This window comes from Lepisma saccharinum, chromosome 2, assembly GCF_977018435.1.
Source record: "Lepisma saccharinum chromosome 2, izLepSacc3.1, whole genome shotgun sequence".
NCBI classification, from domain to species: Eukaryota; Metazoa; Arthropoda; class Insecta; order Zygentoma; family Lepismatidae; genus Lepisma; species Lepisma saccharinum.
Window position 1 is genome coordinate 39160489 of NC_139230.1, and position 144179 is coordinate 39304667.

The 144179-nt window shown below is 37.9% G+C and overlaps 1 protein-coding gene across 1 annotated transcript; it reads left to right on the forward strand.

The window, feature by feature from the left end:
- The first annotated feature begins 11918 nt into the window (after positions 1-11918).
- LOC145984003 (uncharacterized) lies at positions 11919-92025 on the forward strand. Its single transcript, XM_083117295.1, has 4 exons — positions 11919-12266; positions 45512-45716; positions 83133-83739; positions 86924-92025. Exons 1-4 carry the CDS (start codon positions 12002-12004, stop codon positions 87788-87790), a joined length of 1944 nt encoding a protein of 647 aa, XP_082973421.1. The 5' UTR covers positions 11919-12001; the 3' UTR covers positions 87791-92025.
- The last annotated feature ends 52154 nt before the right edge of the window (positions 92026-144179 follow it).

A 144179-nucleotide genomic window follows, 5' to 3' on the forward strand; every position in this document is an offset into this window, starting at 1 on the left:
TTTGGGGGGGAAGATTTTTTCCAGAGAGGGAGGGAGTGAGAAAGTGCTTTCATATATACCTAGGTACATGTATATCTCTCTCGGTCAATGGAGAGCGAGATAGAAAAAAATATATTCATCATTCTCTCAGAGATGGAGGACTAACCTTCTTTCTCGATTATTTATGTTTCTATTTTTTCTACCGTTTCTCTCTCTCTTGGAGAAAAGAAAAAGTAAATGGGATAGAGAGAGAAATTCCCCTTCCCTATATATGGAGGTCTCACTTTTGCCCCTTCTCTACAAGGGAAGGGGAATGCAAGGAAAAAATATAATGAAGAGGAAGGAGTGAGAAGGAAGGTGTGATAGAAAGAAAGAGTTGTAATTGGAAAGAAGGAAAGAAAGGAGCGATCGTTCTTAGTTTCTCTCAATTTCTCTTTGTTCCTAGTTCAACACTGGAAGAGAGGGCAGAGGAGAAAAAGAGAACAGTCTTTCTCTCCTGTCCCTCCCCCTCCATATCCTGTTCTATCTTCTCTCTTTTTGTGCTTTTGGGAAAGAAAAGTGTAAGTCTTTCACCCCCTCTTTTCCATTTCTCCTTCTCCATGTCTCTTTACTCCCATTTCCCTTTCATTGTCTCACTTCTTCCCCCACTCGCTTTCTCCCCTTCTATTTCGTTACTCTCTCTCGTTCTTATCCACCAATATCACTTTCTCTCTTCCTTTGACTTGAGAGAGAGAATGGAAGAGTTGCTCCTTCCATTCGCTTTTCTTTTCTTCTCTTCCTTGTGTTGGAGGATGGTCTCGCCCCTCCCAAAAGGGCCGGGAAAAGGAGGGAACCCCTGAAGGTACTCATTTACGAGGTGTACACCAAAAGTACGTGCCGTTTCGTTCTAATTTTCAAGAAAAATGAAATACAATGAAATAACCTATGTTTATTTTTCAACAAACTCTCCCTCTTTATTGATACATAGTTGCCATCGCTCAGTCCATTTTGTGTAGCATGTGGCATAGTCATATTTGGAGGTATGTTTTAGATACTGGAAAACCACTTCCCAGGGATGATCTATTGGCAAAATGGCGTCCACGAAGAGAATTCTTGAGGTTTGGGAACAACCAGAAGTCACTCGGGGCTAAATCTGGTGAGTATGGTGGATGTGTCAGAAGTTCAATACCGTGGTCAGCCAAGAATGAGGTCACAACATTAGCACGATGTGGCGGTGCATTGTCCATGTGGAGAATGAAATTGCTATTAGCCATTTGTGGTCGTTTCATAGTCAATTTCGGCAAAAATTCTGTAGCCCCAGGGCATCACAAATCTCCTGCATGGTGACACGCCTATCTTCCATGATAAAATGTTCAACACGGTCGTCCAGACCTCTGCTCGTCTTTCACACTCGTTCGTCCATCTTTGAACTCACGCACCCACTTCCTAACAGTGTTTTCTGCAAGAGCACTATCACCACACACGGCCTCCAGTTGGCGATGAATATCGGCTGCACAACGTCCAGCTGCGGTGAGGAATTTCACAATTACCCGTTGCTCTTCACGTGGAAATTCCATTTCCCCAGGCAGTATCAAAAACACGTCTTACTCCTTCAGGCACTGGCACTCAACTACTGCCACCTAGCACACAAAACTGACACTGCTTGAAGACGAAGGATGGAAGTCTCCGATGCCATAGTTATTTCCCTGAAAAGAGAAGAAATGTTGACTTCAGAACAAAACGGCACGTACTTTTGGTGTGTACCACGTAGGTGGGGGAACTCTTCGTGACCTGACTTATTTGAGAATGAAAGGTCAAGAGAGAGAGAATCATCCCTCTTCTGTACCCCCCTTTTAATCGGATGGTTGGGGTCAAGTAAGGCTAATTCTTCCTTCTTTTCTTACCCCATCCCCCACCAACCTTCTCCACCCTCCCTCTCTCTCTCTCTCTCTCTCTCTCTCTCTCTCTCTCTCTCTGTTGGGAGAGAAGAAGGGGAGTGTGTGTGTGTGTGTGAGAGAGAGAGAGAGAAATCGAAGGAAGAAAGAGATAAAATACAACTTCCTTCTACCCTTTCCCCTGGGTTCCTCTTCTCTTTTTCCTCTGGTAAGGGGTAACCCTTTCTGAAGGGAGAGAGGAAAGAGAAAGAACGGGAGGAAATCTATCTCCCTCTCTCTTTCTTTGCCACCTTTACCCGCTACCACCCGGTTTACCCCGATATCGTCCCTCCTTACATCTTCTCTTCCAGATTTTACCTTTTTCTTTTTCTCCCCCTCTTCTGAGAAGAGAGTGTGGGGATTCCCCAACCGTAGCCTCTCAGGAGAAAGAGAGAGAAGAAAATACAATGACAAGGAAGGAGAACAAGGAACCTTTCTTCTATCTTATTTCTCATGCTTCTCTTCCTCTCTCTTGCTTTCTTTTCCACCCCTCTCTCTCTCTCTCTCTCTCTCTCTCTCTCTCGAACTCCCCAATGGCGTATTGGTAGAGGCACATATTTTTGGTAAATAAAATAGCAAAATTTCGGTACAAAAACAGAGTCGATTTCGGGTTCAAAAGCGGTAAATAAAATAAAATGTCGATGTTATAGCGGTGAATAATCACATCAAAAGTCCTATATAAAATGACATTTTGGTTTTAAAATTGTGAATATAATCCTAAATTAGATTTAAAAACTGCACTTATTACACAAAATAAACTTATCCCTTCTAATAGCACATTTATATAGTTACCAGAGTATTAAGTTTATTCCTGTGTAAAGGGGTCCATTTTTGCTTCTCAAATATTTTCAGCGGAATTAATCAATTTTCCGTGAATTGCATAACTCACAGGATAGTTTAGACTTCAGAAAGTGTCGCGTTGGTATATAAACGGTAAATTTCGTGTTTAAGAGTCAATTTCGCATTTTGCAGTTCATTTCGCATTATTTCGTGACAAAACAGGGTAGAAAAATGCACCTCAGACCTTTCAGAAACATGAAAAATGAACATTAGAGCATGTTATTTCATATTTCGTGTTTTCGTCAAAAACGAAATTTGCATGCCTCTACGTATTGGTAACATCATCGCCTTGTAATCAAAGGGTCCCAGGTTCGATATCCGGAGGAGGCACATGGTGGTTGGGGGATCCCACTTTAAAATGTAAGTCCACTCCCAATTAGCCTTACTGTGCATGAAGGACAGAAACTAAAACGATCAATCCTCTCTCTCTCTTTCTCTCTATCTATCTATCTCTCTCTTACGTTACGGTGTGTGTGAGAGAGTGAGTGTAATTAGTAGAGCTCGGAAGTTGAGGAAAAATCCTTTTCTTTCCTAGTGTCCGTAGACGAGGGCCAACATAATATATGTTCATTTTGGGTCATTGTAAGCGAGAAAAAGGTGGGTTTTATTTGTCCTTTTTTGCCTTTTTCGGTTTTTTTTTTGGCTTATTGGTCCTTTTTTACCCTTTTTTAGGTCTTAACGGCTTTTTTTGCAACTTCACCTTCTTTCGACTACGTTTTTACTGCCCATTCTCAATTCGAATCATCATCAGTTCATCACCTCTTAAACGTCCTTTCTGTAGTAAAGAAATAAAAAAAAAAGAAAGAAATATTTTAACCATCCCTGAAACGAGAGAAAAACATTTTTGGACGAATGAAATGGGATTCGAAGTCCTATTTCTGTAACCCTAGTGTGGTTAGGCCAAATATGATTTTTCAAATTATGTTAATCTAAAAAATCTGTAATGTCTGGAAGAAGATGCATTTCTTCATATAGTTTTTTCGCACTGTGTGTTCCATACCACCAGAATTTTGTATTTTTTTATTCATTAAATATGTAATTAAAACAAGTAATTAATTAATGTGGATCACATTTATACGTCCTTTTTTCCGTTTTTAGGTTCTTTTTTGATATTTTTAGGTCCTTTTTTGGCAATTTATAAGTCTTCAACTTCCGAGCCCTAGTAATTAGACAGGCAGCACTGGCACCTTTCTCTTCCTCTTTTCCTCTTTTTTTTCCTCAGAGAACAGAAAGAAAAAGATGGAGACAAAGAAGAAGGGAGACATACTCCGCCAGGTCTGTACACCTTTACCCCCCCCCATTCTGATAGAGAGAGGAGGAAAGAAAAAAATATGAAAGAAAAGGAGAAGAAAGGAGGTGTCCTTTTCCTCTTCTAATGCTTCTTTATTCTTTCTATACACACACTCACTCTCTCTCTCCCTCTTTCTGTGACAGAGAGAGAGAGAGAGAGAAGAAGGGGGAGGGAGACAGAGCGAGCGAGATATGCAAGAGATGGCCAGGTTCGCAACTCCTCTCTACTTCTCTTGACCACTTCACTACCCAAGTGGTTTAGTTTAGGTTAGGTTAGGTTAGGTTAGGTTCGGTTCGCTTTTCTGCCATTTTTAGGTAATCGTGAAGATATGAGTGATGATATGATAAAACTGATGAAGGGACAATCACAAAGAACACACGTGTCTAGACTAGGGATGGCCAAACGGATCCGGATCCGAGAGTTTCGTATCTCAATCCCATTATAATATTACCACACCTTAAAACGTATTATGATCTTCGATTACAAAGAAATTTTTCATTAGTTAGTCCTACAAGAATTTTTTTCAAGTGTTGTTCCAAAAATACTCTGCTACGCATCGGCTAACACACACGTGCACAAAAATAATCTTACTTGTTTAACATAAAATGTCAGAGGTGATTTTGTAAATGCCATTGAAACGAATATGTATTCATTCGAATGTATTGGAAATGGAAACACATAAATGTGAGACATTCCATTCCAGGATGAAACCTTTAACACATATAACAGTATAGAAATATTATACAAAAATTATACAATTTTTCTACAGTTACAGTTTTACAAATTAAAATAAAACATTATAATATATGCAGTTATATAATTACAAAGTATAAGACTAACAAGGGAGGTGTTCTAAGTGTCCCCCTCCGATTTCCATGATACTTGGCAGGTGTGTGTATAAACGGGCCCAAAGGAAGAAATACGTGTTTTTTTTTGTTTCGGCAAAAAAATTGTTTTAGGGGCAAACCCCCTCAAATGTCAAAATGAGGACAAATTTAAGTGGGCATTTGACCCCTGTGTCCCCCTCCGATTTCCATGAAACTTGGGAGATGTATAGAGGGGCCCAAAGGAAGAAATACGTGTTTTTTTTGTTTCGGCTAAAAATCTGTTCTAGGGGGAAACCTCCCCTCAAATGTCAAGATGAGGACAAATTGAAGTGGGGATCTGGCCCCTGTGTCCCCCTCCGATATCCATGAAACTCGGCAGGTGTATAAAGGGCCCAAAAGGAAGAAATACGTGTTTTTTTTTTGTTTCAGCTAAAAAACGGTTTTACGGGGCAAAACCCACTCAAATGTCAAGATGAGGACAAATTGAAGTGGGGATCTGAAACCTGTGTCCCCCTCCGATTTCCATGATACTTGGCAGGTGTGTGTATAAACGGGCCCAAAGGAAGAAATACGTGTTTTTTTCGGCTAAAAAACTGTTTTAGGGGGCAACCCCCCTCAAATGTCAAGATGAGGACAAATTTAAGTAGGCATTTGACCCCTGTGTCCCCCTCCGATTTCCATGAAACTTGGCAGGTGTATAAAGGGACCCAAAGGAAGAAATACGTGTTTTTTTTTTGTTTCGGCAAAAAAATTGTTTTAGGGGCAAACCCCCTCAAATGTCAAAATGAGGACAAATTTAAGTGGGCATTTGACCCCTGTGTCCCCCTCCGATTTCCATGAAACTTGGGAGATGTATAGAGGGGCCCAAAGGAAGAAATACGTGTTTTTTTTGTTTCGGCTAAAAATCTGTTCTAGGGGGCAACCTCCCCTCAAATGTCAAGATGAGGACAAATTGAAGTGGGGATCTGACCCCTGTGTCCCCCTCCGATATCCATGAAACTCGGCAGGTGTATAAAGGGCCCAAAAGGAAGAAATACGTGTTGTTTTTTTGTTTCAGCTAAAAAACGGTTTTACGGGGCAAAACCCACTCAAATGTCAAGATGAGGACAAATTGAAGTGGGGATCTGAAACCTGTGTCCCCCTCCGATTTCCATGATACTTGGCAGGTGTGTGTATAAACGGGCCCAAAGGAAGAAATACGTGTTTTTTTCGGCTAAAAAACTGTTTTAGGGGGCAACCCCCCTCAAATGTCAAGATGAGGACAAATTTAAGTAGGCATTTGACCTCCGTGTCCCCCTCCGATTTCCATGAAACTTGGCAGGTAGTGTGGCCCAAAGGAAGAAATACGTGTTTTTTTGTTTCAGCTTAAAAACGGTTTTAGGGGGCAAAACCCACTCAAATGTCAAGATGAGGACAAATTTAAGTGGGCATTTGACCCCTGTGTACCCCTCCGATTTCCATGAAACTTGGCAGGTGTGTGTATAAACGGACCCAAATGAAGAAATACGTGTTTTTTTTTTTGTTTCGGCTAAAAAACTGTTTTAGGGGGCAACCCCCCTCAAATGTCAAGATGAGGACAAATTTAAGTGGGCGTTTGACCCCTGTGTCCCCCTCCGATTTCCATGAAACTTGGCAGGTGTATAAAGGGACCCAAAGGAAGAAATACGTGGTTTTTTTTTGTTTCGGCAAAAAAATTGTTTTAGGGGCAAACCCCCTCAAATGTCAAAATGAGGACAAATTTAAGTGGGCATTTGACTCCTGTGTCCCCCTCCGATTTCCATGAAACTTGGGAGATGTATAGAGGGGCCCAAAGGAAGAAATACGTGTTTTTTTTGTTTCGGCTAAAAATCTGTTCTAGGGGGCAACCTCCCCTCAAATGTCAAGATGAGGACAAATTGAAGTGGGGATCTGACCCCTGTGTCCCCCTCCGATATCCATGAAACTCGGCAGGTGTATAAAGGGCCCAAAAGGAAGAAATACGTGTTTTTTTTTTGTTTCAGCTAAAAAACTGTTTTAGGGGCAAACCCCCTCAAATTGGTTTGAGTTGCTGTTTTAAGTCCACTTTATGCACAGTAAGGCTAATCGGGACTGGACCTACAGTTTAAAGTGGGATCCGAACCACTTGTGCCTCCACCGGGTATCGAACCCGGGACTCCTTGATTACAAGACAAAGACGCTACCACTGCGCCATGGGGGAGGCCCAAACCCCCTCAAATGTCAAAATGGGGACAAATTTAAGTGGGCATTTGACCCCTGTGTCCCCCTCCGATTTCCATGAAATTTGGCAGGTGTATAGAGAGGCCCTATGCCCCCTGTTTCTTCCTATGCCATATTTACGTAGTTTCGCGGTCAGATCCCCACTTCAATTTCTCCTCATCTTGACATTTGACCCATAAAATCGTTTTTAAGCTGAAACACAAAAAACACGTATTTCTTCCTTTGGGCCTCTCTATACACCTGCCAAGTTTCATGGAAATCGGAGGGGGAGACTTAGACTTCCCTTGTATGTGTATTAATTAATTACAAATCGCGCACGCGCGCACACACACTATATGAGTATATATATATGTGTGTGTATATTAGCAGGTAACAATATGTTATAAACACATTCTTACTTTCGAAAAAAGCGCATGTGGGATGGCAAAACGGATCCGGATCCGAAAATTCCGGATCCGGATCCAGAAGTACCGGATCCGGATCCGAAAGTTTTGGTTCCGGATCCGAAAGTTCTGGATCCGGATCCGAAAAATTTTAGGATCCGGAACCAACCGGATCCGGAATTCGGATCCGCCAGGATCCGGATCTGGCCATCCCTAGTCTAGACCAGGATTCGAATTCGGGGACAGGGCCTCCCCTGTCGTAGCGTCGTCACTTCGTAATCAAGGGGTCCAGGGTGGAGGCACATAGTGGTTCGGATCCCACTTTAAACTGTAGGCCCAGTCCCAATTAACATAAAGTGGACTTAAAACATCAAATCAATCAATAGAATCCGGGACACTTGACGTAGTAGCGCTCTATGAAAACCACTCCGCCTAAAAAGGGAAGGGACCTCCCCAAAACACGAGAGACGAGAGAAAGGGAGAAGGAAAAACAGAGGGAGCCTGAAGATAGAGACAGAGAGAGAAACTTTCTGCCTTCCAACCCTCCTCAACCACCGCCACGGGAATAAGAGCGAGGGAAAAATTAGTAGGAGTGTTAGCTAATTTTGGTATCTGGAATTTCTTCGGTAAAACGGGTGGCTGTTGGTCTCAGGAAGGTCCGTTCGTTGGAGTACAAATTCTCGCACAGCCTGAATTTTCAAGTCTTTCGCCTTCTTTTTAAATATGGGAAGTGTGTTTGTTTTTAAGTACACTTAATATTAATACACAGATAGGCGAATAGGGACTTGAGTTTAATCTTGGATCCCTAGATTACAAGGCGACGACGTTACCAGAACGTCGTCGGCGATGCCCTCGTTTAGCAAGAATTTTTACTAATTAATTCCTGCGACTGGGGTGCCCACGGGGGGGGGGGGGGGGTATGGCGCAGACTGCGCCATCGAGATTTGGGGGTGGGGATATTTTCCCCTTCGAATAATACAAAATTCAACACATATATTTCTCTTAAATATATGTACAAAAATTTACACTTTAAATGCACCATCTTTAATCCATTAGATGAAGAAAATAAATTATTTAGGGGCAGGGGTGCCCACAGGTGGGTTTGTGGACGCACGTTGCGTCCACCAAGTTTTGGAAGGATGTTTATGATGGAAATTTGATGAGAACAATATAGCATTGGACACAAGTTGAATTACGTTATCAATTAACCATTTCTGCTGTATAAATAGCAATTTGGAGACACTCAAGGAAATTGTAACGGATAATATGTATTATCGGGGGGAGGGGGCAATATCCAACGCTTACATATCAGGCCTTAAATTGACACATGAATTCTGGGGGGGGGGGTTGAGAATTAAACGTTTGGAGGGAGACAATATCCAACTCTTGAATATCGGTGTTATGTCTCAGATTATTTTAGTTATGGGAAATTGAACATTAAATTGAGGGTAGTATCCAACTTTTGTGTATTACTATTATCTTAGACTGCTGCGGAAATTCTGGTGTGGGGACTAAAAAATAATTCTTTTGGAGGAGGCAATATCCACTCTTCAATATGAGCAGTAAGTCTAAAATTGGCAAGGAAATTTTGGTGGGAGGATTGAGTATTAAATTTAAGGGGGGAGATATGAAGCTCTAGATAAAGTGTTAAATCTTAGCTTGTCAAGGGTTTCTGTAGTAGGGAAAGAGTTCGAACGTGCGAAAAGAGAAGATAGAAAATAATAAATATCGCGGGATCCTAAGAAAATATTGAGACGCCATTAAATTAATATTCTTGAAAGCCTGCAAAGAAATGGACGTAAAAATTTTCTTCCTCGCTTCGCTCGCATTACTGTGTTACGAAAATGCGTGTTTGGCGTTTTATTTAGGTGAATGTGAAATTTTATAGTATAGCTGCATTACAAGACATGGACGATATTCTCGATATTGATTAATAACATCAATTCTTAAAATATAATGTTTAGTGTTGGTGTACTGCTTAATTTAAAGCAGGTGAATCATTTGGACGATGTACTTCTATTACTAATTTTATTATTGCCTCCCTGTATGCTATAATAGTTGTTCTAAGTGTACTTCACATAGTAACACCTTGCACGTTACCCAATAAAACAGAAAAAAAAGAAGCAAGATCAAATTCGCATTTCTAACTTCTTGTCACATGGCAATTTTACTTTAACAAGTGAAATTTGCACTGAAGATAAAATCCACGTAATTATTGCTATTGATTACTAAAATAATTATATTTACCCCAAGCAGAGGGGACGAGTTCTTTGAAGGAGGAACCGTATTATATTTTCGCCCTGAGCTTAGGAATTTCTAGATATGTTTCTGTAATGTCTCGTGAAACAATAATTGAATCGGTCACACTGCTGCAGCATGTTATTTGCTTTGCCTAGGTTGAATTCTCTATCTTAAGTTGTGTAACAATTTGTGTTAAATACTCAAATTGTGGGTTTTATAAATCTTATTCTCCACTCACAAACACTATTTAAGTGCATATTTATGTAATTTAATTTATTACTAGGGCTCGGATAGTTATGCACTAAAAAACGCAAAATATGCACTAAAAAGTGTAAAATATGCACTTTAAAGACCCTTTTAATTTATAAATGCTGTATATTACAAACTATGAAAGATTACATGCCAGGCAATGAATATGCATTATTCTGATCACATCATGTCTTAAATTTTCGAATTTGAAACTCCTTCTGTTTTCATCTAGAATAGTATTATATTCAGAAAACACACGTTCCACTACGCAAGATACAAGTGGACTGTATTTTAGGGCAACAAAGTCAGACACATCAAGTTTCAGATCATCCACATGTTGTCTATTTGTATGCAGAATTTTGCAAACTTTCACCATTGCTGCATACCCACTGTTATTTTTCAATACTGCATCCAATTTCTGTACATACACAGGATCTTCAACCTGGGCGAGGGCCTCTTTAACGTCTTCTATAATTTTGTTGCTTGCTTGAAGTTGTAACCCTTTGTTTTCTAATCGACGAATGGAATCTTTCAGGCAAGACGTACTTGCCACATTTCATACAATCCAGGAAAAAGGAAAGAAAAGATAACGAAAAGAGAAGAGATGCGAGGAGAAGAAAAATAAATACAGTATATGCTCGGTGTTGGTTGTGGGTACAAAAATATGCACATCAACTTATTTTCATACAAATATGCATTTTTAGTTAAAAATCCTTAAATATGCATTCGCATAAGCACTATTTGCAAAATGCATAATTATCCGAGCCCTATTTATTACATTTAGCCAATCAATGTGATAGCTTTCCGTTATTTCGAAAATTGAACAATTTGAAAAAGATGGACAGTTTAACATGGTACTGTACTTAAATAAAAATCAATTGTTACGTATTCATCCAAACTATTGGGGAGGGAGTAATTGTAATGCATTCACAGTCTTGAGAGGAGGGGCAGATCAAGTAGCTATAGTGTTCAGTAAAGCTAAGAAAACAACAGTTACCTTCAGTAGACACGCTATCGTAATTAAATACTTTATGGGGATTATGACATGGTTTGAGGGGACGAATGACATGATTTGGGGGGACGCATCATGTGATTTGTGGGGAACATGACATGATTTGGGGGGGACGCGCCATTGGCCTTGGGGGAGGGGATGGGCACCCCCTGCCTGTGCACTCCCAGTTCTTGTGGAGATATAAGATAAACACACACAGGGAGAGAGATAACGAGACACAATGCTAGCTCATTAAAATATAATTAAACAATATTGTACACTTTGAGAGATTATCACATTGTGGAAGAAAACTACGGAACTGTGAATCGAAACGGATGCAGCGGTGCAATCTGTTCAGTAATAAGTCTTGAGCTAGGTGCTTCTTTCCTTAAAGAAGAAAGAAGAAAAAGTCTTTCCGTTGTTCCGCTTCTTAGGCCATCTATTGTTTCAAGGTACAATGCTACGGTCAGGCTGCAGCACTTCCTGCCACACCCGACTGTTCCCCATTTTCGCTCTACCCAAGGTTGCTGACCCTCACGTCAAAATAAGCCGTTATTTTCAAACTGACGGGATGCTTTTAATTGGGTGACTCCTCGCAAGTGCTCCGATAAGGAAAACACCAAACGCCATTGAGACTTTCGTTGAATGTCCCCATCGAGAAATTACTCCGCGTCCCCAGGCAGTACGTGTGTGTGCTGGAGACGTAAACCAGAAAATTAGGCGTAGAAACGACGTCGTTTAAAAAGCTGAGCTTATTTCAACACGTAACGCAGCGCATACAAAGAAACGAGCATGGCACTCAACGAAGCCTTCCGTTATGGTACCGAGAGTTACCGGTTTCAAATGCGGGTGGATCATGACGTCACAGGTCAAGGTGGACTGGCTACAATAGGATTGGCTGCAGCTGACTCTTGCAGTTAAAAAAAATGTTGGGCCTCCGGAAGCCGGGATTAGAGCGAGCTAATCCGTAATAGTTTGTGACATTTGGTCGCATTGTTCTCCAGGGAGGCCGAAAGCGCAGAGGATGAAGGGATACGATTGAGGATCAAATGTGATACCACGGCTACAACATGTTTACGTTAAGGCTGTTGCTCCTCGGTGTGAATTTCATTGTGGGTGCGAGGACAGTTCGCCAATGTGCTGAAGACAATTTGACTTTCGAACTAGTGACGGGCTATGTTTATAGTGCTCCTGGGGATTTAATGGACACGATACCTTCGACGCTCCTATTAGAACGATGTATTGAATACTGCAGGTTCAATACATCTTGTCGTTCCATCAATTTCGAGACTGGTTTGTGTGTTATGTTTTCATCCAGCAGTGAAGATTTTCCAGGTAAGAAAACTAATTTTGTAAATCTTGTTCTTTTCTTTTATTTATAAACTATTGTTTCCAGTAGCTTACTAGTTGCCCTTCGTTGACAGAAATCGCGTGGTTCGATATTTTATGAGGTTATGTAACGTAATAAATGCATGGGGTGTAAGGGTAAATTTTGTACCAAAATGTCCATAAATTGGGCCTTTGTGAAAAAAAATTGGGAGATGTTGGGAAACACTTGGTGGGACAGTTTGCTAAATCACTGGTTCTTTGTAATGTGTTTTCGATTTTGAACAGAAAAGTGAGAACAGTGTTTACACTGGTATTATCTGTATGCCTACTTTGTATTTTTCTATCCTTTTAATCGTTAAATCTACAGATACATTTAATAAGTTGATGAAATCAAACTTGAGTCAACGAGAATAAAGCAATTGTGCGCGATGGTTGTCAGTGAAATAAAACATCCTTATTTTTGGTCTATTTGGTGTTTTAAGTCCACTTTATGCACAGTAAGGCTAATTGGGACTGGACCTACAGTTTAAAGTGGGATCCGAACCACTTGTACCTCCACCGGGTATCGAACCCGGGACACCTTGATGACAAGGCAATGACGCTACCACTGCGCCATGGGAGAGGCCTTTATTTTTGGTCTATATATTTGTTTGAGTTCGTTGTTAAGTCCATTGTAAGCACAGATAGGCTAATCGGGATTAGACCTGCACTTTAAAGTGTATGTTACCTCTGCGCCCTCCCCACACACAGACTTCTGACAGCCCAAGCACCAGTGATTTTTCCACCCACCCCCAAGATCCCCCAAATTTCAATATCTCCTTAAACATTTTTCACAAAGGCCCAATTTAAGGTCAATTTCACTCTAAATTTACCTTTACACCCCTCAAACATTAACTCATCCCCCTCCATGTGGAAAATTCTAGATAAACCCCTTCCATGCACGCACGACGAGTTTTGTTTCTCTTGCAGTTATCGGGCCTCCCCGATGGCGTAGTGATAGCGTAGCCGCCTTGTAATCAAAGGGGTACCGGGTTCATTACCAGGTGGAGGCACATGGTGGTTCGGGTCCCACTTTAAGCTGTAGGTCCAGTCCCGATTAGTATTTCTGTACATGAAGTGGACTTAAATCAAACTCAAACCAAGCCTTACAATTATAGACTCTCGGATAATCTAATCTGTCCTAACGTTTCTACCCATCCTTCGTGGGCATTGAGTGCTAAATCTACGAATGATGTGTTCAGCAGAATCGGAGTAAAACAGATTTCATGTATTAATCAACTGATAATCCTTACAAGTGGCGGATGGTTTTGAGTGATCGACTCAACATCTCGTTACTGAAGGTTCTGGCTTCGAGTCCTATACTGGGCAGAGGTGTTTCTTTGTGATTGTTCCTTCACCAATTTCATCTAATCATTTATATTAGCTTAAAAGAGGCATAAAGCGTAAAATAAGAAAAATATAAAAAATTTAATTCCTTCTCTATACCCGCCACTATCTTAATCGATCAAAGCATAGAAATTAATTAATCAGTTAGTCGAGTTCGTTGTCGCGAATGGGTACCTCCAAGTTAACATGTTGGCAAAGATAAAAGGGCGAAATATATTAACGTGAAAGTGTTTACCGTCTCAGCATTCGTATGGAATGGCTAAGAAAAACCAGTGCCGTTGTCGCCTTGTAATCAAGGGATCCCTGGTTCGATACAAGGTGGTTCGGATCCCACTTTAAACTGTAGGTCCAGTCCCGATTAGCCTTACTGTGCAAAAAGTGGACTTTAAAACACCAACTCAATCAATCAATAAAGAATAGATAGCAGCAGAATATGATTTGTTTGGTTATGTGAAGTTAACACCATCATGAGAGCTTGGAACTAAATGATCCAAGAATTCTACAAAAATGACCTGTAAAATAATTTTGCAATTATGAAAAAATAACCTAAAATTTAGCAATAAAAACTAAAAATACTATAAAATGACCAATAGCCATAAAAGACCAAAAGAAATGCAAACTAAAGATGGTGTTTCCTAGTCCAAACTGAAGAAAAGTTAACTACAGAGTAGCCGGCCACCGTGACGGAGTGGTTAGCACATCGCGCTACGACGCCAGGGGTCCCGGGTTCAATCCTGGCTTGGGCATGGATGTTTGTGAGTGTCCATTCATCAATTTCATCATATCACCACTCAGTGGCGGCGATTGGGTTCCTAAACTAGGGGCGCAAGGTGCCAAAACTAGGGGGGCAAGAACAGTTAACTTTCCCTTGGTAGATGAGGTTTAGTGTAGTGTGCGAGCAAAAGTTGCAAAAGGGGGGGGGGGGCAACGGCCCCCCTAATCGCCTCCACTGTGACATCATTCATCTCCATCTTCGCAAATTAGCAAAAGGTGGCACAAAAGGCGAAGTAAAATAAAGCAAATCAATCGATCAATCAAATCAATTAACTATGGTGTAATTTTAACATCGTTTTAACGTCTTGAAAAAATTACTTTTCTTCAACTTTGAACCCCGATCATCGTGTGGCACTTACCTCGTAACACATGTATGTATCAACTTGGCGTATTTCGAAGCCAGTATATATGCTATCGCTTTTTTCGAGCATTGAAGAATGCACGAGTTCCCTTTTGTTCGGCAGCTCATCATAATCAGTTTCTTTGGCCTCCCGATGGCGCAGTGGTAGCGTCGTCGCCTTGTAATCAAGGGGTCCCGGGTTTGATTCCCGGTGGAGGCACATAGTGGTTCGGATCCCACTTTAAACTGTAGGTCCAGTCCCGATTAGCCTTACTGTGCATAAAGTGGACTTAAAACAAGAAATCAATCCAATCCAATCAGTTTCTTGCCTGCGAAATTCTTGTCCAACGTTCTGGTATAGTGTCCGAGCCAATGGGATAATATAACATATCCAACCTTTCCTAGGTACAGTCATCGTCAATAAAATTGGGGCATCTAGATCTCGAACTACTCGCTTTCCTGAAGGCGTTATATATGTTGCCTAACTCTTCGGCAGTGGTAGAAATTGCCTTTGGAAATTTGCTATTAAAATGCACTTATCGCCGTAGTGTTAGGCAACACACATAACGCCATGCAGGGAAGCGAGTATTTCAGGATCTAGGTGTGCCATTTTTATTGCCCGTTACTGTACTCTCACTGTAAATAATCGCATGGGATATAAAATGAAGACAAGTATGAAATCATGTTTGTTACTTTTCTAGATTACTTGATGTACAACAATGCCTGTACTCAATATCCGGGTATTGTGGCATCACGTTTAATAAGAGATAGTAAATTTCAAGGCATCTAATCCTACATTAAACGTGAGGTCCACTCCCAATTAGCCTCTGCGCATAAATAGAGTTGATTTTTTTTAAAAAAAACAAAAAAAAAAAACATTTTCTCCTAGGGAATATTTCGACAAAAGGTTAAGTGGCTCCACACCTTGTTTAAATTGGTAACTATGAAGAATAGTGTTGCCCACGAGACGAGATTTTGGCCTGTCTCGTCTCGTGGAGTCTCGTGGAAATGCTGTCTCGTCTCGAAAATATTCGTTTGTCTTATGGCACATGGTCAATCTCGTCTCGTCTCGAATTTTTAAAAGCCTGTCCCGTCTCGTCCCATGGGCAACACTAATGAAGAAAAACGTAATGCATTGCAGAAATCGGACTCGTGTTTCCTAAATGAAAGCAAGACACTTTACCATCAAGTCCTTAGTTGTTCGATTCATGCCCAATTCACAGACTGCCTGAATTCCTTCCCGATTCACCGATCATGAACCCCGGCGGAGTGTGACACGTGCAGTCTTATCGAAACTCTTCCATATTCACAGATTTCTCCCCTCCCCAAAGACTACGGGCACATGTTTTCACTGATGAAGTCAGAGATTCCCACATGGAAACCTAACCTAACCTAATCTAACCTAACCAAAATGTATTAGGATCGATTTCGAGATGGCGATGGTTAAAGCTGCCCGAGAGGTCTTCCCGTCATGAAAGTTACAAGGCTGTAATTTTCACTTTAACCAGTGCCTTTGGCGGAAAGTGCATGGTCTTGGTATGACCAGAAGACTGCACTTGTCACACTTCGCAGGGGGGGGGGGGTCACGATCGGCGAATCGGGAAGGAATTCAGGCAGTCTGTGAACTGGGAAGACTAGTTGTTCATAATATTGTGGTCCTAAGTTACAATAAGAAGAAACACGCGTGTAGCGGCGCTAGAAAAATGCGAATACTGATGGAAGGGAAAATTCAAATCAAATTTGTTGCGTTACCTAAAGCTACAAAGTCTTATAAGACTCTACAGTCTTTTCTTCCAGAAATCAATCAACGTTATCTCTTCTATTTTTATTGTTATTCTTATGTTGTCTTCTTTCAATTGTTACTGCCTAACATTTCGCCCAGTGAAGGCGCCAGATGGGTCTAAGGGTGCCTACAGCAAACAAGATAAGTAAATGCTCTTTTAGCACAAATAACGCACTTGCAGATGGTATTTACTGGTATAATATATGGGACTGCCTCCCCCCAGAAACTATTCACGCCCACTCTGCCTTCCCACTCATTTTTGTTTCTGGAGCTGTCACTAATTTCACCCTGTGCCTGCTCGATCGACTTTCGATGTCTCCACCGAAATTCCAGGGTTTGATTCCCGGCCTGGACATGGGTGTTCTTTGCGACTGTCCGCAATGAACACCCATCTTCAAGACGCTAAATAACAAAAAGGCAAATACTAATTTCACCCTTAAATATCATTTTTCAATGATTCTTACTCAATGAGAATCCAGCCATTTATGTGTGTGTGTTTGTGTACACGGGACTTCATGCTTTAAATGAATTTGAAAGTTATATTTGAATAGGGTGCTAGGGAAATATTCCTTTTTGTTACATTATCCTACCGTACCGCTGTAACACGCATTCAATCCATATATAAAAGGATTCATATTGTTATTTTATAGAATAATAGCGGCTGGAGCATTGTGTCAATGCACTGTATCACTTTAACACCAGGCTTGACAATCTTCGTACTCACGCCCTTAACATACAGGAATATTAGCACAGGGAACACCTTCACCTTTTAAATATATATTGTTCCGTGGGAACATTCTCTTCTTCACCTCAAGACGAATTTTCCCGTTTTCTTTTCCGTTTGTTATTGTGTCACCTGTACCACTAGTTAATTGCTGGCCTGACTGGTGGGAAATAAGATAAACACCGCCAGAGAAGCACTTGAGTGCGGTCTCTCAAGGACATAGTTCTTGCGGCAATTCATTACTTCACAGCCAGGTCCAGGTGGCGCTGTTATCTTCCAGAGTCAATATTTCTCATCACGTTAATTGCGTTTCGATCAACGTCAAGTACTGTTAATGACTTAAGCTGTATTATCATGGTCGATTAGTAGTTTCTGGACGTTTCATGGGCCTTTATTTGCAGATACGAATGCTCTTGCGTTGTTGACTGTACATCTTGACGTTGGTCATCTCTTTAGAAAGTAAACACACAGAAGATCGAGAACACCGGTGCCTTATTCTATTCTTAGTTTTGCATTATCTTCCTTCTTCAGTTTATTGCTTCAAGTTTTAATTTCTTCATTATCGTTTGTAGTGAACGAGAATAAGTTATCTTTAACTAAACGCACGGCCATGAAAATAGGTGGCTTAGCAGAATTGCGCTAGTGCCACATGTGGGAAAAGCAAAGCGAGAGCGGGACAAAAGTCGCTGGTTCCCGCGCACTGTGTGGCAACGTCAACCGGGCTGCGTTGCCTAGTTCGAGCGTCAGACCGATCTCTCTCCAGGGCACTTTTGAGTCCCATTCGATACAGAGCTGGTGATCGTGTGAATTGAAAGTTCAATACAGACCTCAGAAATGGAGTCCCATATCTACACGTCGGACTGCTCTTAAACCTCCGAACACACGGCGTTGTGCTTCGACGCGGCAACAGCGCGAACTTCTGCCATCCGCCTAATTCCCTGGCCGTATGTTTAGTTGAGTTCTTTCAATAATGTGGGCCTCCCCGATGGAGTAGTGGTAACGTTATTGCATTGTAATCAAGGGTTCCGGTTCGATACCCGATGGAGGCACAGAGTGGTTCGGATTCCACTTTAACTGTAGGTCCAGGCCCCATTAGCCTATCTGTGTATAAAGTGAACTGAAAAGGGAAAATGGGTAAACCCTGACAGTGAAATGTGGTTACTATAGGATGGAAGGAAGAGTCCTGGCCCTCGTTGAAGGTTCCGTAGTAACATTTGCTGGAATCTGATGGCAATACGGAAAACCTCAGCCAGGACGTATTGATAGATTAGTAAGGAAAAGTCATCGTTGGACAGAACTTTTATGCAACACAGATTTTTCACATTGTTTGAAACGAGCGACAGAGTTTTCTCAGCAGCTGAACCCCTTCCAAAACTAACTTCTAGCGTATTCAAAATACAAACAAGGGGAAGAAAACACACAACCTTGATTCTGACAGCACATTGTGTAGCTTAATTTTTTACCCACGAACTAAAATCGAAAAAGGGTTTCGAGAAGAGGAACCGGAAACTAGATTTATGAAATGTAACTGTCTTTAAAAATTGTTACTCTCTTTTTAAAAAAAGACGAAGAAATCGGTAAACATACTTCACAATAATAAATTTTTCAAAGGTCCAAGCCATGTTGCACTGGTATTGTTGTCATTAACCATAATTACCATTTCTACACGAAATAGCAGAATTCCTTACTACTACAACTAATTACGAAAATAACTTGAAGGGAAAATAAAATAAGTGAGAAAATGCACGAACCTTAATGCCGAGAAAATGCCACCTTAAAATATGGCAATTTTTCCTCCACAAATCCCTGAAGGTAAAGACAGGAATCCTTCCAGCACAAGATCAGTACATGTAGGAGCATAGGTTGTAAGATGTAGATGAATATAATGACGGGCAATTAATGTCCACGTAATCTTTGAACTTGACTGTATCAACTATGCGGTTAAAATGCAAATCAATATTTATTTCACACACACTACTTAGGAAATAACTAACGTACAAATCACAAATAAAGGCAAACAATGGACATCTGAAAATAACACTTTCGTACGTTAAAAAACAAAAATAATGAACTTTAAATCGGACTTCCACATCGATCGTTTTGACTTCACAGCTATTATACAACAAGAAACAGGCCATGAAAATGTTATTTCAATTAAGTAAATTAATAAAAAAACAGTCATGGTAACTTGTTGGGACTTGTCAGACTTGAAGTGAAACAAGCAAAAAGTAGGCTTATACGTCCTACTCAGAGAAATCAATAAAACCTGTCTCATTGTGTTTCTTGTAGATCCGGAAGCACCCGTCGAGAATAAAGTTTGACAAAAGGGATAAATATCAAGGCATTATTTCATTAATAATTAATTAGTAGTTTGGAATCGTAAATGACACAAAAAGTAACTCCTTACTTAAAGTCTCGTTACTTAGTCTGCAAGAACAACCGGGTGACCTACAATGGAATCGAGTTAAGAAACAACACACAGAGCAACAAATTCTAAACGTATACAAGCGTTAAAGAGGAATGAAACCATAAAAATCAGCAATCTTGCAAGTTCTCAGGTGACTTTAACATGGTCTTTCGGCTTGTCTTTTGGCCAGTGGCGTGACTAGAATTTTCTAAGGGGTTACGTCGCTCGTTTAGTAGTCTGCCTGATATTTTGCAATATTTTCCAGTATTTATTTATTTTAGAGATGCTGACCCAAATGGGGGTATAACACCCACCAACCCCCACCGCTAAGCACACCACTGCAAATGTTGATGTAATCTTGGTTTGGATCCGCGGTGGAGGCACGCACTTTGACTCGGATTCCGCTTTAACTGTAGGTCCATAGCCGATTAGCCTATCCCATCATAATGTGGAGTTAAAACTAACTTTTGCACCTGAATTTTAAGAAGATTATTGCAGTAAAATTGGGGAAAGGATATCGTTTCCGGACAACAGACGAATTGACATTTATTTTTGTATCAATATCAAAACATTTAATTAAATTGCAACAATGAATTCGTGTCCCAAGTTTTCTTACAGTGCTTAGTTATTTGGTGAAGAACATATATATTTTACAACAGCGTGCGAATTTTTTCATGCCAATGTTCTTGCATATTAAAATAATGTAGACAAGTAGACAATGTGTATTTATTTTTCAAACAGCATATTGTCAGTAACAAAAATAACTTTTCAGACAAAATAAAACAAAATGTGTTTCCCCGTCCTCCTTCTTTTCAGCTCCACTAACCTTTATAAACTAACAAACTAGTTATCTTACGAAAAATTAATCTGTCTAGATGTCTGTTATTAACAATTTGAACCTCTTTAGAATTTTCGTAGTTACATAAAGGAGAAGGTAATAAAATATTTTCATAACGTTTTCAAGTGCTTGGTCAGTTAGATTGAAGTCTGTTTCAATTCATGACTTTGTATTTTTCTTATTTTATTTGGAAAAGTTCTCTCCTGTGTTGAACACAGGAGGCAAGTGGGTAGGGACCCACACGTTCGTAGATTGAAATAGTACCCCACTGGCGTCATCAGTGTGTGGGGTGGGGGAGACGGGGGCAGAGGAGCAGACTACCTCCAGGCCTAATGTATTTTTGCGTTTTCGTTAATGGTTCAGTCACGGACACTTCTGTGTTGTAGCAATTCCACTTCCACTGAACGTTACTGGTATTGTTACAACCCAAAAGTGTCCGCGACTTGTACATTAAATGTGACTCCCTTCCAGAAAATCACCCCCTGCTTTCCCACTCCTTTTCTTCTGGGGCTGTTACTGTGCCCAGTAGCACAGGCGGATTAAGGGGGCGGGGTGGAGGACTGCCGATCCCCTAGATGTCTAAAATAGGGGAGGGGCGGCACCTTCACATGAACCATCAATTTGCCACTGATCATCGTCATTGGATGTACAATCAACAGCAAATGAATTAGGAGAAAAAATATTTTCTCGACGAAAAATGAGTTGGCAATGCTGCGAACACCGAGGCATTTGCGATAAGACGCTTGAGGAGCTTCAAGCAAAGTTTTCTCAACGCACAACTTCAGTACCGAAGGTCATGTCGATTGGCAACTTTCGGGAGTATGCTGTGCGTATTATTGGTTTACGAATTCATTTTCGTTCTGAAGAAAGTTGCCATTCCGATACAGACAGAATATTTCGAAAAGTCTTTAATCATTCTGAGTCTGAGTTTTATGCACAAATAGGCAAACCGGGACGAGATCTACAGTTTAAACTAGAATCCGAATCACTATGTGCCTCCACCGGGCATTGAACCGAGAACTCCTTGATTACAATGCGGCGACGATTTCCTTGCGCCATCGTGGAGGCTCTCTTAATCAGTTGCATATGAATAAATTAGTATAAATTAAAGTATATTTCTCATTCTACATAGAATTCATTATAACCACAGTCGGGGAAAATAGTTTTAGAGAAAATTGAAAATAGAGGAATATCTATCGCTCTTCCCGTTTTACTATTTCTTATAAAATCAGAAGTATTTCACATCACTGTCACAATCTAGAGCCGCTATTGAATGCAAAAACAGCAATACTTCAAACTTTGAAATCGACACCGACGGTGATATTTTTGTTATTTCACGTCACTGTTCTACCAGTCTCGGATAATCGCAATGATTAAGGTTGAAGATGTGATAGATGGAAGTGGGATGCAGACAATGACACATCTTCACCTTACTTCGAAGCGCGTGCGCTAACCAATTAGCCACGGGGTTGGCTTTTTTGTGTTTATCAGTTCACCAAATTAATTTATTCGTCATTCAAGATCCAGAGGTAGAAAAGCAACGTAAAATAACGAAAACAGAAAAAATACCATTCACTTATCATCACCCAACAATTTCATGCTGACCAAATCCACACACGAACCTCTTTTGGCATTCGTTTTGCAGAATGGCCTTGGGGATTAAACATCGCCCATTTACTGGTTCAGCTCGAGACAATCCAGGTGACCATCTTATCGAAGCTTATCTTCAATCCTTCACACAACTTCGCTATTTGCTTCTTACAGGTTTGACATCTTAACAGAACTTCTATCGAACATCGCTCATAGAGTATATTTTACCTATCAGCTCTTAATTAACCTTCTAATTTTCACATATTTTTTATTTTTATTTAGCGTCGCTTTTCTTCCACTTTCGGGCAATCGCGACGATGAAGATGAGTGAAGATAAAATAAATAGAACATTCAGAAACAACACCAATGCCCAGACCGGTATTCGAACCTAGGATCCTTGACGTAAAACCGTCTAGTGCTACCACTCAGTCAATTTTCACATAGAAACTTACACTTACACACCTCTTCCTTACATATGTGTTTTGTTTTACCTGCTGCAGTTCTCTTATGGTGAATTCTAACCCCTCATTTCAGGTTTATCTCATGTTTATAGCTATTGCTTTGTAGTAGTGAATGATAATCCTATTACGCCATGTGAATCTTACTCCAACAAAAATCCTGTTAGAGGATGGAAACGTTACGTGTGTAATGTTGTTAAAATTCTGCTTTGGTTAGCTTTTTTAGTGTATTGAATGAATATTGCATTTTCATTTCGTGTTGAGGCATATTTTCGTCAACTAGATTTTGCATTTAAAATATGTAGGTCCAGTATATATTAGTCACTATGAATTCGAGTCAATTAAAACAGTTTGCGTTGTTGCGAGATTATCTATGAGGCATAATGAATAAGTAGAGAAAATGCAACTTGTATATCAAAATTGCTATGTCCAACTGATCTCCGAAAGTATTGTTTAGCACGTCACATTTCAAGTATAGTCCATGATTGTATCTAGTATATGAACGAGATGTGTCCCTCCTCTCAAACAATACGTGGCTTGTCCCCACCGAACGAAGTGTGTCACTTATAAATTAAGTGTCCGAAAGCAGGTATTACGAGGGTCACTATTTATATTTTGAGCCTTGGCAACACTGATTGAAGTTAGGCGCGATTTGACGTTTACACGGAATCGTCTGGCATTATTGACCATAACGTACTTCAAATGTTTTGTCAATAGCTTCATTTGTGTTGTTTATGTTACCTTGGAGATTGCACGACAACAAAAAAATGGAATTAACTCGTGAACATTTTCGTGCGATGATTTTTTACGATTTTCGACGTGGATTAACAAGACAAGAGTGCATCGATCAACTTACTTCCACATTTGGCGATGAAGCCCCATCCTTTGCCACTGTGAAACGCTGGTATAACGAATTTAATCGTGGCCGCCATTCGCTCACCGACGAGATTCGCGAAGGTCGTCCAAAATCAGTTGTTGTTCAAGAAAACATTGATGCTGTGCAAAACCTAATACTGCAAGATCGTCATGTAACATACTGTGAGATTGAGGCAACCATAGGCATTAGTTCCACCAGCATATATAAAATATTACATGATCATTTAGCTGTGAGAAAGGTATGTTCTCGTTGGATCCCACACAATTTGACAAAAACTCAAAAAGACGCTCGCATCAATTGGTGCAAACAAATGCTCAATAAATACAATCGTGGTGCTTCAAAACACGTATATAAGATTGTAACAGGTCACTAATCATAGAATATGAGCCGGAACGTAAACAGCAGTCGACTGTATGGGTGTTTCAAGATGAACCCAATCCAACAAAAGTTGTTCGCGCTCGAAGCACATCGAAACAAATCGTCGCCTGTTTTTTCGGGAAAACTGGTCATGTGGCAACTGTGCCTTTAGAGGAACGTAGAACGGTCAACTCTGAATGGTACACAACAATTTGTTTGCCAGAGGTCTTCGGTCAAACACGGAAAACAAACAAACGCCGTCGGATCATTCTTCATCAAGACAATGCCAGCTGTCACACATCTCGTCTAAAAACCGACTTTATGAACAGTCAAAAAATCGAATTGATGGGTCATCCGCCATACAGTCCTGATTTGGCACCCAATGACTTCTTCTTGTTCCCGAATGTCAAGAATAAAATGCGTGGACAACGATTTTCGTCGGCGGAAGACGCCGTTGATGCGTTCAAAAACCATATTATGGAGGTGTCTCAAGAAGATTGGAAAAACTGCTTTGACAAATGGTTCGAACGAATGCAAAAGTGCATTGACCATAAAGGAGAATACTTCGAAAAACAATAAAGCAGTTTTCAATGCCAAATTCCTGTTTTTTCATTGTTAGGCTCAAAATATAAATAGTGACCCTCGTAGTCATGAACAGAACAAAAAATACTCCTGAGAAATTACAAATTTTACACTCCAGTTCATGGTCGAGAGTTATTGACGGCACCCCACCTTATCCGCTTTAGGTTCCGGGTTCGAGTCCTGGTCTGGCAATCTCTTTTTTAAGTGTCTCTTCATCAATTTAATCTCATTATCATCCATCTTCATAGTTTCGATTAATTGTAAAGGTGACATAAAAGCAAAGCAAAATAAGAACAAATACAAATAATTGTAAAATGACTACAACGTCAGAACTACATTTGAAAAATATAATGCGAGCAGAAGGTTCATCTTCAAACAGGCATTTGGGGAGAATTGTGTAGACAGACAGCATGCTCCCGAAAGTTGCCAATCCACGTGTAGCATGACCTTCGATACTGGAGTTGAGTTATGCTTTTCAGGAAAGTTAGCTGGACGCTCCTCAAGCCTCTTATCAAGATTGCCTCGGTGTTCGCAGCATTGCCAACTCATTTTTCGTCGAGAAAATATTTTTTCTCCTAATTCATTTGCTGTTGATTGTACAGTCACCGGCAATAAAAGTGGGACACCCTAGATCCTGAAATGCTCGCTTCCCTGCAAGGCGTTATGTGTGTTGCCTAACTCCACGACGATAAGTGGGTTTTAAGGGCATGCGGTACACTCTCCGCCCGACTTTTCCCTCCGAGTCAGTGTTGCCAACTTAGCTCTCTTGGAGCCAGATCTGGCTCTTTCGTGCACTCTTTAGCCTGTGAACTGGGGCGCCCGCCCCCGTGTCTCACTATGATACCATCACTGGTTCCGGCCCACATAGACCAACTTTTGCCATGATTATACATTTTGCACGTGTCGTGATATTGTTATATTGGCTGCGTCGCCCCACTCCCTCTTATATCCCCAGCTACTTTTTTTATAGCGCCGTGTTGACGTGAAATGGGCATAATATTGTTATCAGGGAATCCTTTATTTTCGATTTCATACGACCATGAGATGGGTGATGCCGCAGGATCTAAATGGTGAAAACTAAGAATAAATTGTCATCAATTTAGAGTTAACGGTAATAGCAGCGCCCCACCACTTTGACAATTAACATTACTCTAGGAAGCACTTCGTAAATCTAGCTTCTTGAAAGTCAGTTTTAACTCAATTTAAGGTGAAATTTAGCTCTTTTATGCGCACCAGGTTTGGCAACACGGCAGAGAGAAATGCATTGCGCATATGGGAGTATTTTTTGATTTGTTATCTTGGGAATATCAGACTTCCGATGGAATAGAAAATGATATCAACGGGAAGAGGGTAGTGATTGCCCAGCAGAAAAGTCGACACTCCCATTTGATTAGCCGTAACTTGATGTTGAAGTGGATTCCCCATAAGGAATACATGAGATTCCGAAAAGTCCTATTTGTCATATTTTTTACAGGTCGTATCTAGCTTAATAATCAACTCTGAAAAACGCTTCGACCTGCCACATGCGGAGAAATTCATCCTCTCTTGTACCCCAACGTTTTTCTTCAGTAGCATTGCCCATTCCGACGATATTGAAATAAATGCACACATCTGTATCTCCTCGCCTTAATAGCAAATTTTCAATGGCAACTTCTACCACCGCCGTAGATTTAGGTAACACACATAACGCCTTGCAGGGAAGCCAGTGTTTCAGGATCTATGGTGTCCCAATATTATTGCCGATGACTGTACACACCTCTCAGTAGATACCCTTTGATAAAGTCCTTTGTGGAGCCTCCCATGTCGCCTGGACTACACAACTCCAGGGGAAAAACCCCTACACGCAGAAAGAAATTGTTTGTAATGGCCAAAAAAATAAGTGCTACTAAACTAAACTAAACACCATATCGCAACATCTCTGTGAGGGCAAGGGAGGGTCTGCCAAGCAGCCTTTCATTGGGTGACACGAGGTCTGCGGATCGAGTCCCATAGCCGCTGTTTTCTGGCTTTCGAGACCGGAGCCCGCTACTTCTTTTTAAGTAGCTTCACAATTGTCCACAATGCTGGGTCAACACCATGAATCGAACCCGGGACGGTTCGCACAAAAGACTAAAGAGCCAATGTTACGCGGGAGTCCTAAAAACGTAATAAATGCTGGTGACCATTAATTTAAGTTATTCTGATCAAATCTATAGCTCATGTCTAAAATTACCAAATAATTTAGTCAGATTACCGACTTCAATAATGGCCCAAGCATCTTTTCGTATGGACCGATATGAAAATTTAAGCGATATCGATGAAGGACTGATATTAAGTTTAGCTGTACTTTTAAATTCATTGATATAATAATAAAAATAGAGAGATTATGCGCTAAATTACACGCTATTTATGGACATATCGGACTGGTTAAGCTATCAATAATATAGCTAATATAACTACCTAACTAGCTAATATTATAAGATAATATAACTAGCCGATACTCTGTTGAAGTACCAATCAAACTGTCCCATCCTTTGTTTATGGTTTCATACAACCTTTTGGCTAAAAGTCGCACGCACACACACACACACACACACACACACACGCACACCCCCCCCCCACACACACACACACATATATATATATATATATATATATATATATATATATATATATATATATATATATATATTACATCTGTATTTACTAAATCAAACCGACCATTTTTACGAGGAGAATATTTTATGATTGGCATTCCTTTTACACGTAGGCCTCCCCGATGCCGCAGAGTTAATTCGTCGCCTTGTAATCAAGGGGTCCCGGGTTCGATACCCGGTGGAGGCACATAATGGTTCGGATCCCACTTTAAACTGTAGGTCCAGTTCCGATTAGCCTTACTGTGCATAAAGTGGACTTAAAACACCAACTCAATCAATCAATCCTTATACACGCATTCCATCTTAACCGACTGAAACAAATAATTTCAAAGCAAAGCTCACTAAAGTACTTGGTTAAAGAGGAATTAAATAATGATCCAATAGTTCTGCATTCATGTTCAAATTTTGTCAACTTATAACACAATACATCAAGAGAGTGTCTATCCTACCATAGATCAAACTTGAACATCGTTCAAGCTTTCAGAGGAAGCTGAACTTCCAACTCTTCTTATCAGGTTATTTCCTGAAGCAACGACCCCTATTATAAGCTATGTATCGTCAGTGCCCACATGCACAAAACTGTTGAAAATAAATGCGATGGATTCTGGTCTCCAGGGGTTACGAAGCAAACACAAGTGCAAGTATTTAGATCATTCAACAGTAAAACTGATAACGTGTTGAAACGTTTGGTGTAAATGTCACAGCCTGTACTGTTATTGGCACGGGATCAACAGCAGCGAGGGGTGCGCCAAAGGAGTCTCTACGGAGGAGTGCCAGTAACTGTTTCTGTTCGCTATTTCCTGGTTTGCACCGCATGTTTCATTGCGATTGGTTCCATAAAACTTATGCTGGCAGTATAGCACCGGCTTAGCAGTGAAGTGTGATGATGCAAATATGATAATCGTACGTTACTGCCTTCCTCCAACAAGCTTGATGCAAAAACGTTAGAGCCTGCCTTGTATCTGCAACTGCTTGCTACATTTGCAAACAAGTAGTACGGCCAAGGGAACAAGATTTAAAGGACCTACAATAGGCAAATCCTGTCGTCGCCTTGTAATAAAGGGGTCCCGTGTTCGATACCCGTTGAGGCACATGGCGCAGTGGTTCGGATCCCACTTTAAGCTGTAGGCCCAGTCCCGATTAGCCTTTTTGTGTATAAATTTGACTTAAAACAACAATACAATCAATAGGCAAATCCAGTATGTTACAATAGTTTCTTAACACATTTTTTTTCTATGGCTTTAAAATTTGACCCGTCCTGATGACAACGGGTGAAGAGAGAGTGATTTCAAGATCGTTATTCTGTAGCATATTCAGAGAGGGAGAATAGGCCTACGTTTTAATTTTACCATAATACAAAAATTGGAAGTTGAGCTTTAAGGTAAATTAAAGCTTAATTTTATTTTGAACTCATCAAGACAGGGAAGAACTAGGTGAAGTACAGCGTCAGATGAACATCACAAATTCATGTTTACCGAAAAAAACACTACCATTATTATTATTATTATTATTATTATTATTATTTATATCATTAGTAATAGTAGGAAAAGCAACAGCAGCATCAACATGCAAGTCTAAAGAAATTATTCGTATACTGAATATTTCTGAAAATGTTATTGAGAGTAAATAAAAATTTTCGCATAATATTTCAACTTCTTCCTTATTTTTCTGATTTGTAGGTGGCAACATTCGTGCCGTTGTTGGTGTTGGTTTTTGGTTTTGATTGGTTGATTGGTTGATTTGGTGTTTTAAGTCTACTTTATGCACAGTAAGGCTAATCCGGACTGGACCTACAGTTTAAAGTGGGATCCGAACCACTATGTGCTTCCACCAGGTATCGAACCCGGGACACCTTGATTACAAGGCGACGACGTTACCACTGCGCCTTTTTGGTTTGGATCTAGCGTAGACACTTACCAGTTGGAAAATAATAATAAATTTGGGTAACCGGAGATATCTCTTCAGATTTTCAGAACTATCAGTGTAGCAGAAGCTAAAGAAGGTTTTATTGGGTGTTTTTTTATAACCCAATAGAACATCTGTACAAGCTAGCATTATTGATCCGTTCGAATCAACTAGAGATTAAGCCGAACCCTGTGGCTTAGAGGTTAGCACATCGCGCTGCGACGCCAGGGGTCCCGGGTTCTAATCCCGCTCGGGCATGGTTATTTGTGAATGTCCATCTTCGCAAATTAGCCAAGAGGCACAAAACGCGAAGTAAAATAAAATCAATCAATTAATCAATCAACTAGAGATTAACTACCGATGTCTGCAATAAGAGCGGAATAGTTAGCACAACGCGCTACGACGCCAGAGATCCTGGGTTCGAATCCCTGCCTAGCCATCGGTGTTGTGAGTGTCCTTTCCATCATATCATCCTCATCTTCGCGACTAGCAAAAAGGGTTAGAAAAGCGAAGTAAAATAATCCAAATCAATCAATCAATCAACCCTGTAATTACAATAGCAGAGATATATATTTTGTAGAAATGTTTCTTCAATATCATCTATGATATGCTTATTACTGCATCGACTAGCGCAACGTAGGATTATAAAAGTACAGTCGCCGGCAATAAAAATGACACACCTAGATCCTGAAATATTCGCTTCCCTGGAATGCGTTATGCGCATTGCCTAACTCTACGGAGATGATCGAAATTAAATAGCTACTTTTCTAAAGTAAGTTTAGCCACCTCCGTAGAGTTATGCAACACACACAACGCATTGCAGGGAAGCGAGTTATTCAGAATCTAGGTGTCCGATTTTTATTGCCGGTGACTGTACATCATGTACTACATTCTTCTTTCTACTAATATCCGGAGCGTATTGTTCCAGTTTTTTTTTTTAAATTAAGGAAATGGAATTTGAGTTTTAAATTTTGTCTATATAATTTTTGTCTTCCTCTTTAAGCTAATCGCGACGATGAGGATGGATGATGATTAGAAGGAATTGATGAAGGAACAGTCGCAAAACAACACCCATGCACATGACGACACTCGAACCCGCAACCTTCGGTGGGGAGTTCCTGAATCGGCCACCTAGTCGGCAACTCTTTGTTTGTGTTCGGCCGCTTTATGCGTAAAGCGATAAGAGTTCTCCTATCCGTCTACCGCAAATCGTTAATTCAAAGAAGCACATGTTGGAGCGTTTATCGGATCCTGCTTTTGATCTCGCGCTCTGGAACCAAAAGCATTGCCGCGACTTAGCGGAAGAGATTTCCGTTCAGGTAGAAGACCTTGCCTTCCGGAAGTTCAAACCCTGAGCACGATACCAACGCTCCATTGTATTTAGCGGTTCGTACCCTCGAAACGCCGACTGCATGCTTCGTTTGCCTGCCTGATTCGACACAGAACCATGGATGCTACAGTAACAGCCTCTTAGGTAGCTCCATGTGTAACGCAAGATAAGGCAATTTGCTTTAGTACGTTCGGCCGTTACGCACTGGAGATGCTACTCTTATGATGGGCAATGGAGAATGAACGAAAGTGAAACAGATTGGCATGATGGAACGGCATGCTTGCGTGAAATACTGGGAAAACTCTCCAGAATATAATGTCTGTATATGAAGCTTATTGTGGGGTCTGTGAGAAATTAAAATTCATCTGATGGATCTTACAGGTTTAAATTTCTTCAGTTAACCTTCAAAAGCTTGTCTCTTTCGTACGTTTCATATACTTAGAAGAGCCGTAGCTAGATCTCCCTCTTCTTGATTAAGGCAAAAGTTATTCTCCTAATTTAGAGACCTTCTTGATGTTTGCGATAAGTCAACTACCCTGCATCAAAATATAATTAATATATACAAAATATAACTTTTGTCTCGAGTAATTCTCTGCAATAAAACTCTTTTGTCTCTTAAGTCGAGCAAAGCTCACTTATTGAGCATGACTGTACTGCGACAAAATGTTCAAAATGTAAATTTTTTATTGTTTATTTTATCTTTCATGAGGTAAATTGCACGCACGCACGGAAACAGCGAGTAGTTATTAAGTATACCCAATATTTTTTTCTGCATACAGAGAATCCTCTGAATGTTAGTGATAATTTGTTATTGTTATTAATAACATTCAGTGCCGATTGGACATTATCCATTTGAACAAATATAAATTTGTTCACCTGTAGAGGAGAGAAGAGGAGCTCTCTCGTAACGTTAGAATAAGTATTGGTAAACGCATTATACATTGTATAATGTCTAATTTTGCATGCTAATACAAAGATTGCTAATATAATATTATTTCTAATAGAGAAAAGTTATGAATGATGCGTGCACTTGAAATATATAAAAACTCCAACAACGTCAAAGTACGAGCTAATATTTTATAATTAACATTATTAACCAATATTGAGAATATTTGTTTACATTTGAAAATTCCATTATAATCAGTTCATCAAAACGCCAAACCAATATTTATCTATTTTTATGGATTCCTATTTCCACAACTCCCTTGTGCATAACACATGAAATAACTCTTTTTTTTAAGCACTAAATTATAACTTGCAGAAACGGTCGTGTTCCGGACGAAGTGATCAATATTTTTAGATCTATTTATTTTCGAACTATCAATAATACTAATACTTTCACAGGGCACCGTGACGTTTACTCTTTTTCATTTTTCTCTTTTTTCTCGTTCAGCGCCCATGCCCCCCCCCCCCTTCCCCCATTGCACACGACTATGTTGATGAGAACACAATTTCTCACGAAATCGTAATTTAGATTCAAGTTAACTAACAACGATTTCTTTCAGTGCAGATCTGAGATTTATAAACAAGCGCTCCTACGGTTGTAATTTTCATAACGGAAGATTCGAGCCATTTATTCCGTTCAGTGAAATTCAAGGGCAAATTTTATCGTCTACGTACACCTAGTGAACGTTCAGCATAACAAACTAAATGAAATGCGAGTTTTGGTGTCTGCTGCTTCAATAAAAGTTTCTGCGTGTCAATAGGTATCTGCTGTCAATATTTTCTATGTATTAAAGACGTAGTAAAGTTTAGAATAGAGAAATAAACAAGGTGGCTGAGAGCGTTAAATTGTCGTCTTTCAATCTCACCACCGAAGCTACCAGGTTCGAGTCCCGGCCTGAACATGGGGCTCTTTGCGAGTGTGAGCGTGTCCCTTCATCGATGTCATCTACATCATTCATTGTCGCGATTAGACAAAGGTGGAAGAAGAGCGACGTAAAACTACAAAAATACAAATTTTACTATTATATTAGGCTATTGTATCAGAAAAAAACACTTTATTATTCATTTGTAGGCCTATTTGTCAAATAGTTTGCAGTACTGAACATACTCTGAGCAATGTCTGACTAGTTAAAACAATTGCCTAGTCCTCGAAGTGTCATTTTAAATTCAGACTTTCAAAATCGAAATTTCTCGTTCTCTCCCTTATTGCCTTTATGTGAAAGAGAATGCATACAGTGAATATTACTGCGGCGAATTAACTACTACAAGACACTAACTAGAGGCGAAAGTAAATTTCCTAAATAGCTCCTGCCAAGTCTCCCTATGTATCTTCCAGTTCGGAGTTCCTGTAATATGGTGAGTGAGAGGGAGCCCAGTTTCGACTCTTCAGTAACCTATATAGAAGATATTATTTTTAGTAGCATGCCCAGAGGCGATTTACCACTAGGCTATCGTATGTTATAGCCTAGGAGCCGAAAGTTCAAGGAAGCCGTACAAAAATAAGACGCTGAAGAATCTAAGTGTTTTGTTTTATCAAAGTTCAATGAATAATTTTTAATCTGATGTGTCTACATTTTCAAGTTTACAAACGTTATTAATAAAGAACGTGCAATTAGTGAAAGTGAAGTGCCATGATAACAAAACTGTTAATAATAATAATAATAATAATAATAATAATAATAACAATGATGATGATGGTGTCGGCAGGTTCCAAAACAAAGGATAGCCTAGGAGCGCGAATTTTATAAATCCCCCCTGGAGCATACACAAAGGCTGGCTGATGAGGATTATAAGAAAAACTGTTAAGAGAATCTGATGGATACATAAAACATGTTAAAATATAGAGTCCACAAGCTACAAACGGAGAAATGCCCAGCCCTTTTCTCCAGGCCGCTAATGGGGTAAAGAAACAAATACGCGGAGGTGAAATATCACTTCTGTAAGTAAATGCACGAAAAGAAGGGAAATTATAATATAGCTATACGAAACTGTACGGTTGTAGGCCATGTAATGTTAAACTAATAGTCTTCCAAACTTTCACGTGCTTGGAAAATCAAGCTGCAAGGATTGTTGCAGTGGCCTTGCTATGTCTGTTGTAAATGTTTCGTGCTGGGTGGTTTATGTTAATGTCAAAAACGGAATACATTTGTTGACATCCGAGTTAAAACTGGGTAGTCTTCACATCGCATGCGTTACGCTTCATGGAACCGACAATTTACATGCATTAAATGTCTTGCGTTTGGGTACCAGCAAAAGAAGTCTGTTGCTGTCTGACCGAGAAAATAACCTAGAATAATAACATTTTGGTCACGTATAACTTGCAACTGTTTTTGTCTCCGTTAACAAAGGTGCGGTAGAAGCAGCAGAAGAAAAAGAGCAGCATAGGGCCAAAATCGTGCACTTCGTATGTGTGCTGCGGTGTATTGAATGCGTACCATAATGATACGTATCAAAATTATTAACTTCTTAAGCTTTGAATGTAGGCACGTGCCCATATTTCTTTCAAATTTTTATTTTACATTGTTTTCTGCTCCTTTAGGCTGATCGTGAGTGTTCATATTTGCATCAGGCAAATAATGAATATTTGCTCATAATGAAGACCCTGTGCTCGCCCTTTCATTTATTCTTCATTCACTCAATAATGTGCATTGTACGTAAACTGATGGGACCAGGTAGCTATTTTTTTTTTACTAGAATTGAGTTACAGTGCCATATTGTGTGTGTATGTGCGTGTGTGTTTAGCAGGGGTTAAATCACATGTGACAAAAACCTGATAGCTCTGATAGCTCAAAGTAATGATTGTACAACCTCATCAATTGATAAACAATTTCAAGCATCCAAGGAACACTTGCTTTTCTATTAGTTTTTGTGTTAATTTTCTTTAACAAATATTAATTTTCATATTACAAATTAATTTTATGTTTGACAACCAGGAAATGCACAAGGTGGTCCAGATAAAGATGCCAATTTTTCCTCAAAATAGTTGAATTTCCTTAATTTTTATTCAGGAAGCAGGTACCTCCAATTTATTTACAATCCTAAACGGCAACAAATATAAACATTAAAAAAACTCTGTGTAGGATGCAGTAATATGAACGTAATTAATTTGTGTAAGTTTTGAATATGTATTTCTAAAACTTTTCTTTTCAGTTCCTATAAACTTTGTCAAAGTGGAGTCACAGATTCTTGCATCTAAACCTTCAACTGACCTTTTACGATTTAAGTTCTCGTGTTATTGTGAGTTTTATGCAATAGCGTGTCCAGTGAGGGTTGATACATAAGTGTTATATCACCGATTGTGTCAGATATTGTCAATAGAATTATGTTGGATACTTGACAGGAAAATGCAAGAAATTGCACCTGGCAAGGGAAAAAAGGAAATAATATACTCATTGTGATATTCTGGATGTTCATTTCCTGGAACGAGTATTTTGGTGAAGTAGGAAAATTCTTAATATTGCCTGGCAATGAAAACCTCTTGCTCACATTGATAGCGCATGGAACAACAAAGTTGCAAGTTAACAAACTCCACCTGATTTCATCAAATAGCCCTAATTAACGTAATATCCGACTCTGTGACAAATTAGCACAAGTTGATTCGGTTTCTTTCAATCTCGTAACTAGCAGAAGTGAATTTGGTTGCCCATACATGAAGGCGAATGAGTACGTGAGTATGTGAGGAAAAGTAATCCCATACGGAACAATCTCCATGTTTCCCCATATCTCTAAATATAGAAACCGAAAATGTCAGTACGTTATACGTATATATTGTTTGTAACTCTCTCATATATTTACAGAAAATTACGCATGCGTGTATCTCGAAATCTTATGGCACACGCTATTGCTTTCAAGCCCTTATTACATTTACCATGGCAAGGGCATGAATGTACATAACACAAAATATCGATTCACACAAGCATTCTTACCAAATAGCAGGTCACTAAACTGAAATATTTATGCACTTTTATGTATAGTATTAATATTGTTGCATTAATCTATGATGCATTGTTATTTAAGTCATCTGTTGAAATGGTGTTGTAAATAATTTACGAGGAAGTGTCGCATGCACTTAAAAATAACCAATTTCATGTATGTGTGTAGGTGTTTGTGTTAAATATATAGTAGTTATACTGGAAGTCTCACTGTTCACTTTTGTCAGAATACTAAAGATTCCGTGGAATCAAACAATATATAACGCATTGGAAACATAGTTGTGATTTGAAATTTCTGGTAGTTACAAAACACGCACATGCATATTTCTTGTCACATAAATTTTACATGTTTTAAGCAGTGAATGTAAGTTGAGTGATAATAACCACGTTTCTCCTTTAACCTTAAAGTTGTTATCTGATCGGAAACTGGTTGAACTCTTGAGTTGCTAGATCAAGGTTACTTCGAGAATTGAACACCTTCTTGATACATTACATATTATATCCGTATTTGTGTTGTTATCAGTCTTTTTGCTGCCACTTGTGGCTATCGCAACGATGAGATACATACAAAGCACACCCATGCCCAGGTCGGAACTTGAACCCGGGAACTTGGATGGCGAGATCGAAATTCGACCTCTTAATGCGCTCGGCTACCGAGAGAGAGAGGAATTTCTACAGATCCATTGCTAATAACATGTGAAATAACCTTGTGAATCGACTTAATGTAAACTTTTTAATACAGCCTATATATCTTGGTAGAATGTTTGTATTTGTTATTCGCAAATCTTTTGGCAGTTTATTGTTTTTGGTATTTTAACTGAGCCCTATTTAACGTAGATTCTTCTTGAGTGACGAATCAAGGAAGGAGCAAGCAAAACAAGTTTATTCATGCTTAACCCAGGGTTGGAACTTAGTAGCTCAGCTCGTTGCTTAGTAATAAGTTATTACAGGTACCATACACGTATTATATTATTTCATACAAACGTCGGAAAGTTTTGTTAGATTTGTGTGTTACATAACAATACAAAGAAGTATCGAATGGCTACACCTTAACGATGAATTATGTCAACTCCATAATAACATCATTCTTTAATATAAAAACAAACTTAATATTTCATTTTACTCCATTTCTGAACTTTAATGGGCATATCGTTTGCAGATTGTTTAATTTTCGTATCTGACACAGTTTTCTAGTGACATTTCTTCATCTTGACGATATGTAGGTTATTTAGCGATAAGGTTTCGCTCATTCTTGATGCTCGTTCACTTCGCATTCGATGATGGTATGATGAAATGGATGGGCCCCGGACTATCTTCAACTAGACAGCCACGAAGCATAATGAAAAGCTGATACACGTCCGGTAAACCTATCATCTTACAAACAAGGGAGACTTCCTTCGTCTCCTGAGCAGTATCCCGTATTATAACTTTTGAATGATTGATTTGGTTTATTTTACTTCGCATTTCTTCCACTTTTGGCTAATCGCGAAGATGAGAATGGGTGATGATATGATGAAATTGATGAAGGAACACACACAAAGAACACCCATGCTCACTCCGCCACCGAGGCCGGCATATCATAACTTTTAAGTTCAGTTGGTGCACGAAGTGGAATCTAAAACTACTTTAGAGATTTTCGAAACATCGAACCTGAATCACTCGCGCGAACGATAGAACCGTTACGCTACAACGCCAGGGGTCCCGGGTTCGAATCTTGGCCTGGGCATGGATATTTATGATTGTCCATTCATCAATTTCATCATATCATCACTCATCCCCATCTTCGCAAATTAGCCAAAAGTCGCACAAAAAGCGAAGTAAAATAAAGCAAATCAAATCACAAATCAGATAGAACCCTTACAGACTGTTCCTCGTGATATAGGAATTGTTTCACAGCAACGTGGAATATTAACATCAGTGTAAATCCTGGGATCATCTCTTACGGAAATATTACTGGGAACAGATACAGGAAACAGACATGCACTGAACTTAAATAATACCTTCCGCGACATTTTGAATTCTAATCTCCCAGTACGTAACGTAAAATCAGGCATGTACAGCCACATATTATTCGGCCAGGTGATGGTCTTTCTCAGACAACCTTTCCTTTCTTGCCTATTTTGCGTGCCAGTGAGACAATCGGGTTCGGAGACGAATCGTGATTCTGTAAGAAACCTGACACATATTTTACTTTAGAAATCTACAACAATGGCAAAGGGTGTTCGAAAGGTCGCATCCCGGGAAGATTAGATTGGAATTTCTCAGGAGTTCCAGGTGCAGAGGTTACTTTGTGTTCTTGCCTACTGTTTTGCTGGAGATGTGCACAACTTGAAAGTAGTGATTTTTTTGTCTGCACTGTAACTTTCGAGAGAAATTATAGGTTTAGAATCAGCCGTACCTCGTAAATCCCGTATAATGGTAGTTTAAGGTCTCTGAATGCAATCCAGCAGTTGGAAAACTTGGTGCCTCTCAGGTCACGGCATTTCGGAATCAATAAGAACGATTTGTTGTATCCTTGGAAGGAATGTAACTGCTATGTTATGAACAGGTGAATGGCCGTATTATGAGTTAGTAGGACTGTGAAAAGCATTAGATTACATGGCGCGATTAATACCTAACAAAGTAATATTTAAGTAACAACGAGTTTTGTCTCTTGCCTTGTAGGTTGGCTGATTAAATTAATGTCACTTATGTGTACGGATAGGTCAACAGTGACGGGGCGTTGAGAAGAAGTATGGGGTGGAAGGAAAGAGGAAGGAAGTGAAAGACCTTCTTTGGCATTCGCGAGGAGGGATTAGACGAAATCACGGGAAAAGAATCAAATTGGCATCGAACCTACGACTTCCTGAATACGCGTCCGTTATCGTTGTTGTTTTAAGTCCATTTTATGCACAGATAGGCTAATCGGGACTGGACCTACAGTTTAAAGAGGGATCCGAACCACTATGGACCTCCACCGGATATCGAACCCGGGACCCCTTGATTACAAGGCGACGACGTTACCTCTACGCCACCTGAAGCCTAAGGTCCGTTATCGTAATCACTCATATAAATCTTTACTCTTTGGTTATAACTATTTGAAATATTTTTTTTAAATGGTGGTTCTTTTTGTAAACCACGGAATCAATACTTGTAAAAAAAAGGCAAAGCTATCTATCCCGTGTGCGTTGCGCTGTGCCGTGGTAGGTACGCATGGTTGTGAATGTGGGGCTTCACACATTCTCGATGTCGGCCACAGTGGAGGTGATGTAATCACCACCACGTTTGAGCTACCTGTACCTTCAGGAACCTATTGATTAGAAGCTTGTTGAGTTCCAGTTCCACTTTATGCAGGGACATTGTTGGAAAATTTGCCGACCTGAGATCACCCACACTGGGAAGCGAACCTGTGCCTCCTCGTGTCAGATACCTTACCGACTGGACCTGAACGGCTCCAATCAATACTACAAAATAATTTATTTACTTTATAACTCTTTATTACGTAGGTTGTAAATCAAGTAGTGGCAACACTGTCCAGAAAAGGTAATGACAACGTGCGTGTGTTATCAGGCAGTGAGCAATGTCAGTTTGGGCCCATGTCGATGTGTGGAGTGCCAAAAGTGGTCGGTACAGCGAGTGAATAGAATAGAATAGAATTTATTTTCAAGTATGAGCCTTTACAGCTGTGCATACCATACAAGGATGCAAAATGTTAGTGCAATTTTCCTACACCCTTCCTCCTCTCAGTCTACTTTCACATTCACACTCTTGGGAGTTCACAAACACTTATTTCATTTCAACTCTTTCACTACACTTGCACTGTTACCTGAGTGATTCCTAAATTTTCTCACATTTATTTATTTATTTATTTATTTAGAAGCCCCCTTTCACACATGTTCGCTATCCCCACTGAGCTTCTTTGCTCTCTTTGCCCAGGCATAGTGTAGGAAAGTTCCCAGATTCCTTATTTGCGCCTCCCCCCTCCTCTTGGTCTCTCCCTCCTAATAACGGTTGTCATTATATTCTGAATGTTATCTTCATTTACTTCCCTAATATATTTTTGTCTTGCCTCCCCTGTTTCTTTGCACTGGAAGAGAATGTAAAATTTCGTCTCGTCTTCACCGCACAGGAGACATTCTACTCTCCCGTCCTCCCGATTTAGTTTAACTTTTGTCCAACCCCCAGCCTGAACCAGGCCAATCTTGACCTTTCTTTAGCCCCACAGAAATCCACGTAGTTCCTCCTCCCCCATTCTTGATCCGTATCCACTATTTTCGCTGATGTTAACGATATTTTTGCGCCGCATTCTGCCAACATTTTCTGTTTGTTTATGTCTTCCAGTCTGGCACGTATGGCCCCTAGCATCTGCACATCAATTCTCCCCTCTACTCCCTCTTCCCATACTCATCCCAGCCCTATACCGTATAATTCCGTCTTTATCATTGCTACCCATTGCCTCCTATTACTCCCACTTATCTGTGATTGTACACAGAGTTTCTTCAAATTTCCCCCCTACATGGTGATCAGTTTTTCCAAGTATTTAATGCTACTCATTTTGGCGTCCACTTCCTCTCTTAATTTTCCCATTTCCCTAAGTGTTCCACATGTTGCCATACCCCTCCCTACACCTAGCTCTTGTTTTATGAATGTAGACTGTACCACGTTTACGGTTTCTCCTCCCTCCCAGACCCATAGTTCGATGCCATAAAACAGTGTTGCCTTAACTGTGGCCTCGTAGACGCCCTCCAGAGTTTTGATTGGTATATTTGGTACTTTGTATTTTATTTTCCTTGTTTTTGTATGTACGACGTTGAAATTAACACAATTTTCTGTACTGCTCTAAAACATGATTACAGGGGTAGAACAGTGATTGTGGATCAAGATCCAGATTGCCTGTGGAAAAAATGCACGACAATGTCAGCTAGACTTGCATGAAGCCTGTAGCAACAATACATAACCGTATCTGATGGTTGCATAATGCGTAAGTGCATTTCTTTAGGAGGTTGCGATGCGTCCGTGAGAACAACCTCAACATGAGGAAAATTGTATCATGCTGGATTCCCGATATTGTCACCATTGTGCAACCATCAGGTAAGGCAAGTTATTGTTGCTTCAGGCTTCGTGCAAGTTTTGATCACATTCTTGTGCATTTTTTGCCATGATCAAACCTGGATTTTATTCCACAATCACTGTTCTACCTTTGTAAACATGTTTTAGAGCAGTACAGAAAATGGTGTTCATTTCATCGCCGTACACACACCACAGCACTCGCTGCACCGACCACTTTTGGAACTCCACACATCGACATGGGCCCAAACTGACATTGCTCACTGCCTGATAGCACAAGCACCTTGTCATTACCTTTTTCTGACAGTGTTGCCACTACTTTATTTACAACCCACGTATATCTTATGGAACGCTTTGAAAGTAAATATAAATTTTCTGAACGTGCATAATGAGTTTATGAATTTAATGATATATTTTTACAAACCACCAGATTAAGATAATTTATATTACTGGATGAGACAACTTCCACCCAAGTATTTTGTTATTTCATTATATGTTACTCTTGTGTCACTTTTGGCTGATCGTGACGATAAGGATTAATGATGTATTTTTGTATTTGTCAATCTTTTGATATCTGATTCGTTTGTTCATTATCCATCCTCATTGTCGCGAATAATCTAAATATGCAGAAAAGCGACGTAAAATCATCAACAAGAAATGGAATGCTTTTACGCAGGGAAATTTGCACAATAGTGATAACGCTGTTGCCTCGTTATTAATGGATCGGGTTCGATTCCCAGTTAAGACACTGCCCCTATTAACCCACTGTGCTTAAAAAATGGATTTAAGAGACAAACTTTGACACACAAACGTTTGTAATCAGGTCCGGATTATGGGGGAGACTGAGAGCCTCAATATGCAAAAGGACTTCCATGGGAGAAAAATTGCAATGAAAAGGGGCCCAAAAAGGGTTCAAATTATATATTTGAAATGCAGTAAAAATATAACTAACAATCTGACATAACCTGGCCTAAAAAGTTAACTGGAATTGTATATGGGGGGAGAGCTCGTGAAGTTATTAGCTCCAGGTCTCCACAGTCCACATATATAGCCGACCTCCGTACCTGAGTGGTTATTATAGCGCGGTACGACGCCAAGGGTCCAGAGTTCGAATCCCGGGTAAGACCTGGATGCTTGTTTGCCCAAAATGAGAAAACAGTGAACTAAGTAAAAACTGATTGTGAAAACAGAGAAATAGAATGACGAGGGAAACTACCGGTTAGGCATTTAAATAATAATAATAATAATAAGAGTGGTTAGCACAGCGCGCTACGACGACGCCAGGGGTCCCGGGTTCGAAGCCTGGGCATGGGTGTTCTGTGAGTGTCTCTTCATCAATTTCATCATATCACCACTCATGTTTGTTGTCACGATTAGACAAAAGTGGCAGAAAATTGACGTTAAATAACAACAAAAAAAAAAGAACTCAACATATTTATAAATCCAAGCCTGGCTGTAAAAACAGTAATAATAATTCTAGTTGTAACAACATTTCACTCTATTGAATTTTTGCTCCAATCGGACCATCCCCCGTTCCCAAAGATATTTAAGACTACAGTTCTATTTCCTGGATGAACTCAACAATGTAGTTCACGATGGCCTATGGAAACAAGAGCCATTGTCCTGAGGAACGCAGCAAGCAGATGGCAAATGTTTGAGCAGCATAGCGTTACGAAACCAGTTCTCAAGAATGAGTTAAAAACGTTCCGGTTATGTACTGGGTCGGCTGGCAGTCAACAGGTGCTCGTGGTCCTGTCTCACCTGAATTGGTGGGCAAAATAACTTGGAAACACGAGACCATCCATTCGTAGAAGTCCAGTCGTTCACTTCTCCTTTGTGAAGAAGATTCTTGCGTGCCAAGACACGGTCGGGCAACTGTCTGTTGCCTCATTGCATAACCGTATGAATTAAAAGATTACAATGCGTGAAATAAAAGGGAAACAGTTACGGGATTATCGCTAACGGGAGGCTTCAGACTTGAGAGGAAGAAGATCCTTACCTCCAGTCGGTGCTCGAAATGGAAATTCGTAGGTGGGCGGGGATGCTTGGTCGAGTTTTGTGTGGGGGGATACTTGTGTGATTCAACATGGAGGCAATGAACCAGGTGGGGGGATGCTTACCCAAATTTTCCTAGAAGGGGATAATGTTTCTTAAGTGTGGCATAGCAACCTTCGCGTTCAAAGTTGCCACCCTTTTTTGTTAGGGACGATAAGTGTGGACTTCCCTCACCTTCCTAAATGTGATGCTAGCTTCTACTTACTGGGTGGGGCGAGGGGAGGATCATAGGTGTTGTGGTTTCTGCTGACTTCTCGGGCGGGTGGGGGAGGGGACCAAATACTAGTTTAAGCAATGTGGACATTCTCGCGTAAACCTAAATGTTTATTGTCAGTATCCGTTCAGTATAATTTTCTTCATTTTTATTAAAATAATAATAATAAACCTATAAGTTTTTCTTACATAAGGTCGCTTTTATTTTAGATTAATCGCAACCAAGAGGATAAAATATGATCGTTTGAGTGTGTGTGTGTGTGTGTGTAAAGTAAAGAAGAAATGCACTGTAAACACACTGGTGACGTTCAAAGTGTAAAATAGTTCATAAGAACGTGTAGGATACATATTCATCAATACTGTCAGCTGACCTCCGTGGCGGAGTGGTTAGCACAGAATGCTACGACACCAGGGGTCCGTGCTTAATCCCGGCTTGGACATGGGTGTTCTTTGTGAGTGTCCCTCCAACAATTTCATCATATCCTCACTCATCTTCGTCGTCACGATTAGCTAAAAGTGGCAGAAAAGCGACGCTAAATAATAAATATCAACAACAAATCCTTGATACTATGAAACTCGAATCTCTAAAATTAGCAGGTAGACTACATATATCTTGTTTGTATTATATCATGTGAGCATAATTAATTTGAACTTAATAAGAAAATACTTGTAAAAATTATGAGATTGAAAACAGAAAGAACAAACAAATTCAATATGTTTGCCCCTTCAAGCTGAGCATGATACGGTATAAAGCTTCCATGAAGTTTTAGTCAGTATTTAAATTTCATCAGAAAGCTAGACCTTCATTATCAAACAATCTAAAGTTATCCTCTGATGAGTGGCTTCGACTGTTGAAAATTTTGCTTCTACTGGCGACTTCATCTGAGCGAGGATGAGCTGGTAGATGAGCAGCAGATTCTTCATGAGCATTAAATTAATATCGCCAGAGTTCATCCCAGTTTCGTTACCATCTAATACATCCGATTGAGAAGAATCTGAATGATCACTTTTTGAACCTACAGTTTCGGTGAACTTCGATACCTTACTAGGCTTATTTGAAAGATTGGGAATCTATAAAAGGGTCGTTTTCATTAGGAGATTTTTTGTCATGAGAGCAGACATCCCAATTTAGTAATTTCTTTTTAATCCAAACTATTTTTCTACTGCAGTCAGGATGTGAAAATATCCCGATTTTTATGTTACTCATATTTTCTATTTTGCTATAATATCACTGTTGATATGGATTATTAATTTAGTAAATATTTATGATAACCGTGAACAACTAGTTCTAATATTTATTAGTTTAATCGTGTGAGAGATAATATATATACAGTCAAAAAATCTAGGCCAAATATAAAGAATACTATTTAAATGTGTTAGGTTTATTATTTTAATTGGTTGAATTTTGTGTCCTTTTATGGAGAGAAGGTTTATTTTAAGGAAAACCACTTCAACACGCCATTCACCATCTTCTTTCTGTATGTCTATATTGGAACATTCAAACGTTTGGGAATTAAGCCCATAAGCTTTTTCAAATTAAAGCAATTCTTTTGTAACCAATTCAACAAAAAATGAACAACTTGAAACAGGATATGATAACGTATCTAATTTCGATAACCAAGGCAAATATTTGCAGATTCGCGTGAACCACCAAGTGGGACAAAAGCAGGAAATATTTACACGTACCACACAATCATTGCTCCATTACTACTTGCTTTGATATTTTATTGCTATGTAACATTCATGATAAGAGGCATTGCGTCAATTATCCTCTACTTCTTGGGATTAACTAAATGTGATCAGTATCAAAACAATAATTGAACGATATAAAAAAATCCGTTCTTATCGTACTCGAAAGTAAATAAAAATTCCTCTAAATTTTTCTTTGTTGATCACTTAAAAAAAATCTAATAAATTATATTTAGCGGAGGCAGAAAGCAATGAGATACTCCAATATTGTTTTTTAAAAAGAAAACAATCGACAGTGTATTGGACAATTTTTTATCATAGATATAGGGTCAAGTCTTGTAATACGGCCAGTCTTGTAAAATGGCCAGAAATTATATTCCGTACTGATGTGCCTCGACGACTAAAGAGACATCTGTTCGGGTACTAACGAACTGTTAGTGAGAGTTATGGCAGTGAATTTTGAATTCCGTGCTTTGTTCAGCCGTACGCGTGTTTTAATGAAACAACTGTGTCTGAAGATTACTAAAGAACAGCCATACTGTTTTTTTTTGGTGATTTATATTCTTACGTAGCATAAGTGTTAGATGTGTGTTGCAAACGAGCAGGGGCGGCGCCAGAATTTTTCGACCGGGTGGGCAGAAGCTGCATATTGATAAATTAGGGTGGGCAATACAAACGTAAGGCATTAGGTGAGTTTGACTAACACGTGTCCCCCCCTCTTTCACTCGAGATTTCCTTTTACCTTGTGTAGAAAGCGATTTTGACACAAGGAATTCATCAAACCTAATCATCGTATCTTTTTACAGATCAACCTCCCTCCTCACCAGGGGTGCCCACAGGGGGGTATTGTGGTGCAGACTGCTCCATCGAGATTTTTGGGGTGGATTTTTTTTTACCTTCAAATAATATAAAATTCAACATTTATATATTTTTCTAAAATATATGTAAAACGTTTATACCTCATATGTGTCAGAGTGTGTGTGCGCATTGATAGAAGGTAAAGTAAAGCATTGAGAAGCTTAAAATAACTGTCATCTACGTGATGTGCTGTTCCGGGTCCACTAGCTATGCCGAAACATTTTAATTAGCATTCTTGTTGGTTCTCAGGAATGAAAATTAATCAAAATATCAAGATATTCATAAATTATATGCAAAATGACTTTCAGGTTATTTAGAATAGAAAACTGAATAACAAAGTAAATTAAGCATCCCTTTCGATGTTTGACCGGTGAAGCTTAAACCAAACTGCACAAAATTCAAAGTTGATGAGTGGGAAGGAAGATGACAGTAGAAAAGTTTTAAATATATTTTCAACCAGTTTGTTGCTTAAGTAGTTTATTTTTACATGTAAATAGCCTGACAAGTATTGTGGTTCTTTCTGCAGGAGCGCTGACGAAGTCACAGTTTCCAGTATTTACCTTGTATGCACAGAAGACATGTCTACGAATGCCAACGCACTGTGGTAGATCGTGGAGCTTCGAAATCGTACAGGGCCACGAACTAATAACAGAGATTAAGAGACATCATAGAGTGGTCTCTAGACAAGAATGCATGGAGCTGTGCTTTCAGGAAAGGGAGTTTTCGTGCAGGTACGTTCTTTGTGTGTGTGTTATTTATTGCATAGTTGTATGAAAGGAGGTTACACAAGTGAATGATTAAGATTACCAACTAGTAGTATTCAGTAAAGATCTATACTCCGGGCGAAATATCTCCGTAATTTTCCTGGAATTTGCTGGAATTGCTTCTTTAGCGAAGGTCGTGAAGTTTGTTTTGCTCTTTATTTACTTTAGGCTTCATCCTTCCGTACTCATCTCTGCTACTGAAATATGTGACATTAAACACTATGATACAATATTCCCCTTGGCACCATGGTTAGCATATCACGCAACGAATTCCGGGTAAGGCCTGGAACTTTCATTATGTTTATTGTATTTGTTCCTCTATCAGTGGAAAAAAGACGTAAGAATAACAGAAGCGCGAATGCAAATCTGAAATTCTTTGAAGCTCATCTCAATTATATCAAACATTTATAATTTTTACAGAAAAAGTGCTTCTGTATTTTCTCTACGTTTCTTTGACGCTGTTTCTTGGTATTGTTTATGTGTGAATCGAGAGCACAGTGTGATTGTATTTTATATCTAGTATGATTTAAACTAAATCCGCCTGTCAATTTGGAAATACGGAAACTTTATACCCCTTCTTTCCTTTTTATACACTGAGTCTATAAGTAAAGCTACTAATATTCAATAGAATACTATTAGGTATATAAACATGTCGTTATATCTTAATACCACCTTTGTTCATTACATTATATGTAACGCTAAATAAACGCAAATTGCCGCATTAGTGGCTAATGGCGTTGAGTCCCCCGACTTACCATCTCGCTATCGAAAGTTCGATTCCTGACGTGGACATGTGTGTTTCCCTTCATCAGATTAATCTATCACCCTTCATTGCGATTAGCCAAAATACAAAAATCACAAATAACGGAGAACACTATCTCTCCACGAGTGTGGAGAGCCTTTGGAGAACTGCTCACTGAATATTACAATAGAAATGGGATTACGTTATTTCTGTAATGATATATATGTAAGAAGAGGAACGGACTATTCATGTAAAACAGTTCATTGAATACAACATGGAAATTAATTTTAAAAACTTGAAAAAACAAATTTAATTTCTATACAAAATAAACTTTTTTTTTTTATTCTACCATATTTTAAATCTTCGTGTAATGATGATATTGGTTAGAATTGATGAACAATGATACATCAAATCATCATTTTTAAAATCTCTCTTCTAAGTTCGACATAGTGTACGTTCTCGATTTCAATTATCACCACCATGATGAGTCGATAATTCATCTTATTTAATTTCTGGGCGTGAATTCCGTCGCAAGAGAAGGGCCTTGTTCCTAGTGAGCAACACGTGTTTGACATGAAAAAGAACAAAGGCGCGTTACGTGCGCTGCATAAGAAACACGCAACTTCCAGGAAGAGATTGACTCAAGCAGATCGAAACGTTTAAATTAATCCCGTTCGAGATGCAGTCCCAGTCCTATCGTCTCCAGAGTATATCATGCTCAATCGATACTCCCCAGGTATTAGTAATTGGATTTCTTTAATTAGCTGTCTTCAAATTCTGAGATCCGATTACTGTAAGGATGTCTCCAATCTCTGTAAACGAGACCGAATATTTAACTTTGTGAAAAATCCCATGTACGATTCATTTCCTTGAGCCTTTATAAATGTATTCCTTTATTTAATTTCTTTCTTCATAGTTAAATAGCAATAACTTCGTAGTCAAATAACACCTACATTGTACAGTTAGCGTAAAAACATTTTTGACTTTCATAAACAAAACCAGTTCATATTTCCCAGCAGTATTCATTCTGCAGTTAATCTCACCGCTAGAAGACATGCATTTCGGTATATGTTAGTGATATTTGGGTTATGTATTTATAAATATTGGGGGTTCTCTTTTCTTGCAAAACTGAATGAGATACAAATCTTTTAACAGACAGTACGACCCTATATCAAATACAAGTTCGTTTAAAGGAAGAAATACAGTACAGGTAGCATACGATAAATTCAAACTGCTCCAAGGAGCAATTAAATAATTTATCCTAAACTAAAGAAAATAAGAAAGTGAAATATCGATCAACACACAAATGGCATATGGAGCACAACTAAAACATGTTGCACAAAACTATCCTATCTAAAACATCATTGCAAATATACTCAGCGTTTGGTAAGGAGTCAGAGAGGTAATTTATTTAATTGAAATTGTTTCATGAAATGAATAAAAATGGTAGAAGCTATGAGGTGTTGTACTTGAAAGAGCCGAGTAAAAGCAGTAAAAAAACATGATTATTTACAATGAATTGAAAAGAGTTACTTCAATTCCGAATCAAAATTAAATGAAAACAATGCTTTTAAGACTCTCTAAATTATGACTTGCGATTTCGGTAGCCAAAATGACAAAAAAGGGCGGGATGTGGGATAAATGATAATGATTATCTGATGTCTTTACTGTCAAGTCTATTTAATACCATGTTTGTGGAATACACCACGCTCAAAGTACTTTGAAGAGTCCTTCTAACTGCTTTTCTGCATGGGAGCTCATGCTTAGTCTTTGAAGTGCCTTTTCCACCTTTCTGTATCAGAACTAAAGGCAAGAAAGACAATAAAAAATAGCTGAGTGTTCTGCAGAGTTGAATATCATTACTTGCTTCCTTTAGTCTTCTGTAATTCTTCCTTCTCAAGTGAGCAGGCATTTTGCACCGACTGCACTGAATTAGGACCAAATTTTGCTCACAATAAGTAGTAAGAACTTGAGCGCTGTGCTTTGATACCAGAACATCACCACTGGCATTAAAGTACAGTCGTTATGTTTCAACAGTACCACATAGGGTGCCTAACTGATGTGTAAGGGGTGACCTTCTGGGTAGTCACTCAAAAGGTTAATTCTATTATTGCAGGCCAAGGAGGCTGTGGCACCTGGAAAGGGGTCCCGGATTCGATACCCGGTGGTGGCACATAGTGGTTCGGATCCCACTTTAAACTGTAGGTCCAGTCCCGATTAGCCTTTCTGTGCATAAAATGGACTTGAAACAAAACCTGAAACCTCTGGCACCTGAACCCAGAACCAGTATAATTAGGAATTTTCCCTTACAACTTCAGATTGAATCAAAGGAATGGATATTTTAATTCAGATACATTTATAGGTTTCAATTGTTAAATTACGGGTCCAAATAGACCTAGTGGTTTATTTTTAGATCATGCTTGTAATTTGAATAATTTAATCATGGATGACCAACTTTTTCTGACGTCAACCCGGTTGTTCAGACTAAAATACTTTAAAGCAATAAGTCGATAGCTAAGGATTATTTTATTTAAACAATGATACGTATTAAAATAAATATAAACGTAAACAATGTAAGAGAAACACATTTTGTTACATATATATGTGTAAATATTGTAGTGATTATTTTTCTTTCCGTTATGCAAATGTTCCAATTATAATATATACTTATAATAAAATTGATTGATCACAATATCTTAAAGAGCAGACATTAACTTTAATATTTATTTCGCATAAATGTAGATTTAGTCATCATTCACTTAACTATAATTTTAATTTCAGCCACATTAAGCACACTTTATAAGAATGATTCTTTATTCTAATTATTTTATATTTAAAAATTGAATTCTAACTTTATTTTACTTAATTCAATTCGATGGAAATCGAGACCTGAATATCCTGGTATGGGGACAGTCAAGCAAACCGGGACTGTGTGTATCTAATACCAGGGGTTCGTTCACAAATTTCAATCTCGGGGTGTAAGTATGTTTTTGAGGGCGGGAGGGTTAAGGGTATATTTAGCATAAAATGACCGTAAGTTATGCCTTCGTGAACATCGTTTCAAATACTTTCGAAGTTGTGTTGGAGATTGTTGGAGGAGTGTGAATGTGTCACTCTCCAAATACCAAAACAAAACTGCTACATTGGAATTCATAGTTCCATTTATTCCAGAAAACTCTTGGACAGTTTTAGGACGTGATGAGAAGCAGTTAAAGAAGCCCTGCAAGTTCTTACAAGTATGACCATCTCTGACGCGCCAGGCAAGAAGGCATAAGTAAGCTATTTGTGCGAAGATGAGCTTCAGGTCACGTTCAGAAAAGAGGTCGCCCGAAAAGAGTGATTTTCTTCAGTTGTAACCAAGAATAACGAAGCCTGCTGCTCATTTTTCCCCCTTGAGTGTTGTTACGCCATTCCGTTCTGCATCGTTCACGTCAAGCTCAAAAGGGGGTAAGGTCAGGGACAGCGTCACATCCTGGACTAAGTTGAGTGGCACGTTTACAAGTAAACATGCCGACTCTGTGGCCATGCGCGTTAAGTGGTCGAGTTTTGATCTCACCACTGAAGTTTCCGATTGTGAGTGTCCACCCATCAATTGCATCTAATCACCACACATCCTCATCGTCGCGATTAGCCAAAAGCGACTAAAAGCGACGTTAAATAAAGATACATGATGGGAATTTATCTCGGTCAGGATGGATTCACTACCCATCCGTTTTCAATATAATATTCCAGTAGTATCGGAACGCGCTAGTGGATGTTTTCTTCGTGGGTGGTCCTTTATTTGCACGTACTTATAACTAATTTGCACGGGTTTTAATTAATTTGCGCGTACATAGAATTTATTTGCAAGTACTTAGAATACTTTACATTTATGTATTTGCATGTTTATAACTTTTTATGAATATATAATTATTTATTTTATAAAAAAATATGTATATAGAAGGTAATTAGAGGTACTAAACGCTATGCATATATTTTTATATTCATTACTGCAAAGTATGTAATGTATCAATCGATAATAATTAATGTTTATAATATTGAAAATAAGTTTTCTATGGTTTATGAACCGCTATGAACGGTGGTAATGGTACGAAAGAAGACGGTCCCGGTACTCGAACCCGCGATATGTAATATTATTAATTAGTACTATGTAATAATGTATGTTATTATGGTATGAAACACGGTGGTCTCAGACGTTAGACAGAATACTGTCTCCGAATCTCGACTCCGCTCTGATGCCAGACAGAGAGAATGAATTAATATTCAGCGCAGGTAGACGTGAAAGGAATTTGGGAGATGTGCGGTCAAGGTCAAATGACGTCACAACGTCAGAACAAACAAAGAACCCGATTGACCAATCAGAACCGGTTTTTTCAAGGTTAACCAGTACGCAAGAACAGGGGAAAGCTATGCAATACTGTAGGGCAGGGGAGGGATTCAACCAGACAACAAAGGATGTCTGAGAATGCGCAGCAAGGGTCAAATCTCTGAAGCTATGCGTCGCTTGTAGAACCGGTTTCCGCCGCCAATTAATATTCCGCTCAGGTTTGCCTTCAAGGCACAGGACGCTTTAGCGCAGGGTTTTTTTTATCTGTACTATGAAGAAGGGAGAGCTATTAGGGACGGGGCCTACAGTTTTCACCATTTGCTTTTATCACGGGGTAACGAACCTAGGACCTTTTGATTATTGATTTAGGTAGTAAATGTATGTTACTGTGTGCTATTTAACTTAATTTTGAGTTTATTTTTTACCAAACTTTGACTTTATGTCAAACATTTTCACAGCTTATCCTTATTTTTACAAAAATAACACTATTTGTACTATTCAGGCAACATTTTTTATTAAATTTTGGACTCGCAAAGATATTTTTACAACTTTTTAACTTATTATTTTACAATTTTATGTTAATTTTTTACCAAAATAACACTATTTGTACTATTCAGGCAACACTTTTATTAAATTTTGGATTCACAAAGACATTTTTTTCAACGTTTAACTTATTATTTTACAACTTTATGTTAATTTTTTACCAAAATAACAACACTATTTATACTATTCAGGCAACATTTTTTATTATATTTTCAACACACAAACTGCATTCTTCAATTTTTAACTTATTATTTTACAACTTTATGTTAATTTTTTACCAAAATAACACTATTTATACTATTCAGGCAACATTTTTTATTAAATTTTGGACTCACAAAGACATTTTTTCAACTTTTAACTTATTATTTTACAACTTTATGTTAATTTTTACCAAAATAACACTATTTATACTATTCAGGCAACTTTTTTTATTAAATTTTGGACTCACAAAGATATTTTTCAACTTCTATCTGTTTATTTCACAAGTTTAGGCTTATTATTACCAAAATAATACAATTCAATCTGTTCAGGAAAGACTTTTAGTTACATTTTCGACACACAAAGTGTGTGTTTTCAACTTTTATCTGTTTATTTCACAAGTTTAGGCTAATTATTACCAAAATAATACAATTCAATCTGTTCAGGAAAGATTTTTAGTTACATTTTCGACACACAAAGTGTGTGATCTCAATTTCTATCTGTTTATTTCACAAGTTTAGGCTTATTATTACCAAAATAATACAATTCAATCTGTTCAGGAAAGACTTTGAGTCGCATTTTCGACACACAGAGTGTGTGATCTCAACTTCTATCTGTTTATTTCACAAGTTTAGGCTTATTATTACCAAAATAATACAATTCAATCTGTTCAGGAAAGACTTTTAGTCGCATTTTCGACACACAAAGTGTGTGTTCTCAACTTCTATCTGTTTATTTCACAAGTTTAGCCTAATATTTACTCAAATAACACTATTTGTACTATTCAGGAAAGATTTTTAGTTACATTTTCGACACACAAAGACATTTTTTACAACTTTTATCTGTTTATTTCACAAATTTATACCTATTTTTACCAAAATAACACTATTTATACTGTTAAGGAAAGACTTTTAGTTATATTTTCGACACACAAAGTGTGTGTTCTCAATTTTTATTTGTTTATTTCACAAGTTTAGCCTAATATTTACTCAAATAACACAATTCAATCTGTTCAGGAAAGACTTTTAGTTACATTTTCGGCACAGAAAGTTTGTGTTCTCAACTTTTATTTGTTTATTTCTCAAGTTTAGCCTAATATTTACTCAAATAGCACGATTTGATCGTGTCTTTTATTACATTTTGGACATACACACACACACACACACACACACACAGAGAGAGAGAGAGAGAGAGAGAGAGAGAGAAAGAGAGAGAGATTTTTTCCAAGTTTACAGGATTATTCTCCACGTTTACTCAAATAACACAATTTAGATGTGTTTTGAATTAAATTTTGTACACATGAAGTGTGTTTCGTCAAGTTTTACCCTTTTATTTTACAAGTTTAGGCTTAATATTACTCAAATAACACAATTTAATCCAGTCAGGAAGGATTTGTTATTATATTTTGGATGCACAAAGAGATGTTTTCAACTTTTTTACTGATTTTTTGCAGGGTATGTATTAATTTGTATTTATTTTGTTTTGTATCATATATACATTTACAAATTTTTTACTTAGAGTTTAGTATTTATTTAAATCTTTTCAAAAACACTAAAGAAAAAGTACTTTTAGCTAAAATGTAAGCCACAGAATATATTATTATTATTATTATTAGGGTTTACTGATTTCCACTATGCTATTTTTGGTTCTGTATTTCTATATGTATTTATTTAGGTCAGGTTACGCCTGCTACGTAGGAAAGTTTGTTTATTTTAGAGTTTGCTGAGTATTTTGTTACTTTTATACTAGGTAAAGTTTTCTAAATATATCAGGTAGGGCTCCATCCATATATTTTTGTTTTTGCTGTTTGGAGATGATGCGATCAGCATCACTCTCCATCTGCTTTTTATTTTATGTACCCAATATTATTTTGAGGCTTAGTGAATTCTAGAGCCTATTTATGCAGGAGAGAGGGCTTGAAAATTTTGATCTCAGATAACCCACAACTATTTGTCAGAGTATTTTAAAGGATATTTTATATTTATTATGTGCCACTAGAATATCAAAGCTTGCTTAATTTTTATGTCTGTAACGCTGTTATTGTATTTCTAGCTAAGGTTTACTGGATAAAGTACACGAAATGTTTATCATTTCGACTATTTACTTTTATACGAGGCCAAATTTTTAGTGTAACGAAAATTATTGTGTGTCTATAAAGACTGAAATTCTTTTACCGATGGGTCCATAACTGGACGCTTACCAACATTGTTCCTTTTTTTAAAAAAAATAACCATTTATCAATATATTCTCAATTCACAGGACAAGACGAAGTTCACAGACGACTGACTATATGGACCATAGGTCCACTTGCTAAACTTTTTTTCTATGCTAGAAGAATTATTTAGCCTTATAGCCTTTTTCAAGGTATTTTTGAAGTATTACTGGTTTTTGGGTGCATCAACACTTGGGTTATTTCCACTTGGTTTATTATATGAGGCTACAATCACTATCTGAACACTGAAATTCTCTGATTGAAACTAAAAGCTTAGGCTGTAACTAGGGACTTAGTATGTATATCGAAAATTTATAGGACAACACGAACCTTACAAAGGATTATAGGTGATGTAAGCCCACACGCCAGAGCCTTGTTAATCTTCAAGAAGCATTTACAGCTAATGCTACGAGGAAATGAGGTTGATTTTTTACTGTTTCACAAGAATGCTACCTTTTATACACCCAATATTTGCTTTTTCAAGTAACTACTTGTACCAGAAGCACTTACAGGCCAACTCTAACTAGACTTCGATTTATATAAATGTGGCAAGAACTATATTTCTGAGGAAGTACGCAAAAGCAGATTACCCGATTAAAGTATCTGAAAAACAGATTTTTCTATGTAAGTATATTTTTATTGACTGGATTATTTAACACATCAAACAGGAGGACTGCAAAATTCATTAAATGTAGTTCTATAGTATAGGTGGTTTCAGAGATATAAAAAAAACAAATATAAGATTTCGCTTTTTTTGCTTCTGAGGCTAATTGCGACGCTAAGGGTAAATGGCGAGGAAATGTAACGGAGGAGAAACAGTCCCAAAAGTTATGGGCTGCATGTAAGTTAATACCACAGAGATATTACAGTAGGTGTAGGTTCTACCACCAGAACTTTTCTATTATAATAATACTGGTTATGCTGTACTGTTAGCTAAAGATGCTGATATTTGAGAAACTTAAAAGCTTACTTACGACTTACTGTTGCACAAGATCCGATGACAAAATTTAAAAATTGTAATCGCCCAGACAGGGACTCGAACCCTGGACAGATAGGTTAAAAGCCTAACGCTATACCAACTAAGCTATCTGGGCACAAGGTATTCTTTTCTTGAAAAGTTAGTTATGTTAAGAAATATATTGAAACACTTGAGAACACTTTTGGTCTGGTTCGACAGAGAAGGAGACAACATTTCCAAATTTTTACAGACTGGGTGTATTTTTCCACTATAGGGGCCTTCACTATATGTAATTCGAAACGCTAAAGTTCAGCTAGCTTCCAAAATTGAGGTAAAGATTGTGTTTGGCGAGATTAACAAGTTACAATTATATCCCGTTACGGACAAATAAAGCTAAAACTCTCAGATTTACTGTACTAGCCAAGTTTAGTAACATTTTCTTCACTTTAGTACAAATACCAAAGAAATAGGTATATTTTATGTATAATTTGACAAAATGTACTAGTATTTAATTCACAAAGTTAGGTAAAAAACAGTATTTTTTAAAAATATTGTTACTGCCTTCAAATTTTATGTTATTTAGCCACTAACAACTGGTTTACACTGTTTGGCATCCTTTAAATAGGAAAAGAAGGAATTATTTGTTTAATATTTTTACTACTTTATATTTATTTAAGAAAACAATTCTACAGTTTAACTTAATTTTAACAAATTGTTACTAATTTATATATCAAAGTTATGTTATTTAGAGTGTATGAAGGAGTATAAAGTTAATATTTGTACTTATCAGTTCAACTAACAATTATATTTTACACACAAAAGATAATGTTTACAGTTAAATTACTTGAATCAGAGAATAATATTTTACAGTAATTGATTCATTCAGCACTAGTCAGTACTTTTATGCATCAGAAAGTTTTCTTAATTTTCTATTACGCATGCTATTTTGGGCTATTCTTAAAATGTATTTCTAGGGCAAACTGGTTTAATTTTCTGCTTATAATGCAAAGTTGACAGTTTTCGCACAATGCATTGTACATTTGTTATATTCTCTACTTACAATCCAAATATTATGCTTATTTAATGTATAACTAACTAACTCTCTAGCCTTCTTAAACCCGAATGTTCATGGCTGCAGCAACACATGCCTTTCATCTGTCCATGTCCTGAGCAAGATCCATATACTCCTTTCCTTCCCTACCAATTTCCTTTAGGTCCATCTCTACATTATCCCTCTATCTTTGTTTTGGTCTCCCTATTGGTCTTTTGCCATCAGGTTTCCCAACAAGAATCCTGTATACTTTTCTTTTCTCTCCCATTCGTACCACATGATCTACACACCTAAGTCTTCTTGATTTAATCATTCTAATAATATCTGGACATGAATACAAATTATGTACTTCTAAATTATGTAATTTTCTCCACTCATCTGTCTCCTCATCTGTTTTAGGCCCAAATATTTTCCTAAGGATCTTATTTTCAAATACTCTCAATTTATGTTCCTTTTTCAATGTAAGGGACCAGGTTTATTTACTGTATTTAACTTTTATTTTTTGTAATTAACAAAAATTAAAAGCTTATGCTGTAGTTATTATATCTTTTTCTATCAGCTTATTTTGAAATTAATATTATTAGGTATAGTCTTTGATTTATAACTATATTGCTTTTTTTTATCAATTTATCTAAGAGTACACGCAGACAAACACATGTGTACACACTTTTATGTAAATAGTTATGCCTTTTTTTCAATATTTTAGTATGAATATTGCACTTTAACTATTCAAGCAAGGGTAGGAAAGGTAGGATTTCTGAGAATTTGTTGCAGGATTTTGTTGTCCAAGTATAGATGAGAACTGAGCTGGGAGACTGTTTTGAACCTTTTCATGAGAGTTTGCATGTGAACTGTATGCAAATTGAACACTATTGACTGTGCATACTTCTAAGTTTTGCTGTTATTTTACATCAACTCTGTGAGACTGTAGAGAGTTTTTCCTTTTCAAGTAGTTTTTATTGATTGTATTTGTATATGTTTTGGGGACTTAGCAGTTTTATGTTATGAGGCAGTTTGCAGAATATTTTCACTGGATTCTTTTGAGATATTGAGTGTCTGCTGTTTTACTTGTAATTATTTTCCTTCTTGTGTTGTGTATTTGACTATATTTTGTCCAAGTTTGTAGTATTTAGAATAATTGTTATTGACTTGTAGATGTAGGGAGTAATAATCCTTTGCAGGATGCCCTATACTTTAGTCTGAACATTATTCTTAGTGTTCACTTTTGAAGCCTTAGTATTCTGGTAGTAATTCATTTGTAATGTAGGCATTTTTCTGATAAATTATACTCATTTAGTTGTTTCAGCAGGTAGAAATTGCATGATGGTTTACTGCTGATGATGCTAATTTGCTCTTCTTATGTACTACGTACGATGTAGCTTATTTGAGTAATTGGAATTTTGTACTGAAAATAAGATTGCTTGTCTATCTTATTCCTATGTTTTTACTCTATCCTATGCCTTGGAAGAATCTAGATATATTGTGTTTGCAGTTTTATGTTTCTCTAAGGTTTCAGCTATGTAGTTTTTTTAAACTGTGCTATGGGTGTGACTATTGATTTCTCTTTCTGGATACCATGTTGGTTTCTGTGTATTCCTTTTGCTGCTTGAATTTGACTTAGGTTGTTTGCTTTTTCTTTGTTCAGTATTTTTTACTTTTTTGAATTTTAATTATTTTAATTTTACATTAACTAACATATTTTACTTTAACAACAAAATAATTTATTCTAGTATAAAAACTTCTACTAACAAAAATGTACTATTATAACTTTTAATTTTAGAAAATTGTATTTTTAAAATTTTAACTTTGAAAAATTGAATTTTAATTACTTTAATTTTACATTAACTAACATATTTTACTTTAACAACAAAATAATTTACCCTAGTATAAAAACTTTTACTAACAAAAATGTACTATTATAACTTTTAATTTTAGAAAATTGTATTTTTAAAACTTTAACTTTGAAAAATTGAATTTTAACACACTTTGGCTTTAACAATGTACTTTGAATTTTTTATGTAAAAGAATATTAAAAAAGTAAAAAATACTAAACAAAGAAAAAGCAAACAACCTAAGTCAAATTCAAGCAGCAAAAGGAATACACAGAAACCAACATGGTATCCAGAAAGAGAAATCAATAGTCACACCCATAGCACAGTTTAAAAAAAACTACATAGCTGAAACCTTAGAGAAACATAAAACTGCAAACACAATATATCTAGATTCTTCCAAGGCATAGGATAGAGTAAAAACATAGGAATAAGATAGACAAGCAATCTTATTTTCAGTACAAAATTCCAATTACTCAAATAAGCTACATCGTACGTAGTACATAAGAAGAGCAAATTAGCATCATCAGCAGTAAACCATCATGCAATTTCTACCTGCTGAAACAACTAAATGAGTATAATTTATCAGAAAAATGCCTACATTACAAATGAATTACTACCAGAATACTAAGGCTTCAAAAGTGAACACTAAGAATAATGTTCAGACTAAAGTATAGGGCATCCTGCAAAGGATTATTACTCCCTACATCTACAAGTCAATAACAATTATTCTAAATACTACAAACTTGGACAAAATATAGTCAAATACACAACACAAGAAGGAAAATAATTACAAGTAAAACAGCAGACACTCAATATCTCAAAAGAATCCAGTGAAAATATTCTACAAACTGCCTCATAACATAAAACTGCTAAGTCCCCAAAACATATACAAATACAATCAATAAAAACTACTTGAAAAGGAAAAACTCTCTACAGTCTCACAGAGTTGATGTAAAATAACAGCAAAACTTAGAAGCATGCACAGTCAATAGTGTTCAATTTGCATACAGTTCACATGCAAACTCTCATGAAAAGGTTCAAAACAGTCTCCCAGCTCAGTTCTCATCTATACTTGGACAACAAAATCCTGCAACAAATTCTCAGAAATCCTACCTTTCCTACCCTTGCTTGAATAGTTAAAGTGCAATATTCATACTAAAATATTGAAAAAAAGGCATAACTATTTACATAAAAGTGTGTACACATGTGTTTGTCTGCGTGTACTCTTAGATAAATTGATAAAAAAAAGCAATATAGTTATAAATCAAAGACTATACCTAATAATATTAATTTCAAAATAAGCTGATAGAAAAAGATATAATAACTACAGCATAAGCTTTTAATTTTTGTTAATTACAAAAAATAAAAGTTAAATACAGTAAATAAACCTGGTCCCTTACATTGAAAAAGGAACATAAATTGAGAGTATTTGAAAATAAGATCCTTAGGAAAATATTTGGGCCTAAAACAGATGAGTGGAGAAAATTACATAATTTAGAAGTACATAATTTGTATTCATGTCCAGATATTATTAGAATGATTAAATCAAGAAGACTTAGGTGTGTAGATCATGTGGTACGAATGGGAGAGAAAAGAAAAGTATACAGGATTCTTGTTGGGAAACCTGATGGCAAAAGACCAATAGGGAGACCAAAACAAAGATAGAGGGATAATGTAGAGATGGACCTAAAGGAAATTGGTAGGGAAGGAAAGGAGTATATGGATCTTGCTCAGGACATGGACAGATGAAAGGCATGTGTTGCTGCAGCCATGAACATTCGGGTTTAAGAAGGCTAGAGAGTTAGTTAGTTATACATTAAATAAGCATAATATTTGGATTGTAAGTAGAGAATATAACAAATGTACAATGCATTGTGCGAAAACTGTCAACTTTGCATTATAAGCAGAAAATTAAACCAGTTTGCCCTAGAAATACATTTTAAGAATAGCCCAAAATAGCATGCGTAATAGAAAATTAAGAAAACTTTCTGATGCATAAAAGTACTGACTAGTGCTGAATGAATCAATTACTGTAAAATATTATTCTCTGATTCAAGTAATTTAACTGTAAACATTATCTTTTGTGTGTAAAATATAATTGTTAGTTGAACTGATAAGTACAAATATTAACTTTATACTCCTTCATACACTCTAAATAACATAACTTTGATATATAAATTAGTAACAATTTGTTAAAATTAAGTTAAACTGTAGAATTGTTTTCTTAAATAAATATAAAGTAGTAAAAATATTAAACAAATAATTCCTTCTTTTCCTATTTAAAGGATGCCAAACAGTGTAAACCAGTTGTTAGTGGCTAAATAACATAAAATTTGAAGGCAGTAACAATATTTTTAAAAAATACTGTTTTTTACCTAACTTTGTGAATTAAATACTAGTACATTTTGTCAAATTATACATAAAATATACCTATTTCTTTGGTATTTGTACTAAAGTGAAGAAAATGTTACTAAACTTGGCTAGTACAGTAAATCTGAGAGTTTTAGCTTTATTTGTCCGTAACGGGATATAATTGTAACTTGTTAATCTCGCCAAACACAATCTTTACCTCAATTTTGGAAGCTAGCTGAACTTTAGCGTTTCGAATTACATATAGTGAAGGCCCCTATAGTGGAAAAATACACCCAGTCTGTAAAAATTTGGAAATGTTGTCTCCTTCTCTGTCGAACCAGACCAAAAGTGTTCTCAAGTGTTTCAATATATTTCTTAACATAACTAACTTTTCAAGAAAAGAATACCTTGTGCCCAGATAGCTTAGTTGGTATAGCGTTAGGCTTTTAACCTATCTGTCCAGGGTTCGAGTCCCTGTCTGGGCGATTACAATTTTTAAATTTTGTCATCGGATCTTGTGCAACAGTAAGTCGTAAGTAAGCTTTTAAGTTTCTCAAATATCAGCATCTTTAGCTAACAGTACAGCATAACCAGTATTATTATAATAGAAAAGTTCTGGTGGTAGAACCTACACCTACTGTAATATCTCTGTGGTATTAACTTACATGCAGCCCATAACTTTTGGGACTGTTTCTCCTCCGTTACATTTCCTCGCCATTTACCCTTAGCGTCGCAATTAGCCTCAGAAGCAAAAAAGCGAAATCTTATATTTGTTTTTTTTATATCTCTGAAACCACCTATACTATAGAACTACATTTAATGAATTTTGCAGTCCTCCTGTTTGATGTGTTAAATAATCCAGTCAATAAAAATATACTTACATAGAAAAATCTGTTTTTCAGATACTTTAATCGGGTAATCTGCTTTTGCGTACTTCCTCAGAAATATAGTTCTTGCCACATTTATATAAATCGAAGTCTAGTTAGAGTTGGCCTGTAAGTGCTTCTGGTACAAGTAGTTACTTGAAAAAGCAAATATTGGGTGTATAAAAGGTAGCATTCTTGTGAAACAGTAAAAAATCAACCTCATTTCCTCGTAGCATTAGCTGTAAATGCTTCTTGAAGATTAACAAGGCTCTGGCGTGTGGGCTTACATCACCTATAATCCTTTGTAAGGTTCGTGTTGTCCTATAAATTTTCGATATACATACTAAGTCCCTAGTTACAGCCTAAGCTTTTAGTTTCAATCAGAGAATTTCAGTGTTCAGATAGTGATTGTAGCCTCATATAATAAACCAAGTGGAAGTAACCCAAGTGTTGATGCACCCAAAAACCAGTAATACTTCAAAAATACCTTGAAAAAGGCTATAAGGCTAAATAATTCTTCTAGCATAGAAAAAAAGTTTAGCAAGTGGACCTATGGTCCATATAGTCAGTCGTCTGTGAACTTCGTCTTGTCCTGTGAATTGAGAATATATTGATAAATGGTTATTTTTTTTTAAAAAAAGGAACAATGTTGGTAAGCGTCCAGTTATGGACCCATCGGTAAAAGAATTTCAGTCTTTATAGACACACAATAATTTTCGTTACACTAAAAATTTGGCCTCGTATAAAAGTAAATAGTCGAAATGATAAACATTTCGTGTACTTTATCCAGTAAACCTTAGCTAGAAATACAATAACAGCGTTACAGACATAAAAATTAAGCAAGCTTTGATATTCTAGTGGCACATAATAAATATAAAATATCCTTTAAAATACTCTGACAAATAGTTGTGGGTTATCTGAGATCAAAATTTTCAAGCCCTCTCTCCTGCATAAATAGGCTCTAGAATTCACTAAGCCTCAAAATAATATTGGGTACATAAAATAAAAAGCAGATGGAGAGTGATGCTGATCGCATCATCTCCAAACAGCAAAAACAAAAATATATGGATGGAGCCCTACCTGATATATTTAGAAAACTTTACCTAGTATAAAAGTAACAAAATACTCAGCAAACTCTAAAATAAACAAACTTTCCTACGTAGCAGGCGTAACCTGACCTAAATAAATACATATAGAAATACAGAACCAAAAATAGCATAGTGGAAATCAGTAAACCCTAATAATAATAATAATAATAATATATTCTGTGGCTTACATTTTAGCTAAAAGTACTTTTTCTTTAGTGTTTTTGAAAAGATTTAAATAAATACTAAACTCTAAGTAAAAAATTTGTAAATGTATATATGATACAAAACAAAATAAATACAAATTAATACATACCCTGCAAAAAATCAGTAAAAAAGTTGAAAACATCTCTTTGTGCATCCAAAATATAATAACAAATCCTTCCTGACTGGATTAAATTGTGTTATTTGAGTAATATTAAGCCTAAACTTGTAAAATAAAAGGGTAAAACTTGACGAAACACACTTCATGTGTACAAAATTTAATTCAAAACACATCTAAATTGTGTTATTTGAGTAAACGTGGAGAATAATCCTGTAAGCTTGGACAAAATCTCTCTCTCTTTCTCTCTCTCTCTCTCTCTCTCTCTCTCTCTCTCTCTCTGTGTGTGTGTGTGTGTGTGTGTATGTCCAAAATGTAATAAAAGACACGATCAAATCGTGCTATTTGAGTAAATATTAGGCTAAACTTGAGAAATAAACAAATAAAAGTTGAGAACACAAACTTTCTGTGCCGAAAATGTAACTAAAAGTCTTTCCTGAACAGATTGAATTGTGTTATTTGAGTAAATATTAGGCTAAACTTGTGAAATAAACAAATAAAAATTGAGAACACACACTTTGTGTGTCGAAAATATAACTAAAAGTCTTTCCTTAACAGTATAAATAGTGTTATTTTGGTAAAAATAGGTATAAATTTGTGAAATAAACAGATAAAAGTTGTAAAAAATGTCTTTGTGTGTCGAAAATGTAACTAAAAATCTTTCCTGAATAGTACAAATAGTGTTATTTGAGTAAATATTAGGCTAAACTTGTGAAATAAACAGATAGAAGTTGAGAACACACACTTTGTGTGTCGAAAATGCGACTAAAAGTCTTTCCTGAACAGATTGAATTGTATTATTTTGGTAATAATAAGCCTAAACTTGTGAAATAAACAGATAGAAGTTGAGATCACACACTCTGTGTGTCGAAAATGCGACTCAAAGTCTTTCCTGAACAGATTGAATTGTATTATTTTGGTAATAATAAGCCTAAACTTGTGAAATAAGCAGATAGAAATTGAGATCACACACTTTGTGTGTCGAAAATGTAACTAAAAATCTTTCCTGAACAGATTGAATTGTATTATTTTGGTAATAATTAGCCTAAACTTGTGAAATAAACAGATAAAAGTTGAAAACACACACTTTGTGTGTCGAAAATGTAACTAAAAGTCTTTCCTGAACAGATTGAATTGTATTATTTTGGTAATAATAAGCCTAAACTTGTGAAATAAACAGATAGAAGTTGAAAAATATCTTTGTGAGTCCAAAATTTAATAAAAAAAGTTGCCTGAATAGTATAAATAGTGTTATTTTGGTAAAAATTAACATAAAGTTGTAAAATAATAAGTTAAAAGTTGAAAAAATGTCTTTGTGAGTCCAAAATTTAATAAAAAATGTTGCCTGAATAGTATAAATAGTGTTATTTTGGTAAAAAATTAACATAAAGTTGTAAAATAATAAGTTAAAAATTGAAGAATGCAGTTTGTGTGTTGAAAATATAATAAAAAATGTTGCCTGAATAGTATAAATAGTGTTGTTATTTTGGTAAAAAATTAACATAAAGTTGTAAAATAATAAGTTAAACGTTGAAAAAAATGTCTTTGTGAATCCAAAATTTAATAAAAGTGTTGCCTGAATAGTACAAATAGTGTTATTTTGGTAAAAAATTAACATAAAATTGTAAAATAATAAGTTAAAAAGTTGTAAAAATATCTTTGCGAGTCCAAAATTTAATAAAAAATGTTGCCTGAATAGTACAAATAGTGTTATTTTTGTAAAAATAAGGATAAGCTGTGAAAATGTTTGACATAAAGTCAAAGTTTGGTAAAAAATAAACTCAAAATTAAGTTAAATAGCACACAGTAACATACATTTACTACCTAAATCAATAATCAAAAGGTCCTAGGTTCGTTACCCCGTGATAAAAGCAAATGGTGAAAACTGTAGGCCCCGTCCCTAATAGCTCTCCCTTCTTCATAGTACAGATAAAAAAAACCCTGCGCTAAAGCGTCCTGTGCCTTGAAGGCAAACCTGAGCGGAATATTAATTGGCGGCGGAAACCGGTTCTACAAGCGACGCATAGCTTCAGAGATTTGACCCTTGCTGCGCATTCTCAGACATCCTTTGTTGTCTGGTTGAATCCCTCCCCTGCCCTACAGTATTGCATAGCTTTCCCCTGTTCTTGCGTACTGGTTAACCTTGAAAAAACCGGTTCTGATTGGTCAATCGGGTTCTTTGTTTGTTCTGACGTTGTGACGTCATTTGACCTTGACCGCACATCTCCCAAATTCCTTTCACGTCTACCTGCGCTGAATATTAATTCATTCTCTCTGTCTGGCATCAGAGCGGAGTCGAGATTCGGAGACAGTATTCTGTCTAACGTCTGAGACCACCGTGTTTCATACCATAATAACATACATTATTACATAGTACTAATTAATAATATTACATATCGCGGGTTCGAGTACCGGGACCGTCTTCTTTCGTACCATTACCACCGTTCATAGCGGTTCATAAACCATAGAAAACTTATTTTCAATATTATAAACATTAATTATTATCGATTGATACATTACATACTTTGCAGTAATGAATATAAAAATATATGCATAGCGTTTAGTACCTCTAATTACCTTCTATATACATATTTTTTTATAAAATAAATAATTATATATTCATAAAAAGTTATAAACATGCAAATACATAAATGTAAAGTATTCTAAGTACTTGCAAATAAATTCTAAGTACGCGCAAATTAATTAAAACCCGTGCAAATTAGTTATAAGTACGTGCAAATAAAGGACCACCCACGAAGAAAACATCCACTAGCGCGTTCCGATACTACTTATTCCCATCTGCAGTGAGAAAATTTGCTTTCAGACCTCTTCAAAATTAGCATTCAAAAGCTGAGCATGAAGCAAGTATTTTTTTTCCTTTTTAAAACTTCATCAGTGCAAACATTGGCAGCATTCACAATTACCGGAGAACTAGCAACATGTATTCAGATTGTTGGTAAGCAATATCTTGCTGTTACTTAATATTGGATATTATGAGTAATGTATCAATAAGACATAATGAGTAAGCCACGAGAGGGGAAAGATCAGATACGGATTAAGTTAATATATTTGGAGACCCGGGGCAAACAACATCGCGTGTCTCCCTAACGACCCTTCTGTGAGAGTACAGTAATAATGGAAGTGAAGGAGATATCCGAATTTTATGAATTTACGCGAAATGTATACGTATGCATAATGTTTTTATGCAATTTATCATGTCCCTAGTTTCAAATGTTAGGTTACGTCAGATAAACTTTTCTCATATTTGTGTTAGTATTCCAGTATTTTTCATTTTTCGGCTCTTTTCAAAACCATTTCTCTTTCCCAGGGAAAGCCTCTTTATAGATGGAGGCCAGGGCCGGCTCTCCAACTCCCCTAATCCAAGTCTGGATCTGCCTCGCTTCACCATTCTATTTGTCCAATTCTAATAGAAGTATGAAGAGTTTACTTGTTGTAAGTTTCCATGGAAGTGTTTTGAAACACTATAATAGTACGAACATATAATGAGCCGGCCTCTGTGGCGGAGTGGTTAGCTTAAAGCTCTACGAAGGTAGGGGTATAGATTCGAATCCAGTGCAAGGCATGAATGTGTCAATGTATGTTTCTCCTATAACCCATTTCATATTCGTAATTGTGAAATACTAAGATAGAAATGGAAGACGAAGGCAGTTCTGAAACAAGCGGCCTCCCCGATGGCGCAGTGGTAGCGTCGTCGCCTTGTAATCAAGGAGTACCGGGTTCGATACCCGGTGGAGGCACATAGTGGTTCGGATCCCACTTTAAACTGTAGGTCCAGTCCCGATTAGCCTTACTGTGCATAAAGTAGACTTAAAACACCAAATCAATCAATCAATCAGTTCTGAAATAAGTGATAAGTGTTGCCGAAATGGGTGTTCGAGTGATAGGTGTCACCACCCAAGTATTTTCCCATATAATTTAGATTTGGATTATACCACTAGTCCTCTACAATTATATATACTACGGGCTGACAATTTGACTACCTTTACTTATTAAAATATTTAGCAGAATCAAAGGCCTTTGTGGGAAGTACGAAAAGTAAAAAGTATATTTAACAATTTATTGAGGAAACAACTACTAGAAATTTGTCGTATACAACAGTAGTAACTTTAACAATAGAAATCTTCCAGTAACAAATTTAGTATAATATACATATATGTCCGATTGACATTACTCATTCAAATTACAAATATAACCAACCACATTTCATACAAGGCAAAATAAATGTACCGGAATCAGATTGTGTTTCCCATTACTAATTGAGATTGGTTCAACGTTCGGTATTGTTCTTCCGTGGAAAATATATTAATCAGCAATTTTGAATATGGAAGTTATAAATCTAATTTAATACAAATGAACATGATTAGTGGATATCGGTCAAATCTGAAAGGACCATCTGCGTAATGGTAGCATTAAACATAGCATAACTAAATAGTGCACAAATGAAACTAATTAACTAAATCAAGTAATATGAATCTTAGATTAAACTTAAATATATTATAATTATACTACCAGTACACAGATGATGACTTCAGCAGACCGATTCTACCAGTTCAAGGTAGAGCTACGAGATGTGAACCCAACCGCTGTCAGAGCAAGAGAGAGAGAGAGCTCCACAAGCCACGCGAGAGCCTTCCCTTTCCATAGTCACATGACCTGGTGACGTATTACTTATCCGAAAAAGGAAACAAACGAATAACTAATTACACACAATCTGACTCCTATTCCTTTGCGAGCGAGGAATAGCGTTACATAGGATTGTGCGATTCTAATGAATTTATATCCCATTCATGATGTTATTACTCAAACATTACGCTGTTACTTGACTCCCCTACCCCCGAACGACTAGGCTTCATTATACACATTTTAAAGTGCACTTCTCGTATGTGAATTCAAATTATGCAGCTACACCTCCTCCCCATAAGAAGTTTAATTTACACAATCCCAAAAACAATATCTATGAAACTGTGAATTCACAGAAATTATCGTAATTCATTCAGTCGTATTCCTATTTATTATTTATTTTTGTATAACATATTTTATTGACACATATAATGTTCGCTTTTCTGGCATGTACCTTTACTTCCTCAAGCGTTAATCATCATGTGGCTTCTTCAACAAGATTCGTATAAAGCATGATTTAAAGGTAGATGGTCAAAAGGTTAAAATAAAGTAGCCAGCAGTGGCGTAGCGTTATAGTACGCCCGTACGCCTGGCGTTCCCAGATTTAAAATTTCAAAAATGCTTAAATGCTGTGATTATAAAGTAAAACGTGACTAATTTCATATATGTTTGACCTTCATGGCATTATAATGGCTATTTTTCGCGATCCGCTTGCAACGCTCCACTCTCAACACTCGTTCTAGCATCTCTTTTCAATGAATTTCCCGGCCGGACGCCGAGCAGGTTCGGCGTACAGGACTCCTATATTCCTTGCTGCCTTTATGGAGGGAAAGCTTCCATTTCTACAGCACGTGCGTAAATGGGCTCTCTTACGCCAGCGTACGAGAGGTCTACCGTGATTGGTTCATGTGACCCTTCCTGCCTTCTGAAGCAGACGACAGCGGCTGAATTCCTACCCGGTTCTTCGCTCTTCGCGCTCATGCAACTCGTGCTATGTGATGCTACAATACGCAATATTGACTGACGTAACTTTACCAATCTCAAATATACTGCTTCTTAATGGCCACTGCATTGTATAAGTAGTGGTATTGACTGTATTATAAGCACCACTTACAAGTGTAGAAAGTATGAACCCCCCTCAAGCAGAATTGTCTACACTTAAACCTAGCTCAACATGCCCATATGAGCTTTTTGCTCAAGTGTAGTACCCCCTCTAATCCAAGATTTTTGTAAAAAAGCCCTCATGGATTCCATGAGAAAGTATGACCCCCCTCAGATTGATGTGCCTATACTTACAAAAGGCACTTCTGTGAGATTGTTGTCCATAATCCTGTCAAAAATATGTTTTTTTTATATCTTATCATATCTTGAAGTATAGTGACTGATATAGTGCCCTAGCAGGTATAGATTTCAAAATATTAACAATTTTGTTAATATTGCACTTCTCAGAAAATTCTATTTATAAAAATTAGGCATTTACAGCTTAAATATTGCATATATCAGGAAAATTATAGAGACAAAAAATGTAGAGAATCATGCCTAGAATATACCTACAAAATTTCAAGTCTCCAGTACTGATAGTTTTTGAAAAAATCTCAAATTAAAAAAATTATCGATTTTTTAACAAAACTTCTAAACAGCCTCTAGATTTCAAATAAACAACTCCTATGCTCCTATCTTGAAAAATAGGCAAGTTATTTAAGATCTAGAGAACAACAAGATATTTTGAAAAATTTATAGAGATCAAAAAGTTGCATCCTGACATGCCCAGGCCAAAGCAACAAACCCCATGTCTCTAGCATTCATGGTTCCAGAGATAATCAAAATTCAAAAAATTATCGATTTTTTCAAAATTTGAGTATGTTGCTCTGGGGGCCATGCAGAGTCACCCCCATAAATATAATTGGCCTAGGATCAAAACTAGTGAAAATTGCAAAAATAAAATAATCGATTTTTTCAAAATTTCAGTATGTTGCTCTGGGGGCCATGCAGAGTCACCCCCATAAATATAATTATTCTAGGATCAAAATTAGTGACAGAATTGAGAAACAAAAATTATATTAGGGCTTGGATACAGCTACCAGCTATTATATTTTTATTTTGAACACAGCACTTAAAACTAAGCCAAGATGCACCCCCACCCACCCCCACCCACCCCCACCCCCACCCCCACACACCCACACCCACCCCCACCCACCCACATCCACCCCTACCCCCATCCCCACCCACCCACATCCATACATATTTACTTCCCGGCACACTTCTATTGCATCATGTTGTGCAATATTAATTGATTAAATAGTTATGACATAATGTGATGATGTGGTGTTTTCTGATTGGTTTAAATAAGCAGGGCTCCTATTGGCTCTGTAAATCTATATAAGCCAGGGCACAGTGCAGATTCTTCACCATTGCTGGATCGGCAGTGGAACCCACAAGTGGGGGGCAGAACCTGAACAGGCTCCACCAAAGTATAGGAGAATTGAAGCATATAATTTGGCGGAATAACCCAAGTAAGGTCATAGAAACAATATACACTATTACAATAAAAACCAATTTTTGGCAAAAAGGGGGAAAGGGGGGAAAAAGGGCCTGTGGCACGGCCAGTTCCACTGCCCGGATCAATACTCGGGGCAGTTCCTCAAATTCCCGCACCGAGGAGCTGCGGCACGGCCAGTTCCACTGCCCGGATCAATACTCGGGGCAGTTCCTCAAATTCCCGCACCGAGGAGCTGCGGCACGGCCAGTTCCACTGCCCGGATCAATACTCGGGGCAGTTCCTCAAATTCCCGCACCGAGGAGCTGCGGCACGGCCAGTTCCACTGCCCGGATCAATACTCGGGGCAGTTCCTCAAATTCCCGCACCGAGGAGCTGTGGGATTAATACTCCCCGCCCGGGCAGTTCTATTCCTGCCAAAGTGGTTCCTAAATACAATATCTCAAGAACTAATTGACATAGAGCTATGCAGTTTTTTTGTCTGCACTGAACCCAACTGATATTTTTTATCCAGTATAGAGTTTTGATTTGATTCCCAAGAAATTTTATATAAATACCAAAGCCAAAAATATTAACACACACACACACACACACACATACACACATACACACACACAAAGCACAGTACTGAACCCAACTGATATTTTTTTCCAGTATAGAATTTTGATTTGAATCCCAGGAAATTGTATATAATAAACAACAACAAAAATGCCTAGTCAAAAATATTGTAATCAATGCAATAAGAATATATCCAGCCCCAATTGGGCCAAGCACCAAAAGATTTGTGACCCAGACAAATACAGAACTCCCACAAAAATATGCCCCAAATGCAATAGAAAATATAACATGCAATACTTCACATATACACATAAAAATACTTGTTCTGCACAGTCATCAATATTGCCCCCACAACCATCCACATCTGGTCTGAAAAGGAAGCATGAAGCACCTGTTAATGCTGGACCTGCAAAGCAGCTATGCTATGCACCTATCCATAGCAGTTTTAATGCCCAACTTAGGGATTATCGGTTTGTATCAGAGCCAAGATGTGGCATTAAGAATTTTTTGAACAGTAAAAAACCTGATGTGCAGGCAATTCTAAATGCACAAAATGGCCCTTATAAGCTGTCCCTCAAATTGTATACAGAATATAAGAAACCAAATGGCACAAAATTTATACAGCCCCACATAACAGCAACTGTACCGGTATATTCAAATGCAAATTCAGACACAATAATAAGCAGGTTGATAGATCAATTGAACATTAAACACTCTGAATTTGCAGCAAAAGAGTCTGGATGGAGCCTATGCGGCTCTCCACACAGGTTATATGTTAATATTTCTGAATTCACTCCATTACAAGGTTCTACATATTTGCCATTACCTGATAATATTAAAAACAGAAGAGCCGTGGTTAATATAAAAAATACCGACCAGAAATGCTTTTTGTGGTGTATATTAGCTGCTTTGTATCCAGTTTCAAGGAATCCTCAGAGAATAAATTATTACAAACAACATGAACATGATTTTGACGATGCAATGGAGGGTTTAGAATATCCAATGTCTGTTCAGAATATTGATAAATTTGAAAAAAGGGCCAGGAATATCAATGGCAAACAATTATCTATTAATGTATTTATTTGTTCCACTGGCTGTGGCAATTGCTCCATAGAACCTCTCAGAATCAGTACAATTGATGATGAATCTGCTGTTCCGATTGATATGCTCTTAATTGAAGGGGATGGCAAATATCATTATACTCTGATACATAATCTTGAAGCTTTAGTGAGAACACAACTAGACAAATCTAATATAATATTTAAGTTGTGCAGAAGATGCTTAACTGTATTTTATGGTCAAAAAATGGTGAAGGGGGTTCGTGAAGAGAGTTCAGAAATTGCAAAAAACAAGTTAATTGAGCATCTGAAATATTGTGGCAATCATAAACCTGTTCATATGGTGATGCCAATGCCAAGTGAGAATTGCAAATTCAAAAAGTTTGAAGCCTTGTTGGAACACCCAGCATATATTGTCTGTGATTTTGAATCAATCCTCAAATCTCTTGCATCCTGCAATCCAGATCCTGAAGAATCTTCAATTACACCATACCAGCTACATGAACCTTCCAGCTTTTGTTATGTGGTTGTACAGGATGGTGTTGTTAGTAAAGAATATTCATACATGGGGCCAGATGCCATCAAAATATTTGCACATAGAATAGAAAATGAGTGCCGTGACATAGCATCTAACATCTTATTAAAATCAAAACCCATGTTGCCTTTAACAGAGAAACAGATTGAAGATTTCAACAAAGCAGAAAAATGCCCGGTATGTGATTCTGAATTTTCAGATACAAATATCAAGGTGAAACACCATTCTCATACAGATGGTAAATTCTTAATGGCCCTGTGTAATAGCTGTAATATTAAGATCAAGAGACCAAAATTTGTCCCCATATTTTGCCATGGAGCATCCAATTATGATTTCCATCATCTGATCAGATATGAGGGGTTTGACAAGCAGAATTTAAATATTTTAGCTGAAAATGATGAGAAATATATATCCATTAGCAAAATAATTAAAGTTAATGGAGCTCCTATTCACATAAGATTTCTTGATTCTTACAGAATTTTATCTGCTAGCCTGGCTACACTGGCCACTCAATTATCTGATGATCAATTCAAAATCACACGTGCATTGTTTGCAAATCAGGACCTGAAATTAATTAGGCGGAAGGGTGTATATCCTTATGATTATGTTACAGATTTTTCTAAATTTGATGAGTGCTCCCTGCCTCCACAAGAACAGTTTTACAGCAAAATCAGAGGATCTGGAATCACTGATGATGATTATCACCATGCCCAATTGATGTGGAACAATTTAAAATGCCAGACATTTGGTGATTATCACATGGCATATTATCACATGGCATATGTGACCCTCTTAGCTGATATATTGCAGGCATTCAGAAAATCTTCGATGCAAAATTATAAACTAGACCCAATATATTTTTACAGTGCCCCGGGCCTAGCATGGTCTGCAATGTTTTTGAACACTAAAATGCAATTGGATCTGATCCAAGATCAAGATATGTATCTGTTTATGGAGCAATGTATAAGAGGAGGCATGGTGCAATGTTCTCAGAGATATGCCAGAGCAAATAACAAATATATGCCTGATTATGATCCAGCACGGCCATCAAATTATATAGTGTATGTAGATGCCAACAGCCTCTATGGTTCCGCTATGATGCAAAAACTGCCATATGCAGGGCTTGAATGGGTTGAAGATTTCAATATTGAGGATCTTCAGAACTATGATGACCGTGAATATGGCCTCTTCTTAGAGGTTGATCTGATAATTCCAGATCATTTACATAACAAATTTTCTAATCTGCCCCCAATTCCTGAGGTTCAGTGCTCACCTGGCTCTAAACAGAAGAAGCTCATGATGACACTGGATCCAAAACAAGGCTATGTCATATATTACAAGAACCTCCAGTTCCTGATGAAACACGGTGTTCAAGTGACCAAAATTGGCAAAGTTTTGAGGTTCAGGCACTCAGAATGGTTGAAACCATATATTAATACAAACACAGAGCTTCGAACATCTGCAAAGAGCCAATTTGATAAGGCCTTGTTTAAATTGATGGTTAATTCTGTATATGGCAAAACAATTGAAAATGTCAGAAAACATACCGATGTTAAAATAATTACTGACCCCAGCCTGAGCAAAAAATTGGTTGCAAAGCCTAATTTTAATTATAGAAGAATTTATGATGAAAATATGGCACTTTTCAACATGAAAAAAACAAAGATTAAGTTTAATAAACCTATTTATGTAGGGGCTGCAATATTGGAATTGGCCAAATCACATATGTTAACATTGTATTATGATGTGTTGAAACCTTTTTATAAGGATCGTGTAAAATTGATGTACATGGACACGGATAGTTTTGTTCTTGATATTCAAACAGAAGATGTTTATCAAGATATTGCACAGCCTGAATTGATTAAATACTTTGATACCAGTGAACATACAAGGATTCAACCCCACAACAAAAAAGTGCCTGGCAAGTTAAAAGATGAGACACTTGGTGATGTTATTGTGGAATTTGCTGGGTTAAGTGCCAAGATGTATAGTTTTAAAACATGTAATGCTGTTGTCAAAAAAGCCAAGGGCATTGGCAGAGTTACTGTTGAAAAAGAGCTTGAATTTGAGGATTATAAAAATTGCCTCAAATCATGTAGCACCACCAGAACATCAGAATCCAGAATTCAGAGTGTTGATCACTTATTGACTTCAAATGTTGTAAGAAAAGTGGCTCTGGACCCACATGATGATAAGAGATGCATTTTATCATGTGGCATACATACTTTACCATGGGGTCATTGTGATTTGAAAAATGGGAATCAATGCACAAGTACAGAGCATGATTTGAAATAAATAAACATGCCTATGAACTTATTTGGGTTTAAAAAACAAGGTATTATGGACCTGCCAACCCCACAACCCTCCTCTGATATGCAGTCTAAACTGAGTGGCTTGTTAATTATTCATCTGAACAGCATATTTACAGATGTTGATGATGAGACAGGCAAAATATTGTACATATTTAACAATAATTTAAATTATTACCAATTACCTGTAGGTGGGCAATTGCAATTTATTACAACCCCTGAGGGTGATGTCAAAATTTCAGTAGGAAGAAATATTTACAGAATTAAGCACTCAAACATGATTTCTGGCACTGTATATACTGTTTCTGCTGGTGACTGCTTATATATTGAAGTCCCTGGATCCTATGATAAGCTTATACCCTTTTTTATAGAATTAAGAATCAGATACTCTATAATAAATAACTACTAAATCAAAAATGCCTAATGATATTTTTGGCCATACAAGACATGAAGATCACAGTGATGAGATTCTGATGCTTGATGTCAGAGTCAAGAAATTAAGAAGTGATTTACAAGCTTTACAAACTACACTCAATGCCAGTCTTCAATTAGAAATTACAAATTTGCAATCACAATGCATGGACCCTCTTCTTAAAATTGATTCTGAACTCAAATTGTTGCTTCAGAAATATACTGATTTGGCCACATTGGATAATTTTCAAAGTTTGGAAGAAGCTGTTGCAGCTCTTCAAGCCAAATTTAAGACCCAGGCCAACAACTCTGAGCAATTGAAACAGCAATTAGAAGAGCAGATAAATAATGTCCAGGCACAGCTCCAAACAATTGTCAAAAGCATAAAATCACAAGAAGATTTTGATCTAGTGATTTCCACTCTAAAAGAACAGATTCAGTCACTCCAAATTCCTAATCTGGACCCTCTGAACAATGCCATAGCCGAGGTTAAAGAAAAAATTGAGACACTTGAAAATTTTATGAAGAATTTGCCATCTTCTGTTGCTTTAAATGCAATAACTCGGAGTGTAGCAAATATTAAGCTGCAACTTGAAACATATGAAGATTTTGGAAAAATTCAAAGTTCCATAACCCATCTTGAAGGTACAATAGCAGCAGTGCAAAGTGATTTGGCAAATGTACTTGAATCCCGATTGCCTGGGATTGTAGATACCCTTGTCAGTGTCCAGCAACAAATCACAAAGCTTGAAAACCTCAATACTGAATCTGAACTGTCTCATTTTCATCACTTGATAGATGATATCCAAACAAAACTTGAAATTTTACAACAATCCACACCCTCTCAGGCAGATATAGCTCTGCTCCAAAATGCTATGCAAAATGTGGCTGATGCTTCTGAATTACACAATGTAAAATTGGCACTTGAATTTTTGCAAAATACTGTGTCAAATCTGCCTACATCACAGGAACTTAAAAATATTAAGAGGGCAGTGAATAGGATATTGAAATCAGAAGATATCAAGAATATCCAGGCAGAGATCAAACATCTCACCCAGACAGTGGCCACTCTACCAACCAATCAACATATTAATGAACTGCATGCCCTGTTTGAGGATATCAGAAGGCAGGTCCATGATCTTACAGCTCAAAATTCAAAATTGGCAATTGTTGAAAATTTGCAACAAATTGTAGGTAATATCAAGCAACAGCTAGGGACCATGGAATCCAATCAAGCAAATGCTCTGTCTGTTTTTGCCACCCAGCTACAAGAAATTGTGCAACAATACAAGAAACTTGTTGTGGACATAAAAATCAAGCCGGGCCATGATGATGTTGTTAGAACCATCAATGAGCACCTTGAATCTGTAACAAGCAGATTGCTCACAGCAGAAAAGGAAATAACAGGCATAATTGAGAATCCAAAACATACAGTAATTCTTGAATTGTACAGCATCCCCAACAAAGAATATGATTCTCCATTTACACCAGGTGGCAAAATATATATGCTGTCCCCTGCACAATTTTATTACCAATTTTTTGTTGGGGGCACACTGAGACCAATCAAGATCAAATATTGGCTTCAACCACAGGCACACCACTACCCCACCTTATCAATAACAAATGCTGATAACAAAGTGAAAATCACCAGTGTAGAATTAGAGGATTTTACAGACCCCAATACATTGGAAACATCCTATGTTGAAGATGATGGCTCTTTGGAATTTAAAATACATATAGGGGACAAATTATATTTAGAAAATCCTGCAGTATCAGCTGCTGAACACCCTATAGTTGCAATATTCTTGTTTACATATTATGTCTAGAGAAATTATTGTTGATGAATTACACAGACAGGCCAGACATAATTTTAAGAGACTCCCAGTAGTCACAAAAAGCATAGATGATTTATGGCAGGGGGACTTGATTGAAATGGCAAGTGGACAGTTCAAAAACTTAGACAAAATCAACAAGGGCTACAAGTATCTACTCACTGTAATAGACACATTTTCAAAATTTGCCTGGGCTGTGCCACTCAAATCCAAGACTGGGGCATGTGTTACAGAAGCTTTTAGAACAATGATCAATCAGAGTGGAAGATCCCCGCGCTATTTGCAAACAGATAATGGCAAAGAATTTTATAATTCAGTGTTTCAACAATTTATTAAAAGCCAGGCAATAAAACATTACTCGAGTTACAGTGATCTCAAAGCCTCAATTGTAGAGAGATTCAACAGAACCTTAAAAAATCTTATGTATAAACAATTTACACTGCAGGGTAATTATAAATGGATTAATATTCTTCCAGAACTTTTACATAAATATAACAATTCTGTCCATTCCACAATCAACATGAAACCCTCTGAAGTAACTTCATCTGATGAGCAAAAATTGATCAGCACTGTTTATTATCCTAGATATCAGCCAACAACAAGAAAGGCCAAATACAGGGTGGGTGAACAAGTAAGAATCAGTAAATATAAGCACTTATTCAAGAGAGGCTTTACAAGAAACTGGAGCACTGAATTATTTACAGTGGTTCAAATTAAACCTGGGGCTCTTAACACTTATATAATAAAGGATCATCGAGGAGAAATTCTCAAAGGCAGGTTCTATGAACAAGAGCTCAGCAAAACTAAACAGCCTGACACATATCTCATAGAAAAAATCATCCGCAGAAAAGGCAACAAGTTACTTGTCAAATGGCTAGGACTTCCAGAACACAGCTGGATCGATGCAAACAAAATAATAATATGAACACCTGGGATGTTATAAAAAGGCTGCCAGAACCTGAACAGCAGAATAAGAGAAATGGAAAATTGCTACCTGATAATATTAGGTGTCTTATTGTTGGGCCATCTGCTTGTGGTAAAACTACACTAATGGTTGATAATTTTTTATTGGCACCCAACTGGTTAGACTGGAAAAACAGGCACTTGTATGTTTTTTCTAAGAGCTTGGAACAATTAAAATATCAGCAGCTGATGAAGCTATATGATGGATTGGATATTGCCACTTTTGAACCAGATGTTAAGCCACTTCATGAATGTCTCGATAATTCTGTTGTTGTGTTTGATGACATTATATTGGATAATCAAAACAAGGTTAGGAATTTCTTTACACAGGGCCGGCACAAAAACATTGATTGCTTCTACCTGGCACAGACTTTTTCAAAAATACCGAAGCAACTGATCCGAGACAACAGCAATTTTATATGTGTGTTTCATCAGGATCATACCAACCTCAAACACATACATGATGAATATGTAGGTGGGGACTTGAGCTACAATGATTTTTCCAAGATTTGCAGCAAGTGCTGGAACCAGGACAGTTATGGGTTTGTCACAATTGATATGACAAGAACACCCAATAGTGGCAAATACAGAAATAAAATCAACAATTTTCTAGACATTGAAACATAAATAAATAACCATGAAAAGGCCAATCATTGATGATCTTAAATTAAGAGATTATCTTGTAAAAAGATTTAAGGGATGGAAATCAGAGAACCGAGGAATTTATGAAAAACACAAACAAACAGAACAGCCTGTAATTGATGCTATTAATAATTTAGGTAAAAATATCAAAACTGTTACAGAGCAAAATCAAAATTTGCTCACAGAGCTTGTGCCTGTAGCTGCTAGGAACATATTAGATTATCCATTCACCCCACTTTCCAGTATTCATACACCTAGTCCTATTGCTCCTAGAAGAATTGAGGCTAGTCAGGATCCTATTGAATTGGGCCTTCTTGCTCAAAAATATTTAACTACATCTAAAGACAATAAAGATGAGGTTTTTGGCTTATATGCTGACACAGAGCTTGATGGCAGCATCATACATAGAATTGGCAATTTCAGAGTAACATTTATGGGAGATGATATAATTGTATATTCAGAATCTCGACTTGGAGAAAAAGGTGCTTTTGTTAAGTACTCCGGCACACCTGGATTGTGGGAACTGATGACTAGGAAGAGACCTGGCAGCTATACAGATCAAGATTATGAGGATTACAAAGAAATATTAATAAAATCAGATGCTCTATACCAGAACAATGATCTCACACAAAAAAGGGTTAAGTCTAGCAGTGGGGCAAAATACAATAATTTAATCAAGCCCATATGGTCACAAATCAAGACTGGCAGTGGAATCAAACAATACAACACCCTGCCTAAAGAATTTGTGTGGGTTGATGATGTCAGGAAACTTGTAGATAGGTTATTGGTGATAGCTGGGGAGGAAAATGCTGGCAACAACAATTTTTACAATGAAAAGGTTGGAATTATGGACATGATAAGCACCAAATTGTCTAATTTTATAGTGAATGACACTAAGGGGATTGGATATCTCATAAAAATAATTAATACTCTACCCCCCAAATTTTGGAATATTTCTGAGGGTCGGGGCCTTGTTAATGACATTATAAACAAGCTGCCATTTGAACTACACATTCCAGGCTATCAATATTGTGGTCCAGGCACAAAATTGGACCATAGATTAAACAGAGGGGATCCTGGTGTTAATCCCTTAGATGCTGCTTGTAGAGACCATGATATTGCATACAACACACATTCTGATCTTGACAAGAGACATGTTGCAGACAAGAAATTAGAAGAGGCTGCATTTGGCAGATTTGTAAGCAAAGATGCTTCTTTAAGTGAAAAAATAGCAGCATTGGGAACCAGCATAGCTATGAGCACCAAACAAAAATTGGGGTGGGGGTTGTGAATATGTATATAATAAACCTACAATGAGGGCTAAGGGTGTTATGTATCAAATACCTTATGCAGGTCTCAAATCTCTTGGGCCTATTGATAATCTTCTAACCAAAAAGCAGCGCAAGAAAAAAAATTCTTGTATTGCCAAGGGGCATGGTATGAAATTGTTGCTTAGCACCCCCCAATTAAAAAAATTACAGCAATCAAGAAAAAAATTACATGTGGGGGGATTTATATTTACCATCCCTGCCATCTTAGCTGCTCTCGGGGCTGTTGGGAGCTTGGCTGGGGGATCAGCCGCCATAGCAAAAACAGTAATAGATGCCAAGAAGAATAGGGCAGAATTAGATGATCAGAGGCGCCATAACCTGGTCATGGAGAAACAAGGCAAAGGTGTTAAGAGAGCCATGAATAAGTTTAAAAAAAACAAGAGCCGCTTACAAACCAAGATATTGAAGCTTTAATCAAGCCACTGGGCATCAAACATTTTAGAGGTGTGTACATGTCTGATTCTTTACCAGAACAACCACTCAACAAAGAGTGTGGCATTGTTAATTTGGATAAGTTCAAAAATCAGGGCACTCACTGGATCTGTTATCTTAAATATTTAAAAAATGAGGCATTTGTGTTTGATTCATTTGGAGGTGTTCCACCTGAAAATTTGGTAAAATATCTAAATTCAGCTAATCTTTATTACAATAATACCCGTGTTCAAAACTTCAAAGATGTTAATTGCGGACATTTGTGTTTATCTGTTCTTAGATATATGTCTCAAATAAATAAACCATCAATTGAAGATTTTCAAAAAGCCTTGTGGTATCTGAAACATCATGGGGGTATTTCATCTCACCAGCCAAAATTCAATATTGAAACTCAAATTGCATGATGACATAGTGTATCCCAAAACAATAGCTCTCAGAGCATTTTATGGCATGTACCTAATCCCTAATATTACACACCACAACAACAAAATTGCAGTAGGGGATGAAAAAATTGTCATCACTCCAGGGCAATATAATCTATCCACTCTAAATGCTCAATTACCCAGAGGTATAGTATTAAGTCAAAATTCTGTCACTCACAGAGTAGAAATTGTATCTGCCACAGAAACAGTGGATCTGGGTACTATAGGAGAGCTGTTAGGATTTGAGAACAACACAAAACTTGAACCAGGCATCAAACACACTGCTATGAATATACCTAAATTCTTAGCCATAGAAACTCTGAATATTCACTGCAATGTGGCTGAGGGTATGATCACCAAATCAAATGGCATAGGCACTCACAAACAAACAGGCATCATTGCAACATTCAAGCCTAATTCTGAATTTATGGAGCCCATCATCTACAATCCATCCCCAACATTATATTTTCCTGTGTGCCATAATAGAATAGATAATATTGAATTGATGGTCACTAATGAAAAAGAAGAATTAGTTGATTTTGCTGGAGCCACAACAACTGCCATCATAGAGATTAATATTTAAATAAAAATACATACAAGAAGAAAATGGAAAATATTGAGAGTTATGAGCTACAATCATTCCCTCCAAACAGGAGGACATTTGCAAATTTAAATCAACCCAACACAGAGATTGAGGTTGATCTTGATGTAGGGGATGGATTTATACACCCCCACAGAGCAGATTTATACATCAAATTTGATGTTGTAAAGCTCGATGGTACCGATTATCCGGCAAATTCAAATATAAGACTTGTAGATAATTTTGTGCCTCATCTATTCTCTGAAATTGAGGTCAGAAAGCATGGCGTTGTTATAAACAGAGTGGATTATCCCGGCATTACCTCCACAGCTTTGGCCACACTAAAATTATCCAAAACCGAGGCTTCATACTACAAAATAGGCGGATTTGAGGCTGGTGATAAGATATTATCTAAAAACCACACAGTGCTGTTCCCTATGCGCCTGTTGCCAGGATTCTTTTCAGATTACAAAGATATTATGTGGAAGGGTGGTTTAAGAATTACATTTAGAAGAGCTGCAAATGATAATAATGCTTTGATGAGGTACAGTGCAATAAACCCTACAGGGGAAGCTCTGCCTAATACCCTACCTGATGAGGGCAAATGCATTATTCAAACTATGGAGTTAAGAATCCCTGTTGTTGAGTATGAGGCCAGCTATGCTCTTAAATACAAAGCTGATATAATAAAAAATCCACAGATTTTTCTACAATTTTATACATATCAATGTGTACAGAAGCCCGCAACTGGTACCTATTATGAGTTTGATGCTACAAATTCATTCTCCAGCATACAATATGACATGCCTGATTTTGTGGTGGTATTGTTTCAGACTGGAAGACACAACAATCAGGAAAAAAATTCAAGTAAATTTGATAGCTGCAACATCAAGAACATATATCTTAAAAATGGCAGAAATGAGGTCTTTCCTAGAGAAAATTATAATTTAGACATGTCCAAGGATGATTTCCTTAAATTATATGAGGCATTTTCGGCATTCAAGAGGGTCACTACTGGCAATACTGACATGTATTACACACCAGATGAATTCAAAGCACAGAGGCCCATGTTTGTAATCAATGCTTCAAAAAGAAAACAAGTTGTGGTGAATGACAGGACAAATATTAAAATTATCTGTGAATTCCATGAGGCATTACCTGATGACACTATATGTAGTGTTATTCTCATAGGAGAAAAATCATATGTTTATGATGTAAGAAATGAGAGGGTCACAGAGCAATTCTAGAAGAATTATATTATTTTAATACTAGATATACAAGTTGAGCCTGGTGCCCAATTGAACTTAGACCGGAAGTAAATATGTGTGTGTGTGGGTGTGTCCTGGCCTAGTTTTAAGTGTGGCCAAAAAAAATATCAAGAGGGGCATATTTTTGACAGGATTATGGACAACAATCTCACAGAAGTGCCTTTTGTAAGTATAGGCACATCAATCTGAGGGGGGTCATACTTTCTCATGGAATCCATGAGGGCTTTTTTACAAAAATCTTGGATTAGAGGGGGTACTACACTTGAGCAAAAAGCTCATATGGGCATGTTGAGCTAGGTTTAAGTGTAGACAATTCTGCTTGAGGGGGGTTCATACTTTCTACACTTGTAAGTGGTGCTTATAATACAGTCAATACCACTACTTGTATAATTTATCGCACGAACAGCGATGTGTATTAGAAACTAAAAGAACAACACAGTTTTTGTCAAATAAGTTGGTGAAGTCCTCGTGATAGAAATTCAGCCTGTGGCTGCTCCACCACTTAACCCGCAAAACTATTATTTTTTATTGTATTTTTTCGTTATTATCTAACTACTTAATATTGTGTGAATGGAAATGTTTAGCATTCATTTGAAAACTCTTAACATCGAATGGTCTCTGGAGAAAATTATTTTAAAATGTTTATCAGCATTCTCAAGATGTAATAAACAGTGGTCTGAATTACTAATCGGCACTGTTACGTCAGTAGCGTGTACGATATTTGGATCATCCACTCTGCTTTTCACAGTGCGCCAAGACGATAGAGGTCCCTGGTTCGAATCCCGGCGTGAGCACGGGTGTTCTTTGTCAGTGTCCCTTCATCAATATCATCACTCATATTCATATTCGCAATTAACCAAAAGTGGTAGAAAAACGAAGTAAAATAAACCAAATCAATCAGTAGTTGGATCGCCCACAACAATGACGTCTACTGCTGTGCAGAGGCGCTTGTGATTCAGGTAGGTTTTAAATGACTTGCGTCATGCAGAAAGATATAAAAAAAGGTATAGAACACCAGAGTTCAAAACATCTGTGGCATAGTGAGGCATCTAATTTTCTAGCTAAAACATACAATGGTGATGTTTTATTGAAAACCTAGCTTACTTCAGGCAAATAATACCTGTGGCGACTAATACCATAAGTAAATTTTTAAGCAAGAAAGAGCCGACTCTTCCTTCGGACTTGGCGTTCCCACCCGAAATGTCCATGCTACGCCACTGGTAGCCAGAGTTAAAATACATTGTATGTTTTAAACCAAATCCTATTCAACTTCCTAAAGAAGCCACACTGTGTGGTGATAGCACGAGTAAGAAAAATTACGTCCCAAATAAGCGAACGTTACCCGTGTGAAAATTTTGACATGTGGTGAGATATGCTTTGTGTTTTATTCACTTTATTATTTTGTTTATATTCCAGATCTGCAAATTACAACCAGGAAACAGGAGAGTGTGCCATGAGCGACATGGATAGGTTTACGGTTGCTGGGATTGAAAATTTTGTCACCAACGAGATGGTTGATTACATCGAATCAAATTGTGTTAGTGATCCCATTAAAATGTGCGATTTTCAAGAGATTCCTGGTCGCATTCTGAAAACAGTTGACTCCGTGCGTCAGGATGTGAAGTCGTTGGAAGAATGCAAAAGCTTATGCTTGAGTGCCAACTTTAGATGCCATACTTTTGACTACGAAGTCACCGGATACGAGGTCTGTCGATTTTCACACCACTCCACGAACACCTTGCAGCACATTGAAGAACCTTATTTAGACATTGACAACTCGTTCACCTACCAGCTGATGTCCTGTTACAATGTCACCATAGACTGTCGTTCTTCCGATATGGTGGCTCGAATAGAAACTAACAAGATTTTTAACGGTAAAGTGTACTCCAAAAATCGACCCAATTCCTGCATGGTGGATGTGCTGAACAAGTTGCAATTCGAGTTGCACCTTAGGTACAATGACTTGAATTGTGACGTCAAGCAAGACAAGATGGGGAAGTTTAGCACCGACATCATCATTCAGGTAATATACAGTTCGATCATTTGCAGTTTGCATGAAAGTTTTCACTTTTCTTAGCGGAATAGTTAGCGTGACAAGTTTTAGGTTCAAATCCTTAAAGCATGGACGGTTAATTGGATTTGTTCTCTCACCTATTTCATCAATTCACTGTTAATTCTAATCAGCGTGATAAACTAAGTGTGGTAAAAAAATAACGTAGAATAAAATACTAATCGTCTTTATTAAAGCTAGTGTGTTTCGGTCGGTAGGACCGCTTTTACTACCTAGGTAGTCCTTGTCAATAACAAAGTGTGAGAGAATGATAATACAAGAAAAATACAGGCTACATAGGATCAAGGGCGGATTAAAGGGGGGCGGAGGGGGCGATCGCCTCCTCCGAGGCCCTTGAGGGGGCGTCGTGGGTGACTTCCACCAAGGACCTATTTTATTTTTTCACATTGTGATAAATAATATACGCAGTTGGAATAAAATATATGACACGTAGTGTCAATTAAGAAACATACAAGAGTGGAAAAAGGGGGACGGAGGGGCGACAGACCCTTAAGGATCTCATTTTATTTCTTCAATATGGCAAATATTGTGGTATTTTTAGAAGAACTACCATTATGGGGTGCAGGAAGCTTAACGGCGAGTGTAACAAGTGGCTAAAATAAGGGCGACGAGAGACAAGGGGCGAACAAAGATAAGAATGACGAAAGATAGGGGCGACGAATGATAAGGGGGCGAACAAAGATAAGAATGACAAAACATAGGGGCGACAAAAGATAGGAGGCGACGAATGATAAGGGGGCGAAGAAAGATAAGAATGACGAAAGATAGGGGCGACGAATGATAAGGGGGCAACGTGAGATAGGGGGCGAACGAAGATAAGAACGACGAAGGATGGGGCGGCAAGAGATAGGGGGCCGGGGCGAACAAAGATGTGAATGAACAAAGATAGGGGCGACGAGAGACAGGACGCGAACAAAGATAAGAATGACGAAAGATAGAAGCGACGAATGATAAAGGAGAAACGAGAGACAGGGGGTGTGATGAAAGATGGCAGCCGACAAAAGATTAGAGGGAGACGACAGATAAGAGGCGAAGAGGGGGAATAAAGGTAAGGATGATGAAGGAAGGGGGAGGGGCGACGAAAGATAAGCAGGAAATGAACTTAAAATGAAGGTACTAGGGTGGATCAAAGGAGTCGTGAGGTGACCACCCCTTCACAGAGAATATAGAAAATATTCCCGCTATCTCGGCCTCGTGACTCATATTTTCATGCACAGTCACTGTGGAAAGGCAATAGCCAGGGAGAGAGATCAGCTGACATAAACCACAGCGCTACTAGGGTGACAAGGAAAAATTTAGGCGAACTACAACTATCAATCTTCTTGCTGCAGGGGCGAATTAAAGGCTTGAGGGGGCCACTCGTGTCCTGCGCCTCTCACAAGAGTTTTTTTTTTATTTATTGATAAATTCACAAAGTTGGAACGAAATGTATCACACATTATGGCATTTTATGAGATACCCAAGACCTAAGAATTAGCAACCATGGAAGGTGACACAGCAGTGCTCTTCTTGTCTGTTTAAGGCAAGACATAGGTTAAACTGCTCCACTGTTCCCGACAGTTAGCTATATCTATTGGAATCAAAAATCAAGGTATTTTGATTTTTGAGAAATCTATTAGTCTTTATTTTGTTGAAGTTAAACAACTTAGAATGATTGGTGTGCTACACAGTGGCGTAACCACAGGGGAGGCAGAGTGCATTGCTCCTTCCACAACCTTGGACGGAAATCAATTCTGCGGGGGGGGGGCAAACATTGACAACCAAGGGCACCTGTAGGGGAAATTACCCCCCACCCACCTCGGTTTCAAATTTTATGCAAATGAAAATACATTTCCTAAAATGTTCTTGCTCGCTTCTCTCGCAATACCTACTTTTCTTAGTCTCATCAAGTTCAGAACCGCAGTTAGGGGGCGGCGGGAGTCCGCCCTGGGTGCCGAACAATCTAAATGAAAAAAATTGTAAAAGAGAGAATGCCATGGCGCACCGTGGAATTATTTGCGCCCTATTAAATCAATATTGTTTTCAGTTTGCAAGAAAATGCATCTATAAATTTTCTTTCTCGCTTCGCTCGCAATGTATTTTGTTTTCTGTAACGCACTGTCATTTACCAGAGAGAGAGAAGTAAGACTTCTCTTTATTGATTTTGTCTGAAATGCATGAACAATTGTTTGGAAGAATGGGAGACTGCACTTTTGAGAGAAAATTTATGTAATTTAGGTTACACATGTTTCGTGTATTTTATATTTCACGTCGCTCCATGTTACATCAGTGGCGCAACCGCAGGGAGGCATTGCCCTCAAATGAAAAAAAAATCAATTCTAGAGGGGTTAAATATTGACAGACAAGGGCACCTTAAGGGGGACACAGAGGGACAATTGTCCCTTTCGATGTCAAATTTTATGCAAATAAAAATACATTTTGTAAAATTTTCTTGCTTGCTTCGCTCGCAATGCCTCCTTTCCTTACTCTTACCAAGTTCCGAGCCGTAGTTAGGGAGTTACTGGTTGAAAATGTCGGCATCTCCGCTAGCGTCGCCCTCAACACTTCTCCCGATCTCTCGGCCTCGCAAGGAATTGGACGCACGGTATATGTTAACATGTAAAAAAATAATTTTATTCGACATACATTTATCATGCATTTTATGTCCTTTTTCTTTTAAAAAAAAAAGAAATACATTACACACGGCTGGGTCACCAACATTTTAGTTCCGACAGTGATTTTATGACATATGGTAGGACTGTAGTCTGTGAGGGAAGTGTGCTGGACGCCGAAAGTTCGGGGGAGGGGGGCGCAGTAATAGATGTCCGCCCCCCTCCGAGAGAACGTCTTTAATCCGCCACTGCATAGGATCATCTGTGTTTCTATAGTGGCAATAATATTAACACAGGGAATGTTACACATTAGAGACATTATTTTTGCAAATAGGACGTACAATGTGAACTAATAAGTAGCATATAATAATAATAATAATGAGAAAAAACAATAAAAATGGCAAAGAGAATTTTCGCAACTACATACATAGTTCTTTGATTAGTTTTTACACCGCTACTGTTCCAACAGATAATTGCTTGAGGTTTATTTCAAACTTTTTAGCATACCTTTAACCAAATGTACAATATTATACTTTTCTTTTCAGCACCACGATCAAATAGTGACCAGCCAAGATATAGGATTGTCAGTGCGATGCTCGTACGATCTACACAACCGTAGCGTATCAAACCAGATGGATCTTGGTATCAGCGATGACCTTTTGGCCGCCACCAATGAAGAATCTGTAGCAATATCTCCAACTGTCACAATGAGTATCACAAGTCGATCAGGTGAAGACATATTTACAGCCCAAGTTGGAGATCCTCTTAGTCTACGTTTTGAAATATTGGATAGGAATAGTCCGTATGAAATATTTGTGCGAGAATTAGTGGCTCTTGATGGAGTTGATAGCAGCGAGGTTCTTCTTGTAGATAGCTTGGGTTGCCCAACGGACCCAACGATAATGGGTCCAATTAGTAAAGTGTCCGGTTCAAGAGGAAAGGTCCTGCAGGCACCGTTTGACGCATTCAAGTTCCCCACGTCCGATATTGTTCAATTCAAAGCTTTGGTGACACCATGCTTACCTGTATGTAAACCAGTTGCTTGTAACCTGGAAGATTACAATGGCGTGATGCGCAGAACGGATTCTTATGGAAGAAGGCGTCGAAGAGACACCAAGCAAATAGATGAAATGTTGTTGACCCAGACCATTAGAATTGCTGACAGTTTTAACTTTAAAGACCCAAAACCTGAAAGGGAAGCAGACAGTAATAAGACGACTAACCATGTGGAAGATGATTCCTCTTGTGTCAACATAGTGACGATCGTTGTTGTTATATCAGTATTTCTTGTTATTCAATTCCTTCTCATTATAGCATGGACAATATTGTGGCAATGGAAACGAAGAAGTGGTTTACCGAATGTCATAGCTGGCCTTCAACGTTGCCAATTGCTTCACGGTTTATCTCATTAGCTCATAATCAAACTACAAAATATTTCAACACATCATGTTATTTATTCGTTACTGGTTAATTCCAGTACATCTTAAGCTTTAATTGTAACGTTGAACAGAAATTTTGTAGACACTAAAGTAGTTACAAAGTTACCTGTGCATAAATGGAACCTCGGTGCAAATCGTTTAGCGGTAGAGTGTGCGTATCTAATTTATCCGACGAAAACTAAGAAAGAAAAACAACGACTAGAACTGCAACTCAACCAAGGAACTACATTGAGGGTATTAATTATTTCCTGTATTGTTTACTGTTGTATTTTGGAAATGGTTTGTTCTCTCCAAAAACACTTTTATATTATTTATATTTACAAGTTTTCCTTTCGAATAGGCTGAATGTGAATCTTTATGATCAAATATCGTTAAGAAAGATCACACAATTCTATAGAGAGTGCGAATACAACAGACATAGAATCATATTTCACATCAAGTCTATGTTAATAGCTACAGATTTGTGCAAAATCACATCCCGACCGTAAAATATAAACTGTTTCAAAGAATCAGTTTGGAATTCAACGAAAGTGTTGCATTCATCTATATGCCCTCCTTGTCACTGGTTGCAGTCGATACTAATTTTTTAACAAAAAAAATTGAAGATAAAATGTAAGGAAGAACATGCAAGAATTATGGTATGTTATGAATTATTAGCCTCAGGACTCACAGAACCGAAAATGTATTCTTACGGAGAGACAGCCGGTGTAAAATGATATAGGAAAGAATGAGAAAGAGGGTTTATAGTGATGTCACAATACATAGAAAAAGTCAGTAGGATATAATCTAGAACCAACACAGTTTCGAAAGATTAGCAAGTGTTCAAGACTAATACGTAGATATGGATACAGGGGTGCCCCTGGGGGAGAAATAATGTCGCGATCAACATTTTGGGAGGCAATTTTTTATTAAAATAATAATAAATTCAACATGTATATATATTTTCTAAAATATATGTAAAAAAAAAGTTTACACCTTGGCACCATGTTATAATATGTGCGATGAGGCAGGGGGAGGGGGAATAAGAAAATATTTCCTTAGTCGTTCATTTACTTTAGTTGCTTTTGCTACTTGGTGCACCAATTTTAATCCGTTAGATGAAAGAAGAATTAGTGAGGACAGATCATGTGTTCAGTAATGCTAAATAAAGTGACTTTCAGTAATAGGATAGTAGTAGACACGCTGCCTTATTTATATACTTTATGAGAATTATAACATGATCTGGGGGGTGCGCCATTGGCCTTGGGAGGAGGGGCACCCCTGTATGGATATATATATATAATTCTAATATTCAATAATAATATTCTGCGTCAGTGAGGGGAAAAAACACACAAGTGATTTCTTCTGTTACGCTTCTCAATAACTTGATCTAAAAAATTTTCCAGCTTATCAAATATATGGAAGTTGACATACACCAACAAACTTTCAAAATATGTAAATAACATCAAGACAAACAATTGTTCTCTTTAACATTTTGCTCGTTGGGACCTCGTTTCCACGTTACGAGTCCTAGAAATGCTCTATCTTCGTTCCTGTACGTATACTCGTATATGCAGTGATGCAGGACAGACTCACTGGTGCCACTGCCATTTTTTTTCTGTCGGAAAAGCATATTACTAACAAATAGTACGACATGGAAACATTATTATTCCAGCAGGTGAAGTCACATTGTTCAACTCCCTTCAAATTATACATGTATTAACATCCACACATATTTTGTCTGTCCCATTTTGTTTTAATTTTGTCCAGAGATATTCGCACTCTTTGGCTTTGATTTATTACCTAATCTTCCCGTAACATTATGTATTTTTAATGCTTTTTGACAGAAAATATAACTGTCTGTTGCAACCATTAGTAATATGTGGTCACATAATTTCCTACATACATGATAGAAAATAAAGTTCATTTAATGTTCGTAGCCTGGGAACGAGACCTCAGCAAGCAAGACGTTGCTTGGAAAAGATATTTTTCTTGACGTCCTCTACACATTGTGAAAGTTTGCCTGTGTAGCAGGGCGACACCTTGTACAGTTTTCCTTGCCGAAGAGTTACATTGTTTGATAAACTCGATGTTTAAGATAATTGAATATCTAGCAACACGTTTATTAGGTGGGCCTCGTCAGTGTTTGAAGCGAGACGAATGTTCATAACTGGGTATCATCAATATGATCTTCTCATTCGACACCTAGCGTTACAGAGTTGACGACTTTCTGTTGATATATTTCTAGGATAAACTTTTATGAAACGAATGGCATTAGAATTACTTTTACTGTAAGTCTATAGAGGAATGAGGAATTATAGTGCACTGAGTGTCCAAATTATTAGAGCTATAAGTAAATTGCCTTTTATATTATATATATGTACTTTATATAAGTGTTACCATTGTATGTTTCACTTCGTAGCTCATATGTCTGAACGCGTTATAATTGGGATTTAATTGATAGAGTGCGTGTTTCCGTTATTTTATAACTAAAACTGTTGAATTCGCACACGCAAATACCATATACTGTCAAGTTATGGGGTGCTGGAATTGATTTCATTATCACACATCCTTCTCGTACGTTATCCATAAAGTTACTTAAGGGATAAATAATAATACCAAAGACATTAATTATAGGTTTTATTGGGCGGTGGGTCGGTGGTATATTCAGTCTCGAAGTCCTTTCGAAAAGATTATGTTTTTCTGGTATGGTATTTATTTAATGAAGCACTCTTTTATTTATCATTGCATTGTTGATATGGCATGTAGATGTTAAATGTGTAGATTTGGTTACGATAAAGCTACACGAGGGAACTTACTTAGTAAAACTTTGGGGAAAGTGTTCTTTCAGTGAATACTATTTGTATAATTTATGGAAATAGGCAGCAGTTCTCCTTTTTAAACAGGTTCATTGAAAGTGGAGTTTGGAATAATGTAAAAATGTTATTTAGTACAATATATTCTTTCGAGACTGTTAATATGATTCTTATAGACAGTGGCGTGCCAAGAATTATTGAAAGGAGGAGGCTACGTATAAATTTTTTAGTAGTTGGTCCTCATTTTGCCATCTTTTCCTGCCTTTGGTGTTTCTTATGTACTTGGCCAAAGGGGGAGGGGCTATGACTCCTACCAAACCCCCTTGGGCACGCCACTGCTTCTAGGCCGGCCACTTTATTTATATGCTAAAATGGTAAATATCAATTCACTTGCCCGACAATCTAGTAACATGAGTATATAAAACTGTGTGGTAAATTCATGTTACAGGTTCGATTAATGTTACAATGTGGAATTATAGTTTAGCGCTCGGCAAGCATAGTGATTGATTAATAATGGAAAAGATAAAAACACATTAGAAACATCTCGAGCAATTAAGAATAAAATGATAAAAATCCTTCCTTTTCAATAACTCAATTTTGGAATGACACCCACTCCAATCTTTCAGAGAGTTGCAGTAAATATTCTTTATCATTCAGATAAATTTCTTAGCACATATTTGAGACTGGTGGACGGTTTATCTTAAGGCAGAGTGAATGCTGAGCACGGTAGCCTGCGCAGTAATTTCGTGAAATGGGGGTGAAGGATATTACCACAGATAGAGATATCTTTATCTGTGATATTACTATTCCAGTGGCCAGTACTATATTTAACATTAGTTATACGCCATTGGCCATATACTGTTTATATTCTTAAATGACTGTAACTCTTGACTATATATTCACTAACAAGAGATAGGTTATGTAGCATTAACTAAAGGTGTTCAGGTATTCATTTTAGGAACCAAGTGGATAAGGCAAAGGGTATTTTAGATTAGTGAAAATGAAACTAAGTTCCAGCATCTCATGCGATTCAAATTTAACTGTTCTTAACATGTTCCACAATAGCGTCTCTCCACAAGTATTAGTAACATCTCGCGAAATTGTGAAATTCTTCTGATTTAAACTTACATAATGCTCATCCATAAGTGTAAGACACAATGTTCAACTTGGCGCACATTCTCTTGATAGGAAATGAAAATGTTTTCTCTAGAAAACTATGCGTTTGCACAATTCAAAAGCCTCTAGGCTATTGAAATTGAGTGTTCCCACATTTCTGATCGATTAGAGTTGATGATATAATTAAACAAAATGGATGGGTGGTTGTGCAAAATTACATTTGAGACGTCATTTATGTATCAATATTCATTAATATATATTATATATTTATGTTTATAGAGTTGTAATCATAACAGCAAATTATATGAGTGAAATCATTAGAAATGTGTAATAAACATGGTTAAACTGTAAATGGCTTAATTCATTTGTTGTTACATTATCCTCAATCAGGATTGGACTGGTCCACAGGAACACTGGATAAAATCTTGGCGCACCCACAGTACCCTTCTGAAAACAAAAACAAAAAACAAAAAAAAACACGTTATCTGCCCCATGCAGAGCTGTATTATTTCTATGGAGACTCTGAGGCAAAGGAAGCGCAATACAGGCAAAAATAGATAAGGTTGAAAAAGGGTAAACGTCGAGGAGCCCCGTGAAAATATTGGCGCCCTATTAAATTAATATTGTTGTCAGAGACCTTTCCGATTGCATAGTGGTTATGTTGTCGCCTTGTAATCAAGGGGTGCCTGGTACGATACCCGATGCAGGCACCCAGTCCCGATTAGCCTATCTATGCATAAGGTGGACTTAAAACTCATGCTATTGTTGGCTTGAGAAGAAATGTTCTTGTTCGCAATACAACCGTTTCCAAAAGTCACATCAAGTTTATAAGAACTTATTACTTAAAATGTTATTACATGTGATTTGTTAATTATGAAATGATATACAATTTACCAAACAATGACTGACAGACCGTTTTGAAAATCTGGAATGATCAAAATTGTAAACACGTGTTTGGTGTCTTGATGAAATAGTTAATAACATTGAAGTCTCAGTTACAAAGCAGTAATTCATATTAGCATTCGGTTATAATTAAAGCACATGCATAATTGTTGCAATGATGTTCTATTAATATATTTTATTAAAGTTTTTCTGTGCTGTAATATTAACTGTACTCAATATATTAAACAATAATGCAATACAAATTATCAAATAGAACATAAAAATAAATAATGCCAAATACGCAATTATAACTTTTTGCACATGAGTTTTGTCTTAATACAGGTAAAACATACACAAGAAGTTGTTGTCGTAGACTGACACACAATTGTAATCATTTTTTTATGATTTTCTATCACAACAAACTTTTATCATTCTTTTGCTTGTATGTCTCAAGGAGATGAAAATTGCCGGTCAATATTATTTTCTCAACTGTACAGTACACTGCCTAACACTTGAGATTTAGATAACTAAGAAGATTGCCTTCTCCCGTACAAACTTCGAGGAGCTAGTATCAGTGACCGTGGGAGAGGGGGGACTTACAGCAAACACTTAGATACATAAATGTTTTTTTGGTCCAAATATTCATTTCTGTATTACATTTGGTGGTATATCTCCGACTGTCGACCAGGAAATATCACCCCTCTAAATAATAATTTGATTTGATTTGCTTTATTTTACTTCCTCTAGTTCCACTGTTGGCTAATTTGCAAAGATGGGGATGAGAGATGATATGATGACATTAATGAATGTACACTCACAAACAACCATGCCAGGCTAGGATTCGAACCCGGGGCCCCTGGCGGCGTAGCGCGAAGTGATAACCACTCCGCCGCGGGGGGCGGCAATAAAAAATAATAAAATCGTCTTTATTACAGCGGGCATGTTTCGGCCTCGAGGGCCGCTCTTACAACAAACCTTTGCCTGGGTGATTATTACAAAGGAAAGTAAAGGTAAAGTAAAAATGGAATATATGAATATACCCTGATTACATGCAAGTTTGATGAACACTGATTATAAAAATATAAATTGAATAAAAATAAGGCAAAAATAATTACATGTATAAACTAATGGGTATAGATATAGCCCAGTAAATATGGGGTTGCGAGCTGAAATAATTTATAAAAAGCTATTTTTTTCAGGGTTTGCTCTTTGTTACTTCCCAAATGAAATCCCAAAAGTCCCCTAAAATCCCATGTGCGCATCACCTCCAAGATGGCGACCGGGCTCGCAACACATGCTGTCCTGTTTTCTTTAATAACTTTCGATAATTTAAAGCTAAGTCATTCCTGTTTTCACTATTTTACACAAGAAATGTTGAGGAATCAGAGTATGTATTAAAATATCCGGAAAATACGTATTTAACGATACTAACAACAAAAATGTTACTTTATTATTTCCATACAATTTCATTTCTCCACCTTTAAATATAAATATCTATAAAATTGAGAGAATAATGAAAAATATTCGAAATTTTAATCTGTTTTGGTTTTGCTGTAAATCCAAGCATAGAAAACTTAATATTTCAATCTCATTTCCTCCTCTCTCGTATAAAATGGGTATTCAAATTCAAATTCTTTATTTACGTGGGCGAGGTTCAGCCTGAGGCTGTTCTGCCACCTAACCCGTGTCATCGATTACATTTAAATTTACATTTCTTATACATACGTTATTACAGAATTAATACAGTGTGAAATAAACTGTATGATTTAGTTACAAAATCTATTGATAAAATAATTGTAATAAATGTATGAATAAAATGATACAAAAATTGTGAAAAGACAACTACATAAAAATAAAATAAAATGAATGAAAAATAAGTAAAAATAAAAACTTGTAGACAAAATACATAACATAAACATACAAGTTACATCATAGTATTTGAACACAATCTCTGCTCTGTCAAAATAAAATTCTTTACTTCATTTCGGAAAGATTCTATTTTAGAAATGCTCGACATGGTCTTAGGTAGGGCACTCCATATTTTTGCAGCAAAATATGAAATACGACTGATATGCCTGTGTGTTGCAGAGTGGAAGGTTAAATTTGAAATTATTTCTTGTATGGTGGCTGTGAATACTGGTGCGAGGGATCAACATGTCTGCCAGATACGACGGCTTGCCAGATGTAATAATTTTATGTATAAGGCAATATGTATGCAGTAGCCGCCTACGGTACATATTGAGGATATTCTTATTATTTATGGAAGGTAAAATATGTTCACGTCTCGGGATGCAAAATATGAACCGCATGCACGCATTTTGGCATTTCTGAATCTTTGCTTGTAAAGTTTTATTTATTCTACCAGAGTATACTACGTCACAATAGTCGAGAAATGGATATATAAGTGTTTCAACTAATCGCTGCTTGATTTCTGAAGATAATAGTTTGTTAAATTTAAACAAGAATCTAAGTGTTCCAAATGATTTATTGATTTGGCGGCTAATATGCTCATTCCATGATAGACGAGGTATGACATCATCATTTATTGTAATTGTTGTATTAGTGTGCTCGACCGAACTAATAGCATTTCGAGTTCCAATAAATGTATAACATGACTTATTTGCATTAATTTTAAGGCCATTTGCATCACACCATGTTTTTATCGCACCCAAATCATTACTTATGTATTCAATACTTATGGCAATTTCTGTTGGATTGAATGAATTGGTTAGTTGAGTGTCATCAGCATATGAATGTACGTTACAGTATTTGACAACTGAGGGTAGGTCTGCAATATAAATCGTAAACAATAAGGGACCTAGTATAGATCCTTGTGGAACACCAGATGAAATATATAAATTATTAGATAATAAAGTAGGCGACAGTTTTACACGTTGATTTCGGTTACTTAGACATGAAAAATACCAGTTGTATCCAGTAACGTGTCAAATATTTTAGTGTCCAGCATCATCTTTTCTCCCCTTCTTTCTTTCCTACTTTCTTTTTTCCTTTCTTTCCTTCTTTCGTTCCTACTTTCTTTTCTCTTTTCTTTTCCCATTTCTTTCCTTCTCTCTTTTTCCTTCCCCTCTTTCTTTCTTTCCAACTTTCTTTTCTCCTTTCTTTCCTTCTTTCGTTCCTACTTTCTTTTCTCCTTTCTTTACTTCTTTCTTTGTTTCTTTCTTTCTTTTCCCCTTTCTTTCCTTCCCTCTTTCTTTTCTCCTTTCTTTCTTTCTCTCTTTCTTTCTTCCCCCTATCTTTCCTTCCTTCTTTTTTCCTTTCTTTCCTTCTTTCTTTTTTCCTTTCTTTCCTTCTTATGGCTTGTTTTAGTAGTCGATATTATATTTTCAACCCTTTCACATGTCTGGTTTATGTTGATTGATTGATTTAGTGTTTTAAGTCTACTTTATGCACAGAAAAGCTAATCGGGACTGGACCTACAGTTTAAAGTGGGATCCGAACCACTATGTGCCTCCACCGAGTGTCGAACCCGGGACCCCTTATCTGGTTTATGTGTATGAAACATAGGGTAAGGTGGTACATTTTCGATCACAAAAAAATAAATTCAATATAACTTGAAAAAAATAGGCAGCAAAATTGCAGTTTTTGTGCCAATAAAATGCTTACCTTTTACTAAAGACGCTGGCATAACATGACATTTTTAGTTCTGCTTCTGTAGACAGAAGAACGAAATTTCGGTCGGATAAAACTTGATTAGAATTGCACCTAGGTACCTTGCACCTTGCACAATGGATCAACATTGAGTGAAGAAACAGTATCCTTAATATATACTACAAGTGCAACTTCTTCTATGGCGCAGGCCTACAGGAGCAAAATATACACAAACTGCATGTTCTGTTAGTTTAATAACTCTGTTTGACTACGTAACGGGTGAGTCTGTTAAGAGAGGTCCCGTGGAAAATGTGCTCCTTGAATGTATGCAACCCTGGTACACTGAAGAGAAAAGCGGGGTAGAGAACAGTCCAGGATATCGGTGCCAAGCAGTTTCGACAACATGACATAGAAGGGGAATGAAAAGAAAGTGTCCAGTAGTGACCTTGAGGCAGGCAGCGTGCAGGTCAGTTGAGTGCAGTTGAGCGGCGAGGAAAGTTGTGAATGTGGTTCGGTGGGTCAGCATGGTGTTAACGGTGCAGCAGCGTATCTTTGTTGTCGAGACATATGAAAGCCTCGGTTCTTCGAAACAGTGTGCAGATTTGTTTACGACGGAGTTCGCAGTGAATTGAGTTTCAGCGAAGACCCCAACCAAATCAGTAATGCAAAAACTGATTGCAAAAGTGCGTCCAAAGACTGTCCGCACTGAGGTAAAGGTGGGCGACGCAGCGCAGCTAATGATACGCAGTCCACGAAAATCATCTCGGCTTTTGGCACAATAGTTGCAGGTGTCCCAGTCAACCGATATGCGGATCCGTAAGCAGGACTTGAACTGGCACGCATTCAAAGTTACCGTGATGCATCAGGTGCGGGATGTGGACAAGGCAGCTCGCGTGCAGTTTTGTGAGTGGTTTCTGTCCAATATTGCTCCGGAGGTGCTGCAGGATGGTTACTTGTTCATTTCCGATGGAGCATGGTTCCATCTGTCAGGCTACATAAACTCCCAGAACACGCGACACTGGTCAGGTGACAATCCACACGTGTTCATGAAGGTTCCACTGCACGCCCAGAAACTCGGTGTCTGGTGTGCCGTGTCGTCACGCCGCATCATCCCCGTGTTCTTCCATGAGACTGTGAACTCGACTCGTTACATCAGTAACATATTCAGCGTTTTTGTTGAACAACTTACTGAGGATGAGCGAAGGAACGCTTACTTTCAGCAGGATGGAGCCACGGCGCATACAGCATGTGCAACGATCACGCGCAGTGTTCCCGCCTGATCGCTTCATCAGCCGTGGCACGAACCAACCTTCGCCACCTCGTTCTCCAGATTTATCACCCTGTGATTTCTTCTTGTGGGGAGCTCTAAAGGGACAGGTGTTTAGCAACAACCCTCACACACTCGAAGAACTCCAGAACAACATTATCACAGCAGAACGGCTCCCGCAGGTATGCAGCAGGAATCGAGGACAGAAGAGTGTTCAGTCCTCCCCCTCCCTCAACGAGTCACAATAACTTACCCCCGAGGCTCAATAGAAGATTTCCCTCCGCGTACCAGGCTAGAGGTCAGCAAACCCGGTGACAAAAGAGATCTCACCAAAAATAACGGCCAAGTAAGTACAGGCAACTCCAAATGTATTTCAGAAGAACTTGACACTTCGTTGTTTCAATTATGTTACCAAAATGTTAGGGGTCTCCGAACCAAAACAAGAGAATTTTACACGAATGTCCTTTGTAATAACTTTAGTGCAATAATGATAACTGAAAGTTGGTTAGCAGATTCCCACGAGAATAGTGAACTTTTCGATGAAAGATATGTGGTATATAGGGGGGACCGAAGCAAAAAAGTGTCTGGTAAAACAATGGGTGGTGGTGTAATCATTGCAGTGAAATCAAACGTCAAGAGTGCATTAATAGATTCGCCGTGTTTACATCCGAATATAGACTGCATTTTGATTAAACTATGGTTAAATGGATTAGGAACTGTATACATTTGCGTTGTGTACATAGCACCTGGTAGTAACAAAGACACATACACTTTATTCTTTAGGTTCATAGAAAAGCACTGTCAACCTGGTGACGCTAAACTCCTGATAGGTGGGGACTTTAATCTGACAGATATAACTGGTAGCAATTACAATCTAACTAGTTCATCAGCAACAACGTATTTCGATTTAAACAACTTTATTAATGTATATCAACTAAAAAGCTTGAACGACATTAAAAATAGCAATGGGAAAACACTCGATTTGTTTTTGATAAATGGGCAGGGAATAACAGTAACACGAAACACACAGCCACTAGTTCCTGAAGACACACACCATCCCTCGCTGCTAGTAGATATTAATTATGTCAAAGAAACCCGCGACAAAACTTGTCATAAGCTACAGTATAACTTTAGTAAAGCAGACTTTCCATCCATCTATCACAAGCTGCTTAACACGAACTGGGATGTATTAAAAACAAAGAATGACGTTGATCAAGCTACAGACGTGTTTTATGAAATTATATATAAAATATTCGATGAATGTATCCCCTTAAAGAAAAGCCGCAAAAGACAGTACCCGTGTTGGTTTACGAGCAGCATTATTAAAAATATAAGTAGGAAACATTATCACCACAAGAAGTGGAAAAAACAGGCGGGAGACTTTCGATACCACTACAATAAATTTAGCGAATTTCGAACAATAGTGGGGAAGGAAATTATTGATGCATACAACAGTTATGTTGACAATTCGGAAATAAATATTGCAAAAGATAGCACCCAGTTTTGGTCGTTTGTTACAAATAAACGCAGGAAAAGTAACAAAGATCCTGTACTGTTCAAAGATAAAGTGTTGTCAGACCGACTATCAGTAGTCGAAGCTTTTGCACAGCATTTTCAGTCTGTGTATAAAAAAGATCCCCCTAGATATGACATGAAAGTATTGCCTAACCATAAACAATATGAAACTTTGGATAATCTTAATATTACCGAGATACGAATTGAAGACGTAGAAAAAGCAATTAAAAACTTGAAACCTAAGAAAGCAGCCGGACCGGACAAGATACCGCCCTATGTAGTCAAAGGTTGCAGTGATATATTGAAATACCCGTTATATCTCATTTTCAATTTAATTCTTGCAAAACACAAATTTCCTGAAAAATGGAAAGCCACGGCAATTTGTCCACTTCCCAAAAGCAATAACACTAATGACGTACAAAACTACCGACCAATAAGTATATTATCAGCCCCAGCAAAAATATTCGAAAAAATCATGCACTGTTACATATTTACCCACGTAAAACCTGTAATATCATCGTTTCAGCATGGCTTTGTACCACGTAGATCGGTGTTGACCAATCTCTCCGATATTACCAATTTTATTAGTTCAACATTGGACGAAGGAGGTCAGGTTGACGTAATATACACCGACTTTTGCAAAGCGTTCGACTTGGTTAACCACGATATTCTATTAAGTAAATTAGCATGCTTCAATATTTCTGAACCACTGCGTCAACTGTTCGCTTCCTATTTGCAGAACCGTAAGCAGTACGTAACGTATAAAGGCCACACATCCGACGAGATAAGAGTCACCTCAGGAGTACCTCAGGGTTCTAACCTTGGGCCACTTCTTTTCACATTACTTATTAACGATTTGCCGGATTCATTTGAAAACTCACACAAATTGCTGTTTGCAGATGACCTGAAATTTTACAGGAAAATAAGCAAACAAGATGACAGTGTGCAACTTCAAAATGATGTTACAAAGTTAGAAACGTGGACAAAAATCAATGATTTAACACTAAATATCAGTAAATGCCATTATGTAACATATACTCGAAAGAAAAACCCAGTTGAATTTCAGTATCAAATATACAACAATACTCTAGCAAGAAATTTTACTGTCAAGGATTTAGGGGTTATTTTTGATTCAAATCTTACTTTTAATAAACACGTTGAACAAATAATTAGTGAAGCGTTCAAGAACCTTGGGTTTATTCTTAGAATGGGGAGGGATTTCAAGAGTATAGAGACACTAAAAGTTTTGTATTATGCATATGTAAGACCCAAACTCGAATATGCATCTGTTATATGGAATACAGACACAGCAAAGTACAGTGTAGCAATTGAAAGAGTCCAATCGAGATTTCTTAGATTTTTAAAATACAAATTTCAGAAAGCTTACCCCACATTTGAACACTACGACAATCTAATATATGAATGTCGGTTTACAAAGCTGTGTCACAGAAGAAGGTTACATGAAATAGTATTCTTGTGGAAATTGTTAAATCACGAAATAGATGCTGAACATCTACTCTGTCAGATTAATTTTCGAATCCCGTCGTCGAAAACTAGACTAAAGAATGAAGTTTTTCTTATAAAGAAGGCTAGATCCGAAATTAAAAAGAAATCTCCATTGTGGAAAATGTGTACCAGTTACAATAACTTGCTAATCAAGAATAACACCATTGACATCTTTTCTATGAACCTAAGGGACTTCAGTAAAGCCACTATTAACACAATGGCTTAAGCTTAAACACATAAGTTCGTATTTAAATTGTGTGATAAAGTGTATATATATAAAATAAATATTTTTAATATATTTTATATATATATATGTCTATATATATATATAATTTCTATCTCTATATTACAGAAATATATGTAATTGTAATGACTATGTATCCTTCATATGGGCTCTGTAATTAGGTATGTACCTGTTGAGTTCAATAAATAAATAAATAAATAAATAAATATCTCTATCCAGGCCATCCCGCAGGATGTCCTCGCCCGTGCTTTTCAGAAGATGTGGTATTGTCTGCACACGTACATCGAGGTCAACGGAGGACACTTCCAGCACCTCCTCTAGGTAGGTTGTTGTCACACTGTACTGTACTTACAGAAGAGATGTTTCATTCATTTACGTTTATGTCAAACTGTCTAAACTGCTTGGCACCGATATCCTGGACTGTTCGCTACCCCGCTCTTCTCTTCGGCGTACCAGGGTTGCCTACAAGCAAGGAGCACATTTTCCACGGGGCCTCTTTAGCAGACTCACCCAGTACATCGTTACGCAGCTACCCGCACTTCCTTCGGTGCCAATCCCAATCCTCGCCCTTCCAAATATATCAGTCTCTCCACAATTGCGTCTTCCATCTGCTTGGAGAAAACTGTTGGATGGCCAACATCAATCCTGGAAGGGGAAGGAACACCCGCTGCTTCTTGACGTGTCATCGTTACTTTGTTTTGGAGGGTGGCAAATGGAAAATGATAAAGTTGCGATGCTCTGCGTATAGATAACTGTTCCTATAGAATACTCTGCACGGAATTTCCGAGAACTCGGGACGAATACTGTTGATATACCTTCTTCGGTGTTCGTTTGCGAGGCATCTGCAACAATAAATTGAACAACGCATTTACTTTGTGAAGTAATGTGTTGCACGCGTTACGGTAATGGAACTCAAACTGTATACCTCACTGATCGAAATTGTACTATTTCCGCCGATCGAATATGTACCACTTTGTGCATGGAAACAAATATTTCTGTAGTTCCCTCATCTGTCACCACATGGTTACACATGTCACATGCTACAGCCACCACATGCTTGTCCACGTTTGACCTGAATTTTGCTGTCCTACGTTCAAACATAAACACGGGGCACGCAAAATGACAGGCAGACGTATATATACACAAAGCACCTATTCTATCTCCAACGTACTCACCTTGCCATACAAAATTACGTCTGGTTCTCCGGGTTTACTGTAGAATTTCTCGATGTTTCTGCACAACACACCTGACACTCCACGCAACAACTCTCACTCCTCAAATCAGCGTTGTCAGTAACAGGAAGCAAAATATTTGAATTTTTAGATCGGGTGATCGAAATAGTACCTATATCGAAAATGTACCACCCTACCCTATATATATATATAATATTTGAACTAAAGTGGGTTGTTAACCCACGTCGCTAGATTATTGCAGACTCAGTCAATGACGTAAATTACATTTAGTGGAATTGTATATTTTGTGAATTATTGAATCTGAACAGTGACGTGCACTGAGGAGTAGCTAGTCTACCAGAGATAGATCAATCAATCTCACATCTCGAATTATATTCAAATCACAATATTTATTGTCTTGTTAAAGCCACCACAGCTCATACGCAACACTTTCTTTTCCACGTGCTTCTCGTCCATCGGTGTTCTCCGCGGGCAAAGCTGGCTGGATACCCTAGCTCGCTCTTCTTCCGCCAGACCAGTTTCCAGGTAGAAACGGCTGCCCGAAAGAAAAGGAAGATTTCTACCTCTACCTCTCTTGTCCCCTCGCCCCCCGCTGCAATGGTTGAAAGCCCAGGCTTTCAGGTCCCCCAGTCTATCTCCTATAGAACAGATAGGGGATTGGTTTCTCATAATTTTTTTGTAAATCCTCTAAAGAACACAGGGTAAAATTTTCTGCAGTAATTATGTTCTCTGTATTTACACAACCTTTTACACGTTGTACAATATGTGCGTATGTATAATATGGGATGTAGTTTTGTTATTTATGAAATGGGAACGTGTTATGTGCAGACAATAATGTTATGCTTTCTTTCTTTTTTTATTTTTCAAATATGGAATATATAATGATTAAATTACAAATATGTGCTCAGGCTCTCTCTGACTCTCGTTTTAGTAGTGTTTTATTTAAATATACTACTCTTGGTCTCTAACAGTCATAAATACGGATGTATTTATTTGGGCAAGAGAACGCGTGTTCATATTGTTGTTGGTTTGGTTTATTTTACTTCGCTTTTCTGCCACATTTGGTTATCGCGAAAATGAGGATTGAGTGATGATATGATGAAATTGGTTAAGGAAACTCATATGAACAATCCAGGCCAGGATTCGAATCCGTGATGAGTGCGCATTCTTGTCCTATGTGTTGCAGTGAATAATGAAATAATTTGGAATAAAAAATGTATCTCAGAACTCAAAAAGTCAAATGAATATCATTGAAGAAACTACAAAAAAGTGTGTTGTGTTTTGTTACCTGTCACCAAATCAACCAAGCGTGGGGGAGTGGTTATCACAGCGCGCTACGACACCAGGATTTCCGGGTTCGAACCCCGATCCAGGCATGGGCGTTCCCTGTGCTCGTCCCTTCATCAATTTCATCGTATCTTCGCAATTAACCAAATGTGACAAAAAAGCCACGCTAAGTAACAAAAATGAAATCAAATCATTGATTGATTGCTCAATTTGGTTTATTTTACTTCGCTTTTCCGCCACCTTTGGTATGGCAAAATTGATGAAGGGACACACACAAAGAACACAAATGGCCAATCCGAGATTCGAACCCAGGATCTCTGGCTTAGAGTCAAATCAAATAGTTTTTTTATTTTCGAATGTGGGTGGGGGTTACGTGTACTTTTTTCTAGTACTCATTCATAATTTTGCAATCTTTTCCTGTTCTTGACATTCTTCTTTTTTGTAGGAATACTGGCCCTAAAGGGAGGAGGGGTGTGATCCACACCAACCCCACCCCCCCCCCCTTGAGCATGCTACTGACTGCTACCCCAAGTGTCGACGTCACCGCACGTCACTGAATCTGAATATCTATAGCAAATAATTTTGTTTTGTACGTACGCACCGAATACACCCCTTTGAGCCTGGTGTTGTATTTCTGCACCCGTCCAGTATGTGGAATGCAAACACTAATTAAAGTAACACGGAAACATGAAATGGGTCGCAGCAGGGATTTTTTTTTACTCAACTCGTGTCTGTTATAAATTAAACAGTTCTGGTGAAAAGGGAAAATAACATAAACAAATAAATAATTCTGTAAATGCAATTTTACTTATTATTTATTATCCATGATTACCTCCACCCTTTCCACTGTTTATGACTCTGTATTCATTGCATTACTGTACGTTATGAGAAAATACATCTCTAATTGTGACTCGTCCGCGGTTTCACAATCACGAGAATTGCATACGTAGGTTTCATTGACCAATAGAAATCCTTCTCATGTTTCGATATGTTTACATAGTATAACAACAATATTCGGCATTCCGACAATTCTACACTGATAACGCCTAGTCGTAATCGACTCAAGTCGATCGCAAGGCAGACATTGTCAGCATTGTTTCTTCAACAAAGGTGCTCAGATGTCCCAGATTTTATTTACGCTCTAGGTTAGCAAGAGAACCGGTAGTATATCTCATCAATCTTAACGGGAACCTTTTCTGTCTACTACATTCCGCAGAATAAGTAATATGGGCAGTCAGTATCAGCCTTTGCGGTGAATTTGTTTGTATATACACTTAAAACATATGTAGATGTCGCCGCGCGCGCGCACAAACACACACACACGTACGCACTATAGATATATATACACACATCAAACTTGGAAAGTGGAAGTTAGGTCAGATCTCGTGGGACATCTCAACATCTGAAAAAGAAGAGGAAAATGTCAAGTAAAGAGAGCAAGGAAACAACCTGCGTCTGTGTGCTCTACCGTGGGAAGAATCTGAGAGAACTGTTACAATTAGTTGAGCAAGTATCCCGTTGTATGGCTGATAACTAAAGGGAAGAAGCCTCGACTGGAGTAACACCGAATATGTTGTAGACAAAACTAATTACCATTCAGTTTAATATTTGTATTTTGAACTGGTTCCCATCCAATATATACAACACTTTTAATAGTGATGGACGTGATGGATTCTTTTCCATTAAATGGACATTTGTTTACCACAAACAATAAACTTCTTCATAATTACTGCATGTTTGTGGAAAACCATGTGATCTACCTTTCGATGAATAAAAATGTTGCAGGGCCCGGCTAGAAATCAGTTTAAATAACAATCAAACTTTGACAATCAAAAGCGATTAAAGGAGTTTAAAAGTTAATTACAAACAAAAAATATAATAAACTAACAAGGAAAGATCTTATTACAAACAGAGGGAATTTTGACAAAATATCTTAAACAGTCCGTATGAAAGACCGTTGAGTAATAACAATGACTGGGTGCACAAAAATCTGTAACTTTATATTTTCCTTATTGTACTTATTGTACATCATTTTTCTAGCTCTCTAGGATCTAGATTAATCGCAATATTGAAATAGACGAGAAAACGCACGAATATGCGTTGCGCGTCGTTCAACATCCTTCCTTGCACAGGATTCGTACTTAGGGCCCGGTGTTCGTAACTAGCTACGATAGATAACCACTCCGCCACTCTGACAGCTGTTCTTACAACATATCTGTGTAATCATAAATGTAAGGGATATGTATGGTTTGATCCTTACGGAAGACATCCAAATCAACATCTCTTTCACGCTTATCTGTGGTATAATCCTCTGGGGGGTTAGTGTTGTGTTCTGTGTTTATGATTGTTCTTTCACCAATTTCATCTAATCACCTTTCATCCTCGTATTCGCGATTAGTCAAAACTGGCAGAATCAATCAATCAAACCACTCGTAAATACAAGGAGGACAACTTGTTTGTTCTTTCATCTACTTCATTTAATCATCGGGGAAATTAACTTGAGATGTAGAAAAGCCAGTTAAAATATCCAAATGCAAAAGATATAAAAGAGAGAGGAATTGAGTTTGGATCTTTTATTTCTTAGAAAGTATGAATTTGGAAAACTGCGTCAGAGATACTTTTGTAATATTTTATTACATCGTGATTCATGTGCAATGGACCTTACTTTCATTGCATCAAAGCTGTTTCGAATTTTGGCAAATTCACTGACGATGATGCATTCTAGTCCAATAGACTCTGGGTCCACTTACACAACTATCCTACGGGTACATTAAAGCAAGGTGTCTAAAGAACCCCGATTATGGTGTTATGGCTACATTACTTTCATTTACAGCATAATTCCACCTGTTCTCCATTTCTAGTTATTTTACGTCGATATTCTACTAGATTAATCGCGACAATGAAGATGAGTGAGTATACAAACATTCATGTCTTGCTCGAGTTCGGCCATTATGTGCCTCCATGATACGAACAGGAGAGATCATTGTCTTTTTACCCTGTTCCTGTTGATTCAACTAATTGTCGCGTATTTCTGATATTAAGATAAGAGCTACAATGTGGAAGTAAGATTAATGATCATGAAACAAATGAAATTGTTAATTCAAACATCTGTATCTTGTATTTCACTTAATTCTAACCCAGGACACTAGGCAAAAGAGGAATGAATACCTGTTTGTAGATAGTGTTAGAGATAAGGCTCGATGGAGGAACCAATGGTATGATCAATACCATGTTACAGCCGGTTCAACCGATTTCCAATCTGTAGTAATTCGGTTAAGTGAACATCAGAATCTTTTCGTTGAGGGGTGAACTCACGATATCGCCTCCGTAGGTTCCGGGTTCGAGTCCGAGCCTGTGCGTGGGTGTTCCTTTGCGAGTGTCCATCATCCATCCTCGTCGTCGCAATTAGTCTAAATAGAAAGAAAAGCGACGTAAAATAATCAAAATCAGAGCATCGTCGGTTTTCCAGACAATAAGCAAATTTCCCATATCCTCTCCCGGAATCAAATCTGGAGTATTTACGTGATATGTGCTAGCCAACACTTGCCGTACTTATCTTTCATAGTATGTATTGTACAATTTTATGAATAAACATTACATTCAACAACGAAGGACACTATTATTGCATTCTGACTGGGCGAACCTGTACGTAAATGAAGGCACATGCCCCGTTCGTAGTACTGAAATTTTGGACACGTTGCGAACATAACGACAGTTGTCGACGTAAGCGAGTTACTTGTATGCATGTTGTATACATGTATGGGTACATGCGTATGCATACGTGTTTGGAAAATTAAGTAGAAATTCTTGAGACCTTCGAAGTACGTGTGTATGTGCTAAAACCTAAAACTTCCTTCTGAAATCCTCTGTTTTATGAAAGCGACGTTATACGTTTATGTACAAAGACAAATATAGATGCGTACTATAAGGAGTGGGCTATAGAGAGTTTATAACAAAAATGACATTTTTTTAGCCTGCCTGTTTCAATCCGATTTAAAACTCACTGTTGTATAAACATCCACAATATTGAAAATACTTGGATTTCAATTTCAATTCAAGTCGACCTTTCACCACTTCAAATATTACGCGGTTTCTTTCAAAACACCTTCGTTATAACTCGGCAGCGGTACCTTGTAGGGAAAAGTTGAAAAATGAGATTTAGGAAACCAATCTTAGCACTTAATAAGGAAAGCAAAAATACAAACTTGATACGACTCAAGATTTTTGCAATTATTTATTTACAAACTGAGAATACTATTAATTAAACTGGGTGCCAATATTTTCACAGTGTCCCGCAGGGGTACCCATCCCCCCCAAGGCCTATGACGTACTCCCCCAAAAGTTAGAACACCCCACCCCCTTTTATGCCGAATTATTTACTCAAATTATTTTGGTCAGACAAAATTTGCGGACCAATATAATGCACACATATTTAAGCAATAATATGTTTAGGTGCTCACTTTCATGTTTGCCAACATAAAACATACAAAACTGCTTAGGCTCACTGCCATTGTTAGTGTACTGAACATTATTCTCAACAGTTTGTCTGCTTGACTAACCTTGTATTAATGCGAGAAGCACTGCCCCTCCTCCTCCAAACCGATTCTAAAGGCATAAGAGGCGATGTTTCTCTTCAACCCCACCGCCGCGATCAGCGACAGTAGGTACAGAGCATTCCCTGACATTCGCTACGAGACTCGGTGGCAAGCGGCCCGGCATCAGAGCTTGTCTTTCCCGGTGAACGGGTCCACGACAGTCGCTTATATTAAACTTCGTAAAAACGTTTAGAGTAACAGGGTCAGTTCTGAATAAAAGTGGAACGAAAAATGGGGAAATAAAGTATACAAAGACAATCCGCACACCATCCGTGAGTAAAAAGAGAGTATTGTACGAAAAATCTGGAGAATTACAGTAGACGAACTTGCACGTGTAAATGCCAATTTCCTTCGGAGATGCCAGGAATGTGTTGCAGCAGAGGGACATCATTTTCAGCACCTTCTGTAGTCAAGGTTAGTACACAATATGAAAACTGTAATTTTAATAGCCGACTCTAGCGACTGTCGCTGACCCGTTCACCGGGAAAGACAAGCGCTGATACCGGGCAGCTTGCCGCCGAGTCTCGTAGCGAATGTCAGGGAATGCTCTGTAGAAAAACTTTACATAACAACCATAACTAATAATCAACAAGTCAATTAAACGAAAAGAACCCTACCCCAATTTTTATCTGAAGATATATATAGAAATGGTATAAAATTTTGTCCCCCCCAAAAAAAAAAATTCCCTAAGGCGCAGGCGCGTCATGAATCCCTTTTGTGGGCACCTCTGGTTTCCGCAACTTTTACTCTTGACAACGTTTCCTCTTTTGTTCGTTCGGTGCTCTCTTTACCACGGCACTCGCCCCCTCTCTCCCGTAGCTATAGTTCTGTGTGTGTGTGTGTGTGTGTGTGTGTGTGTGTGTGTGTGTGTGTGTGTGTGTGTGTGTGTGTGTGTGTGTGTGTGTGTGTGTGTGTGTGTGTGTACATAATTCTAAAAGTTCACTGTTTTTGCTTCAGAGAAGATCGTCCGAGAATACACAAGGAGAGAGAGAGGCAGAATTGTTGCTAGTCCACAAGAACATTGTAGACATAAATCAGTCTTTGCCTTAACCTTTCGGGAGGTTCGCTTATTTCACTTAAGCGAGCAGTTGCGTGTTGTACTTTTTGCAACATATATAAATTAGCTGATTTCACAAGCTTAATTTATTTTGTACTGCTTGACTATGTTTTCCTTATGTTTTTTTATATTTATACTTTATACTCCCTCTGTCCCATAATTATTGTCTGGTACACCTTTGTTTGTTGTCTCATAATATTTGCCCGATATTCAAACTGTGACATTGGTGTATACAGAAGAAGAACATGAAACACGGGAATGAGTCATACAACTTTATTACTCAAGGATCAGTACAAAGTGTGCTTTCCATCTGCCTCTTCGTCTGTCATTCCTGTACTACCATTTTGGCATACCGGACTATAATTATGGGACAGAGGGAGTATTTTTTTATTTTAATTGTTTTTAATTTATTTTTATTGGGTAAGATTAATTTATTTATTTTAGAGGCACGTTGCACAGTGGTTTGGATCCTACTTTAAACTGTAGGTCCAGTCCCGAATAGCCTATATGTTCATAAAGTGGACTTTAAACACCAATTATAAGATTCAAAATTCTTTTATTATGTTATATTGGTAACAAGATCTTTTTAAGAATACAAAAGAACTTAAGTTATGTAAGAGATTATTCATTACAGTATTTTAATAATTCACTTTAACTTCCATGAAAACAAATAATAACAAATGCAAAATTACACAAACAATGAAATTATAAAAGTAAAAATAGTTGCAAAGATAATCTATACATTGATGGCTGAATTCACTCGTCGTTTTCTTCTTCTAGGTTACTATCAACATACTGTAAGCAGATGTTTTGTTTCTGAGTATGCTACTTCTTGAGAATGTTATGCTCAATATTTGCTTCACTCAGGTCACTGTCACTTTCATCTAAATCACTAATTACGCTACATCGCCCTCCTCGCCTGAAGATTCTTGAATAAATCATTCTATTTCACTTGTATCTAATCTATGTGACATGTTAAGTCTAACAAAATCACTCGCAAACAGTACTACAACAAAAATTAAGTATTACGCGAGAAGGCGCGTGTTGTAAAAAGTACAACATTCATTGACACTCATTGTTTGAAACCTTATTTGCTACTGACAAACCGTTAGGAGAGTTACTTGACTTATGGAAGTAGTGGAGGAAAGTCAAGGAAAAGAATAGACGTGGGTGCCAAATTGCAACCAGTGGCGTACGCAAGGGGGGGGGGTTACCGGGTTTAAACCCCCCCCCTTGAGCTTTTGAAATATAATGGAAAATGCTGTAGAAAAAATTAAAAATGGCTAATTTATCACAGTCAAAGATCTGCGACAGTAATAATAATAATAATAATAATAATAATTTGAATTATTATTCCCATGCAGCATGAAGAAAAACACAACATTCCAAACACAATCTAAGCGGCCGCAAAGTTCAATTTTGCATTTTTTTTTTTTGCAAAAAGTCGCGCAGTGACTTTCGCGAGAATTGCGAAAATTCCTCGCTTCGTCGCAGTGTGCCGACCTTATTGCAAACGTTCTTCCCGGTAGAGGAAAGGAGCCAAATATGGCATACCATTTACATTTTGGTTCATACGTCAGTCAGATTTATTTCCAAGTGTGTGCAATGTACATAAATAGTTATAGTATTGAATGTTGTGTAATTATTGATAATAGTAGTCACATCGGACAACACAATTAGTCATGATATACGAAAAATACAAACACTGCACAATTTCAGACATGGCAAGTAGGGTTACTAATATGGCATACCTGTAACTTCTGTGAACAAAACAGTTTTAGAACCTGATAAACATAACCACATTGCGTTACAGAATATTACAAAACAGTACGGTCTATGTCAGTGTTTTGAAGTTGTGATAGTCTCTGCCATAGACCTAATAGAACTCATTCCTAGTCTATTGACAAAAGTCACGCACATAGCATTCTTTCTTTGATCCAGCACACTCCACGTGGGCCCACAAACGACACAACATACACATAATCCACTGTTCACCATGAACATCATTTGAAAATTTCCCATCACAGCACATACAGAAGGCATCAGAGTCCTGTGGTTCGTGATCGCCATTACTGCTAAAATTAGGGCTAGATGAATCATCCCTAATGCTCATAACGTCATCTTCCTCCTCGGAATCTGTTGATTGCTGGTCGACGTACTTCATTTTCTTTTTCTGGTTTTTTACTGCCGCAAGAGGAGTCTGCACAGATTTCTGTACTTCCGTAGGACTAATCATTTGCGTCAATTGAAGTTTCTTCTTTGTTGACTTAGCAGGTTCCTTATTTAGTGAAATTTACAATGTGTTTTTGTATGGGGAAGATGTAAGAACAGCTGAGGAACCAACCTTCCTTCCACGACTTCCAGCACTTTTCACCATTTTGGGAATGGGAGAGATGTTCCATGGTGTTACCCTCGAAGTTGAAGGTCCTGCCTCATCCGTTGCTTTCTGGGATGAAGTGTTGATGTCTGTAGTCAAATCTTCAGCAGAAGCCTCCATCTCGGCATTTCTGAATTCTTCATCGGCAAAAATGTTGGGGTTGAGAGGATAAATCCCCGTTACCTTAAATCCATTCACAGCAATTGCCCCTGTTTGAACTTTTAAGTACGCATTCCCAAATAGTTCTGCAATATCAAAGTTGTTAAGGGGGCGTGAATTGATCTCATCCAGAGGCGGATTTCTTCACTGTGTCTTGCTTTCAGTGGACTCATAAAGCTTCTATCTAAAGGTTGAAGTTTATGCGATGCATGTGGAGGAAGGCATACAATGCAAACATGATTCTCTCTTGCAAATAGCAACACCTCAAGATTTCTAGAATGGCTGTAATAGCCATCTAATATTAACAGTACAGGAGATTGTGCAGAGGGCTTCGTGTATTGGAGGAAATGCCTGAACCAATCCGTGAAAATATGTGCCTGAATCCACCCAAATGGGTGACATGCAGCAATGGTTCCTGGGGGTGCAACTCTCAATAGTTGAGAATTCATGTTTTTCCTAGGGAAGATACTCATGAGTGGTACATAAATGCCACTGGCACTCATACATGTGACTACCATCACAAGTGCTCCCCTTTCAGCTGAACTAAGCGATGCCACTTGCCGTTTATCTTTACGGGCCAACACCTGGGGAACTCTCGACTACACTATGCCTAACCCAGTTTCATCAACATTAAATATTCTGTCTGGTCCATAGTTTTTCTTTTCCATCTCTTCTCCTAACATGTTGAAAAATTTGTTCACGTTTTCTCTATTGAATCCCAGGGTTCGGTGATATATGTTGCTGTTTCTACATGTTCAACAGGTAGCTAACTAACTCTTCTTCAAGTCTTGCGCCTAGCACTACTTTTCTACCAAGCTTCTGCGTAACAGCATCTGTAATCGACAAATCAGAGTGTGCGTAATGTTGTGTGTGGTACACTGTACAGCTAGGACGCTTTCAGGAAGCCCATTACTTTATTCCTGCAATCAGCTATTGCTCGACTCATGTTGTCATGGTCCCACTGCTTCCTTTTGGGTGGCATGTCTGAAAGAAGAATACAGACCCTATAGAACCTCCACTAGCATGTTTAGGTAGCTGTTATCGTTCCATTATAGAGGTTAACGTTCGGTTTTCTTTCATATTCCTTCGTAGGCAGCGTGTGGCGGTTCCCTATTAATGTGGCTGCCTGCATCAATTAGGCCCACGGGTCGTTCTCTAGTTTCACTGTAGCATTTTTCTACCTAAGACTGCGCAATACTCTCTCTCCTTCTCTTGCGATTGAACAACGGGCAACAACGGTTCTTTCATATGCCAACGTTAACCTTTACAGTGGGACGAGTACAACTTGCTTTGTATCTGGTATGGTCTGTTACAGGAAATTATTTATTTATTTCATTTTTAAACAAAACACGTAGTTGATATTTATTACCTAGACTAATGGATACATTTATTTATTATTATTTTATACTTATTGTCACTTTTCTTAGTATTTGTCATGAAAACAATTAATGTATTCCTACAAATGAACATTGAATAGTAGAATACAAATATGGCATGGTGTGGGTATAAATATGGCATACTACTATGCCATATTTGTAGCCTCGCCATCTCTGATTTCCTGATCGAAATTTTAGTGAACCCTGGCAGCACACATAAAAAACAACTATGCTCATTTGTGCTTCAAACAATAGCCTTTTAAGTGCACACACGGTTATTGCCACTTTGTTGCAACCAAATAAACTGCCGATGGAAATACAACTTACCTTAAAACTTCTGAAATCTTCGAAAAACGAACAAGGTTCTCCTGTCTCACAATACACGTGTGGTGCTCAACGCGATAACACTCACAATGGAAAGACCTTCCAAGGGTTCGTTCCAGGAAACACCAACAGAGAGTAGTAGTTACCAGCAGAGATAATGCACTATGCCAAATTAGTACCCCTATGCCATATATCTCTCCTTTCCTCTACTGATTTCACATCCCCTTGTGAACTCTCAAGTGATGCTGAATCTACATCCACATCATTAAATAATGTTGAAGAAGTGCTTTGTGAATCACCTAGAAGTGATAAATGTGTTGGAATGTCTATAAACTTAACTTTTCAACAAAAACATAGACTCAGTAGAATTTGGCAACATGTATTCTCGCGCTTCATCATCATCATCATCCTGGGCGAGTTCCATAGTTGTTTGTGATTTAGTTTATTTGTGCCTCTTGGCTAATTTGCGAAGATGGGGATGAGTGATGAAATTGATGAATGGACATTCACAAACAACCAAGCCCGACCGGGATTCGAACCCGGGACCCTTGGCGTCGCAGCGCGATGTGCTAACCACTCGGCCACAGGGTCGGACGAGTTCCATAGGTAAAGGTAATGTAAATTCCCCCGTGCATATAGCACCATGCCATGAAGGCACACGTAGTGGTGTGGTGGGTCCCAAAGATTCTCGATCTCGAACTATTTTGCAGGCAGCACCATGCTCCGGCAGCCTTCATCCCCCAGGGTTGCTCTCAGGTACCCATTGCTATGAGGCTGGGTGCGAAACAAGGCTGGATAAATTCCAACCAATTCCGGGAATCGAACCCGGATATCCCACGAAGTTGTCATACTAGACCAGCGCGGCTCCTTGAATGAGTTTCATATTTCGATTATTTCAATAAATTTAATATATTTGCTTGTTTTTATGGATTTTCTTCACACTTAAAATGTCTCACTTATCATATACAACCGCTGACTAGACAATTATTTGGTAACAAAGAAACAAAAGAAATGTAATTTTGTTCTACTTCTTTCATAAATAGCAGCTGCATTAGTAGTAATTATTAGTAGTAATTAAACTAATTAATTAATTAATTATAATAATTATTAATTTATTATTATTATTCATAAAAGTATAATAAAACAATGGTAATTTGAATTTGTAGAAATTTTTCTAAATAACACCCCCCTTGATGAAATCCTGCGTACGCTTCTGGTTGCAACGATACCAAATGCCTTTTTTAGAAAGAAAAGAGCAATGCTGTTGTAAATTTTACAATGGCGCGCGTCCCGAAAGGTTAATAGTAAAGACTTGACAGTTGAAATATAAATATACATGCTTTTAACACGATTTCGTTTGAAAATATCAAACCAGTCTCCCAAGGCATCTAGCTGCCATGACAATTTCTGTTCAAAAGTTCTAATTTTGTTGCAGTTATCTTGATAAAAAGAAATCATTCATACCTCTTGAGTGTCAATCAGTACATTTTCAAGTAGGACTCATTCTCATGGTGGTAAGCAAACCAGTGGCGACTCGTGACTTTTTCGGAGTGTAGGAAGAAATTATCGTAAACCGAGGAAGGTTTGAAAAATGCATTCAATTACATTCACACGTATCGCTTGTACAGTGTCTCTCAAAAGTTTTAGGACAACGACATTTTAAACTAGGCAACCCAATTTACACAAGGCGTTGTTGGGTTGCGTGTAGAGTTAGGCTAAATTTCAGGGTTGCCACATGCACAATAGATATTTGTGAAATACGCGTAAGAAATGAAGAGAAGTATTTTTGTATAAAATTATTAAAAATATCAAATATATCGCAAATGACGAATTTCTTTCCGAAAGAAAAGAAACTAGGTTTTCTAGTATTTCATCGCTAATGAGCCTAAGGAAAGGATAAGAGGTTAGAGGAAACGAAAGACGACAAAGGAGAGGAGAAAGAGAAAGCGAAAGGAGAAGAGGAAAAGTAGAGGAGGGAAGAAAGAGAGGATAGACGAGGAGAGGAGAAGTAGTGAGAAGAAAAGAAAAATCGAGGAGAGGAGGAGACGAGAAGAGGGGAGTGGAGAGTAGAGTAAAAGACAGTAAAAGGGAAGAATGAAAAGAAGAGGAGAAGAGTGCAGTTTAGTCGGAAATCTAAGACAGGAAAGAGGATAAGAGGAGTGGAGAAGAGTGGGATGGAGACAAGATGCGAGAAAAATAGAGAAGGTGATATGAGATAAAAGCAGAGGAGAAGGAGGGGAGAGAAGAATAAGAAGGAGAAGAGAAAATAGACGAGAATGGATGAGGGAGAGAAGAGGTAGTTGGAGAAAATATCGTCTCGGCGTCAAGAATTGATGCATTGATCAAATTATCGACATGAAACAAAACACTCAATAACGTTTTGAAACATATTGGAGAATGTATTAGATCGGTGCCATATGCCTTTTGGCTGAGTTCAAAGCAAGATGAAATCTTTCACGTAAGATCATTGATTTTACCTGCGATTATACCACTAAAAACATGAATGTAATTTTAACATTTATAAGAATTATCCAATTTTTCTCGACGTCTCGGTTCGTTGAAATGAAGATGTTGTAATTTAATATTTCCCCTCCCCCATCGTTAATTCGAAAATGAATCATTCGCTTTCACACAGCGTGGACAATGAACACAATGGGATATGTCTAAAACTTACGAACATTTTCTGCCACCGGAGGGGTTTGAACCTACGACCATCAGATTGACAATCCTTAACGGTAACCATTACCCTACAAGCTGTCGCTCCTGAAAATAAGTAGAAGGAGCTGACCAACGTGAAATGTAGATGCAACTCTCCTCCTACATGTAATGTGCAAAGAAAACTTGTTTGTAACAAAGAAAACAAAGGTAGAACGAATCGGCGAATACATTTAACGGAGAATTGCACATGTCGAAAACTTTTCATTCGATATTTGCGGAGGTATCCTTGCATTGATCTTGAGTGGGAAAAGGGATAAAATTAGTATATCCTGAATTGCCATAAATATAAAGAGTTATTTCATTAATATTTGTCAATGTCTTTAAACGAGTACAGAATTATCGTTAGGGTATCATAATTCATGATGTTATACATGAAAATATCCCTTTGAACGTGTGTCAATTCATTTATTTGTTTTTTATATATATACATTCCAGATGCAGAACAATGTAGCCACTATACACTTCTATTACAAATAATACCACCATGCCGTTCTTTAATAAAATGAGAATCGAGAAAAAGAGAACACTTCGTAAGGAGGATCGATGCTAGGACCGCTAGCAGCCCAATCGAGAATACTAGCCACTACACCATGCTTTTACCTTCCGTTGAAGCATCAATTTTTAAGTATTCTGTCCTTCCAATATTGTAAATGTCGTTGGTTGTACATGTAGTTAAACTTTTACTTTAATTTTGACTTGCTTACTTATAGTATAGCAGCTATCAGCCTCCCCGATGGCGCAGAATTTACAATACCGGACCCCTCCCCGATTTTTGTAATATTTCGCATACTCGCTAATTGCCCCTCCTAATCACGAATTTGAAGTTAAAATTTGGGGGTCACGTGTAGAAATTACAAAATAAGCGAAATTGAGTGGTCCGCACGATTGCTCATTATTTACCGGAAAATTTTGTTTCCAATACTTAAAAAAAAGAAATAGCTATACATTCCTGATTTTTAATTATGCTTGCCTTGCCTAACCTAACCTAATCTAACCACCGTGAATGGTTCGTGGGGCTATCCATCAATGGTGTGTGGGTCTACCCGTGCATGGTTTTACGACCCCAAATTTTAACTATGTTTGCCTAACCTAACCTAACCTAATCTTACCGAGAATGGTCAGTGGGACTATCCGTGAAGGTTTTGCGCTAATTGTGAAAACGAACCGATAAAAAATCTTATTTTCGTAGCACTTTAACGGGAGACGTTCATCATCGAAGACGGCATCGTCGTATTCTGCAATTTTACAATCGATGCACTGTTGCCAAACTTACCTGTAATCAAATCAGCCCACATTCCACATGTTCTTCTACATCGTGATTGTCACTGTCACTGTCGTCTTCTTCGTCATCCTCGACGAATTTCCATGCTCTCCAAGTATGAAATCAACAGTGTGGCAACGCTGTAGACTGCGTAACTAATTGCGAACGTCAATTGTTCATATCAACAAATATGGCTACCATATTTGTATATGTATGAGACTCATTGCGAGAATTGAAAAGCTTATTTTACAACTTCTACACGTTAATGAACAATTTCCTTACCTCACCCAAACGTGTTGAACTGAGATAAATCATCACGACTAATTATTTCGTGAGTATAAGACGTAGCATAGAAATTACAGAAGGGTCCGGTATTGTAAATTCTTTCCGCTTTGCCTTGTAATCAAGCGGTCTCGGGTTCGATTCCTGGTGGAGTCACATAGTGGTTCGTATCCCACTTTAAACTGTAGGTCCAGTCCCGATTAGCCTTACTTTGTATAAAGTGGACTTAAAACACTAAATCAATCAATCAATAGTAGCTATCTTCGAGAAATAATTTGATGTGATGATGAAAAACTAGAATATTAGTAGTTGTGAAAATACGAGTTATTTCTTCTAACTTATTATTGTGATTAGATATTATGAATGGGAATGGAAAATATCTAGAGCCTTGAACATTGCAGAACGATGCTCTCTTCCTGTGATACTGTTTACTGACGCAAGTCTCGTGTCCAGAACAGTCTTATGAAATGTATTTGCTGTTGCGTAAGGTAAGACGAAATAATTACACCGATTGCAAAAATGTTTGCGAACTGCCAAATGTGAGAAACGTTATACGTAGACAGGGGAAAAATTTTATTAATGAAATCACATCATATTTGACAGTTTTTGTCAAGAGATACTCGTGGGACACTGTGTTAAGGTGCTGGACTAACTACTTCTTATTATTCTTCATTAAAGAACATTTTTTAAGGTAGAGCAACAGTAGTTCTACTCTTTCTAATTTCTTTTAAATTCTTACACATTCCTTTAATTGGGTTAAAAATAAATAAAAATATTGCTTGCATTTCTGTCATTGACGTAGACCAGGCACGTATCCAGGATTTCTTTGAGAAAGGGGTCAGACCCAAAATTATATATAAAAAAATAAATATATATATATATATATATATATATATATATATATATATATATATATATATATATTAGAGAGAGAGAGAGAGAGAGAGAGAGAGAGAGATTACAAAACAGTTCAAATTGTACGAGCGCCATTGAAAATTCATTATAATTCTAAGTTTAGAAAACGACGGGAGAACATTGGTCGGTTCTACAATAGCAATCGCGTTCGGAAACGGTGAAAAAAATGACTTTGGTTTCAAAGGCACACAAGCTTGGTAGCGTAGCTTGCTCGCGTTCAAAGTGACTCGCGCTATATTCAAGGCCGCTTCTTATCGCAAAACACTGTGCGTCGATGCACAACGTCTGCACCCAGCAAGTTACAAGTGACCAGAGTCGAATTTTAAAAAGAATCTGAAGAATGATAGATTTCATCAGAGGCGGCTAGGTGGACACTAGCTCAACATGCATAAGTTTTTAAGTCATAATTCCTGACATACAAAAAGCTTATTAAATAAGTATTGGAATAGTAACACGTGCTTTATCCTGTAACATGTAAGATACTTATCGGGATTACAGCGTAGTAGTGGCAATAGATCCATGAAAAACAAAATAAAACTGAATGGTTGCTTTATTATAGATAAATATTTAAAAAATATATTTTTCTTCATTCCCTTGTATTTTCTTATTTAAATAATAATAATAATAATAACCCATGGCTCGACAATCCTCGAAGGGCCTTGACCTATCTCCCGACTGCCGATCTCCCTCCCACAGTCCTACCTAGAGGTGTGGAGTTCTTCAAACCGGTAATGGGGTGACGTGGGATCAGCACGTCGAACCCCAGCCGTTATAGGAGATTTTCCAGACCCGATTACTCTATTCACTCGTAGCTCACCAATTTCCTCACGATGGTGGGTTGCTACCGGTCCTATACCCAGGCCGAGAACCCTAAGACTGAACACAGGCCGATTCGAACCCATGACCCCATGACGTTCTGCAATCGGAGTCCAAAGCACAGCGCCTTAGACAGCACAGTCTAAGCTAATCGCGACGATGAGGATGAATAATGAATAGAGAAATAAATAAAAAAGGTCACGCACAAAGAAGAGGACGGATCTTCAAACCTCTTAGATTACGAGTTCAAGCCCTAAATGTGAGGATTTTAACCTTAGACCTCAATTTCAAAATTATAAACAAAATGCCTATTTATACTAAACTTCTCATCGAGGACAAAAGAGTTTGTAACTGTTAAACTAGCCCTGAATGCAAATTGACATATTTTCATGTGAGTAAGAATGAAATGTGTGGCTGTGACAGTCAGATTTACCGTCGTCATTATTATTATTACTCTAACAATTAGCCGTAAAAATTGTGTTGAATCAAAGTGTTGAGTGTTTTTAATTTGTAAGAATATATATTTGATTTGCCAAGCCGACGGTAGGAAGGAGACGTTCGCGTGTCTTAAGGGTGATCGCCTGAAAGGTCAAGTTATGCGTCTAAAGCTTAGGAAATTCGACCGTAATGACAACCATTTAACTATCTCGGTTTCCAGCGGTCAGATTTATGTGAAACTACCAGCGCAGCAGCATGTGTGCAAGGACGGATGTGTGAAGTTTCGTCGCGATCAAGCAACAATTACGGATGCCAGATCAAATTGGTTGTAATCGATCAGTTTATGGGCACTGATTGCAGTTGAGCTATGGGCGACAGCAAGGCGGAAGCTTAATCCGCAGAAACCAAACTTCGAGCACGACCCGTCCAGGTTGGGAGACAATAGAGCGAAGTGGAATGACCTCTCCGGAAGCGTCCCTTCAACGAGCGCCGAGTGTCCTTTTTCAAAATCCAAATAAAACGAAGGACATGGATTTTCGACACACAGTTTGGCCGCGATTCTCGTAGCGAGAGCACCTCCGTGTTACCTCTCCGTATACAGTGGACTTTGTTGTGCTTCGCGAACATCAGTGTGGATAGGCAGTAAGTCTACACGAGTGCGCTTACCTCAACCTCTGGAGGAAGTTGAAGCGAGACTGTGTTTCCGTGATAATCTTACGCCGTTTATAGTTTTTGTGAAACGAGGAACATCGAAAATTATGGCGGGCTAGAGGAAGAAGAGAGATGAGGGCGTTGGCTCGATTCGCCCGATGCCAGACAAGACCACGACCCATGCCTACAACATGCCAAGAAACGACGAGCTACGCCGCCTCATGCCTACCAGCCGCCACGGAGAGAGAGAGAGAGAGAGAGAGAGAGATGTCGAACGCCGCCCTGTTGACGTCCCGACGCTCCGACGATGCCTTCCAGCCGCCACCGAGAGAGAGAGAGAGATGTCGAACGCTGCCATGTTGACGTCCCGACGCGTGAGATCGTCCGACGGTGATGGAGAAGACGCCGACGAGCTAAGAACGACCGCCCAGATGCGACGTCCGAACCGCGCCAGACCACGGAGATGTTCACCGATCCCGAGAGGGAGAGAAACCGAGGAACCAGATGTATGAACGCTCTTCGCATCTTCATCGTCGCGACCAAGGAAGGATAGGAAAACCTTTCGTGTGAATACTATGTGTTTTCAATCGCCCATAAAGACGCCAGGATGCACCTCGGAAGCTGAGAGATGGTAATGTATTCATCTGTGTGAATGTCAACACGTGACGGCTCGATCGATTAGAGAACGCCCTTGAAATTCGTCAACATTTTGAAAACGCCCACACAACTCGAAACTTCTTATAAAAAACTCCCGTCGCGCTTGTTATTTGTAATTTATTTGTCTCAGGTCAATTTTACTTGTTTCTCGTGATTTTTTTTTAATGATCTTAAATTCGTTGTTGTTTGTGCTCCTTTGTATTTGTTTAAAGTGCGTACTATTAGAGTAAAGCGCCGCCCGCTTAATTGTTTAATCTACTTGAGGTTTGTACATTTTTATGTGTCCGTCAGGTCGCATATGTGTTTATTTGTTAAAGTATTTGCCTGGTAATTTGAATTGCTCGTCGCGGCGAAGTGTTGAAGTCCCGCCTGCTTGAGAGTATATGTTGCGTCACTCGACGGAGGTTATTGTTATGTTTGGAACCACGTGAGGTCATGTAAAAGGAAAACGTCCGCCCACGTGAGCGTAATTGCCGTTGAGACACCTTTGTTTATGCTGGACAAATAATGTATTGTCACCGCACTGACCTAGTTTTTTTAAAAAAAGGTGAACTTGAGTAAGGGCTGGCTAGGATTTGAGTAGCACTGGAGCAAAATCACAAATGACCTGATTAGACAAAAATTCAAGGTAAATTTAAATATGAATGCAATAATTAGGGCTTGTCCTCATAAAACCTGTACATGTCATGTATCATTTTTTGTGTTGATGGCCCCGAAAGGATTGAATATGATAGAGGGGGAGATGTAACTAATTGATTTTTGTTTTGTTATGAATAGAATATACTTTTTATTTTCATGTTAATTTTGGGCTATATCATTTCGTACGCATGTCGGTACCCGTGATTTTCAGGTATGCAGCTAGCCGCTTCCCGGCTACAGGTAAAGAGGTGGTGATTTGAAAGTATATATATGTTTTTGTTTTCTATTCGATATGGCTAATCACTATGCACTGTTGGTCACCGGTTCCTACACACGAACTCAACCTGGCCCGTAACGCTATTTCACTTGTCCGAGGGAGATTTTGCCGCCTCTATCTAGGTAGTGGTAGCATTTGTTTTCCCGGGCAAGGGGGGGGGGGCGTTTCACATGGCACACAGAGATACGTTTTGCGAGAACAATTAATTGTGTCCTGTTCCATCATCTCTGGAGCAAAGCCGCGCATAGCAGAAAAGAAGGGGAGAAGGGTGGAAAGGGGGGTCGACTGGACAGAGCGAAACAGTGCACGCTGCTGGGAAGGCTGGTAACTGCAGCGGCTTTCCTCCCTCCACGCAATCCCGTTCCTCTCACGTGTTCATCGCTGCTCAGATACTTGTTTTCGTTCACCTGCTCCAGAGATAAGTGGGACATAAGTGGGACAGAGTGTAGTTCGCATACATGTAGCAAGTAAAGAAACTTATCTCAGAATGAAAATTCCACAGAGTTTTAAAACGTTTGCTTCAGCAATGAATGACTGGAAACGGATCACATATACAATTCCCTTGAAAAATCTAGTAGTCTAAAATTAATTTGAAGACTTGAAAGTATCTTACTAGATTCCAAGTTGTAAGGAACTATATCGTAAATGTTCATGTAACCGTTATGAAATTACAAATAAATTATTCACAAGCTTAGATATACTAATACGCAGAAAGAAATTCAGAGTTAAATGCATGTGTATAAAGTAATTCTAGAAGTACAGAGCTATATCAGAGTATTGAACTTTTCTTTTGCAGGATAACGTTTATTGAGACGAGAGAATGATTAAGAATTATTGCTACAAGGGAAACGAAGGGCGTAGTGTATTGGTTACAGTTCTTGAAAGCATTGATTGCGGTCCCAGGTTCGATCCTCCATATTAGAAAACATATTTCCCCTTCTATTAAACAAGAGCATTGTAACATTATTTGTAATAGCAGTGTAAAGTGGCTACATTGTTCTGCATCTGGAATGAATATATATAAAAAAACAAATAAATGAATTGACACACGTTCAAAGGGACATTTAAATGTATAACATCATGAATTATGATACCCTAACGATAATTCTGTACTCGTTTAAAGACATTGACAAATATTAATGAAATAACTCTTTATATTTGTGGCAATTCAGGATATACTAATTTTATCCCTTTTCCCACTCGAGATCAATGCAAGGATACCTCCGCAAATATCGAATGAAAAGTTTTCAACATGTGCAATTCTCCGTTAAATGTATTCGCCGATTCGTTCTACCTTTGTTTTCTTTGTTACAAACAAGTTTTCTTTGCACATTACATGTAGGAGGAGAGTTGCATCTACATTTCACGTTGGTCAGCTCCTTCTACTTATTTTCAGGAGCGACAGCTTGTAGGGTAATGGTTACCGTTAAGGATTGTCAATCTGATGGTCGTAGGTTCAAACCCCTCCGGTGGCAGAAAATGTTCGTAAGTTTTAGACATATCCCATTGTGTTCATTGTCCACGCTGTGTGAAACCGATTGATTCATTTTGGAATTAACGATGGGGAGGGGGAATATTAAATTACAACATCTTCATTTCAACGAACCGAGACGTCGAAAAAAATTGGATAATTCTTATAAATGTTAAAATTACATTCATGTTTTTAGTGGTATAATCGCAGGTAAAATCAATGATCTTACGTGAAAGATTTCATCTTGCTTTGAACTCAGCCAAAAGGCATATGGCACCGATCTAATACATTCTCCAATATGTTTCAAAACGTTATTGAGTGTTTTGTTTCATGTCGATAATTTGATCAATGCATCAATTCTTGACGCCGAGACGATATTTTCTCCAACTACCTCTTCTCTCCCTCATCCATTCTCTTCTATTTTCTCTTCTCCTTCTTATTCTTCTCTCCCCTCCTTCTCCTCTGCTTTTATTTCGTATCATCTTCTCTATTTTTCTCGCATCTTGTCTCCATCCCACTCTTCTCCACTCCTCTTATCTCCTTTCCTGTCTTAGATTTCCGACTCCACTGCACTCTTCTCCTCTTCTTTTCATTCTTCCCTTTTACTGTCTTTTACTCTACTCTCCACTCCCCTCTTCTCCTTTCCTCCTCTCCTCTCCTCTCCTCCTCTCCTCCTCTCTTCTCCTCTCCTCTCCGTTTCCTCCTCTCTTCTTTGCTCCATTTTCCTCATCTCTCCTCGATTTTTCCTTTCTTCTCACTACTTCTCCTCTCCTCGTCTATTCTCTCTTTCTTCTCTCCTCTACTTTTCCTCTTCTCCTTTCGCTTTCTCTTTCTCCTCTCCTTTGTCGTCTTTCGTTTGCTCTAACCTCTTATCCTTTCCTTAGGCTCATCAGCGATGAAATACTAGAAAACCTAGTTTCATTTCTTTCGGAAAGAAATTCGCCATTTGCGATATATTTGATATTTTTAATAATTTTATACAAAAACACTTCTTTTCATTTCTTTCGCGTATTTCACAAATATCTATTGTGCATGTGGCAATCCTGAAATTGAGCCTAACTCTACACGCAACCCAACAACGCCTTGTGTAAATTGGGTTGCCTAGTTTAAAATGTCGTTGTCCTAAAACTTTTGAGAGACACTGTACTATCCTTTGCATTTAGAATGTTAGCTGTAGGCCTATGCTCAAGGTAGGCAAGGTTCCCTTGCTCCTCACTTTGAACTATGAAATATTTAAATGTGAACCTATAAAAACCGACGAAAATAACATTAACGATATTTCAGATTTTTCAAGAATTTCGATTTTCTACTCCCTCCCTGTCGTCGAGTGGATTCACGATAACAAACATTGCTGCTAAAACTTCAAAATTATGCTAAATGTTTCTAAATTGTGCTAGGATTTATTATTAATTACTTTTCTTCGGATAATTGTAATTCTGCATCTACTTTTCTAGAGTATTGAACTTGCGTTACTTATTCTTAACAGTTATGTAATGGTATAAATTTTCCCCCAAAATTGTTTAAAATTGTGCAACAAACAGCATGAGTTCAACATAGAACTTAGAAAGGTTTGAGAAAATTGTTTACCTCCAAATTTCCACCGATTTCCTACCACAAAATCTCCTGACGAACTAAATCGGGCAGGATGAAGAAAATATAGAAGATGGATCGTGGCGGTGTCCTGTCAATCACCACCAGTCCATTAGCCGCGCGTGACCCACTGTCCCCTTCCTCCCTGCTCTGAGGCCCTGACCCCAGGACCGTCTTGGACTGGCTACATGCAATATGTATTACATATAGGCGTGTTTAAAATCAACTATTGGCTTCGTCAGTTTTACTTTGAGCTCAAATTAAACTCCGTCACAAATATTTACTTTATTTACCTTATTTACATTTTTTTACTCTCATAAGTCAACGTTTAAGCTCCTGGACTTTATAGTAACTCTTCAAAGTTTTTGGAGATGAGAAATTGTTTTCAAACAAGTGACAGTATCACCACTTTCTTCATATTTTTTAACCGTTCTTTCCAGTCTGTCATCTAGAGTCATGTAAGCAATCTTCCTTCGTTTATCTTCCATGTTGAGCTCGGCCCTTATTAGAGCACATGCTGTGCTCTCTGCTTCTTTCTTTAAACAGTTGATGAGGTCCTTGACTCGAGGATTCTGTCTTCCAAGTTCGGTATTAATTTTATTGTGCCATCCCTCGACAGAGTTGGTGGTTCGATGACGCCTGTTGCAACAACTCCCAAACTCGACTGGAACTTCTTCATTTTCCATCCATCTCTCCACGAAATAGTCCAAAAATCCAGAAAGTTTTTCATTGTCAGGCACTCTGGAATGTATTTCCAGCCAGCCGTCGGGAACATCCTCAGGCCGAAGAAACGCCAAAGCAGCACACATGCGGATGATCATCCTCACTTCTTCGTTCTTCATATACTCACAAGCAAGTCCCAAATCTTGAACTTTTCTCCAGATGCACTTTCTCACGTGGAAGTAGCAACCTCTTACCTCTACTGCGGGAAATACAACTTTAAGGGCTGAAATTGCTGCCGATTCAAAATCGACTGTCACAGTCGCTGTATTCCACTCTGGTATGGCCTCAATAGCAAGGCAGAAAAGTCGAATATATGTTTCTTTCCTTTTGTTTGGCAAGAGAGCAAATATAACTGGATATACTATATTTGTTTCGTTTTTTGAGCTTCCAAAGTCTGCATGAATGGTATAAATTTGCGAAAATTGTTTACTGCAACTCTTAAAAGTGCCATCCATACAAAAATCTTGCTTACTTCTCAAAGCTTCTTTTCCTAATGCTCCACTAAAAATAATAAGGTTCTGCGGTCATTGCCTCAGGGGAGGGGACAATGGGTCATACGCATCTAATAGTCTGGTGGCGATTGTCACAAATTTTAAGCTGGTGGCGATTGTCGCTGGTGGCGAATGACATGTATTCATCGTGGCATGGTTGTAAAAAAGCTTGCCGCTGGATCGGCATACTCCCTTTCGTTTGAAACATGTCCGCTGGTGTAGAAATAAGATTTGGACATAATATTATTTCTATTTCCTGAAAACGTATTCCATTGAATTCGATTTTTCCTCTCCCAGGGACTGGCGTTTGCAGATTTTACCATTATGTCAAAAGAAGGGGGGGATAAGTGCCAACAAACATCAAACTGTGCTGGGTTTAGTACCATTTTGCTGGGATTGGCAACGCTGATTGAGGAACAACTTGCTGGTTCCTCAGTCCTCGCCGATCTTCACAACCTCACAAAAGTCCATGCGTTTACTTCGTTAACATCGATGAACAAAGAAAACGGCCGCCACAAACGTGGGTGGGGATAAATAACGGGGGAGTTTTTTTCGTCCAATGACACTCAACCTTCAGCCAATGGGCGCAGCTGTCATTGTGCTCGTCTACTCCACGTGGAGTCCTTGAGCCAATGGGCGCTCTGTTGACTTCAAAGCCAGCCGGTCGTTAACGTAGCTAGCGTGTCGTCGGCAGATATTGAACTCAAAGGAAAGTGCTCTGAAGAAGTAAAAATAAAAGTAACTGCACATCTCTATTTCAGGAGTGGACATATTTCCAACCAACAAAGAGAGTAAACCAGCCCAGGAATCCCGTCTCCCACCAACGCCTTTCATCTCTTCTGCATCCTGCCATAAAGTCGAAGAGGAGGGTTGCGGCGGCACACCCTCAAAAGTTTGTCCTTTCTCAGCACCGACGCAAGGGGTGCCATTTGCGGTGCCATTTGCGGTGCCTATATTTCTGCTAGGAATGTTTAGTAGAAAGTTGGATTGACAAATAAAGCTCTTGTGTCACCCTACTTTGTCGGCAAATTTTGACCATCCTTGTCTTCAGCTTGTGTTCGGTTCGGTCAGCATCTGGAAGCCGTCTCCCGCGGCGAAAAAAGCGTTGTTTCTGTGTATGATTTTAATTCTTCGTGAGTGCCTATTTCAGTGTATTTTTGAGCGTGTGTTTGTGTGTGTCTGTGAATGTTTTTTTCCTGCTGTTTTAATATTTTTTTGTAAAATATATTTGGAATAATTTCGAAAATTGAGTACTAATAGCAAACGAAGTAACCAGTAGCGCAACCACAGGGGGGCATTGCCCCCCCCCGCAACATTGGACTGAAATGAGTTCTAGGGGGCAAACATTGACGGCCAAGTGTACCTGCAGGGTGCAATTACCGCCCGCAACTTCAAATTTTATGCAAATATAAATACATTTGGTAAAATTTTCTTGCTCGCTTCGCTCGCATTACCTGCTTTCCTTAGTCTTATCAAGTTCAGAACCGTAGCAAGAGGGCGGCGGGAGACGGCCCTGGGCGCCAAACGATCTAAATGAAAATAAGCTGTAAGATTGACTTTTGGTTTTAAGTCCACTTTACGCACTGAAAGACTAATCGGGACCGGACCTACTGTTTAAAGTGGGATCCGAACCACTGTGCCATGTGCCTCCACCGGGTATCGAACCCGGGACCCCTTCAAAGCAAGGTGACGATCTTACCACTACAACATCGGTGAGGCACAAAAGTTGTAAAAGAGTGAATCCATTGGCGTCTTGTGAAATTATTTGCGCCCTATTAAATCTATACTAATTACAGCCTGCAAAAAAATTGGATCCAAAAATTTTCTTGCTCGTTTCGCTCGCAATATACCATTATTCTCTGTAATACATTCTAGATTTCCATGTTGCATATATGTGAAACATATCGTGCATGAAAGTTATACATGTTAATGTAAAAAAGAATTATTTGTATATTTGGAATGCATTTATCAAGCATTTTCTGTTTCAAAAATAGTTTATGTGCTTGTTTTCTATTATTAATGTGAAATTGAACGTGTTGAGAAAATAATTCAAATTGTTTGTTCGAACACAAATGCTTTAGCACCAACTTCTACCCCCTTTTTGCAAAATGTACGAGGGTAATAACGTCTTTGATAGTACCGCTGCTACTACTACTATTACTACTACTACTACTAATAATAATAAGGTTGGTCCCGGGTTCGAATCCCGGCTTGGGCATGGATGTTTGTGAGTGTCCATTCATCAATTTCATCATATCATCATCAGTCATCCTCATCTTCGCAAATTAGCCAAAAATCGCACAAAAAGCGAAGTAAAATAAAGCAAATCAATAATAATAATGTTATAATATTATTATTATTATTATTAAATTTTTATCAATATTACTACTACTACTACTACTATTATTATTATTATTATTATTATTATTATTATTATTATTAGTGGTACTTTTATCCTGGTACTTGCCTCCCCAGACAAAAATTCGTGGTTGCGCCTCTGGAAGTAACTGTGAAACTATAAAATGAAATAAAAAGACCGTCGGGATATAAACCAGAAATGGGAGTCGTATGCTCAGAAATATAGAAAGGAGTGGTAAAGAGGCGGGTTTTATTTGTTCATTTGGTGAGTACCTTTTTTCTTTTCCTTTCCTTTATATATTTGGAATTGTTGTTAGTTTACGTAGAAATGCATTGTATGAGCATGTGAACGTTGTAAAAAAATTGACACAAAAGTTGGTGCCTAGTGGAGGTGGAAATGGATTAATTCGTCCTTCCACATAGCGCAAAAAAATTGCAGTAGTATATGAAAGATATTTGTGTATTATACACCGCCCCCCCCCCCCAGCAACCGGCAGTAATTGATAGGTAACGACGCTTATACTGTGTCATGGCATCTTCCGTCTCCCCACCTGCTAGAAAAAATATGTGAAGTATTTTTACAAATTTACTGAGCCACATTCCTTAGTTCGACCCTTGGTAAGGTATGGACATGTAATTATGTTTTTTTCCATCCCATAGTCCATAGACCATTTCATCAGTTCTTCATTCACCTTCATTGTCGTACTTTCTCCCAGAGACCATAAGGCAAAAAAGCGACTTAAAATAAATAGATCTTAGGGTCGGATACAATATAACATCTAAAAATAGTAATAAAATATATTGTTAATAATCATAATAATAATACTGCCCTAGGACAATTGGGTGGCATTCTAGCATAATTTCACAGTTCGAACAGCACTTTTCGTAGCTGAGGGGTTGGCAACGCTGCTTGGTTACCTTCTCAAGGCGTTGTATTTGTTCCCAACGATTTGGCTTTCATTTGCCCCGCGTTCCGCGTTGATTTGCTCGTGATTGTTGTGCATTATTTTTTAAACGTGTGGTGTGAAGTGATGTAATTATTTTAAGATGGAGAATAGTGAAAGTGTTGTGCAAAAGTATTTAAATAATTCATTTTCTTGGCTTTCGTATTCAGAGAAGAAAGAAGTGATTGACAATGGTCGACCATGTCCGAATCTCACGATGTCAACATATGTTAAAGGAAAAAGTGATGCTGGAAAAGGTTTTGAGAGACATTTTCGAAAAGAACTCTATGAAATTTCAGACTGGCTTTGCGGGTGTGATGTGGTGAATAAATTTTACTGTTGGACATGTTTATTATTCTAGACTAAAAAAGGTGTTGGGAATTATCATCTTAATACTGCAGTGAGAAAACACAGCGAGTCTGAATTGCATCTTTATAGTTTCTTTAAATTTAGTAGTTTTGTTGCCACCCTACTAGAATTGACGTTCTTTTGGATACTCAACGAAAAGCTGAAATAGAGCTACCCAATGAAAAAGTAAAAAAAAAAAAAAAACAGGGAAATATTAAAGAGGTTGATTAACGCCGTCTGCTATTTAGCAAAGCAAGAACTGCCATTCTGAGGCCATGAGGAAAATGCAGCATCTCTAAATAAGGGCAATTACATGGAATTCCTTATTGCAAGTGCCGAGTTTGATCCCTCATTAAAAGAACATTTATTAAATTCTACAGTTTTTCGCGGTACTTCGGCAGGCATTCAAAATGATTTAATAAATTCAGTTCTGAATTTGTTCTGAGAGATGAAATCTAAAATGTAATTCAAATCACAGACTTTGTGGCTATCATGGTCGATGAAACATCAGACATTAGCAAAAAATCTCAGGTGTCAACAGTGTTACGTTTTTTTTTCGGCCTCACAGGAAAAAGTGATTGAAAGATTTCTTGGATTTCATGACATGAGCGCCGATAAAACTTCAGGAGCTCGTTTTAGTCACGTGACTGAAATAATGGATGAATATAAGTGTGGTCATTTGAATGGCCTTCAAAGTAAAGTTTTGGAAAATTATCCGAAAGCTTTTTTTACGCATTGTTATGTTCATGTCATGAACTTGGTGCTGCAACAATCGTTAGAATGTAACAAAGAGCTTAAGGTGTTCTTTTGTGATCTTAAATCACTGTCTACGTTTTTCTCTCATTCTTCAAAGAGGTTACACGAACTTTCTGCTTTCATGTCCAGAAAGCTCCCGTCATTAGCTCCTACCAGATGGAATTTTACCTCTAGGCTAGTGTGGACAGTCAATGACAACAGAGAAGCACTGCTTATGTTTTTTGAACATGTTAGTGAAAGTGGAGACTTGGATCATTTGACTGCAATGACTCCAAGAGGATTTTCTAGCTTCCTGAAGGATTTCGAAAATATATTGTTAAAAAAAGGCTTTATCCAACTTGCTTGCCTTTTCAGACGTATTATTCAGTATATTGCAGTCTAAAAATGTTGATATTTTGTATTGCAGTAATAAAATAACTGAATTTCAACGACAGCTGAAAAAGGAAAGTGAGAATTTCGAAACACTATGAAATTCTATAACTGGTGCAGTAGAAGAGGAAGAGATTGTTGAAATGAAAAGGAGGCGGAGGCTTTACTTTGAAATCATTGATAATATCAGCAACCAGATAACAATTAGATTCGCATCATTTGAAAAATTGCAATATTTTGATTTACTAAATCCCACTAAACGGGGCTACTTGAATAAAAGAGAAAACTTTCCTCACCATCTCGTACATAAATTGCAGGAAATGTATGGCAGTCCGTTTAATTTAACCAAACTACAGAATGAACTTTATGTTTGGTATGCTTCCACTGAAGGATCAGAGAAAACACCAATTGAGATTGTAAATTATCTACTGGACACGAATCTAGTGGGTGGGTTTACGGAAATATATAAATTAGCAGTGTTGATCGCAACAATTCCTTCCACGACGTCATCTGTCGAGAGATCGTTCTCATCACTGAAGAGGATTCACACATTCTGCCGCTCTACTCAAACTCAGAACCGGATGACGAATTTTTATCTCCATCCAGAAAGAATTACTTTCTAAGCTGCGGGAAGGGGATAAATCCAAATTTTATGAGGCGGTGATCAGCGCATTTCTCTCTAAAGAAAGAAAATAAAGCTGGAATTCAAGTAGGCCTAACTATAAGTAATGAGCAGCTGATTATTCAAAATTTACTTTTTGGAAGGATAAATGAAGGGTAAGGGAAAAACCGGGAATGTGCATGTGCATTTTAGTGATTTTTCAATAAACGCGTCATTCTTATGTCCACGTTTTTTTTAGGGGTGATAGGAAGGAGTTCCACCAACCCCTCTGGTTGCAAACTCGTACTTTAAAAATTAATTGTATGGCAAAGTATTGAACATATTAATTTTCTCCTTACCCTTCAAATATATTAATACTTTAAATGAAGTATTTACTTCATTTAAAATAATTTATGTAATTTAATGTTTTTCTAAATATTTATAAAATTACACCAAAAAGGTACGGAGAAAATTTGTAATATTGGTTCACAGAAATGAGAGGGGGAGGGGTTAACATTCCTTCTTTGCCAACGCCTGAAGTTCAGGGTCAGCAGACGCCACTGACATCAACAGCTAAGAATTTGTAGTTAGCATCTACAAGTGCCAGCAAAACAACAGAGAATATCTTTTTGTAGCTGAAATACAGAGATCCACTGAGTTGTAGAGCTTGTATGTGTACATGTTTGCCATCAATGGCACCTAAGCAATTCGGAAATAGCCACAATTCGTAACAATCATCGGCTACTTTCTTCCACATATCTTCCGTTAGTTCAGGTAATTCCTTCTTCGATAAATGTGCCCATATTGCATCACATGCTGCAAACACGATATGATTAACCGTAGAAGGAACGATGCTGTAACTGAAACTGATAGATATCTGTGAGCTTCCCGAAGCAAAGTACGTACCTTATTGTCAACGCCAGTTTCTCTTCAGGGGAAATGGAACGTCTCCATCTTGAATTTTGTTTTTGCAGGTCACATTGCACGACGTGTAATAAAGTCTCAAACTTCACAAACAACACTCATTCTGAAATACCTAAAAAACATTTCTTGATCGTCTTTAAGTCGCGCAAAAATATTGTGGAATTCTCCCTCCTCTTCTCTTGTTCTCCACAGGTTATGAACTAGTGTTGCCCACGGGACGAGACGGGACAGGCTTTTAAAAATTCGAGACGAGACGAGATTGACCATGTGTCATAAGACAAACGAATATTTTCGAGACGAGACAGCATTTCCACGAGGCTCGGAACCGTATGTGTGAATTAGCCTTCAGTGTACCACTTCGCGGTGACTCTCTTCTGTGTTTCCAGCACCACGCGCTCCACAACTCGCCTCACAGTAAAGAAGCCGATCGAGATTTTGACACATACACTGTCGTGTTTTCATCTTCGGACACCCAGATTTTTTTGTGGGCTTTCGTGGGCACGTCATAATATTAAAGCCAGGTTTCATAATCTGTTAAGATGCTGTTGACGTAGCGAGATGTTCTATTTTCCTGAACACGTTTCAACTTGTCACAACGTGCGACCTTCAGTTGTGCCATATTGGAAAACTTTCCTAGTACCCTTTGTATCAATTTCAAATCTTATGAATTATTTATCTTATGCAAACGCATTAAATATGATAAGCAACATAGGTGTGTGTTATGATAAATGCATTTTATAAACGAAAGGGTGAATATTGACTTACTGTTGGTATGATATATTTTCAATATCATGCTATTTCTTTTAGAATTTTAAGCGGAAGTAAAAATAAATGCTATTGGCAACCACGAAGCTAATTGGGATTGCACACATTAAGTATAGAAGATGCCATTTTTTGATGGCTTGTAGCTTCGAAACAAGAATTGGACCAGCAAATAGTTACTAAGAAAAGTTGTTCGCCTTGATGTCCTCTAAACACTGAAAATTGTCAGTGTTATAGGGAGGCACCCTGCGTATATACTACAGGTTCAAAAAAATGACAAGTAGAAAAAGTTGATTGAAAATATCTCAAATTATATTCTACATATTTTCTTATGTTTATATTACACTGTGTCTGTAACAGACGTTGGCTGTTAATATAGCTCAGCCACAACCTAATTTTTAAGCGCCGTGGTGGTCTAGTCTACAGTCTGCCTGCAACTCTTGCAGGAAGCAGTTCGTAGTGAGCTCTGCTCTCCGCGCGAGAAGGCTGTTATCGAACTGCCCGAGTTAGCTAGGGCCATACAAGGATTCCTAGTGTTTTTTGACATGTTGAAGAATTTAAATTTGAGACAAGAGTGATTTACGTGTGTAGTGTGAGACATAAATTGCACTATTGTGTTATGATAGAGGTCTACATGAATGATAATTCGATAGTGGCTATACACTGTTCAGAGCGACCACCCAACATGTTTACGGGAGTATTTCATATGTTTTTCCCTTTAATGATAAATATTATTATGAAAACAACTGTTAGAGTAGAGACTATTAACATAAATAAGTTAAGTTCCACGATGAAACAACGCGCTTTAGGGAATTTTCTCGTCCGATCCTCAGTGGACGTGGCCATTCTGCAGGAAGTGTGTGTGACCCAGCCAGCTTGAATTACCAGCCCAGTATGTGCCATATTTAAACCCCACGTGTCACGCACAAGGAACGGGCTTAGTTGTCAAAAAAGGACTGCCGATCTCTCACGTAACTCAACATCCATCTGGCCATATAATAGGTAAAAAAATATCAAATATTTGGTTATTCAATGTGACAGTCAGATTTACCGTCATTATTATTATTATCATTATTATTCATGTATGTAGCGGTAAAAAGACGTGTTGATTCAAAGTGTTGAGTGTTTTAATTTGTAAGATTACATATTTGATTTTTGCCAAGCCGACGGGAGGAACGAGACGTTCGCGTGTGTTAAGGGTGAGCACCTGAAGGGTCACGCTATGCGTCTAAAGCTTAGGAAATTCGACCGTAATGACAAACATTTAAATATCTCGGTTTCCAACGGTCAGATTCATGTGAAACTTATACCAGCGCAGCGGCATGTGTGCAAGGACGGATGTGTGGAGTTTCGTCACGATCAAGCGACAATTACGGACGCCAGATCAAATCGGTTCTAATTGATCAGTTTGTGGACAGCGATTGCAATTGAGCTATGGGCGACAGCCAGGCGGAAGCTTAATCCGCACAAGTAAACTTCGGACACGGTCCGTCCTAGTTTGGAGACAATAGAGCGTGGTGGAATAACCTCTCCGGAAGCGTCACTCCAACGTGCGCCTAGCGTCCTTTTTCAAAATCCAAATAAAACGAAGGACATGGTTTTTCGATACACAGTCTTACCGCGATCCTTGTAGTGAGAGCAGCTCCGCGCTACCTCTCCATATACAGTTTTGCCGCGATTCTTGGAACGAGAGCACCTTCGTGCTACCTTTCGTGTACAGTGGACGTTGTTGTGTTGTGCGAACACCAGTGTGTGATAGGCAGTAAGTCTACGCGAGTGCGCCTACCTCAACCGCTGGGGGAAGTTGAAGCGAAACCGTGTTTCCGTGATTACCTTACGCCATTTATAATTTTTGAGAAACGAGGAACACCGGAAACTATGGCAGGCTAGAGGAAGAAAGGAGATGAGGGCGTTACGTCGATTCGCCCGACGTCAGAAGAAACTACGCCGATGATGCCTATCCGCCGCCATGGAGAGAGAGAGAACGTCGAACGCCGCCCTATTGATACGCCGACGACGCCTACCATCCGCCACGTTGACGCCCCGACGACGCCGACGACGCCTACCAGCCGCGACAGAGAGACGTAGAGAGAGATGTTGACGCCCCGACGACGCCTACCAGCCGCATCAGAGAGATGTAGAGAGAGATGTTAACGCCCCGACGACGCCGACGACGCCTACAACGACCGCTCAGATGCGACGTCCGAACCGCGCCATACCACGGAGATCCACCGATCCCGAGAGGAAGAGGAGCCGGAGAAGTAGGTGTTTGAACCCTTTTTGCATCTCCATCGTCGCGACCAAAGAAACCCTTCGCGTGGATACTATGTGTTTGCAATCGCCCATAAAGACGCCAGGACGCACCCCGGAAGCTGAGAGATGGTAAAGTATTCATCTGTGTGAACCTTAACACGTGACGGCCCGATTGATTTAGAGAACGCCCTTGAAATTCGTCGACATTTTGAAAACGCCCACTCAACTCGAACTTCATACCAAACTCCCGTCGCGCTTGTCATTTGTAATCTATTCGTCTCAGGTTAATTTTTCTTATTCCTTGTGATATTTTTTTTTATGATCTTAAATTCATTGTCGTTTGTGCTCCTTTGTATTTGTTTAAAGTGCGTACTATTAGAGTAAAGCGCCGCCCGCTTAATTGCATAATCTACTTGAGGTATGTTCATTTTTATGTGTCAGTGCTGTGTCGCTGCTAGCTATGTCAGGTCGCATGTGTGATTATTTAGTAAAAGTATTTGCCTGGTAATGTGAATTGCTCGTCGCGGCGAAGTGTTTAAGTCCCGCCTGCTAGAGAGTATATGTTTGCGTCACTCAACGGAGGTTATTTGTTATGTTTGGAACCACGTGAGGTCTTGTAAAAGGAAAGCGTCCGCCCACGTGAATGTAATTGCCGTTGAGACGCCTTTGTTTATACTGGTCAAGTAATGTATTGTCACCGCGCCGACTAGTTTCTTTTTAAAAAAACAAAAGGTGAACTTAAGTAAGGGCTGGCTAGGGTTTAAGTAGCACTGGAGCAAAAAATCACAAATGGCCTGATTAGACAAAAAGTAAGATAAAATTAATTGAGAATGCAATAATTAGGGCTTGTCGTCATAAAACCTGTACATGTCATGTATAATTTCTTGTGTCGATGACCCCATGAGGATTGAATCTGAGAGAGAATGTGAGAGTGCAAGTGTGGGGACCTGTAATAATTCCATTTTTGTTGGTTATGAATAGAATATACTTTTTATTTTCATGTTAATTTTGGGCTATATCATTTTCGTATGCATGTCGCTACCCGTGATTTTCAGGTATGCAGCTAGCCGCTTCCCGGCTACAGGTAAAGAGGTGGTAATTTGAAAGTACATATGTCTTTGTTTTTATTCGATATGGCTTATTACTATGCACTGTTGGTCACCGGTTCCTACACACGAACTTAACCTGGACCGTAACGCTATTTCGCTTGTCCGAGGGAGATTTTGCCGCCTCTATCTAGGTAGTGGTAGCATTTGTTTTCCCGGGCAAGGGAGGGCGTAACATACATCAACATATATGCTCCGTCTGGAAATACAAACCGTCACTTGGAAAATGAGTTTTTTGGTACTGATGTAGCAGCAGAATTACAAGGGAGGAAGGAGCATATAATATGTGCAGGTGACTTTAATTCTCAACATCAAATTCATAACAAAAATTAGTTCATGGTTTTATTTTTGTGGATGTTTGGATTGCTAAGCATAATCGAAAATCAGGGTATACATATTTCCGAGACAACTGTGCATCACGTTTAGATCGTTTCTATGTCACTCCCCAATTAAGTCAAAATGTGACATCAATACAACTCACTCCCACGTGTTTTTCTGACCATTCAGCCGTAATTATGGGGATAAGTTTAGATATCTCCCAGGATTCGAAAGGATCCTGGAATTGGAAATTAAATACTTCTATTCTCGTAGAGCCAAATTTCAAACACGCCTTTCATGAACAATGGAAAAAGTGGGAAAAAGATTTGGAGAAAAAGACAGATACTCGTATTCTAGGTTGGTGGGAAAAATTTTTAAAACCTGGTATTAAAAAATTTTGTGTTCAATTTTGCATAGAACGATCCGAAGATTGGAACCTCAAATATAAGTTCTATTACAGTGTGTTGCGTGAGCTTATAAAGGGTGCAACGAATGGTAAAACAGTGCAAACTTATATAAAGCAAATTCAAGACACTTTATTACGTATGCATGCTCAGAAACGTAATGGTGTCAAAATTAGGAGCAGGCTGCCACATTTAGATCACCATGAAACTGTATCTCTCGCTCATGTTATACAAGAGAGGAAAAACGCGACTAGGCAACAAATTGGAATCGTTCAAATGGATGATGAACGGGAGTTTACAAAACTTTCGGACATTAAGAAAGTAGTTTATGATCATTATAGTCACCTTTATTCGGATACAAGTACTAATGGTAATTCAAATGCTGATTAATTTTATGAAAATATTCCCACAGTGTTTCATGATACTAATAGAGATCGTTTAGACGATGTATTCACTATGGAAGAAGTGCATAAAGCAGCCATGGAGGGGAAACCCTTGTCCTCTCCTGGAATTGATTTACTTCCCACTGCTCTCTTTCAAACCTTTTGGAATTTGATGGGGGAAACGATAACAAAATGGGTGAATGCAGTTTTTAGGAACCACATCACAGGTAAATCATCAAATACTGGTGTTATAGTATTAGTACCAAAAATAGCGCAACTAAAGAAAGTGTCTCATTATCGTCCCATAACTCTACTGTGTGCACATTACAAAATATTTTCTCGGTGTATGATGCAACGCCTGGCTCCTTATGCTGAACAATTAGTTGGTAAGATGCAATATTGTTACGGTGAAAACAAAAATATATATGGTGTCTTGCAAACACTCCGTGAAGTAATTGCTAGTTCAAACTCCAACACTGCAAATGTAAATCATGCCATTTTAGCTGTAGATTTCCAACATGCTTTTGACTCTGTTCATCATGAACATATGTTCAAGGTTTTTGGTAAACTTCGTCTATGTGGAAATTTTTTAAATGCCTTACAAGGTCTGTATAAATACGCAGAATCCAAAATCCAAATAAATGGATTCTTAACGAACCCCTTCCCTGTGTGTGCAGGGGTTCGACAGGGAGATCCTCTCTCTATGTTGGCTTTTTGTCTCGCTTATGCCATTGTTAATATCCTTAGAAAAGGGAATATCTGGTGTTACAATTAGCAATCAAAATATTAAAGTATTATGGTATGCAGATGATGTCAGTAATTTAGTTCAGTCCCAGACTGACACAAAAATTATATATAAGCAACTGGAGAAATACAAACTGGTTTCAGGTTTAAAAATAAACTATGAAAAAATTCGTATGATGTATTTAAATTCTACAAACCAAAACAGATCTCAAGAACATTTTCAAGTTGTTCCAAAACTGAAAATACTTGGAATAATGTTTACTATGTCAACTAAACAGATGCAGGAATTAAATTATAATTCGGTAATAGGAGCCATAAAAGCTGTTTTATGTAAACATAAGCTTAGGAATTTAAGCTTACTATCACGTGCAGCTTTTGTAAATATTTTCGCGCTCTCCAAGGTTTGGTTTCTGGCGAAAATTCTTCCACCACGAAAAATAGACCTTGCGAAATTGAAGAGTGATGTAAATTGGTCCATGTGGTCTGGACATATCCTTCGGGTTAGCCATGAAACAATGTGTCTATCTGTTGGATGCGGCGGATTCAAATTGGTTCATGTGGCAACCAAATGTCAAGCACTAATGATTCAGGCTAACGTTGCGGCTCTGATAAATCATCCTGAAGGTTTGACAGGTACGATCATCCAGCAATGTTTGAACAACACTATTGTATTAGATTATCCAATTGATATAAGCACTATTCCCAAACAGTATCAATATTTGGTAGATTCTATTGTGGAAATCTGTTATTCTTTGTTACTATCGGGCAATCTTCAAATACCCACTGTAAAAAATATATACAAAATTATCTGTAAGACTAGGTATAATAAATATAAAATAATGTTGAAGTACCCTTGTGTCCTGTGGAACAGAGTTTGGTCAACACATTTATCAACAAAGCTAAGGTCTGAATGGTATTATATTGTTAACCAAATCGTGATAACTGGAACTAAACTTCATAGATTCCGATTAGCGGAAACTCCGCTGTGTAAATGGTGTAATGTAGAAAAAAGTTTAGAACACCTAATCAGTGAGTGTATAATTACAAAATCAACGTGGGAGTATATCATGAAAATGATCAGTATAATATGCAGGACAAGCCAGAGGCAATTCACGATTGATCATCTTTTGTACCCAACTTTTAGTTATTACCCGAAAACAAAGGTACATCCTGTACAATGGATATTAAGAAATTATGCTTGGTTTGTTAGTACCTATAAGAAACATGATTTTCGTGAGAGATTTGAAATATATATGCAACAAGAATATCAACATATTTCTTCATATTTTATGCATACTACGTATGCAAATTTTTTAAGTGTCATGCATACTATGTAACTATTACCAAAAACAGTTGTATTTAATGAACATACTTTGTATTCTGGAAGGAAATAGAGTTATATATATATATATATATATAAAGAGGTCTAAGGCGCTGGTTTCAGGCACCAGTGTCTTCGAGGGCTTAGGTTAGAATCCCACCGCTGCCAAAAAAAAATGTCAGTACGGCGTCTAACTGCCATGAGGGAGACTCGGGTTCGATTCCTGAGGTGAGTGATCTTAGGTCGAAATTCTTCCGGCCTTGTCCCGCATAAAGCGTCTCCAGGGCTCAACCAGCCTCAAATCAATGGGTGCCTGGGGGAAAAGGCAGCCAGAGCGTGTTTGCTGATCACATCTGACCGAGATCTAGAATGTGTGGGTATCTACCACCACATCCCCTAAATGTGTCTTCATGGCACGGTGCTATGTGCACGGCACGGGGAACTTTACCTTTACCTTTTTTATTTTTTACAACCTTATTATTACCTTATTACAACACACATGGAAACGCTATGTAAAATATGTATATATATATATATATAACTACGTATAATAAACCAATATATCCTACTAGAATGTTATGATTCAGAGAACTACGGTACTGTCCATTTAACCAGTTGTATATTCACTTGCTGTACATGTGTAAACGAACCAGGGACATAAAAATATAAATTATTGTGTGAACCCCCACCCCCCTTTGTAATTCCGGCGCAAATATAATCTGCTCACTTGGCACCCTGGGTGAGGTGAAAGGAGAGATTGAGGGATTAAAGTAGGAAGAAATCCGGAGGGCCGGATAGAAACGAGGGATAGGGGGGCCGAACTTTCACAAGGATTACCAGATCGCTATAATGGAAATGTAGGACATAATGTCCCAAAATGTAAGACTTTAAGCCAAAATGTAGGACACAAATATTTCGCAATAAATAATACATATTTCTAGAACACGTTAGAAAGTAATTAAAAATTTACACTCTTCAGCCCATTTTTTTTTAAGATTTCTTAATGAATTCTTAAGTGCATATTTTCATACTAAATAATACACTTCTTACTATATGTTTTAACTGTTACTTCTCAGAGGCAGTGTGCAAATTAACGGGGAGGTGCCGGGGATTCCCCACCCCCTCTACACACATAATTTTATCTATGTCAAAAGAAAATTATTTTTATCCCGTGAGGAATGTTTTTATCCCCCCCCCCAAACAAAATGGAATTAAAAGCATGTAGTATACCCTTTCTTAACCCTAGTTTATCCGATCGGGGCGCACCACATCAATTTTTACAATTTTTAAAATCAAAATATTGAATATGAATGGGAAACAAGTTGTTCCATCAATTTAAATCACAAGCCAAGAAATTCCGCTCAGGCACTGAACAGAGACATCATATGGTAACATCATCAGAATATGGCCCCAAAACTTTGTTCATTAATTGCTTCCATTTTTCTTCTAGCAGGACAAACTTTTATTTTCTTCTGGTGTAATAACGGAATCAAAATTAATTTCACTTTTGGGATTGGGAGTGCAGTTCATAGACTTGTAGCTTGCATGATTTGCTTGTTCAACTGAAACACGTATTTCACTAATTTATATTATGTTACGCTCAAAATGTAGGACATTTATTATCCTCCCGGACGCCAGACATAAGGCTAAAATGTAGGACATGTCCGGGAAAAACCGGACGTCTGGTAAACCCTATATACACACTACAGTGCCTTGAATAATGTAGTGTGGAAAACGGACGGTTTTGGCCTCTCTGGCATGTTTCACTCAGAAAGGATACCGCTAGAGGCGCTGGTGTCGGTTCAGGTGCATGGCATTCGTCAGCTTATAATGGAAGTAAATGGAGTTTTCGCTGCAACGTCTGATTCTCTTACATGAAGCATTTCTATGAATGTGATAATTGCTATGCTATATGGTACAGTGGTTGCGAAGATATTAACGAACATTCTAGACAGTCGATAACGTCCTGTTATCGTCATACTTTCGTTAATAATACGGGATAAAAATTCGCGTGGAATGCTCTTGGCAACTAAATTTTTGTGTATGAATTAGGTTCATTATTATTATTATCATCATCATCATCATTTCTTTTAAAGATATACACACTGAAGCATTTGTATTTTTGATATTTACTGTCTCTTTTCTTCCGCTTTAAACTAATCGCGGCGATGATGATAATGATGATTGCATGCAAGGGGAACCCCCAAAAAATTTCTTAGTGCCATCGACATGAGTGTAAGGAAACTTTCAAACCAATGGGACAAGCGACACGGGATGTTCACACTGTCGCACTAGTGACACACACTTCCAGACTGTAAAATAGCATTCATTGCACATGATGGTCCAAACAGCAAACGATACGTTCATATGGCGTATACGCGTGCTACTTGTTACTTCGGTCGGAAAGCTCCTTAAAGGAAGGGTGCTCAGACCGAAGCGACGCGCTACAGGGTGAGTTCCCAACTAAGTGACAAGCGACATGGTGCCTTCAGTCTATTAGCAAGCGTTCGCTGCTAATTTTGCGAACAACAGATAGGCGACACGATAAACCGCACATTACAACAACAGATCTAGGCGACACGATAAGCCACACGTGTCGCTTTGTCGCTTGTGCATTGCTCAAACTTAGCCATTTCCTCAATAGCTTGCAACATGTTGCCGTGGTTTGTTGTTCGCTCATGTGCGATGCAATGAGTGTCTTGCTTTAGGGAGATTGGCACCAAAGCGGCACGCGACACTTATCGTTTGAGGATTTCAGCAACCGAACGCTGGCCTGTGCTTCCCGTCATGCCGCTACGATGTGAAATGTTGCTCTTGATTGGCTCGTTTCCAAGCAACATGTGTCGCTTCGGTATGAAAGTTGTCTTGGACCGAAGGACCCGTGTCTCTTTTGTGTGAAATCCTCGTATCGTTTGTCTCGTGTCGCTTTGGTGTAAAATCTCCTTGAGGAAACGGTGCAGTCAGAGCTTGTGTCCCTACGGTTCGAAAGGCTGCATTGAATACGGACTGCTCAGTTCCAAGCGACACTTGTGGTTTGTCGCCTCGGTATGAAATATCTCTCAGGATACTATTTATATTCTAATAACATAGAAAAAAAACTCTAGTACACAATCCAACACCTGACGTCCGGAATCACTTTGCGATGTTTCTTCTTGTGTTACGCATGCTATTTATTTATTAATTTTATTTTACTTTTCTTTCCAAAATTAATGCTGTTTCGTGACTGCAAATCACTCCACAAATATAACTGTTTCCATCAATTCACGTACCGCATTTGAAGGCAAATAGATCTAACCACTAACTCTCTAGCCTTCTTAAACCCGAAGGTTCATGGATGCAGCAACACAGGCCTTCCATCTTTCCCTATCTTGAGCAAGTTCTATATACTCTTTTCCATCCCTACCGATTTCCCTTAGGTCCATCTCAACGTTGTCCCTCCATCTTCGTCTTGGCCTTCCTACAGGTCTCTTACCATCAGGTTTCCCAACAAGAATCCTGTAAACTCCTCTTTCCTCTCCCATTCGTGCCACATGGCCTGCCCACCTAAGTCTTCTTGATTAAATTATTCTAATAATATCTGGACATGAATACAAATTATGTAGTTCTAAATTATGTAACCTTCTCCACTCACCTGTCTCCTCATCTCTTTTAGGTCCAAAGATTTTCCTAAGGCTCTTATTTTCAAATACTCTCAATTTATGTTCTTCTTTCAATGTAAGGGACCAAGTTTCACATCCATATAATACACAGGTTTGTATATTTTAACTTTTAGTTTCTTAGATATTAAACGATAGGACAAAAGTTTATGAAGAGAGAAGTAACATGCATTTCCTGAATTAAGCCTACATTTTATTTTTTCTTTAATATAATTTTCATTTGTTAATATTACTCCTAAGTGTTTGAATTTGGAAACTGGTTCAAACGAGTTGTTATCAATAATTAGATTTTGATTATTACCTAACACTTGGTTTCGGCCTGTAAGCATATATTTAGTTTTCTCTTTGTTAACTTCCAAACCTATCTCTTTAGTAGTTTTGAAAAATATTTCAGCATTATTCTTAATTGTATTCACATCATCCCCCAGTAAGTCTACATCATCTGCATATGCTAACAACTGAGTCACACCATTTAATTTTAGTCCTTCTTTAGTTTCTTTTACCTTCCTAACAACATATTCTAAGGCAAAATTAAAGAGCAATGGAGATAATACATCTCCTTGTTTTAACCCATCATGAATTGTAAATTTGTCAGACATATTAATACCCACACGAATTTTACTTTCTGTTTCACTGGTGCATATTTTTATCATACTAACAAGCTTCTTAGGTATTCCAAACTCTACTAATATATTATATAATTTATCTTTTTTGACCGAATCATATGCTTTTTTGAAATCAATGAATAGCTGATGGACATTTTGATTATATTCCCACTTTTTTTCAAGTGTCTGTCTGATGTGAAAAATTTCATCTGTAGTTGATCTGTTACGTTTAAATCCACATTGATAATCACCTATAATTTCATTAGCATATGGTGTTAG

What these genes read in the sequence shown, in the direction of transcription:
- LOC145984003 (XM_083117295.1), top strand. Translation starts at nt 12,002, where the DNA reads ATGTTTACGTTAAGGCTGTTGCTCCTCGGTGTGAATTTCATTGTGGGT. An exon ending in GAAAGGGAGTTTTCGTGCAG is followed by an intron (nt 45,717 to 83,132) that starts GTACGTTCTTTG and finishes TTTATATTCCAG; the next exon opens with ATCTGCAAATTACAACCAGG. An exon ending in GCACCGACATCATCATTCAG is followed by an intron (nt 83,740 to 86,923) that starts GTAATATACAGT and finishes TTTTCTTTTCAG; the next exon opens with CACCACGATCAAATAGTGAC.